Genomic DNA, 111176 nt, shown 5'->3' with positions numbered 1-111176 from the left:
ATGAGAGAGAAATAGGTGAGAGAAGGGTTGAATTGCTTATGTTATTTTGGAGATTTTGTCCGTTGGTGGGGCCCATCTTATGAAATAAAAAGTTGCAGCTGGCTGCGTGAAGGCCAACCTTGCGCCCAGGCTGCACGCGCCAGCTGGGCGCGTTAATTATAGTCTTGGCTATTTTTTTTTATTTTAAATTCAACTTTTGTTATACATAAGATACATTTTTAATATATTAAAAAGACAGTTTTAATACACTAAATGTTCATTTTTTGAAGGTATATTATTTGTGTAGTTCATTATTTAATAATATACTAAATAAATACACATTTAGGGGCGTTTGGTTCAGGTTATATAACATAACCAAGGGAATGTGACATTCCAAAGCTCACATTCCTGTGTTTGGTTCACATTATCTCAGGGAATCTAACATTCCCCAGGAATGTCACATTCCCTCCACATAGGATTTTGAAGGGAATGTGATTCCCTTCAATTTCTAAGGTTATGTAAGATAACATTGGTTATGTTAGTTTATCTCACACACACACACATATAATTATTTTTGTAATTATATATTTTTTTATTTTTATTATGCTAGGTTAGCATATAAAATAATTTTGTTTCTCAAGTTCAATATTTTAGTTAATATTTTAAAATCATGTAATTATATATGATACCGTTATCTTATTTATTTATTTTAATTTTAAAATTTATTAAAATATATGAAAATATGTTAATGATAGAGTAAATACCAGTAGAGGTCCTCTGACTTTGGTGGCACTGCCACTTTTAGTCCTCAACTTTTAAATCAACCGCTCTTAGTCCTCTTACTTTTTATTTCTAGCCATCTATGGTCCTTCCGTTAAACTTGACCATCTAATGTCGTTTCTCAAGGATAATTCAATCATTTCATAATTAATTTATTAATTATTATGTTGGTCGAGTCATACTGAGATATCCCGACGTTGTTTTGGCACAACTTTCGTACCAGCTTGTGTACGCCATTTTGGTTCACGAGCTGGTTTTGTACACGTTCATAGCTGGGAAACCATTGTTTGACTATTCTGCTAGGAAATTAAACATAATAATTAATAAGTTAATTATGAAAGAACTGAATTATCTTTTAGAAAATGGCATTAGATGATCAAGTTTAACGAAAGGACCATAGATGGCTAGAAACAAAAAGTAAGAGGACTAGAAGTGGTTGATTTAAAAGTTGAGGACTAAAAGTGGCAATGCCACCAAAGTCGGAGGACCTCCGCCGGTATTTACTCGTTAATGATATTATAGTGTGTGAATAAAAGATAACCCTAAACCAAACATGAGTATATTACATACCCCAATTTTAACCAAACACAAGAATCTAACATTCCCAGCAATCTAACATTCCTTAAGGTAATCTGACATTCCGTGAACCAAACGATCCCTTAGTCTATTAAAAATTAACGTTTATTCATGATTCACAATATAATTTATATATTATATGCATAATATTAAAAAAGAAAAATCGACAACAGTAATTTGTCAAGTGATCAAAGGAAAAGAAGTACAAAAGTGACCAATTTGTCAACAAAAGCTTACAAGAATAGTCCTTGAAAGAATTGCAATTATTGCAATTCTTTCAATTTTTGTTTGAGAAAAAAAAAATTAAAATGAAGAAGACATGTACTTGCCATGTCGAGTTGAAGGAGGAGAAATCGCAGTGATGAATTGAATCTTAACTGTATATTGCATTTCCTTATATTTATGAAAGAGGGTTTTCACAATTCTGCAAATAAGCTAATCCTGAAACCAAACAGAACCCACTAAACACAATAATAGCAGATTCTAAATGGGGGAAAAGATAGTAGCCAACCCCTGATCCATTTTAATATGAAGCTTATCATAAGCCATTAAGGTTCTCTCTTCACACTTGTATGTTCCTCGACCTCGGGCAACAACCTCGCCATCCACGTCGATGATCCCATCCTTAGATGGATCCTCGGCTCTTGCACCTGGCTCCAGAACAAATTCCTTAACCTGTTGCAGCCCGAAATGGTTTATGTTACGTTTTCAAACATGTTCCACAACAAATTCCTTAACCTACGTTTTCATAGAATGTGTAGGTTCGTGCTCAGAAGCCGGGAGACGGGGCAGAGAAAAGGGCGAATAATACCAGAAATAAAATAACTACTCCATGTATATGGAGGGCATAAGCAAATATTTATACCTTGAAGTAAAAGACATATGGGGACTTGACATGGCCGCCATTGTTTAATCCAGTCATCAACGATAGCAAGGCCAACTTCGGGCAATCCTTTACCACGATCAAGTCCAGATAGCCATCTGAAAACTGCGTAGAAGTTGAAAAGACACACAAATTGGACACTATGGTTGTGACAATAAAGAATTTACCAGAAACCGTTGCGTTTTCAAGGAAATAAGACGAAAACAAATTACCTTGGCATCAGGTGCAGCCATAGTATCTTCACTACCCCAGGGTACATTATGGAGCCAGACTGAAACAAAAGGACCATCAATTTTCCGCCAGTTTGATTTCTGTACATCAACATCCGAAGGACCAGAATAGCCGCTTTCCGGGCCGCCATTTGAATAAACTTCCATAGGTTCAGTGGGCTCTCCATGAACTTCATCACCAGGTGCAGGCACAAACCTTATACACCCATTATACCTTCTAAGACAGAACATCCGTTGAAGAGCCTGGACCAAACGAACATGGTAAAACTTATTCATTGCTTTTAACATTAAACACGGAGAGACATAATAAAGATGAAGTACATACATAAAAATCTATTCGTGCACTCCCCATCCACCTGTACTTCTCAGACTCGATGTCAATGTCAGCTATAAGTCCTGGAAAGTAATCAAGTTTTCAACTTTTCATTAGACATGAATTACTCCGAGTTTTTAATTTTGTATATTTTTGTAGTTCACAATATTAACAGCTCGGGGACAGAACCAAGTAGATAAATGACAAGAATAGATACCCCAAGCAAGCATCAATACACTGAAAAACTTGGTTTGCCCCTGTGAAATGGTAGCTACATCTAGTGCTCGCTTGTGCCCTGCGGTAATCAAGAATACGACAGGAGACCACAAAATAAATAAAAAGTCACCAAAGAGAGCAAATTTGTATGAGAAAGACCGGGCAACATTCTACCTCGAATAATAGCAAGAGTTGCATTAGAAGCGGAACAAGGCTCTCCAACTGAATCTAGAAGAGATTTCACCATGCCATTTCCGGTGCCTGTGTGGAAGGATCATTTCTTCTGTTATAGCTCGTAATAACAGTTCTCCTAAAGATATAACCAGAGAACTCTAATGTCACTATCAAACAACACACTTTTTCTCAACAACCGAGGCCAGAATTCCAAAAATTGAATTTCCAATCATTCACCAATAAGCAGGCCAAATCAAAATCTATACAACTAAAGAAATTACTTAAGAAACTCAGTAATGAGTTTAAGAAGTTAGTGCTTCAAAGCTCCTAGCGGAATTTATGCAAGAAGATCACTAGATCAATATTAACAGTTTATTAGTTGGTAGACAATTTGAGTATGAAGTAATTGTCAACGAACTATTTCTTCTTCCAAACTAGTTCTTCGAAAGGATTTAGCATAAAGAAGAAGATGGAACTAATGAAAAGAAGCAAAAACCTGCAGGTATTACTCCAAGCGATATCTTTATTGCAGTCTTCCAATCCTCCCTTTCGAGCAGCCCATTAACTACCTACTAAAATTGCAACACAAGCATGAATGAACATGAAGATCACCGGTACATTTCTCATATGATATAATACTGGAATGACTAACCAACCTCAACCAAAATCCCATCTCCACTAACGCAAACAACTCCATCGTACTTTGAAAGATCCAAGTTACGAATAATTTCCTTGGCATGAAGCTGATATTTGGTTTCTGAATTTGAAAGATTAAAATAAAAAAGGCATGAATAAAAATTCTAAGATACCCCAGGGGAACATGAAAATTTTGGAGACATACTAAGAAAGTCCAGTGCGGCAAACCTTGCAATGCATATTCAACATTTGCATCCTCAAGCAGTGGTTTTACGTCGTCAAGAAAAATCTTGGAGGCAGATTTCTTTCCTCCATATGGATTCAGAAATATAAAGAGTCTCTTCGGTCGACCTGATTATCCCCCAAATTCAATTATGGCAAAAAAGCAAACACATTAAGATGAGCAGAATAACAATGGCAACAAATCAAATTGTATTTGAATGTGTACATGTTCATGCTACAATAACTAATAGGAACAACAAAATATTTAAACAAAGTAAGCAATTTGTATTTGCATGTAAAGAGACAATGGATCTAATAAACATGAATAAACTAGTTTCCACAAATATTTAAGTAAAGCACATATATTCACTATCTCTCTCTAATAAATCAAGTTCTTTTTGCACTGGCCACCAAAATTGCTGGAAAGAATAGCAATAAACAAATAATTCAGGTGGTTTTTACCCAGAGAATCGATGAATTCTTGGAGCTTTTGAGTCCAGAGCCGGAAAGATTCCTCAGAAAACGGCTCCAAGGTGAAGGTTTTTCTGAGGAGAGCTGTTTTGTTCTCGCAACAGCAGATTCCAGCTTCGCTTTCCACAACAGCCCTGATTTTGATCAGTGAACCTTCGACTGAGAATCCGAGGACCTGCTTCTCTATCCACAGGCACCGGGCCGGCCACCGGAGCTGTCCGCCGGCTGTGAGCGTCACTGGAGTTTCGATGCCATTGATTCTTACCCGGTCCGAGAGAACTGTCTCCCCGGGGTCCATTTGATCCGGAATTAAACCGAACCGGGATAGACGAGCACTTGGATTTGGCTATTCCGGCACCTCAGACAGCGGGTTTGATAAGTATTCCGTACAAGACAACGATTCTTTTTTAAGGTAAATTTATATATATATATAACGGATGTGGACCCCAGATTCAACCTCGTTTGAATCGTTTCCGTCACGTGGACGAGGAAAGATTGGGTTTCGTGCCCGCCATTATTGAACTTGAACCGAATTATAAAATCCAATTCTAGCGAGTTTTTGGGGCACTGCATCATCATTGTTGACTAAAACTGCACTGACACTTCCCGTAGACGTAAGCCGAATTGATCCGGACGGGGTAGGTGGCGGATAACAGATCTCGATCCGTCCCGGACCGGCGGACCTTGTCGGAAATAGCAATGATTAGTAGAACAGCCTTTTCGAAGTGTACAAGGCTGTCACATGAAGAAACGAGCTCTGACGTAGAATTCTAGAAAGCAATCTCTGTTCCGGTTCACTTGGGGCACCATCTTTCACAAAGCTCGTATTGTTGCTTTATTCTTTAGAAAAAAAAAAAAAAGACATTTTAAATATTGCAATTGCTTTCCGAGAGCCATCTGTGTTCCAGCCACAAAGCTCACTTAAATGACTTTAGGGGACATTTGGTTGGAAAAATGAAATTATGGGGAAAAATTTGTAATTTTCGGCATGTTTGGTTGTTGGTGAATCTGTTAAAAGTTTGACGGATACATTGATTTTGATGTTTTGATCATGGTTAAACGTCAAAATAGTTGTTTGGTAAATCAACGATTTGGGACAACAGTGATGGCGTTCACACCAGCAACACAACACAAGGAACCTGAGTAATATCTGTTTGGAGGCTCAAGAATCTTTTCCCTAGATTATATTAAATGCATTTTCATTTTCCATGTGTCTTTTACAATTCCTAGAATTTGAATGTTACGTTGCTTTGTTTTATGCCTATATATTAGGCCATTTTGTAACCAGAAGGGGGACTTGAAAATTATTATGAATGTACTTCCTGTTTTGTTCTAATGAATCATTAGAATTCTTTGTTCAGCTACTGCGTTCTGCATCAGTTGGTATTCAGAGCCATTAAGTTCTTAGGCAACAAACGAGATAGCGGTACATCCCTCTCAAATTGTTACGACCCAAAATGGTTCGAGATGGCAATACCGGCGGTGGTAGCAATCAACCCATTGGCGATGACCGTGGGGTAGAAGCCCTTTGGGCAGCATTTCGAGCACACGAGGATAACTCTAACCGCGAGTTCCAAGAACTTCGTGGTATTCTTGAAGCTATACGTTTGGGAATGAATGGTGGTGGGATAAATCCGGCTGCCAATCCCAGACAAAACCAACCTGTGGAAGGAGCTATTCCGAGGCAAGCACAACACCCACCCCGGCGCTATAACTTTCAGGAGCAAATGGATGACAGTGATGACGAAGATACTACAAGCCACAATTATCCTGCACAACGACGAGAGTACTACAGACCCAAGATTGACCTTCATTGCTTCAATGGCAACTTAGACATTGAATCTTTCTTAGACTGGTGCTATGAAGTTGAAAGCAGTTTTGAGATGCTAGATGTCCCTGAAAACAAGCAGGTTAAGTATGTTGCAAACAAGTTACGCGGTGGGGCATCCGCTTGGTGGGATATGACTCAGAATAATAGGAGGAGGCAAGGAAAAATGCCTGTGACCTCATGGAGAAAAATGAAGAAGCTCATGATGGGGAGATTTTTGCCCCCTGACTATCAGCAACAGCTATTTCAAAAATATCAACGTTGCTCTCAGGGAGGTCGGAGCGTGAATGAATACACAGAAGAATTCTATCGGCTTGGAGCGCGTTGTAATCTGTCTGAGACTCCTGAACAACAAACTGCACGCTACATAAATGGGTTGAGATTTAATATCCGAGAACGAATGGCTTTGGCTCCAATTTGGACGGTTGATGAAGCCTATAATATGGCTTTGCGGGCTGAGGAATTGTTGTCTCAAGCTACTTCTCGTAAACAGTCCATGGCAGCACCGTCTAGAAATACTACAGAGACCAATTCCCAGAGAACTACTCCAAACCAAAATTTTGTTCCTTCACTATCTCATAATTTGCAGGAGGCAGTAGGCAATAATTCTAAATTCCAGCGACAAAAAGGTGGTGAAATATCTTCTAAAAGTATTGCACCAAATCCTTATGCAAGACCAATGACGGGCAAGTGCTTCAAATGTGGTGAACCAGGACACCGCTCAAATGAATGTCGAGCTAGAAAATCTGTCAACCTTGTGGAGGAACAAGATGAGTTTGACGAAGAGGGAGTCACTAATGAAGATGAAGTAGAGGTTGCCGAAGAAGTCGGAGAACACTTAAATTGTGTTGTACAGAGGCTTCTGTGCACTACTGAAAGAAATAATCCTGCCCAAAGAAACAACATCTTTCGAGCTCATTGCAGTGTACTGGGAAAAGTTTGTAAACTTATTATTGACAATGGCAGTTGTGACAACATTGTATCCAAGGCACTTGTGCAACGTTTAGGACTGCCAACTAAGCCTCACCCGAAGCCTTACAAATTGGGTTGGATAAAAGAAGGGCCATCTGTTATGGTGATGGAGGTTTGCCGTGTGCCGGTTTCTATTGGGAAGAGCTACCAAGACACTGTGACTTGCGAAGTCATTGACATGGATGCATGTCATATTCTTTTAGGAAGACCATGGCAGTTTGACGTAGATGCTATTTACCATGGGCGGCAGAACACTTATGAATTTTTGTGGAAAAGTAAAAAGATATTAATCCCTCCTATTTCTTGGAATGTTGCAGACCAAAGAAAAACATGTGCTGTCACTGCAAATTGGAAGGAATTTATTGCAGAAGCTAAAGACTTCAAAACTATCCTGCTAGTGGTGGGTAAGGAAATAGACTCTCAATATTTTGTTCCTGATGAGCTGAGATCTTTGCTAAAGGAATTTTCAGATGTTGCACCAGAAGAACTTCCTGATGGATTGCCACCTTTAAGGAACATTCAACACCAAATAGATTTGATACCCGGAGCAAGTCTACCTAATCTCCCACATTACCGCATGAATCCCGTGGAGAATGAGGCTGTAAATAATATAGTTGTTGAACTCTTACGGAAGGGATTTATTCAAGAAAGTAAGAGTCCATGTGCTGTGCCGGCATTACTCGCTCCAAAAAAGGATGGCAGTTTTAGAATGTGCGTTGATAGCCGGGCTATTAACAAGATCACCGTCAGGTATCGTTTCCCAATTCCGCGATTGGATGACATGCTAGACCAACTCCATGGTGCTACTGTTTTCTCAAAAATTGACCTTAGAAGTGGATATCACCAGGTGCGTATTAAACCTGGAGACGAATGGAAAACCGCTTTCAAAACCCGAGATGGTCTTTATGAATGGTTGGTAATGTCGTTCGGGTTGTCCAATGCTCCTAGTACTTTCATGCGGCTCATGAATGAAGTCTTAAGGCCTTTCAATGGCAAGTTCATTATTGTATATTTTGACGACATTCTGATATATAGTCAGAACCAGGAAGAACACCTAAGGCATCTAAAGTTGATATTGCAGACTCTTCAGAAACACAAGTTGTACATCAACTTAAAAAAATGCTCTTTTATGGTTGAAAAACTTGTCTTTCTTGGCTTTGTGATTAGTGCAGATGGAATACGAGTTGATGAAGAAAAGGTGAGGGCAATACGAGAATGGCCGACTCCAACGACCGTGGGGGAAGTTCGAAGCTTTCACGGTTTAGCCACCTTTTACAGAAGGTTTATTAAAGATTTTAGTAGCATTGCAGCTCCCATCACTAATTGTTTGCGTAAAGGAAATTTCAAATGGGATGAGGTGGCTAATGCTAGCTTCAATGAACTAAAGGAGAAAATCACATCTGCCCCTGTTCTTGCATTGCCAGACTTTAACAAAGTTTTCGAAGTTGAATGTGATGCCAGTGGAGTGGGAATAGGTGCTGTGTTGTCTCAAGAAAAGAAACCAGTGGCATTCTACAGTGAAAAACTAAGCCCAGCTCGTGAAAAATGGTCTACTTATGAACAGGAACTCTATGCATTGGTACGAGCTTTGCAGGTTTGGTCTCATTATTTAATGCCTCGTGATTTTGTGATTTACTCAGACCATGAAGCTTTAAAATACTTTCAAAATCAGAAACACATGAACAAAATGCATGCAAGGTGGTCATCTTTCCTTGAGCAATTCTCCTTCGTGATTAAGCATAAATCTGGAGTATCAAATAAAGTGGCTGATGCCCTTAGTAGACGAAGGAGCCTGTTGATCACATTGCAAGGAGAGCTCATTGGGTTTGAACTACTAAGGGACCTCTATGATTTTGATGAGGATTTCAAAGAAATATGGAAGAAAGCTCAACAACACAACTCAACTCAAGACTTTCATATTTTAGATGGATATCTGTTCAAAGGAAATCGCTTATGCATCCCAAGGACATCTTTACGGGAAAAGCTCATTAGGGACTTGCATGGTGGAGGTTTAGCAGGGCATATGGGCAGAGATAAAACGATTGCTAGCCTAGAAGAGAGGTATTATTGGCCACAATTGAAGAGAGATGTGGCCACCTTTGTTAAGAGATGCTCTATTTGTCAAACCTCTAAAGGGCATGTGCAGAATACTGGTCTTTATACACCTTTGCCAACTCCAGAGAATATTTGGGAAGATTTATCCATGGACTTCGTGCTTGGCCTTCCCAAAACACAGAGGGGAGTAGATTCGGTGTTTGTGGTGGTGGATCGGTTCTCCAAAATGGCTCATTTCATCCCTTGTAAAAAAACTTCTGATGCTGTTCATGTGGCCCGACTATTTTTTCAAGAGATTGTTCGTCTTCACGGTGTCCCTCGATCCATAACATCTGACAGAGATTCAAAATTTCTCTCTCATTTTTGGACGACTCTTTGGAAGCGCTTTGATGCAAGTTTGAATTTCAGTAGTTCTGCGCACCCACAAACGGATGGTCAGACTGAGGTCACAAATCGTACTCTCGGGAATTTGATCCGGTGCATTTGTGGGGAGCATGTTAAGCAGTGGGATTTTGCTTTGTCACAAGCTGAATTTGCATACAATAGCTTTGTTCATATGTCCATTGGGCGTTCTCCATTCTCTGTTGTGTATACAAAAACTCCACGCCATGCTGTAGACCTTCTTCACTTACCGAAGGTTGATGGGATACACAAATCTGCCTCAAACATGGCTGAACAAGTCAAGAATGTCCATGAAGAAGTTAAGGCAAAGTTGAGCGCTTCAAATGCCAAATATAAAGCTGCAGCCGATAAAAAGCGCAGACAACAATTGTTTCAAGTTGGAGAACATGTGTTAATATACTTACGCAAGGAGAGGTATCCTGCAGGCACTTTTCACAAACTCAGTCCAAAGAAATATGGCCCATTTGAGATTCTACGAAAGATCAATGACAATGCCTATGTCGTGAACATACCAGATGACTGGAAGATTTCGAAAACCTTCAATGTTGCAGATATCTTCAAGTTTTATCCTGGCCAAGAGTTGTATCCAGATGAAGCTAACTCGAGGACGAGTTTTTCACAGGTAGGGGAGTATGATGGCGTTCACACCAGCAACACAACACAAGGAACCTGAGTAATATCTGTTTGGAGGCTCAAGAATCTTTTCCCTAGATTATATTAAATGCATTTTCATTTTCCATGTGTCTTTTACAATTCCTAGAATTTGAATGTTACGTTGCTTTGTTTTATGCCTATATATTAGGCCATTTTGTAACCAGAAGGGGGACTTGAAAATTATTATGAATGTACTTCCTGTTTTGTTCTAATGAATCATTAGAATTCTTTGTTCAGCTACTGCGTTCTGCATCAAACAGATTGTTCCAAACTGTTGAATCTCAAACGCTGCTAAGAAAAATTACATTTTTCCCAAAACACTTTTACTTTTAATTAAAAAAAAAAAAAAAAAAAAAACTATTGAGGTACCTTTAAGGTTCAATTTATGAGGAACCTTAAAGGCTCTTTATAGCCGTACCCATCCGAATTCAGATGAGCACAACTAAAATAAATGGAACCTTGAAGCTCGTTTTATTGAGACTCCTTCCCAACCCACATCGAAAATAAAGGGGAGATGCTCCCCTTATTATTAATTTTTTTTTTTCACTTTTGTTAGCATCATCATCATCATCATCATCATTATTATTATTATTATTATTATTATTATTATTATTATTATTATTATTATTATTATTATTATTATTATTATTATTAATTTTTGTGTGTGAAAGGAATAATGGCCAAATAGGCCATCCAATACACAGCAAATTGTATTTGGGTCAACCTTAAATGTTTTGTTGACCTGGTAACGGCGGCTGTGGAAGGTGGACACGGTTTCAAAACTGTTCATAATTATGAATATATAGTTCAAAAATTATGAACATATAGTTTTATAAGTATGAACATAGAGTTGTGAACATAATTATGAATATATAGTTTTGTAATTATAAATATAGAGATAGAGATTTAATAATTGTGAATATGAAGTTCAAAAATTATGAATATATAAATAATTATGAACATATAGTTCAGTAATTATGACCATAGAGTTCTGTAATTGTAAATATAGAGTTCACTAATTATGAATATGAAGTTCAAAATTTATGAATATATAGTTCAGTAATTATGAACATAGAATCGTGTCTATCTTGCAAGGTGGACACGGTTCCACAGCATAACGATTGCCCGGTAACATGCTGACGTGACGGTTATCAAATTTTAAAATATTGTTTTTACTTTTCTTTTAATAAATTTAAATTAAATACCAATTAATTTTATTTTTTTAAATATCGCCTCTTCCGCTGAGAATGCGAGGGGCTGCCTTCTCAGCGAAGAAGGCAACCTGCTGCATGCCTCCTCACCGGAGAAGACGCCAGTGAGAAGGCAACCTAACTAGAGAAGGCAATCCACTGGGTTGCCTTCTCAACAAAGAAGGCAGCCTCTCGCCTTCTCCAGCGATAGTTTTTTTATAAAAATTATTATTTAATTTAAATTTATTAAAATAAAATTTAAAAATATTTTTTAAAATTTGGTAACCGCCACATCAGCATGTTACCAGGTCAACAAGTCATTTTAGGTTGAATTGCATTGTTTGGAGACCTAATTGTAATTTTGTTTTTAGTTCAATGACTCAATTGCAGTTTGCTGTGTAGTTCTATTTGACCCTTATTCCTTTGTGAAATTTATGTATACTGTTTATGTTATTTTACATGTTAATCGCTAAGCTAATTTTATCAAACATTTTTTTACAAACAGTTTATCAAACTTGCTAATACACTCCGCTATTTGCTAATTGCTAACACAATTTGCTAACCGTTGATGATACGACACTGTCAGACGTGTTTAACGGAATCTGGAAGACAAGAAAATGAAATTATATATGGTGAAGTTAACCTTTGAAAGCTCTCATCTCTCTTTTACATTGTGCCATCTTTCATCCATGTCATAAAAAAATAAAAAATAAAAACAAACAAAAAAAAAAAACTCATTAAAATGCATTGATGGTGTTGTCCTTACAGGCGAATTGAAACTAAAGATCAGACATTAAATGGACTAAGCCATTTAGAGAAAATTAAAGATGAAGATTTTGAGTATGAATGTTTGTTGAAGTCTCCTCTGACGGCATGATGCCCACACGTCTCTTATGGATCTCACTACTCGTCTTTAGTATGGTAGCAATGTTGTCAGGGACGCCTATCCATTGCCAAACTGTAATCCATAGAATTTGAATTTTCTTAATTCAGAATTCCGGGTCTACTGTGACAGTTAAGTTAGCCTTGCGTGCGGGATTAGTGTTATGAGTTATGACTTACGTTTTAATCTAATATTCTTTCCAGCCACTTTATCCAAAAGGCAACAAGATTAAAAGATTAATGTTACTTGTACTATGATGAGGTTATAAGACAATTTTATTTTCTTTGGTAATTTGAATATCGTATGCTTGTAGTTGCTTTCTGATATTTATATTTTTTGATAGAGCAAATTACACTTTTGGTCCTATGATTATAGGGGGCATGTTAATTTCGTTCCATGACTTTTAAAAATAACAATTTAGTCCTTTAACTATGATTTTTTAAGCAGATTTGGTCCTTCCAGCCAAATCACCGGCAAAATTTGACCGAAAAAATATAAACTATTTTTAATTATTTAATTATGGGGACAAATTGGTCATTTCAGCTCTTCCTTCTTCTTCCTTCTCCTCTGTTCTTCTTCTTCTTTCTTGCAAAGAGTTGCAACGACGGCCGATTGAATTACACTACCTCTAATCCCACCAATATAAAAATCGCAAGCTTCAAAAGTCGAAACATATTTAGCATTTCATCTTTCATTAAAATCACACGTCTTTTCAGCAAATCTTAGCACATATCGCAGTTGTCCTCTTCCACCTGCCTCGCCGCTGTCGTCGTCATGGACAACATTGAAACGGTGAAGACCTCTGTGAACGTTTTTTATGCTCTGGTTGACCACGAGAGAATTCCAGAACCTCTATGATTTGAAGCATCGTCTTGGTGTTTTTGATGCTCTGGGTGACCATGGGAGAATTCTTCCTCTGTGAATGGCGGCGATGGCAACTTCACGGTGAATTCTTCCTCTGTGAACGAATCCGAAAGAATCAGTGTATAATTTCATTAATCTGTGATGATTTACCATTAACATGGGTTTGGCCGGTGATTCGAAGATATGGGTTGCCGTTTCCTTCGCAAATCAGTCGGCGAGTAGGTTGAATGGAGAAGGAGGTGATTTGAAATGACTAATTTGCCCCTCTGATTAAATAGTTAAAAATGGTTTGGGTTTTTCCGGCAATATTTGGCCGGTGATTTAACCGGCATGACCAAATGTGTTAAAAATTGCATAGTTACGGGACTAAATTGTTAGTTTTTAAAGTTAAGTACTGAAATTAACACGCCTCCTATAGTCACAGACTCACAGAACAAAAAGTGTAATTTACTCTTTTTTGATATTAATAGACTTGTTGGGCGCGGCCTTGATATAAACAAGTATACCGGCTTTAATATTAGTAAACTTCCTTATCTCAAGTCACAATATCATAATACTTTATAATCTTGATTTCAAAAGATTTTTTTTTTAACTCTTATTATTGATGTGAAAATTAGTAAATCATCATTCACTATTTTTTTTTTTCTAAAAGCATTTCTAATATCAAATAAAATACTATTTTAACCAGATATATACTATGAAAGAACAAAACTCTTCTCGTATTTTGGATGCATTAATAACACGATGGCAACATTTGCAGAATTTGTTTTGATGATGGGACAGCAGTTTGGAGCGGAAGCGGAACGTGGCAGTTCTGACTTCTGAACTCTGAAGCGTTAATACAAAAATGTTTTTATTTTATTTTATTTGGAGCTAACGACTCAGGGTTGGGTTGCACGTGGGCGGATCCCATTTCGTAGTTTGACCTGCTTCTCCTAGTATTGACTACTATTTCCCTCGTCCATCCTGGCATCCTCGTCATCACCGAACATAATACAAGCCAGGAAGATGAGTTGTTGGAATAATGTTTGAGGCTGATTGGGATTATCGTGCTTTAATACAAATTTGTTTAATTAATCAACATCCCTTTCATAGAAGCTCCAAATTAGCTCAAACAATGTAGTCAACTGCTGCCCAACCATTCTTTATTTAGTAAAATTGGGAGTTATTGGGTTCATCAACTCCAACTACGTTGATTACGTTGTTGACTTAATTACTATAGTATTACAAATTTGACTATTTCGCTTATTAATTTTCTTAGTTTGAGTCAGTCAGCTATGTCTAACACATTATTGCGGATGTTACACGTTTGACTATTTTGCCTATTGACTATTGATTTTAGCTAGTCATCTATGGCTGATTTACACATCCTCACAGTAACTATAATGTTACAAGTTTGACTGTTTTACCTATTGATTTGAGCCGGTTCCCATGATTGATCGAGTACGCAAACAACTCTAAATTCATCATATCATTTTCATATTTAACCAACTTTTACCTCATCAAACATAGTTCAACTGGTAAGATACACGATCAGTCTTTACCTCATTCTATCCAGCAATGGATAGCTCACAGACCTTGAAGAGACATCTGTGATTTAAACAACTTATCTTATAAACTTGTAGTACAGTCTCAATATGGACAAATCATATGCTCCATGAAAAAAGGTTAATATTGAATAATTTGTTTATTCCTCAATTAGCAATATAACATGTATGTTTCTGCCGACAAAACACTATCTACAGTGTATAGAGGGTGGTGATTAGATCTGGATTCTGGACCACCAGGGTGCAAAGCCGTCGGGCAGCCATCAAAATAGAAACCAATCAGAGAAGGGGAAAAAAAGACCAATTTTCTTCAGTTGATTTCGTGTAGCGGCTTAGTGGAGTCAAGCCAAACCACAGAGGTAAGAAAGTGAGAGGATGCTTCTTTGAAGTTTCCCGGAAAGCTCCAACCCCTTTCCGCGCTGTTTCAATTTGTTTCCCGCTTTCTTTCTCCCTTCCTTTTTCCTTTTCGTTCGCGCAACCTTTTATTCGCCTGGGAATCTCCCCGCCATTAATCTATTTACTTTAACTCCAAGAGAGAAGAAAGCAGTTTCTGTTAAGCTACAGAAAGCCCTAGCTCCAGATCAGATCTCGGGGTTGAAGAAGAGGTCTGAGGGAGTTTTTTGCTGTGAAAATGCAGACTAGGTACATGGAAAGATCGGCTAGTATGGCTCGGGAGAAACGACCTAATCCGGGTAGTAGTAGTGAAGAAGGCCAGCCTGATAGAAAACGCCCTGCTCTTGCCAGGTAATTTACAGATCACCACTCTCTTCTATACATGTCAGTGCATATCTGTAAGGCATAAATAATATTTTTTTAGTTGAGTTTTGAATCTTCTTGAATTGGGTTTGGTTTATTGCTTAGCAACTTCAGGTTCTGACTCCTTGGTGCGCCCTTTATGCTTAAAGGCAAACTAAAGGATATATGCATAGCTTTTTATGTTGCTTTTGTTGAAATAAAAGTGGCAATTTTGTCTTGAATTCTTGAGAAATATTGTCAGTATATCTCTAGAATATGAAGATATACACAGTGGAGACTGGAGAGTGATATAACTTGCTCCTGAATTGGCTTGAAGCTTATTTAGGTAAACTTGAGCTTCAGCTGTTGTGGGTGCTGAACTGCTGACTAAAAATAAACAAGTTCTTTGGGGCAACCCCAACCAAGTTGGTTGGACAGTTGGACTGTTGACTTAGTAATCATAAGGTCACAAGTTTGATTCTCAGCTGGAGCGTTTGCACTGGGGTTTACCCAGTGCACACTCTCGGAGCTGTCTTATGGCTAATCCTAGCCAATTGGTCAGGCTGTTGACTTGATAAACACAAGGTTACAAGTTCGATTCCCAACTGGAGTGGTTGCCATCTAGGATCACAAGATGGGGTTTACTGGTGCACACCCTCGTAGCTGCTGGGTTGTGGTCTCATGTGCATATTATTCTTGTTTTAACTTTTAAGTAAGCTACATTTACAAAAAGGATAATATGAGAAGTGTAGCGAATATCAAATTCATGAGTGCACATGTTTGTAATAAATCTTTTATCACATAAACAAAGATGCCAGTTTAAATTTCATCTATTATTGAAGTTGACCATACATAGCATGGTTTATTGAAGATCATGTGCTTAGTGCAGTGTTATTGTTGAAGCGCTGAAGGTTGACAGTCTGCAAAAGCTTTGCTCATCACTGGAGCCGATTCTTCGCAGAGTTGTAAGATTATCTGGCCTTTATGACATCTCTGTGTTCACTAGACAATTACATGCCAGAATTAGATCAAACAGCCAGCAAAACTGTTCTGTTTGTGCCTATTTTTGTTTGTCCAATAATTTATGAACTATGAAATTCACCGTTTAATTCCAATTAGAAGCTTAATAATTGATCTGTTTGCATGTATAATTCACCCACAGTGCCTCTTGTCATATTCTGTATTTTCTTTGCATTCCTTCACACTATTTTTTGCTGATTAAGTAAGACTGTAAGATTTCAAGTGGCAGTAAAATGCTTGAAAGAAATCAATAGTTGCTGAGATGCATTTGCATTTTATAGCTTTGGTTTGATATTTTGGTGTCTTTTAATCTCACTACATGTTACGTCTATGTACCAGGTTAGTGAAGAAGTGGAGCGTGCTTTGGCAAAGTTGCCCCCCGCCAAACTTAACTCTAGGTATGTTTCATGTTCCAATGCCGAAATTATTTCAGGACATGGCTTTTCTTTCGTATGAAATACATATTACTGATGAACAGGGTTTCTTTCGTATGAAATACATATACTGAAATACTTTCGTATGAAAAACATATTCTCTATCAAGTTGCAGCTTTATGTTACTTTTCTCTCCAATCTGACAGTGAGATTTATACTTACTGATGAACAGGGTTTCTCCGAAAAGAATAGAAGGACCGGATGGTAGAAACTTACAGCTACACTTTAGGTCGAAATTGTCACTACCTCTCTTTACAGGAGGGAAGGTTGAGGGAGAACAAGGTTCTTCCATCCATGTTGTTTTGCTCGATGGAAATACTGGGCGTGTTGTGACAACGGGACCAGAATCGTCGGTCAAACTGGACATTGTTGTACTCGAGGGGGATTTTAACAATGAGGACGAGGAAGGCTGGACTCAAGAAGATTTCGAGTCTCATATAGTGAAAGAGCGTGAAGGGAAGAGGCCACTTCTAACTGGGGACTTGCAAGTGACATTAAAGGAAGGCGTAGGTACCCTTGGTGAGTTGACATTTACCGACAATTCTAGCTGGATTAGAAGCCGAAAGTTTAGACTAGGTTTGAAGGTTGCACCAGGCTATTGTGAGAGCATTCACATCCGGGAAGCAAAAACAGACGCTTTCATTGTCAAGGATCACAGAGGAGAATGTGAGTGGCGTATCATATGACATATTATGGGATTGTATGATACGGTGTAATATTTATAACAATGTTGCCTAACCTGTGGTGTTTCCCTTTGCAGTGTACAAGAAACATTACCCACCTGCATTAAGCGATGAAGTTTGGAGGTTGGAAAAGATAGGAAAGGATGGATCTTTCCACAAGAGGCTAAACAAATCTGGAATATTCACAGTGGAAGACTTCCTACGACTTGTTGTGACAGACTCACAGAGGCTTCGAAATGTAAGTATAACTTATTTTAGTTTTTATGCTATAAATAAATCTTAAATAGAATTGTGACATTAGATGACAACCTTTACTTACCTTCTCTATTCACTCAGGTCCTGGGAAGTGGAATGTCAAATAAGATGTGGGAAGCTCTTGTAGAGCATGCAAAGACGTGTGTTCTAAGCGGGAAACTCTACGTCTACTATCCTGATGATATGAGGAATGTCGGGGTTGTGTTTAACAATATCTATGAACTATGTGGATTGATTGCTAGTGGACAGTATCATTCTATTGATTCTCTTTCAGACAACCAAAAGGTTTGCTACAACCACCCTACTATGCAACCTTAATTCTTCAAAATCTTCGTTGAAAATGTGAGACGAATGGCTGTCTTTTTTGGCAGGTCTATGTGGACACCTTAGTGAAGAAGGCATATGATAATTGGATGCATGTCATTGAATATGATGGCAAATCTCTTCTAAGCCTCAATGACGACAACAATTCAGATACTTCTCAACATAACCCCATAGTTGGCTCACAGAACCATTCAAACTCTTTCGCTAATCAGCTAAATGTTCCAGCTCTCCCGCCCTCAATTCCTTCGGAGCAGCCTGCTATGAATCCAGGACCAAACATTGGAGGTAAAACTATGTTTAGATTGCTTAGATTGCCTGTGCAAATTATCTACTTAACCTTTTCGGTGATCAGTTAAGTTTTGGGTTAGGGTTTTAGGTTGTTACCTTTAGTTCAGCTCTGAAGTTGAACTTTTTCCTTTCACCAGGGTATAATGACAGCATGAGTGGCAGATTTCTGATGCAGTCTCAGAACATGGATCTCAATGTCACGGGACACTTAAATGGTCCTTTCCAGAATCACTTGATAGGCACGTCGCAGCAGACTCAGCCTCCTGGAACTGAGAATATGCTGGCGCTTCGACCTCAACAGTCTTCAATGTCCAACTTTCTTACTCCTGGTACAACAAATCTTACTTCTGATGACTACTTTACTGAGGAAGATATTCGGCTAAGGAGTCATGAGATGCTTGAAAATGAGGACATGCAGCATCTTCTCCGTATTTTCAACATGGGCGGCCATAGTCACACTTCTACTAATGTCATGGAAGAAAATTACCCGTATGCATCAGCATACATGCCCAATATGTCATCGACGTTTGGGTTTGATGATGACCGGTCACGTTCTTCAGGAAAAGCTGTCGTCGGTTGGCTCAAGCTTAAAGCAGCCTTGAGATGGGGCATCTTCATCAGGAAGAAAGCTGCAGAGAGAAGAGCACAAATTGTTGAACTGGACAACTTGTAGATACGCCTTCTCTGTACTTCGCTTTGATGTTTGAGGGCTTCTAAGGTAAAAGCATCAATCCATGAGTTGGGAATTGTTCCTATTTCCCATTTAAGCATATGCATCTGCTGCTAGTATTGGGTTGATGAATGTCAAAGCCTTTCTCACTGTACAGAGAGTGCTCTCAATCAACAAAAGTAATGAGGACATTCTCAGCACAAGTGCAGGCATTTTGAATGACTGCAAGTATTGCTCTCTTAGGGGAGGGGGAATCCCTGGATCCTAGGATTTATGTATGCTTCTTCTGTATTGACTAGCTTAGTGGGATTATAGTATAGTAGTGCATGCTTAGTTTTCTCTTCCACTTTTTTTTTTGGGTAATTTTAAATAAAATTTGCTATGTTTCTAGTCTTCATGTGCCCATTTTGGGATCAAATTCACACTGATCTGTCATTTCTGATGCATTGTAATGATCAAAATATGTAATCCATAAACTGTACTGCTTTCTTCTCTATCAAGTATTGGTCTTTTAATGAACCAATGAAAAAAACAAAAAAGATAAAACATATACTGAACCAGGAGATCAAATAATGCTCAAGATTTCAAATACTCATTAAAATATGCGAATACTAAAGATTCTTGCACTTAACTGGACAAGGATAATACATAACCTCACATCCTGACTAGAATTGCTTGTCCTCAGGTTTTTACATATGCATACAAATAAAAGATGGGAAAGTTTTAGGAAAATTTACATGAAAGCAGACTGGCACCTGGAAAACAGACAGCAGTTGTCTTCACTCTGCATCCGAGATTTCATCCTCATCTTCATCCAGGATGTAAACTAAAGCACGCTTTCTTGCAGCAAAAACACAAGCCACACCTCTTGAAGCTGTCAATGAAAATCATAACAAGATAAATGTTTGCTCAGCTTAACAGATCTCAAGGCTTTATGCAATACAAAGTGATGCTAAAATAGTTGCTGGCTGTCATGGGAAACAAATAGAAGCCGTACAGGACAAAATTGCTTTTTTTTTCTTTTGGTGAAACAGAGACCTCCTAGGTGGCAAATATCCTATAGTGAGAGAGAGAGAGAGAATACTCACATCCCTCTACAATAACTTTGGATGGAAGACAATAATTCATAATTAAGCTGTTTTATTTAAAACAAATGACCAGTGAACAGCATTATAAATTTCCTTGGTTGAAAATGACTTGCAAAATCATTCTCTAAGTACCACCTGAATTTTTCAAAAATAAATTTTCTCAAAAAAAAACAAAAAAGAAGAAGATTTATTATGTTATGAATTCCCAAAAAGGTTGGTCATTCCAAATGCAGTCCACATTGCTATGAGCCTATGACACAAGAGTGGGTACTTTGAACAAACGCTTTATAAGTATAATCCAAACCAAGAAAATACAGAAGTAATAGCACTCACCACTCACTGCCAAGGGTGGTATGACAGAGTGAGGTATTCCTCGAACCTTTTCACTTTCTAGTGTCAATTGCATGAGACAATCCTATATCAAAAGTAAACAGAAGGTCATATGACAAGAACTAGGCAAGAAGTTGAAGAAAGCCTAGTTTGTTCTTTATTGGATCAAATCCACACTAGTTGGAAAATAGCAAGACATACAAAGTGAATTTAAAATATTAAACAAGGTTCTCCACATTCAAGTGAAGTCCTATAAAACGGCTATACACTGCAACCTATCTAATTCTAGGAATGCAACATGTATAACTGGAAAACATGTTTATCCTATTCAGTAAGCTAACTATATGGATTACAAAGTGGTAGTTTTTACCTTAAGTTGAAGAACCTTCCATGAGTTCTGACTGGAAGATCTTGAGATGGATACAAATGGGAGGTCACCAGCTTGGAGAATCATCATATAAGCATTTCCAGAGCCCTCAGAACTAGCAGTAATTTCATCTAGTAGTAAAACAAGTTGTGCATCCTGTTTTAAATGGTGAAATGTTATGTTGTGTTTATATAGGGGAAGATTTACATCTTATCTAATGCTAATAATCTAATATGACGAAAAAAATCTTGTTTACCTTATATAATGATAGATCCACACAATTGTAGCCATCAGGAATGCATAAGAGGGAAGCTTCTAATGAAGTGTATCCTTTCTCTGAATTGCCCATATCATGTATGACCCCCCTTACTATGCCAATGCAGTTTGTGATATTTGAGATGGAATTATCAGGTACTCTGAAGGAAATGTAATCAGTAAGCCTCTGTTGACTAGTTTCACAATCTGAACTTTCATGTAAATCCTCCTGCAATAGAAAGTGACAATAAGAACACATTTTGGTTGTCAGAGCTATATCCAGAAAACAGCCTAAAGCGCCATCAAGGAGGTGCACTTCATAAAGTCTACATAATGTATTAGTCATGCTGTAAATATTCAAGTTTTACATCGCAAGTACCTTGTAGTATGATATAGATGCTGGGATTATGGAGGACTTCACTGTTGAAGCAGCCATAGGAAAAAGAGGGAGCAGATCCTTACATAGTATTCTCTTGGAAATAGTAGCAAAGGGCATCTGAAAAGCCTCCTGTAAACTGCAAATTGTACATCATGAAATCAAGCCACTAAAACCATTGAACCAAGGAGCAGAAAAACACAGAAAGTCAAACAAAGGAAAAGGATCCAGTGAGTTAGATGTATTAACCAACGACAAAAAAAGTGAAGAGTTTATAATACTGCAATAAACTTGTGTGATACTTCAAAGTGCAGATTTACTATAAAATTCTGATAAACATAACACTTGTAACTGAATCTTCGTAACACGTGTGTTCAAGCATGCAAACGCATTTCTTGGTTATAGACATGACATCTAGATGTAAGGTCAAGAAAATCCAATAAAACATTTACACATCTTATGTGTAAGTACATATGTGTTTGCATTACTGTTCCATGTATAAATGTCATCTTTGAAAATGATTAATGTAAGTACATGTTTATTTGCATTACTGTTCCCTGTATAAATGGCATCATTGAAAATGATTAAATAGAAAGCATTCAAGATTTCAAGGAGAGAACAATGCAAGCAATGGCTGGTGATGCTTCAAAAACAATGGTAGGAATCTTTAAAAACAAGAATAGAAAGGGAAGAGTGGCATACCAACTCTCCATTTGTTGAAATTCTTCTGCTAATGTCCTTTTCAAGAATGCAGTATCTAAGAACCCACCAAAATGTGCAAGTTCTTTAATTCTTTGCATTGTTTCCCTGATGAACAAAGAAGACATCAGCATGGAATTGGTGTACACCCTCTGCAGGTCATTGCATATTTACTAACCACTGCACAATGATAAGAACTTTATGAAAGAAATTAAGTGTTAAACTGAGAATATTAAAAAAAAAAAAAAAAAAAAAAACCTTATCTAATGTTCAAGTTTTAAATTGGTTGAAAACACCACTTACAAGTCGACTTCTATGGAATGATCACCTTCAGATAATTCCAGCAACTGTTTTATAGGATCTTGGTCATAGAGAAACTTCAGGAATATAATGACAAGTTCACTGTCAAAACAAAAATGAAAAAGATCTCAAGATGGAAATAAATAGTTTTGGCCAACATTTTTAAACTTCCAGAAAATTGGCAAAGAAGTGAGAAGAAAGTGAATGTGGATTCCAAACCTACTGAAAGGTTGAAGCTGATCACTTTGTTCAGACATCAATATCTTCACGGATTTCAGAAGCCAACTGAAAAAATTTGAAAACTGAAACAAAGACTATTAGAATGGTAACAATATTAAAATGAAGGCAAGAAAAGAGCTAGTAATTTCAAAGTTAAAAATTACTCCGTATACGGCATAAGCGCTCTACTTGCTTGAACAGTGCAAACAGAAAGAAATAAATAAGCATGTGGCTGCAAGATAAGTAGAATGCCCTACACAAACAAAGGCATACCTGCTGAACCACAGTACATAAAACCCTCGTAAATCGTTCAACTTGTATGAGAAACATTCCAGCATTCTCTGTTGCATTACCCATTAATTTCTCATCCAAACCAATACCTTGATAGCGAGCACGCCATTTGGAAAGGGCTTGAAGTTCTCCAATTCTAAATCCAATAATTTCTGCAGCAGGCTGGAAACTAGAGCTTTAGAGTTAATGTTTCCTTAACAAAGCCGTTTTTAGAAATTGAGAATCACTACCAATTACACCATTATAAGACCAGCAAGAGTATTTAAGTATGAGAATAAAATAATATACAGGCTTCATAGCTTATGAACTGTCAAAACTCTAAGGAATTCTGCATGCACTTTCAAATTGTTATCTATTTAAATCATTCAAGAAAAGGCCCTTCAAATAATCATGAAAGCTGCTGCATCTTTAAGATGCATGTTTGTCTTTCTATGAATATAATAACCCAAATAAAACTTTTATCAGTATTATGACACCATATAATACTTTTAAGGTATGAGACAGATCAAAGGCACCTGTAGATGATCAAGTACTACTAGCTGAAGCTCTTTTCCAGCACCACAAACTACCTTTGCCACCCTCTTAAGACCCTGAAAAATATAACCACATGAACTATGATGACTATTAATCACCTATTCTTCAGATTGTTTAGCAAGTGAGGTTACTAGGTTACCGCTTCACCAAGTGAGTTGACTAAAAATTGATGAACTGCTGGGCTTGTCCTGGCCCCACCCAAAAGGCTCAGAAACTCCTCTTGAGGACTGGAGTCAATTCCTGTGAAGTGGCAGAAGAAATGGGACCATTACACGAGCAAAAAGGCCATCAAAGTTGTGTGTCTTGGAGATTGAGACATTACCATGGTCAATAATGAGGGAGGATAAAGCATTGAACTTTTCATTAAAAGTGTGCATGGCATCAGACCACTGCTTAGACATGACTGATAGTGATGCCCGGATAACCTCGCCTAGATCTTCAATGTTGGAAGCCTGTTGAGCCACCTGATAAAGCTCATTTTTCCTAGAATTGGTTTCCAAAGTAAAGCAAACAAACTAAGAACAAATTACAATTGGCAAGCACATCAATGTGTAAAACCACGTGCTATCAGTTATATTAATTATGCACAAGGGCCCCCTCAATGAAATTCAATACTCATGTCATGGAACTAAGACCCTAATAAGAAGAATGGTTCAGTAAAACAAGTTAACATGCAGGACCACAAAGGTCATTGGCTGGGACATACAGAAACAATCACAAACAGATGCATTGTGAATTTTGTGATATTGGATTACCTTTTGGAAAAAATTGAAGTGTCAAGAACTAGGCAATGGAATCCTGTTAACACATGATTAGACATCTGCTTTGCACCTACTTCAAGACTAGCTATGGAGAGGTCCCCACTGCACATGACTACCAAATGGCAAAGATCTTTTGACAAAGAGACCTGGCAATAAGAGAGAAATAAAATAGTATTACTCTGCAAAGACCTGATTATCTTGCAAGAACAGTATTGTATAAATTTTCAATTGCAAAACTAGATCAAAAATCAAGAAAGAAAGAAATAGAAAAAAGAACCAACATTTTTGTAGTCATTCGGTCATTCCAATAAAACAAGAAAATGTAAATTTAAAAAAATAATAATAAAAAAAAACCTCAAAAACCACACATTTTTAAATATATTTTCTTCCATATAAATTACGGATTAGCACACCTCTCAGGGAAGTGAAAAACTGCTTCTACGCATTTAACTATTTAAGCAATATATGATAGGAAATGGAGAATCTAGCAAGAATCTTGACAAATCATCTGCTTGTCTTAACATTGGAATGATTTATTCTTTATAAACATTGCATTTCCTATTTCAAGCCCTGTTATGAGTCTCCTCTTGCTAACTGCTGCTTACTTAGACAGCAACATAAATACATCACAAATCTAGACAACCAAAACCTTCCTGGATTAAGAAGATTATGACATTTTTCTTACAGTTGACAGAACTAAAAGAAACCATAACTGAAATATAGTTGAAGAAATGTGTTGTCCGAAAATAAAACTATCAAAGGGAACTTAATATCTTACATTACAAATGGAAGTATTCAGGAGTTGGTTAGACGAATGGCCTCTTTGAACCAAACTATCAACAATAAGACTGTGCAGATTCTTGTGTATCATGCCATATGATGTCCACAAAGACAAACAATATGTTAGATGGCTTCTCTAAAGAGATGCCCATGAATATGTGTTGGTAAAGAACTTAGGAGAACTTTTTAACACTTACAAATTTTAGTTCCCCATAACATGATGATTAACTTACAATTTTTCCTATTGGGAATATGCCAAAGATACTGAAACATATGTTTCCATCCTTGTCCCCACTGCATAATATGTTATATCGTTGATGTGAAGAATTTGATAGCTCTCTGAATGAATCTTCAGCCTCATCCATGAAACCACTATCCCCAGGTACAAGTCCAGGCATCCTGGGAACTCTTGGGGGAGCCGGAAAGAAACGTGAAGTACGGTCTTCATAACTCGGGATATTACCATTGTCATCCTGAATTCAAAGAAAATCAGATAGGAGTTACCCCATTTTTTGTTAATTTTTAAGATTTGCACATATGTAAAGAGAAAGCAAGGATGCTAACCTTCTCTTCATCCTCCTCCCAATTGAGACATATAACGGCAACTGTGTGGGATTTTATGCTCCGCAGAAGTTTTCCATTCTGCTTACAAGAAGAGACACCCAAAATATACAATGATGGATAAAGATATCATTTTTTCTAGCAAATGTACAGAGTGACAGCACAAAAAAAACAGCATCTTATATTAAGATGAAAGTTTGATACCATAAAATCAATCAATCAGTCTCATGTCAATTCTGCCAACATCTTATATTATACAGAATCTAATGATGATGGATTTGTATTCATTAGAAAATATTAACCTGCAAAATGGCTGGATCGACTGCTCAATTCTTCTTGCTTTAAAAAAAAAAAAAAGTATTTTTCTTATAAAAAGCACAAAGCAGACATAAAAAATTTATGCACAGATTCTGAGTCAATCAACTAATGGTCTAGATAGCAACAGTCTCATCTTTTGTACAAACAAATCATTTTTGTCGATTGTTATAGCACTGAAAAAATGCATCTTCAAAATACCAACTTACTTCCACATCATGCAATGAAATCGTTCCGTCTTCAAGCCCAATTGCTATTGCTTTTCCATCAGGACGCCAGCATAGCGATGTTATCTTCCCTAGACACAAGGCAAAAAAAAATTGTAAGAGATCAAGTTTACAGAATGTAACTATGAATTTATTCTCCTTGCTAGCATGAAAGCTAAAACCTCAATTTATAGAAACAATTTTACAACATTATGAAAATAGTAAAATTTCATCACTAAAATGTTCTGATATTCGATAACCAGAGAGAGGGAAACGGTCACACTCAAAGTGAGACAAAAAAATATCTCTTAACTTTGAATTTTTATTTTACAAAAGATCCATAATGACTACAAATTGTTAAAAGCCCCGAAGTTAAACAAATTCTTTTTAGTATTAACATCAGAATTATAATGTATGCAACAAAAATGAGGCATTTTTAGTGGAGGAGGTACCTGGAGAAATAGTCCAGAGCCTCTGCCAATTGAAACGATGAAGAAGCAGTTTTGATTCCTCTGTAACCATTGCAAGAAGATCCTTCTCTGGGTTCCATTCAGCTATTTTTATCTGCGAACCAATAATTAAATTAATTTTTAAAAAAAAATAATAAAATAAAAAAATAATAATAGAAAACTACTGAGAAGCTTATGCTAGTGTATGTACTATCTGAAGGAGGTAAACCTGGGAAGCAATGGGCTTGTCGAATTGAAGCTGAAATGGAACTACTCTTTCACTTTCATATGTCTCCATGCTCACTCGCTCTGTTTCGAGTGAGACTTCTTTCCAGTATTTTGCGAGCGAGGGCGGGGAATTTGTGCGCTTTTTTGCTTCAAGAGGAGAATTGCTATTTAGGTTTTGTTGGGAACCCCTCATTTTATTATAAATTATATTTGAGTCTCAATTTTAAATAAAATACGTTTATGCCCCTCAATTCTCTTTGTTCTTCTCATTTTGGTCATGTCCTTTAATAATTTACTAATCTCTCACATTTCGCTCTAGGGTATGATTGGGAATTTGGGACTTTGGGCCCGCATGGACTCATCTCAATGGTTCACTGTGCAATATTTGATAGAAGAGACCAATGTTTGAACCTCGACAGCGGCAGTGTGGAGATTATGTCCAAAGTGGGTGACGGTAATAATGTTACCGGAAATATAATATTAGAATAACGTTACGTGAAAGAGAGAGTAACAATAGTTGTATTGCTTTTGTCTCAGTATAGAAAATACAATGTGTCCCCCCTTGCTAGCTGAGGGGAGTTCTATTTATGCTAAGTTCTGACGGTAACAACATGAAGAGTCATAATTGGAGAGCTGAGGCTAACGGCAATAGCATGAAGAATCATGAATGAGGCGCTCAGCTTTAATTCTCTCCCTTCAATGCAATGAATGGTCATAATGTTTCCACCCGTTGGTGTTCTGCCCGTTGGAGTTCTGCCTGTTGGAATTCAACACGATGTCGGGTTAAATATGGTGTCGGGTCAAGTGCTGCTTATGATCTGGGTCGGGTGCCAGCACCATTATCCTGTCACCAGTCCCCCCTACTCCTGAGTCTATGGATGTGTTTGAGTTGACTTAGGAGTAAGGCTGAATTTGCTTGATATCGTGTCCGGTTAATCCCGAGTATGTGATTTTAGTTTCCAAATCACACATGAATTTATTTTTTTTTTATGCTTGCAAGACGGGCTGCGGCTTAGGCTGGCCGAGGTGCGTGCCTCCGGCCGATCACGGCCGAGGCGTGCACCCCAGCCGATCGTTCGTGGCCGAGGCGTGCGCCTCGGTCGACCGTGGCCGAGGCGTCGCCTTGGCCGATCGCGGTTGAGGCGTCGCCTCGACCGACCGTGGCCGAGGCGTGCGCCTCGGCCGATCGTGGCCGAGGCGTGCGCCTTGGCCGATCGTGGTCGAAGCGTCGCCTCGACCGATCGTGGCCGAGGCGAGCTCTGGCAATTTTTTTTTTTTTTTTGGATCGAGGCGCCGCGCCTTGGCTTCTAGCCGAGGCGTCTCCTCAGCCACTTGGCCGAGGCGTCGCCTCGACCAGAAGGCCGAGACGTGCGCCTCGGCTTGTGGCGGAGGCGCTGCCCGGCCTTTTATTATTTTTTTTTTTTTGGATCGAGGCGCCGCGCCTCGGCTTTTGGCCGAGGCGTCGCCTCAGCCACTTGGCCGAGGCCGCTGGCCGAGGCGTGCGCCTCGGCCTTGGCTGAGGCGCGGCCTCAGCTATAAGGCCGAGACGTGCGCCTCGGCATGTGGCTGAGGCGCTGCCCGGCCTTTTTATTATTTATTTATTATTTTTTTTTTTTGGATCGAGGCGTCGCCTCTGCCACTTGGCCGAGGCGCGGCCTCAACCATCTGGCCGAGGCGTCGCCTCGACCAGAAGGCCGAGACGTGCTCCTCGACCAGTGGTTGAGGCGCTGCCCGACCCTTTTTTTTTTTTTTTTTTCTTCGGCTGAGGCGGACTTCGGCTCGCCACCCGAGTTTTGTCTCGGCCAACCCGTGGCCGAGGACTCGGTTCTCTATTTTTTTTTTATTTTATCTTATCTTATTTTTATTATTATTATTATTATTATTTTACAATGCGGCGTCGGCCGGCTTTTGGTTGATCGAAGGTGGTGTTGAGAACCTTTTATTTGAGCAAAGTAACCTGGGCAGACCATGATTACAAAATATTGTTTACATGTCTGGGCGGACCACGACTACAAAGTATTACTAATAATATCTAACTAAATGTTCTGAGCTCCATACCCGATCGATCATCCTTGCAGTTGGTGTGGACTTGTAGATCCTTTCTGCCAATCTTTTTGCATGCTTTTACGTAACAACTGCGGGCTGCTCGCTGGTCTCCTTTGACGACTCCTACCCCATTCGGAGTATGGAACTTCATACACAAGTGTTCCACCGACACTATGGCCTTGAGGTCCTCCAGTGCCGGCCTCCCCAATATGATGTTGTGCGCACAAGCGAGTCTTACCACGATAAATTCTACGTCAAGTTTGCGAATGTTAGGGCTCGTGCCTATCTCCACTGGTAAGACCACTGACCCCTTTGTCTCCACTGAATCACCCGTAAATCCAGAGAGTGTGGTACGTACTTCTTTGAGTTGGTTCCTAGGTATCCCTAACTTGGTGAAGGCATCGTAATACATCACGTTGACTGAGCTTCCTGTGTCGATTAAGATGCGGTGGACCATGACATCGTTGACGTCCATCTTAATCACCAGGGCGTCACGATGGGGTAACGGGCCCTCTGGGAGGTCATCATCAGAGAAGGTGATGGCCTCCTGTCTCTGTTTTTTTTCTCTAGGAAGACTCACCACTTCTCCCACGTATAGCTGCCGGCTCCACTTCTTTCTTTCCGCGGGCGTGTCGCCCCCTGCGGGTCCACTATAGATAAAGTGTATGGTGTGCTTCTTTTGTCGTCTGGGCGCCACCTCGGTTTCTTTCTCGCTATCATTCTGCTCATATATTTGGTCGTGTTCTCTTTTTTTGGCGTTCGAGGTGGACGGCTCTGTGCCATCCTCATTCCTCCAGACATTTTTTGGTGGATTGTGTTGCGGCTGTTGCTGCTGCTTGGATCACTTGACGAAATGTCGGAAGTAGCCCTGCTGGATGAGTTCTTCTATTTGTCTCTTCAAAACGTGACACTCATCCGTATCGTGGCCGGTTTGCCTATGAAACCTGCAGTACTTTGTTTGGTCCGCCTTCGGGGAGACCTTCATGCACTCCTCGGGGAATTCTACCATTCCCATCTCCTCAGCTTGCTCTAGAATGACACTGACGGGATGGGTAAGAGGAGTTAGATTACGCAATGGAACCAGGCGAGGTCGTTCGTGGTCTCGGCCTTTCCCTGCGGTCGGGTGGTTCGAGAGTGGTGCCTGGCTGGGCGGGCCCGCTTTCCCAGGCTTCCCACCTTTCCTTCCATCCTCTTCGTCCTTCTTCTTCCTGTCGACGTCCTCTGCTTCGGCATAGCGGCTAGCCATCCTTATCAGATCTTCGTAAGAGCGGGGGTGGTGGGCGTTCAACTGCTTGTGGAAATACCATGATTTTAAGCCATAGATAAATATCGGGATCGCCGCCTTGGAGTCGAAATCGTAGACATTATTGACTTCCTTTTTCCATTTTATCAGGAAGTCTTTGAGGCTCTCGCCTCTATCTTGCTTCACTACACAGAGGTGAGAGAAGGGTTTCTTACGCTGTATGCTACCAGAGAAGTACGTCATGAAGCTCTTGGACAACTCCCCAAAGTTTTGGATCGACCCATCAGGGATGGTGTTGAACCAGTCTTGGGCCGCTCCATCCAGGGTGGACAAGAACGCTCGGCACATGATGGCGTCCCCTGCCTCGATCATTACCATAGCAGCCTTGTACCTCGTCATGTGGACGCGTGGGTCAGTGACCCCCGTGTACTCCTTGATGGCGGGCAACCTAAAGTCCCTCGGCAAAGGTATGTCCACGATGCTTGGGGAGAATGGTGCTGCCATCCGTACCTCGGGTTCTGGCGACTGCTCCCGTGCCTCCACCCTTCTTGCTAACTCCTCGATTATTCTCTACAGCCTCTCGGCCAGGGCCGACTCATCAGGGTGCTGGCGCGGGGCCGGCTGCCGCTCCTCCAAGTGTCGGTGTGGAACCCGCTCATCAACGCGTCGCTTCCCCGCCGAGTGCCGTCGCGGAGCCGGCTCTTCGACGCGTCGCTCCTCCAAGTGTCGACGTAAGGCCGACTCATCAACGTGTTGGCGTGGGGTCGGCTCCCGAGACTCGCCCACCTCCTCTGTGGGTGATCTCTCGGCTTCTCTGTTTTCGTGTTGGCGAGGACCTCTGGTAGAGGATCCCTCGGCCCATGATCCTAATCTTTGCCGCACGTGCGCCCTTTGTCCCAATCGTTCTGGTGCATATTGGGAAGGGTCTAGTTGTCGTCTGGCGGGTCCACTTCTTTGGGTCTCCACCCTTATTTCCTGGGGCCGCGGCGGGGGCACTTGGCCTTGTAGTCCCACCGCCACTTGGTTTAGTGCCGCCGCCACGCTTGCTGGATGGTCGCCTGGAGGTTCACGACTTGGTTCGTCCCTCCATTGTGGAGCTGGTCTCGGAGGTCCCCTCCATTGTTGAGTTGGTCTCGAAGGTTTCCTCCATTGTTGAGTTGGTCTCGAAGGTCCCCGGGCCTCCCGTTGTTGAGCTGTTCTCGGAGGTCCCCTCCGCGATTGTTGGTGAGTTGGTCCTAGAGGTCACCTGAGGCATTGCCATTGTTCACGTTGCGGGAACCGTGGGAGCTGCGGGACACCATTCTTTCAAGCTTGCTGTTGAAAGAGGAATGAGTTGTGTGTGTCATAGCCTGCTTAAGTATTGGACTCAGGCTCTCAATGAAAGCACCAATGACGGTAATAATGTTACCGAAAATATAATATTAGAATAACGTTACGTGAAAGAGAGAGTAACAATAGTTGTATTGCTTTTGTCTCAGTATAGAAAATACAGTGTGTCCCCCCCTTGCTAGCTGAGGGGAATTCTATTTATGCTAAGTCCTAACGGTAACAACATGAAGAGTCATAATTGGGGAGCTGAGGCTAACGGCAATAGCATGAAGAATCATGAATGAGGCGCTCAGCTTTAATTCTCTCCCTTCAATGCAATGAATGGCCATAATGTTTCCACCCGTTGGTGTTCTGCCCGTTGGAGTTCTGCCTGTTGGAATTCCACACGATGTCGGGTTAAATATGGTGTCGGGTCAAGTGCTGCTTATGATCCGGGTCGGGTGCCAGCACCATTATCCTGTCAGTGGGCAAATCCCTTGTGCGCATCCGTATTTCATTCTGTCTGCTGAACCATGTAGTCACCGTGATTTACATCATTCTGAATGTTCTGTCGTACCGGGGTATGGAGGACCCCTTGGAGTTGGGGATTCAACTTTTTGGGATAATGATTTGGACTTTGCGAATAAGAGGGGAGTGATGGGCCTGACTCCTAAGACTATCCACATCCTTGCAATATCTTCTCACTTTTAAAATATCATATAATATCATTCATTCATGCAATTTTTTATCATCTTTCAAAAGTAGTTCCATTTTTTTGAAAGCCAACGAAGTAATTTTATTAACTCTGCAAATGGTTTAAAAATAACGTGGGGTAATTCTCGAGACAGAACGATAGACAAAAGCACTTTTTGCCTTTGTTAAAGGATGGGCATTCCTATTAATAAAAATAACTAAACAACTCGGAATATAGCTAACTAAATGAATACAATATTGGATAACATGACCAACATAAGAACGAACTAAAACATTATGACGTAGATGTAAGCAAAGAGTTTGATCGTTTGAACAAACAATGGCAGCTGAATAGTCATACTCCTTTAACTAAGAAAGCGCTCCCCGAACCGCCATAACTTCAACCAGAATGAGTCCCAAAAAAAGAAGAAGTCATTTTTTAAAAAGTTGACTTGATTTTTCTTTAACCAAAATAATTTTCTATTGATTTTAATATTTTTTCAATTTCCAAACACAAAAAATCTTTAAAATAATTTTAAGAAATCATTTTCTCTTTCCAAACATACCCTAACTTTTTATTTGCCGCTTATTGAAAGATGAAAGAAAAGAAATGCCATCGTTCATTCTTTTGGCGCTAACATTCCAATAAACTGTGGAGGCAACCGTAGGCAGACTGAAGGGTTTCTAAAGGGCAACCATGTCGGAAGAAATAGAAGTAGAAGCAGCAGAGCAGCATCAACTCAACACCAAAACGGAATCAGGTGAAGTTAGTGATAACCAATCGGATGAAGCCTCATATTCTTGGCCTGTAATCAACTACGACCTTTCACCGTATCGTACTTACCACTTCTTCAACCAATTCCGCACCACATCAAACCCTAACAATTTTTTCAAGGGCGTCAAATGGTATATTCGCATATCTACACTTGCAGATAGAGATACATTTGATTGATTAACAATCATTTAATTTGCTTAGTTCTGCTTTGGTGTAGGTCCCCTGATGGCTCTTGCTTCCTCACTTGCTCTGACGATAACACTCTTCGCATATTCACATTGTGAGCTTTTGGATTGCAGTTTTCAAGTTAAAAGATCGAAACTTTTTTAAATAATTTTTGCTCATTTTACCAAAACGGAAGTGAAAAAAAAAAAAGGAGAACTATGTAGTAATATTGGCGGTGCGAGAATAACAATTCTTAATCTTGTTACATTTTCCTACGACATGTTAACAGAGGGGTGGGGTATAGAAAGCACAGTAAGAATAGGCACTCTTTTTGACATTTCACTTTGTCTTTCTTTAGACCCTATGATGAAGGTGGACACCTTGTGGATAATAGCTCAGCAGCTGAAGAAACTGGTAAGTTTTTTCTGTTATGCAGTCTTTTTGGACTTGTAAAATTGTGTTTTGAGTATTGTATTAATGGTTTGATCATTAAATGTATGTTGCATTAATATTAAACTTCACTAGCTATGGCTCTACATTGTATATTGATACTACAACTAACAATATGCAGATTCCTATTCACCAAGTGTAGTAATTAGCGAGGGAGAGTCTGTGTATGACTACTGCTGGTATCCTTACATGTCTTCTTCAAGTATGTTAGTTACTTGGATTTATCTGGTGACACAAATTGCGGGTTATAGAGAAGTAATTTGAATTTGGTTGATGATTCAGGTCCAGATACCTGTGTCTTTGCAAGTTCTACTCGTGACCATCCTATTCATCTCTGGGATACTTACTCTGGACAGGTATGCGATGTCGTCAATTCATTATCAAGATGTTTATTTGACATAAGTTATTTAATCCACTCTTACAATGGCTTACATCATTTTATAATCGAATTGTATTTTGGTTATTAAGGTACTTAATGATGCACTAAGTTTGGAGGGTTTCATCTACAATTGACCTTTTGTTGTGAACTTATTGATCTCAGTGTCTGCTGATAACACTATATTTACTTGGAAATTGCAGCTACGTTGCACATATCGTGCTTATGATGCAATGGATGAAATCACAGCTGCCTTTTCAATTGCTTTCAACCCTTCAGGGACTAAGTAAGCTTCAGCTATTTAAGATTTGATTTCTTCAACAGTTAAAATCCTGTCTTGCAGTCTTTTAATGGAGTCTTATCTTATCCAATTAGAAGATTTCATGGCAAAAAATTGATTGTTAGTAACAATACTAGAGGCTTAATTTGTTTTCTTTCTTTAATTTTTTTTTTTTATTTTTTCTAATGTACACACTGCTGCTGGTTTGTAAATAAGTAAAGTTTATACATGTGGGCATATATGCTTGTCAATACTGATAGGAGTGTTTTGGATTGCTGATTGCCTAAAGTACAATACAATGCCGTAATAGTTAGTGGTTAGTGACACTTAATATTGGTGGTATAATAGGTTACATGTTGAATGATCAGTTCTTCTTTTCATGAAACTGAATTGAAATTGCTATAAAACATGTTACTAGCTGTGGGTGTAGCTAATGAAAATTCAATCAACACTCATAAGTTTGATGACAAAAGTGTTTTAACACCTATTCAGAATGCAAATTTCCATAATTAGCCACATAAGCATATTTGGTCACTGTAGTTTTATAAAGTGAAACTGTTATTTTTTGCTAGGATCTTTGCAGGATACAACAAATCTCTTAGAGTATTTGATATTCATCGACCTGGAAGAGATTTTGGACACCATTCCACTCTTCAGGGAAACAAAGAAGGGCAATCAGGTATTGTTGGGTCATGAAAAAATTATAAAGCCTTTGAAGACAAAAATAAACTTTAGGTTGATGACATAAATATATTGTCTTGTGTTTGAGTTTCAAGAAGCTTGCACTAACTCTTTATCCACTTTGGCACAACATTTAGTGCACACACATATTGAGGGAGTTTTAGGCACTTGGTCAGACTGCTTTCTTTTCTTTTCTATTTTTTCATCATTAACCTACCACCCTGATCTGGCAGCTTTTGAAAGCAATGAAGGAGAGTTGTTTTTAAGTTTTATTTAAGTTTGCATATCTTTGCACCTATTTACATCACACAGAATCTATCACGCTGGTTGGAAGACTTTCTGAATGTAATTAAGGGAAATCCTTCTGATGGTAATTAACATTAGGGTTGAAATCTTTTTGCACCTATTTACATCATTGTCTCTTGGTTTTGTACTTTCAAAATCTTTTCTTTTCCTGCACTTTTACCTATTGTGTTCTTTGAAGTGATGGAAATTTCAATATTTCTGTCAGGCATTGTATCCTCAATTGCTTTCTCTCCAAGCAATAATGGATTGCTGGCTACAGGTTCATATAGCCAAACCAGTGCTTTGTATAGAGAAGATAACATGGAATTGCTTTATGTATTGCATGGCCAAGAAGGTGGTGTTACTCAAGTAAGTTGGGACTTAGCCATCCTTTTTAGTTATGCACATAATTTCAAAAGTACCATTGAAGGGATCAAGCAAGACACACTTTTCAGGTGCAATTTTCAAAAGATGGAAACTTCTTGTATACTGGAGGCCGTAAGGTAAAAGGATTTGGACAACTATATGCAACTCTGATGTGTGCATCATGTAATTATCTAAATATGTTGACACAGTTAATCTCTGTCTCTTTGTAGGATCCTTATATTCTTTGCTGGGACATTCGCAATACTGTTGACATTGTTTACAAGTAAGTTTTTATTGGATACTCATAGTATCCCTATGTAATAACTTGTGGTTTATTGTATCATTTAAATTGTTGAATGCTTAGTTGCTGAAAGTGTGTAGAGTTCATGCTTTTCATCGCTCGTTTAACAAAATAAAATATTTCATTTCATCAAAGAAGTAATATGTTCCTCTTGATATAATTACAGTTGGTAACAGTGTTTTAGTTGATATTTCTATCTTGTTCCCCTCTATTCTGTTTTACCACAGTGGAGGGTTATCAAAATCAATGACAAAGTATCACCTAAAACTATTGAAATCCTTATTTATGTTTGCGCACACCAAACTAATCATTGATACCAAAAACAATGATATGCCAATACATATAACTTTATCAAATACCTTTCTCAAAGTATAATTAGAACATGAGAGAAATAATATTGATGCGCTTGTTCCTGAAAGTATTTTATTGTCTAGATGTTGTCAAGAATTTAGAATTCTAATTTGTGTCTACTCAAAGAAGGCTACATCTTTCCAGGATGTTTTATTGTTCTCGGATGATAGCTATGCTTGGTTTCAGCCGTATCTGAAACTCATGTTGAATGTTAATCCTGATTTTTTTTTTTTTGAAAATTCAAAAGAATTAATGATAGATTGTTTTTATTTTGTTTTAATATTTTATAATTGTTCATGACTTCATGCTGAAAATTCCATTTGCATGCGTGAGCACATCTCTCTCCTTGACTCATTGAGCTCATCTTTCTTTGACTGGTAGTTATAGTGATTGAAGTCTGTTATTACTAAATTACTTAAAAGAGCTCTAAGTCCTCAGTTTTTGCTTCCCTGCAACATGCAAATAGGCTGTACAGATCATCTGAAAGTACAAATCAGCGGATACATTTTGATGTGGAGCCTCATGGTCACCACCTTGGAACTGGTGGGCAGGTATTATTGTATCTCCACTATAGTTCTGCATCATAGAAATGAACCGGGTTACAATGATATTCAATGCCATAATTCTATGTCTGCACTTCCAGGATGGTTCAGTCCATATTTATAATCTTCAAACAGGACAATGGGTATCAAGCTTTCAAGCTGCATCAGGTATTGCACTTTAGTTTGTTTGTTCAAAATACCTTTGGGTAGTGCAGCCTCTGCCAATATTTCTTCTATTGGTAATAAGATGATTTACATCCTTTACAGACACTGTCAATGGTTTCTCCTACCATCCTTTTCTTCCAATGGCTGCCACTTCGTCGGGGCACCGAAGATTTGTAGGTCTTGATGACTCGTATGAGGATATGGTCCTGAGCGGTATCCCCATTAACCCATAATTGTTGAAGTGATTGCATTCTTCAAATTATAATTTTTCAGCATTGGGTGTGATTATTATGACATGGTTTTTCACTATATCTTGACGAGTTCCATTCACTATTTTCCCATTGGTTAGATTTAGTTACAATAGAAAGCTTATTGTTAGAGATAATACTCATGACGAATAATACAATGTTTTCCTTGTGTAGGCAACGAAAACTGTCTCTCCGTGTGGAGCTTCTATTCATCCACTGCAAGCACTGATTCTGCAGATCAAGACATCCAACCCGAGGATTCTAAAGTTACAAATGGCCAACCGGAGCTAGAGAACCTCCATGATCAACCGTGACTTACAAACCGGCCTCATCTGTACTCTAAATTTGTTTTGCATAACAGGTAATTCTCTTTGGATTTACATGCAGATTCTGCATAATTTTGTAGGTTGTTTAAGTCTTTCTTTGGCTCTTCTTGTTCTCTTCTATGAACCTTTGACTCACTGTAGATCAAAAAATCACCAAAAATTTATCTGTTGATTTATGTCATTTTCTGTCCTTTTTCATTCTCAAAATATGCTTACCAGGTAATTAACGGGAGCATTATAGCGTGTAATTCAAATGTGTTTTATTTGTATTTTCCCACTTCACCAAGTCAATAATCAACTAGATTTATGCAATTTCAATTAGTCAAAACCACATATTTTCAAGGTTTAGTTCAACTAAAACATAAATAAGACTTTTAATAGTTTAAACATTCATATATTTCTCATAAAATTGAATGTCCACTAATATGAATACGATCTGCTATATTGAATTATACGAACTGGTATACTATGAGCGTCAACTATGTAATTATATATTTTATTCTAAAATAGTTAAATATTTGATGCGAATATATTCGAATCGTGATAGATTGATTGAATTTGATTTTTTTTTTTGTTTTGTTTAATAAATGCAAAAATTATACTGTAATATTAACATAATTATGTTAAATGAAAAAAATACTTTAAAAAATAAAAGATTAACATGCACGATTGCACGTCGAGCAGACCACCTTTTGACGTCAAAAAACGACCGCGTAATAAAAGCTATCCGTATGGACAGCCGCCACTCTACTGTTCTTAGCTAGGCCGCCTGTTTACGTATCCTACTCAGCTACTCCGTATACGTCCAAACGGACGTTGTACCGTCACCTCCCTATCTCCTAGCCGTCTGTTTTTCACGCCGAACACGTGGCAGAATAAGAACCCTTTGTTGATTTTTTTATTCACACGGCGTGGCGATTTTAGCCAAAATCATTCAAATGACGTGTGAGATCACGAAACGTGGTAGCTAAGCTACCGACAAGCCGTCTTGGACCGACCAACTGCCACCAATTACCGTCCTCCACTCATATCACTCCACGTGTCCAATTCAAATGGGGCACACTATACGCTGTACCAAGTCCATATTGCAATTTAGACCACATACATAAATATTAAAGTGTAGAAACATTACAATTTTTTATTTTTTATTTTTGAAAACAGATACATAACAAATTTATATATAGAGCTAGCTAACATTTTGATCCCTCAATTGTTAATATAGTTCTTAATTTTCTAATTTTTAATTTCAACTAAGTTGATTATCAAATTGCTTAAAATTTATTAATTAAACTATTTCAATAACTCAAATAGTAATTTTTACATTTTTAAAATTTTATTAATTTAGTCCCTAAAAGTGTTTAATTGATAAAATTTTAAATAATCGATGATCAAATTAATTGAAATTGAAAATTAAGGACTACATTAACAAGTGTGAAGCAATTGAGAAACCAAAATGTTGATGATGAGCCCTCACTAGTTAAAGAAAGGCTCCTCACCAAATGTTGAGCTACAATAGTAGTAGCTTTTTTTGGTAACTATAGTAGTACCAAAGTGTTGAGCTACTATAGTAGTTCTAAAATGTTGAGCTACTATAGTAGTACCAAAATGGTCCCTATTAGTAATAGCTTTTTTGGTAACTCCTCAAAATGTTGCATGTACATAAAAACAGTGCAAATATTAATGAATTATGTACTATAGTAGTAGCTTTTTTTTTTTTTTAGTAATTATATTGGCCCTGCTTGGTAAATGGCTGTTAGCTAATTGTGTTAATTAGAGGGTATAAATAGTTGATAACATTATCTAATTGTAGAAAAGTGTTTGGTAAATTAATTGTTAGCTGATAACTGTTTGGTATAATTTCTTTTATCAAAAAGCTAATTGAAAAAGTTGTTTGAAGTAACTTTTTAAATTTTAACCTTTTAGAATTGCAAACAGCTAATTAACCAAATATTTATGTTAAATTTTAAACTAAATCAAACAATTAATAGTGGTTAATATTTTTTATTGTAATTGAATTTGTGTATCTAAAATAATGATTTTATGTAGTACATTTATTTTAAAAAATAAAAAATATGTTAATATGGGTGTTAGTTAAAAGATCTCAGTTAAAACTTTTTAATGATATATTTTTTATGTATTAATTTTATTTATAAAAAATGAAACAGATGAACAAAAAATTAAGGAGGTGAAGTCATAGGAACCTACTTTATAGTTTATACATAACTAACGGCTAGTTTTGTTCTTTCCGCTTATTTTTAACATGCGAGCCAAAAGGTAAAGTCGTAGGAAAATTCGAGTCCTTTCGAGCAATTTGTGGAAATTAACGTCCGCTTATTTTTAACCTACGAACCAAAAGGTAAAGTCACAGGAAGATTCGAGTCCTTTCGATCAATTTCTGGAAATTAACGTAAAAAATATATACTTACTGGAGTCTGGATAGATATAATTCAAAAAATTCCAAATAATAAATTTAAAAAGTTTTGATTCTGTAATGCTTATCCATAAAAAAGTTAAAATAATTCCAACTCTTTTATTATATTATATATATTTTAAATAATAAAAATAAAATTTGATCTCAGGGTATATAGTTTAAAAGTGACTTTAGTTGACGGTGAACTCTTTATTTTTATTCCACAATATAATATATATACTCCGTAATAAAATTCAAAAAGAAAGTTGATTTTTTCCGAATTCCAAGGCCCCTCTATATAATGAAAATTCAGTCTTTTCCAAAGGCAGAGAGTTGGAATTTGGAGGGCGGTTCATAGTGGCATACAGAGCACAGGTGCACAAAGTTTCTTATAATCTTATAGTTTCCTTCTATACAGCACAGCTACATAAATTTCCTTGCTGGAGTTTCCGTGTATTGAGCTATCTCAGTTTACTGCTATCCATAAATTTAGGGTTTAGTTATAGTTTCAGAGGCACAGTTTCTTGAAAGATAGAGAGGGGTTTTGTTTGGATTTTGGTTTCTGGTAGTTGGGTGGTCTAAAAATCAGATCTTGAAGAGGAAAAATGGCGCTTTGGAGCAAGTGTGAAGGTGGGTTGGGGTTAGGGCTGGTGAGGAGCCATTCGTTTGGGAGGAAAAGGGTGGTCTTGTCAGCTATGGAGTCGGATGATTTTCTTTCCACCACACCTCCAAAGAAGCATTGCCCTGAGGTTTCTTTTCCCATTTGTCAGAAGTCTGTTCTTGAAGCTTTGCCTCAGGATGTTCTGGTAAGCTCAGATCTCAATTCACTTTCTGTTCATATATTGATGTGGATATGTTTGTTTTGCTCTGAAATTAATTGAGCAATTTAGTACCAAATCTGTATTCTTTTGCTGATTTGATGAATTGGGTATGGTGAATGTTATTTGCATTTTGATTTGCTATAGAGATTATTAAAGCCACTTGAATATGAATGTAACTTGTTCTTATACACTAGGATTGTATCTGCTTGATTCTCTGCAATCTTGAACAATATACTGTGAAATATGTATCCTTTTATACAAACTTTACAGAGATTTGATTTTTTTTTTTTTTTTTTCAATCTAAAATGCAGATTAGGATAGTTTGTGGTGTGGACCATGATGATTTGAAGAGGCTGTTTCATGTATCAAAGGCTATTCGAGAAGCGGTATGCCTAAGTTTGTGAATTACTGCTATCTTTGGATTAATTCTCCAAGTGTGTTGGTATTTACATTTTTTTTTGTCCTTGCTGATGAACAGACCTTGATTGCCAAGAATTGGCATTTCGAATATAGCACACCGAGGAAGACTATTGGTTTCAAGAGCCCAATTGATTTCGAGGATTTGGGTGAGTTCAATGAGGTTGAAGCACCGAATGCACCAAGGCAGTCAAGGGTTCCAAGATCTCGGTTAAGCAGAAAAAAGCTGGCTGGTTTATCTATTGCCCTCTTCGCATCAGACGACGAAGAGGACTGGAGGAGTAGGCAGTCATATCTGCAACTGGAAGCAGAGTTATAGTTCCACGAGTTAATGAAGTGAGTCTTGTACATGCATTGTTGTACAAATAGTTGTGTTTTTTTTTTGGACTAGAGGGGGTGGGATCTGGTAATGTTGTTTATCAGATCTGCACTATTTATACATGTCACAAGAACCGAACCCTCACAGGCCATTTTATTCTTCAATCCATTCATTGAAGATGAGGTGGCTTGACTATATATGTTTGTACAAGTTAGGGAGGGAGAAGGAGAATGATTTATTACACTTTTTCAATAAGTTCTTTTGGAGGATTGTGCTGCCACTTCTGTTTCCACAAGAGGCTAAGATGTACATATCAGTCTCCACTGTAGAGTAAAACATTTGAAATTAATGAAATTTTAAAAAATGGTTTTCTGGCTTAGCTTTTTGGTTCTTTGCAGTAACTTTCTGGCTTCATACTACTATAATGGCTTGAGAAATAAGTGTGTTGGCCACTGTCCAGTATCTGATGTTGGATTGTGCTGATTGATGCTGTATTGAAATGTTTAACTTTTAGGGAAGAATTTTGTTCAGATTAGCTAAAAATTAGCTACAAGACATACAGGTAAGAAACTTAGGAAAGGAATTGTAATTCGGTGGGAATAAAGTAGGAATTGTAGTCCGAGAGCTTATAGTTTTAGCAAGAATATGCACTATAGATCAGGCATGATCAGAGGACTGATAGACACATGAGTTTAGTTCAATGGTTCAATAAGTATAATCTCAATGGTTCAGCAAGTAGTATTTGGGAGAAGAAGAAGATGACTGATAGTTACTATCTTAACAACTTAACTAACTTAACATAATCTTTAATGACAAGGTCAGTACAGGAAAAATTAAGTCGATTCTGATTTATGCTTTAACAGGCATTCAAACAATCTATTTCACCGATGACTTCTTGATGGATCGGAGTTGTTGGACCTTCAATCAAGATACTGCCTCCATACCTACCAATCAGCCAATTGTTATAATATGTTAATTGCACAATTATGTGTTTTTATTAAATGCAGACACATTACCTACAAACACATTTGGCCTTGTTTGGTAAATGGCCGTAAGCTGATAGGATTAGTTAGAGGGTATAAGTGTATAATTAATTGATATTAGTTGTTAGCTAATAGCTGTTTAGTATAATTTTTTTTCTCAAAAAGTTAATTAAAAAAGTTATTTTAGACCATTGCAAGGTGATCCTGATCCACGGTATAATTTGTTTGCTTTAGTAATTCCAAGATCAAACATACAAAGAAGGAAACCCAATCATTATAGTATGAAATGCGGTTAAGTGGACTATTGACATGGATATTTGTTTTTAGTAAATTGAATGTTCATTTTTTATATATTACTTAAAATGTACATTAAGTATATTATAAATGAACATTTATTAGTAATTTATTTTTAATGCAAACTATGATTTAACGTAAAATTTGTCAAGGAAATTGTTTTTGGCCATAACAAAACTTCCTTGGTCATCTGAAATCGCTAGTCCATATTGATATTCAATAGGCTAACAATGATGTTATGTTCTTTTCTAAATGTAATTAATTCACACTAAATAGTAAAATACCTTTTAATTTGATAACATCACTGTTGGTTGATACTATAAATAGGTTAGAGTTAAGTTATGTAAGAATTTGCTTCTACACATCAATGCCCTCAAAGACTCAATGTATCATTGATGTGTTATCTAGTGGGTTTCTGTCAATAGAGAAAAAAAAAAAAAAAAAAAAAAAAAAGCAAAGGGTAATCATTGCAGTCCTTGTTCTTCATGCGTGCAGGTAATCCACTCCATTCACAATAGCAAAATGACAAAGAGATAATATTCATTAATCAATGTTTGATTTACTTTTCAATTTTTTTTACACAAACACATTTGGAAAATGCATAAAATAAGTTTAGTAAGTATAGGTATACACCAAACACATTTTTCATTTGTGTTAGCAAAAAATAAATAAGAATTGTTAAACACATTTGAAATGTGTTTGGAGTATTTAAAAAAAAAAAATTAATACAAAAGAAAAAAAACTTTTGAAAAATGTATTTCTAATCCGTCAACACAAAAACTATATATTATAAAATGTTTTTTATATTGAGTTGTCTAAAAATTAAATGTTTCTAGCTTATTTTTGTCAAGAATTTTTATTTTCTTCCTATTCAATCATTTTCCATATATACTTTTATATAGTGATTGTAATTTTTCATAAAAGCCCTATTTGTCAACATAGTTAGTTTATCAGTCAATTTTAGTTTATTTGATCATCATTAGCTGTTTGACTTGGTTAAACAACCAATATAAGTGTTTGATTAATTAGTTTTTTTGTAACAGTTTATTGCTCTAAAATGTTAAAATTTAAAAATTTGCTCAAAATAACTTTTTTGATAAGCTTTTTGATAAATGACATGTTTGGTAAATGACTCTTAGCTGATTGAGTTAGTGAGTTTTACTAATTGTTAACATTAGCTAATTGTATAAAAGTGTTTGGTAAATTAGTTGTTAGCTGTTAGTTGATTACATACAAAATGACTTTTTTAAAAAGCTGATTGAAAAAATTACTTTGAGCAGTTTTTTGAATTTTAGTATTTTAGAGCAATACGTTGTTACAAAAATCTAACTAATCAAACACATATATTAATTGTTTAATCAAGTCAAACAATAATAGTGGTAAAAAAAAGTCAAAATTGACGAATAAACTAACTATTTTACCAAACAAAGACAATGTCATCCGTTAACAGTTAAGTTATCAAACATGTTTCTACAATCAACTAACTCAATAAGGTTAAAGTTATTTACCAAACGCCTTCAAAGTTTGGGGGACGTTTTTAATATTCGTATCAAAGTTTAAGGGTGTATCTACAATTTACTCTATGAGTCGGTGTCCCCGAGTAAGTACGAAGCAACTCCATCGTCGGTGTTTCGCTTGCTTAAGTTGTAACTTGTAAGGATATTACTGATTCAGATGAGTGTAAAAAACCTAGAATGCTGTCTGAGAAAAGCGATTTTCCGATTACCGGTCAAACTCCGGAAGGCAAGAAAGCCAAGCTCGATGTCGGCGCCGTCCACGGCGAGCCGTCTCAGCCTTCCCTCTCCATTCCGCGATTCGTGGCCCTTAATCCCGCCGACTGCGACTTAGGCAAGTATTAATCATTCCGTCGTTAATCCGGTTATGCATTCATGATCGAGTTTGTACTTTCTAACGCAGTATGTAATGATTCTCTGAGAAGTCTAAAGATTTGACACTTATGTTAGTGCATGACTTAACTTTTAGACTAGAGCTCGTGGCATGGCGAAGTTTTCGATCATAATTTAAGCACAAGACAGAGACTTTAGCTTGTCTGAGCGTCATGCATGCATCGTGTTGCTTCGATCTTGATGAATTAACAATTTCCAAGTTAAATTTTCCAGATTTTGAGATTGGATTCAATGGACTGCTTGGCTCATCACTTTATGAGAAGGGGTTCGCTTATTGCTGGTCAGGTGCTCGAGCAAATGCGGGAATAAAAAGAGGAAAGTATTGCTTTGGTTGCAAAATCATATCAAAACAACCCGTAATCATGGAAGACACCCCACCGGCCGAACGGCATGAATGTCGAGTTGGTGTCTCAAGGGGAGATAATGCTGTTGGAAGCCTCGGGCAAAGCTTGCACAGTTTTGGGTTTGGGGGCACAGGATGGTTTTCCAGTGCAGGAACGTTTCATAACTATGGTGAACCTTTTGGAGTTGGTGACACAATAGTTTGCTGCATTGACCTCGAAACCAAACCTGCATCAATTGGCTTCTTCAAGAATGGGAAATGGATGGGAATGTCAATGCAATTTGAAGTGGTGGATTCTCCAATAATCAAACATCTAGTTTGGGAGTCGGCCTTTTTCCCTCATATTTTACTAAAAAATGTTGTAGTCACTTTACAGTTCAGTTTGGAGGATGGGTTGGAAGGTGTTGAAGGGTATAAGCCATGGTTTTCTGCTATAGAGGATGGAAAAGCATTGCCGGGTCCAACATTTTCAGAGGTTCATGATTGTGAAGTTATAATGATGGTGGGCTTACCTTCTTCAGGCAAGAGTACTTGGGCAGAGAAGTGGGCAAAGGAGCACCCTGAGAAGCGATACATTGTGCTCGGAACAAAATTAATATTGGATAAAATGAAGGTATTTTTATATTCAGTGTTGACATTAAGATCAAATTTTCAAATAAAACTTTGACAGAAGTTTGACATCCTCAATTTATAGGGGCCTGGTCGGTTGTATAGTTATGGTGGGAGATTTGAGCGTTTGATGGAGTCTGCTACTGAGGTGTTCAACACTCTTTTACCTATGGCTTCAAAGCTGCCTCGTAATTTAATACTTGACCAAACAAATGTTTATAAAAATGCTCGTAAGCGCAAACTGAAGTCATTTCTGGACTACAAAAAGGTGCCTTAATTACTCTCTATTTCCTTTTGTTGTTGTTGTTGTTCTTTTTTTTTTTTTTGGGTGTGACTAGAGAAACCCGCAATCATTATCCGGGGGTGTGCAGTAAGTAAATCTCGCATTGTGATCCTAGTCGGTAAAGGACCACAAGGATATAAACCAGGCTAATTAAGTTGTCAATACTTGACCACCTCAAACCAAGATGGTCAATAAACTCGGCTCCATCTGGGAGTCAAACTTGTAACTTTGTGGTTACTAAGTCAATAGCTTGATGGACCAATTAACTTTTGTTGTTTTCATTTGATGAAGATTTGGAAAAGTTATGTATGAATTATTGTTGACTTTGTTGGGGCAATTTACCTTTTGAATCAGATTGCTGTGGTGATATGATGTTTCCTGCACTGGAAGAGTTAAAATCCCGTGCTGAGAAGAGATTGAAAGAAATGGGAAGGGAAGAAGTTACTGCTGAAGAAGTAAAGAAGATGATAGGTAGTAGTTACTACATGGCCGGATTAGAATAGATTGTATGGAAAGGAGTTATCTAGTTCCTAGCTATATATCATTTTGATCTGATTTGTATGTACATGCATCTTACTTGCAGTGAATTTTGTTTTACCTATGAGCAAAGACATGCATCAGGCAGATGAGTACTTTGATGAGGTAAATGATGCAATTGAAGGAGCATCTATCATAATCAATTTTGTGGTTTGTTTCTTTTAATTTCCTCTCTTTTAATCGTATATTGTTGCGATTTTGTGATGGAAGGTTATGTTTCCAGAGCGTAGAAGAGCAGAGTCTGAGAGGTACTTGGATGAGATGAAAGCAAATCTATCTTCAAATTAAAAATGGAGTTATCAATTCAATGTGAAGGGGCTTTAATTTGATGGAAGCCAACCAACACTCAGTCACCTATCCACTACTGTAGTCCAGTTTTTTTTTTTTTTTTTTTTTTTTTTTTTTTTTTTTTTCAATTCACCACAAAATGCCGAATCATAGAATGAGTTTGTGTGACTGGTAAATGATGGAAGTGTAGCAATGTCATTATTATTATTATTATTTTTAATCAATGTCGAGGGTAATTTTGTACCAAACAATATAATACAATTCCTAAATCTATTCTTTCCACGAACCAAACAATATAATTGAATTGTTATTCTATTCTTTGTCTATTTTATTCCCGTTGGAATAAGATTCTTATTCTCTTAAAATTTATTTTGATATGTTAACCAAACATACTATTAAGGTTTTATATATGGTTGCACTATATATATGAGAGTTTGCTTCATTCTACCTCTTTGATATGCTGATGATTCTGGAAAACTAGGGGTATATAATAGGTTTAAGAAATGAGTTTGATCACCATAACATTAACATCATATATATCAGATCAGCAAATAAAAAATCTTCAAGTATTGGACAAGCTAAGTAAGCAAGCCAGCAATAATACTTGCTGCTTTTTTCATCACGTGTCAGATGAAGATTGGCACAAGGAATGAAATGTCGGAGGCTGATGCTGGATAGATCAGCATGAATAAATTATAAGTCGACAAATGTATGATGAGGTTCATGCAATATGAATTGCATGTTTCATATATATAGAGCTGATTTGGGGAGACTTACAAATGTAGGGTTGGTATTCACTATATATATTTCTTTATGGCAAGCATATATGTATAGAGGACATATAGGACGTGAAGATATTAGACATAACTGCATTATTTTTAGGAAAATCAAGCCAAGGTTATAGTGGTAGACCCCAATTGCTATGATATAATACTGTCTCAACCTAGCCTCCACTGAGACTCAAACTCACAACCTTCCAAATGGAAGTCCAACCCAAGTACCATTGGACCACATAGTCTTGGTTTGCTAAAATTAATTTAGTTATCTTATTTCCTAGTTTATTAGTAGTTGCATTTTTACTTTTAAGTAACCATATTTTAAAATATTGTTTCCTTATGTCTTAAGTTTTAACTCCTGTATATAGAGAGAATATTAGATTGTCTTAGTAAGTTGGAAATTGAATAAAATCAAAAGGAAGTTTCTTCCTCCAACTCTCTTTTCTCTCATTCTGTTTTCCCCTTCTTCACGATTGGGAAGAACAGAACCGATCGTTCAAACTCTGTCTCTCATAGGCCCATAACGAGGAATATTAATTATTTTGTGTTTAATTTTATAGTATATATGGCATTCAAATTGGTAGCCATTGGTTTGGTTTTGAGTTTTCAATAATAAATGCGTTGTCTAGCATGGGGACACCGTGCTTGTTTTTGCAGAGCCTCACACACACATATATACATTATGCATGGCAAGTTGGCAACTCAGTACGAGTATACTTCAATTATTGAAAGCATATAATAATTAAATAAATACGAATTGAAGAGGAATCTTACGTCGTTGTCCAATAATACTTGAGAGTTAGTACGTAGATGATTAATTATTGAGGGTGATGGGTGAAACTTAAAGTCAAACAGGATAAGTTGCATTGCTTGTACCTACGTGTTAATTCAAGTCTCGTCTCCGGCCACGCTGTGCTTCCTTGAAGCTGCTGGGAACAAGACAAGATAACATTATATATATGTTTAGGTAAATGGACAAAAACCTTTGATCCGATGAAGTGAGAGAGAGAGAAAGTACTGACGGGTAACTCGGGATTTAACTTCTTCGATAGCTCTTGGGTCGGGTTTTCTACTAACTAACATGTAATTTTTTCCTAGACTCTTTATGTTTCTTGTATCACTATATATTCTGATTATCTGAATGAAGTTTTATCATTCCAGTCATACTTTTATATTGAGAACTTAAGATTAATCTAGCATAAGCTAAAATATCTAATGTATACCAACAACAAAAAAAACCAAGACGGACTGGCAAGAAGCCAAAAATTTACGAACGTGAACTTCACAGTAAACCATGCAGAACATTATTGTTAATATTGTTTGTACCAAGTTCCTGCAGATGATAACGAAGTGCTTTTAGTCAAGGGGTTTGGATTTAGGATGTGGTCAATAATTTATTCCCTTTGTTTTGTTGCACCAATTAGGTCATTTCTGTGACTAGACTGATCAAATTATATGATGTGTTTAGTGGCTAACAACTTGTGATTTGAGCGATTTTGTGACTTTAGCTCGTAAAGAATTGTCTAAGAGTCGAACTTGTAACCTTTTTAGTTACTAAATCAATAATGTACAAGCTAATTAACTTGGTTGGGTTACCCAACAAAATATATAGTTGACAATCAAATAATGTAGGCTATCTGCAATTGTGCTGCAGGCATATGTAATTAAACATTGGAACTGGGGTATGAGGACTCTTGAAATTGAGAATTCAACCTTTCCGAAAAAGAAGATATCAACAAATCCATATATATATCTTGATATTCGCATACTAACTACCTTCCCAACCATCATTTCTTTAATTGTCATTTAACACTTCTGCCCACAATTACCTTAATCCACTCTTGTACTAATAAAGTCTACCATTATTCTTCCAACGCAATTATGAGCTTCATACCTCATCTCATAAAATCGTCATTCAATTCCCACTTAGGCAAGTTTTAACCTATATCAGATTTAATACAATGACAGAGAGTCAGAGATACCAATCAATTTGCATGAAAAAGAAATCCACCCAACTCCCTTATTCCATACCCCTTTTCCCCATTCCAAAAAAGTTCCCCCCCCCCCCCCCCCCCCCCTTTACCTTTACCACTTACATACATATACATACATTAATACATATATATACATACATGCACGCACTCAATTAGTATACCAAACACCTCACTCAAGTCAGTTAGATACTTAACTTTATAACTACAAAGTTCTAAATTTGATTTTCCATGCTGATAATAAAATATATATAATTCTTGAAAGAAAAAAAAAAAAAAGTTTAATCGAGTGTCGGGACCGAAAGGACACGAAAACTGTAGCCCAGACAGTATACATAGGAATGCATGGCATGCGTAGAAATGTTGTTTGTAATCATCGGATGGAAGCCTCTGTTCTCTGCTTCTCTCCATTTTTCTTTCTTTCTTAGCTTTCATGGTATGGGTTCGCTATGCCAAACAATTTCCTCTTTTTCTTCTAACCCTTTAGTCTCCGCCATTGTTGCACTCTACACTCTCATCTTTCTCTACTTCCCGTCTCCTTTCCGCCGCCTCCTCTTCTCTCCGCTCCTCGTTTCCACTTCGGTTCTCTTCTTCTCCGTCCTTCGCCTCCGGTCGTCTCTGAGAACCGCCCGGTTCGGCCCCAACAAAAGCTTCGCCTCGGGTCCGGTCGAGGCCGAGCCTGCGGTTCAGCCGTCATCATTACAAGCTCCGCGTGATTCTCGCAATGATGGTGCGGGACCCGGCCCGAACCCGTTTTACGAGGATTTGTTTGTCGAGTGGAACGTGAGAGCGCCGCTGGAGGTGATACAGGAGGAGTACGAAGAGGTGGACGGGGAAGACGACGACGTCTTGATGAGGAAGAGAGCTGCGGCGGATATGGGGGCCATCGAGAGGTACGCTTCTCTGTCGTTATGCTACCCGGAAACGGATTCCGATAGCTGCTCGTCGGACGGAGAGTGGGGCTCGCCGGGAAACGACGGTTTCCGGTGGGAGGGGATGGACAGAGAAGAGCTGATAGAGATTAAACTGGACGGAAAGCGGAGCGCTAACGAGGTTTTAGAAGAGGATAATTTGATCGAGATCGACCTTTCTCCGGCGGCTACAAACGGCGGGTTATGTGATGATGAGGTTTAGATTAGGTACCATTATCTTTAATCAATCAAGTTAACAAAACAGATTAATTTTGCTGCACAAAAACAGGTGTACGTTCTTGAATTGTATCTTCTTCCCAAAGATTTAGTTTGCTGCGCTCTTGTATGTACTTATTAATCATCGCTAATATACCTCAAATCTTTAATAAAAATTCTCTCTTTTTTGGGCTACCATTTCTTTTTCTTTTGATTTAGTTTGGTTCCTAACCTTTACCCTTTGGGTGGGATTGCAACTTTGTGGTTGAAAGAGGCATGCATGTGGGAATATACTGGTGGCTATGTAAAATATCGTATAACTTTTATATTCCATAATTGTCGTTGAATTGATAGCTTGTCAAATCATGTCATGTGATATAAAATTTGTTACAAATATTTTTAAAAAGTGTAGTATTACTCAGTGGATGTGATTCGTTTAGTATAAGAAGCATTTAACAAAGAATTTTTAAACACCCAGATCCTCAAATGAAGAAACATTATGACAATTGTTTTCTCATGGGACTGTGAGTTATGAATAACTTAGGTTGAATTACCTCGTTACCTTTATCAGCTAGGATCACATGACGGATTTCACTCAGAATGCACATTTGAAAAGGGTGCTTGGCTTTCCAATAAATCAAAAGTTTGGTGGGGTTGGAGAGTTGTGACTTGTGAAAGGAAAGGGAAGCAAATGTGAATGTTAGGAAGGCAAAGCTAAAAGTGGTTGAACTTCACAAAAAGTGGTGTTTGAAGTTTATGAAAAAGTTCACTTTTTTAAGTGAAATAATTAATGATATGAGTCCTATTCACGCCTTGATCATTAAACAAAACATCCTTAACAGTTGGATTATTAACATTTTGGTTATATAAACATAGAGTAGCTCCTACTCAGCCATGGCTAATCATTGGTTAGACATGTATTGCAGAAATGTGCCAGTGTAGATTCTGCAAATATTAAAATGCATTATAGTCTTGGAACAGGACGTACAAGAACATATGTATATCGATCAATATAATGATGTTTTCATGGCCTGGTTTTAAGATCAGCTCCTTTCTCCTCAAGTTTCTTCACATAATCCTCCCAATCAGCTGGCCCTTCAAGCAAATTCTCTACTCCGATCATAATGTCTTCCCCTTCCTCCACCAACTTCTCCATTCTTGTATGGCTTTCACTTCTGGAATTTGTATCACTCCGGGCTAAAACATCGTTGCTTTCCTTGTTCTCTTGAATGGAATTTGGTGATTCTTCTTCTACTGGGGTTTTGCCCTTTGTACTTTCAAGAAAATCTTGTGCCATGAGCAGAAACAGCTTTCTTCCCTTCACATCTGGGGTCTCTGCTTGTCTAATGGAGGCTAACTTCTTTGCCAGAATTACTTGGTTTTCTTGGAGCTGTTTGATTTCCATTTTCATACCGTTTTGCTCATCCAACATTTCTTTGATTTCCTTTTCTGCTTTCACTCCACTCGTCTCTTCGTCGTGTGGGGGTTGATGCTTCTGCTTCTGCTCCTGTGGCACCCGTCGTGAACTTCTGGTAGTTCTTCTCTTGATTTTATTGAGCCAAGTCTTCTTCCCTCTCCGAAACCATTGGTGCTGGAACTCCCATCTATCCCAATCCGCTTTCCTGAAACCCTGCAGATGAATTCCCAGACAGAATTTGAGTCCAGAACCAAGAAAACAGAATGTGCTGATGATGATAATGAGGCTTACATATGCGTTGAGTTGGCAGAAAAAGGTTGAGGAATTGCTGTGGCGAAAGTAGGTGGGCAGGATTTCTGCAGCAAACTTATGAGCATCCCAAACGACAAGGCGGGATCCATCCGAGTTCCAGGAAACAATGGAGTCTGTGTTGGGGTTATTCACCATGTCATAAATCTTCCTCACAAATGGCGCCTCCACTTTCTCCTTCTTGAAGCAAGAAGATGAAGAAGCAGAAAGAGGAGGAGAAGATGGCGACGAGTCGCCAACACTAAGCTCAGAGTAACTGTGAATAGTAGCTCCTGGAGCCACCTTTGCAGTCTCACTGGGATTGTTATCAAGATCAAGTATTATAACCCCACCCTTCTGTTCTGCTTCCATGGCAGCAAAACAGTAAGTACTTAGTTGTTTCCAAGAAATGTCATATGGACTTTTTAGTTAAAGATAAAGATGGGGTTTTTAGTTTTTACTCTTCTTTGATATATCACCCTTCTCCAACATGTTTTGTGTGTGCCTCAGACATTTAAGTACAGAGAGAATCAAGGTACATTGTACAAAGCTGTAAAGAGGAAGAAATAGGACACCATGGATTAATCTGCATTTCAAGAACCCAAAATTGAAAGGTCCTGATTTGATTATATAATGATCAATCCAGTTTTTAGAACATTTCACTCCCATTCCATTGCTGAGCCACTTGGTTCATAGCCTCTACAAATTTAAGAGCCTTCCCAAGCTTCAAGCTAAGACAACATTCCAAACACTAATCTGTAAAAAGCCATGGCCGACACGGGTGGTGGTTCTGCTCTCTGGGAAGGAGGAATTGGCGGTGGTGGTGGTGGTGAAGGTGATGGTGTTTGGCCGTCTTCAAAGACTAAGATTAGAGGACTGCATGGCTCAAGCCCGCCGCCTTTCTTGATCAAGACATATGAAATGGTGGATGATCCTCTCACAAACCACATAATTTCTTGGAGCCATTCTGGGAACAGCTTCATTGTTTGGAATCATCTCATTCTTGCTTCAGATATTCTCCCAAGATTCTTCAGGCACAGCAATTTCTCCAGCTTCATTTACCAGCTCAACAACTATGTATGTTCATGTTCTTCTTATATCATATTTGATTTTACTTACTGAAAAAGTAGCTGAAAGTTGAAAACTGAAGAGTTGTTAAGCTAGCTGATTATACTTAAAAATGTTTGGTAAAATTAGTTTTTTGATAAATGTTTTTGGAACATTATCAAACAGAGTGTATAGCTTATTAATCGCTTAAAATAAGCTATAAGTTCCTAAATAAGTTCTGTCAAACATAGCCAAACACTGTATGTTAATTAATGTTATAATTTTCACAGGGATTTAGGAAGATTGGGTTGCAGAGATGGGAGTACGAGAATGCCTGGTTTCAAGCTGGGAAGAAGCATCTGCTGATGAACATCAAGAGCCGGCATCATAAATTAAGAAAGATGTCTCAAAGAGGCTCCCAAGAATGCGTATATGAGATGAAGGAAGAACTGGACAGCTTGAGAGATGACCAAAATATGATCACTGCTGAAATGCACAAGCTTAAACAGATGCAAGAGGACATGCAGAGCCAAATGTGTGCCTTCAAGAAGCATGTGAGAATGGTGGAGACTAAGTCCAGAGAAGAGCTTACAGTGCTGGCAAAAGCCATGAACAAAGTGATGATGAAGGAGGTGCTTAAGTATGTGAGAGAGGGAAAGGAGCAAAAACTGGGTTTGCAGGGAACTGGTGAAATGTCGAAAAGTGGGGAGGGAAAAGACGAGAGCATCGAAGTGGATACGTCTGAAAGTTCAAAGAGCTTTGGTGCAGAAACCGGGAAGAACAAAGCGGAGGAGGAACAGCAGAAGAAAGAAGTGAAATTGGATGATCTAATGATCTCCAAGATGATAATGGATGAAGCAGAAGATGTGATTGCCAAGACTACAAGTTTGGAGGAAGAGGAAGTGGTGGTAGTAGTTAATCTTGAACTCTAGCCTGTGCTATATATCATTTCTGCTTTTAATTCTTTCACCCCCCAAAAAAAAAAAAAAAAAAAAAAAAATCTTTGGTGTTCTAACTAGGACTAATGCTGCATTTTCTTCGGTAAACTTATTATTACAGTATTTTCAAGATTTCTTTTTGATACTGGCTGCAGGTTTCCCTAGTCGCTCAAAAAAGAAAAGATTTCTTTTTTGGTTATTTGTATGCATACATATCTTATATGTACCCAAAAAATATACATTCATATATTATGGTTAGACCTAAAGTATGTAACAAACTAACATATAGTTCAATTATGGATCTTTTAATTAAGCTAATATGGGCCAAGAAGTTTGAACTATGATTCTTCATGAAACAAAGTTGTCTCTGGGCTATAGCTATGGGCATGGGCTTAGCTTATATATAGTTTCTCTCCATTGTTGGGGGGTTGTCTTGGAAGAAAATGCACACAAGAGGCCCAGAAACTGACACAGTATCCAATATAGTCGGCACCAATGAGTAGGATCGAAGAGTTCTATTACATTTACTTTTAAATCTTATTCTTTGATGTGGCGAGCTTTGATAGACTATTTTCTTCATGTGAGTCCTTGTAAAAGTGTCTATATCAATATTTTAAGTGTGAAAATAAAAATTGGGAATAGAAAATGAGAGTACATGTAGTATTTTTCAGGATAGAAATAGAAGGTTTGGAGGAGTAAAAGAGTGAAAGGGTGAGTGGTGTTGGTTGAAGGGAGATGGGAGATGGGATGTGATTTGATTGGGTACAGATACTATGGATATAGCAGGTTAAGGTTGCAAAGTGACAGATCACTCACTCTCCAGAATTGTCATTCTTGGAGAGAGATTAGTTAAGGATGGGGACACAGAGAAATTTTAAAAGAAAAAAAAAAAAAGGAAAGTTAGGTGGTGAGTAGTAACATGGGATTCTTGAAGTTGGGGAGACAATAGCTTTTAAGTGTCCATTCTGTGAGTGAAGGGTACACCAGAAAATCATAAACACCATGTTTGAGTGAGAGAGAGAGAGAGAGAGAGAGAGAGAGAGAGAGATCTATCAGATCAGAGGACAACGCTATCCTTTCTTGGTGATGTCAATTCCCGTTTTTCTGGTATACTGTTTTGTCCCCAACCAGACTTTGATCTTATCACAATGGAATTTGGGATTTGGCAATCCCCCCACAATTCCCCTTTGCTTTTCACCCTTAATTTCATCTCCTCAATTAACAACCCCCATCCATCCTTTCAATCATATGAACATTTTTCTTTAATTTCTTGAATTCAACCTTACTTGATAAGGTTTGGTTTTAAAACACGGCACGAATTCTTGGACAAGACATTTAGTTTATCTTCAAACAATTTTCTTTGTTGAATTCAATGTTATTCGATAAGAATAATACTACATACTCATCTTAAATTTATTCTCTTCTTTAGTACTTGATTATAATTAAGTGAGATCAGACCATTCATAAACACCATTAATAAATAACATCATAAAACAAAATTATGAGAAGAAAAAATATTTTCCGATCCTCATAATAACATAGAGCTATTACCGAACTCTATTCTTTTTTTTTTTTTGAAAATACCGAACTCTATTCAAAAATAAGTAAATATATAGATTGTATGAATGCATATATATGAGAGATTTGGTACGTTTGCCGAAATAGGATTAAATTAGGCATTCAAAGACATTGTGATGACCCATGGAATAATAAAAGTAAAGAAAATAAACGAAGCCGAATCTGGAGTGGTATCTTGAATGAAAGCTAAGGTGGTAGAGAAATTGAAATTGACCCCTCACTCCTCAGCTCCTGCCTGTACTGTACTCCTCTCATAATTTTGCTTGCATGCATCTATTTCTATCAATAGTCAATGTTAGGTATCTTTCAACACTTGCATCTATCGTTTTGATTTATTAATAGGGACCATCCTAGTTTCTTCACAATTACCATCATCTAACATTTGACCTCTACAACTTCAATTTCATTCAAATACGCATGCATGCATTTATATCTCTTTTTGTTGTTCTTCGTCACAGATTAACGAGTTAACTAACCAAAAATAAGTTTATAAGTAGTTGCAGGTGTAAAATTCAAACATGTAAGCTAATTGAAACACATCACGCGATTTACTTTTTTTTTCAGTAATTTATAGGGCAAACTAAAAGCAGTCTCTTATGAGAAGTGTAATATTTTTTTTTAATTAAAATACATTTTTTTTCTATAAACTCATTAGTGTTTTGTAGCAATATAATTCATTTGTTTCATATGAAAACTATAATTGGATTGGACCAAATGATATTAGAATAAAGAATAGTAATTTGGTGATGAGTAACTTTTTAGATTGAGGAAGTTTGAGTTCAAGAAAAGGTGAGATACGTCTAGGAATGGCAATGGGGTTGTGGCATATTTATCGCCATCTTCGTTTTCTTCCCTATTTTTGTTTTTGCCCATAGTTGATCGAAAAAGTCAAATGATAGTTTCAATTGAAATTCAAAATTTTAACTTTGGAGTTATTAAAGTTAATTGTCAAATCTGCAACTCAATTATGATTGTCTTCAAACTTGAGTATATCATATACAACAAAAATCAGTCAAATTTTAAAATTTTAACTGTGAAAAAAGTATTCAGTACTACAGATGAGACGATTAAAAGAGGGTTCGTCTCTCTATCCCTGTCATCGTCTCTATTCCTTGAATTTTATCTCTCTCTCGATTTATTAGGATGAGAAATCAAATTTCCAGTCTGATTTGAGTGAAATTGTGATGGTTACATGCATCATGTTAGCTCCACGAGGACCCATAAGCAAAAACCCTTTTGGATCAAAGGAATAGTTTAAGTTGAGGATAATACACACATTTAAAGCTGGCCCCACTTGTGGTGCCCAAGGCCATTGACCTCACATGAATGCACAGTCACCTTACCACCATTGCATTCATTAGAAAAGACTGGCCCCTAAATATTTTATATGTATCATCTACTATATACTATTCAATTTAATATTAATATTAATAGAGTTAATTAAGGCCATTATAAAGCCTCAAACTACAACCCTCACATGCATGTTTTGTAATGCCCATCCCCACATAATTGTGCAGTTAAAGAAAACATCATATGCTGTAATGAGTTTTTTGTTTTGTTTATTCCACAATTCCTCGGATTTGATTGGTTAAGGAATTTGCACAGCCTTCCACCCTAGGGCCTAGGGACTACCAAAACAGGGATAAGGTTAGAGATTGATTCTCGCTTAAAGCGGTTTAGTATCAATAATTCAACTAGTTATATCATCTAATTAAACAAATCAGTTAACATGTAACAACTATCAGCTAACAACCATCTACCAAACAGGACCAATATTATAGTAAAGGTGTTTATTAGTATTTATAGAATAATAAAGTGATGGTATCCTAATGCACAACTCAATTGATTCATAAGTTTTTACTTACTAACAATTACAAACTAATGGTCGGGTTGAATCGATACTAGTGTATAAGCATTTTGGATTTAGCATGCTTTGTGAACACTAGTGTATAAACATTTTAAGGTCTCAGTCAGCATATCTCCACAATTTACCTCATTCACTAATTTTCGGGACAGAGACCTTTATGGTTGGGTTAAAAAATAAAAAATAAAACAAGAATAAAGTGAGAAGCTTTAGAGTGGATGAAAAACTTGCTTCTATGACATGGTATGAGTTCGATTCCTACCACGAACATTGGGGGGTTTGAATTTGAATTGGTGTTGAATCTAGAAATATATTGACTCGATTTACATATTTATAAGCTTGACGGCATGATAATGAAGTTTTATCATGGCCGGATTTTAGGCTGTGCAAGTTGGGCTACCGCATAGGGCCCCCAATTTTAGAGGGCCTCCCAATTTTGGAGGCCCAATATTTAATTTTTACCTAGCTTGTTTAGAAATAAAAATTAAAAGTTTTCAATTAATTTTAATAGGTTCCATAAAGAGATGGTAGAAATGTGTATTTATTGTATTTCAATTTAGAAGTCAAACATTTGAAACTTGCATATGTATTATGATTTTGGAGGGCCTCATTATTTACCAGATCAGGACCATAAAAACCTAAAATCCGACCTGAGTTTTATTTTATCTAAAAAGCTAGTATTTTTGTACAGATTTTAATATTTTTAGTCATTTAGATTTATTTTTTATTTTTTATTATTTAAAAATAACATAATTATTTATTGTATATATATAGTCAACTTGTAATCACTGATCGAGAAAAAGGGCAAAAAGGAATGCGGTAAGTAATTCAAATGTATTCTTTCTTTTAAGTATATAAAAACATTAATTGTAATAATTGTGTGTGTTTTTTATTATTAAATTTCCTGGGAATATGTTGCGTGCTGATGTATAATCTATACAACCTTCCAACCAAAAGGCCAAGAATAACGGACGAAAGAAAGTATGCTAATCAAAATTTGAACTCATTATTAGGAAATAAGAATTAAAAAATATATATTAATTTTACAGGCCATTAATCTCAAACTTTAAATGTACCAGATCTGTCCACACGTACACATGAAAAGAGTGGACTCATTTTGAGACCGATTAACCACACTCATGACCCTCCCAGACACGCTCAAGCCCTTAAAACTTCAATTAGTTATACTTATACTCGCTTTATTTCATTGAGGATTATTTATTAAAAAATATTATAACACATGTTGTTGTTTTTTTCTTTTTAAAATGTTCATATTTCATTTTATCTAACTTTTTATTTAATTTTACAATGTCTTGAGCACCAAAATTTTCAGAGGTGTCATCTTTTCCTCCCATAATGTAATTAATTCATAAAATGTTTTTCCACTAAAAAAAATTGGGAAGAACGTGATGGTTTAAGAACCAGCTGTCTGCTAATTAATCTTGATTAATTATAATTAATTAATACTAATTATTTTAAGCAAGCAATTAGCTGTGCGATGGTGGATTATGTGGTTCAGTATTAAATTAGTAGTAATCCGTAGAGGATTAAGAGTACTTTATTAGCACCATTGTACTATTATTATTTTGGTCTGCTTGCGACTTTGAACCATCAACTCGTGCGGTCCGATGTAGGAATCACGTGATTTCATTATTTATTTTTGTTAATTACTTAATACTTCATTGGTGACAAAAATTACTTCACATAATTTAAGTTTATAAAATTTCATAATTTTAGGCTCAAAGATCGGACATTGAACTTATTAACTAGAGATTATTTAGACTGATTTATCTTTTTGGAATCTGTTGTCAGCTAAGACGTGCGGCTTTCAAGACAAACTTTACTCAGTGCGCATCTTTAAATAGGTGTTGTAGACTAGTTCTTTGTGAATGTGTGTCGAATAAAACAAAAATAGTTATGGTCAATGAGTCTTTTAATAGTTAAAAGAAGAGGACGGTGATGATATTGTTAACCTAAATGAATTTTTACTAAAATCTGATTTTTTTTTTAATTTAAAAAAAAAAAGTGAAAGTTTTACCGTTTAGCCATTACTCCCTTTGTATGAAAGGTGGTAAATTGATGGAGGGGAATAGAAAAGCAGTTGTTTTATTCTCACGTAAAAAGACTTGATGAAGGAGGAATACACAAGCTGGACCGGACCACCTATCACGTGATTGCTTTATTGATGCAGCGTTTTTTCAGCATGAAAAAAGTGACGCAAGCATATGTGATTTTCACGTAACTTTCTCCTTTAAAAAAAAAAAAAATTCCCATTTTTTGTTTTGATAATTTCAAAACATATCGCCCGGCAGTTTTAAGAATTGTGTATTTATATGACAATTTTAGCCAAATTGCTCACAAAGTTTATTGAGTAATTCTAAGTTTCAAGTTTGATATTTTTATAAGAAATATATATTTATTGGTCTTATTAGTTTGAATAGATTAGCTAGAACAACTTAGCTATAAACTGGGAGTGCACCTATGAGTACCAATTGCAAGTTTTCTTGTAAATCAAAAGGATTGTGTCTTTATATTTTTGTGATTCAGATGGCTATCAAGAAACACTAAAAAAGACACAATTTAAATATGAGTTACATTTGTGTGATGCCACCGTGAGGCAGATCGGGTCATTAATACTTTTAATCAAAATGTAAAAGTATTATAATTTTTTTCAAAAGTATTATACTTTCTCATACAATTAATAAAATTTTAATCATTATTAAAATTACATTTCTAGTATAACGATTATATATAGTTGATCTTGATCCAACCTATATCTCAGACAAGAATCTGCGAGACGGTCTCACACAAAATTTTGCCTTTAAATATTGACCCTATAAGACGAAATCGAAATGCCAACAACATTCAGAATGAGAAGATTCCTCAAGTCAAGTCATCTAAGATGATTTCAAATAGTTATCCTTCAACCACCCACTACAAGAAAACAACTAATTGCCTACAAATTCAATAACACATTAAATAACTACACCTTAAATAATTCATAGGTAAATATGATATTTCTTACCTATATATTTTCCCTTGTTTCAAAACGGACAGTATTGTTTGTATATATAAAATGAGTAAAGTATCTATGGAGCGGGTAAGTGTTGCTTCCCCAAGTCGAAAAAAACAAAGGCATTTTTCAAGAAAGACTTGTAATTATTTGGGACGAAATTCATTGCTATTTGAAAAAGTTGATAGCATTGGTGTTTGTCAAAACAGGAAATGAACAAAAATACTAAAATTCTTCTTCTTCTTCTTCTTCTTCTTCTTCAAAAAAAAAAAAAAAAAAAAAAAAAAAAAAAAAAAAAAACTAAAATGGAGAAAACAGGAATGAGAGTCTGAGGAGAAGAGGCAATGATTCGTAGGATGTGTGTCAGTGTGTAGTGGATAGAATTGTTCAGAGGTAAAATCAAGTAGGCAGTATACCTTATTGGGTAAAAGGTAAAAACAGAAAGGTGGAATCTTTAGTAGTGGATTTTGGCTGTTCTTATTATGGGGAATATGAATTTTACCTGAAAAACACTAGTCACTAGTCATTATATTTAATTACCCTTTAAACTTGTGATTAATCATTAGTCATTAAACAATTGATTCCTCTTTTTTTTTTTTTTTTTTTTTTTCTTTTTTTCCCCTTCTGGGTTTATATTTAATTGTCAAATCAGTTAGAAACACGAGGATTGCATTGCGTTCCTCGGCATTTTTCGAAAAAAATTAAAGTGCATTTGGTCGGGATGGTTTAGTTATGAGAATTGGAATTGTTTTTTTTTTCTTTTAATTTGTTTGATATAAACTCATAAAAAGAAAATTGAGTTATTGATGAGTTTTTTTATTTGTGCCAGATTGTCAGTTTGTCACACAAATCAATGGTACTATAAATCTAGCCTAAATGATGTTCAACTATTGTGATTCCGCTTACAAAATATTGAAATAAAAAAAAAAATTGAATTTAACTTTTTTAAGACAAAAATCAAACAAGCCATTGTTGGGTTTTACTACATTCTTACTGATGCTATGTATTCCTTAGAAATTGAAAAAAAAAAACTTAAAAGTCTGTAATATTCATATTTTGAATGAAAATACTTTGAAATAATTTATTTATTTATTTGAGAAGTAAACAGTATTACGTTAAAATTGTCCCTGTAATAATGGAGGCTAGCTACACGGCTTGAGGTGACTGTTTCTACTTGGATCAATTATTAAACAAACCTGTTCTGCTTTTCTTAAAAACTGTACTACAATAATTTGGAATACTGTTGCACTTATTATCATAGTAAGATATTTATTTTTCTGAAAAAAAAAACTCATTTCATAAAATATTTGATTGTTACTTATGATATAAATTATAATAATTATTACATAGAATTTAATACTAATTTGAAATAAATAAATTATTACTTATAATAATTATTATAATATTTATATTTAAAATTATAATACTAGTTAGGAGAAAATGATTGTTACTAATGATAAATATTATAATACTTATAATTGAAATTGTGATACTTACAAAGTATGAAAGAAATTGTAATATTTATTGTAAAAGATTTAATATCAAATTGAATTAAAATAAATCATTACTTATGATAAATACTATAATAGTTATATGTGAAATTGTAATATTATTATGATAAAGTCGATTATTACTATTACTAATGATAAACATGGTACGGAGTAATATTTAAAACTGAAATTATAATACTTACACACCTAGTTGTATACAACCTGATGACTCATTTTACGGACAATGATCCGTGAGACAATCTCACATAGTCTTTTACCTTCATTTATGCCTTCATTTATTCAGACTTTATATATACAATTTAATTAATATTTATAGGTATCTATACTATATATAATGTTGTTCATGAGAATCGAAACTGATTTTTTTTTAAAGTGGGACGTGCGTTTTTAATAAAATGACGTCGTTTTGGCATCCGTATGCACCATACATGGTGCATACGGATGCACAACATACTTTGCCGACAAAGCTTTCATGGGCCCCGAGGTTGGTTCAACAATATATAGCATTGTTTATAATTTCATCTTTAATTTTATTATCTAAATATATATTAAAAAATTATCCGTACACCGCACGCGCATTGTACGGGTAATTGGGTAATATTCGTTGTTATAATTTATATTTGTATACCGATTCAAATATTCTTAAAGTATTATAACAAAACCATTCCGTACAAGGTAGGTGTTAAAATACTAATTTAACTTAAAGGCAAAATGTATTCTATTTAGCTTCATAAAAGTAAGTTGACCCAGACTTTATATACAATTTAATTAATATTTATAGGTTTCCCGAGTTGGACTTCCATTTGGAAGATTATGAGTTCAAGCCTCAGTGAAGGCGTTATTGGTTCTTTGTGTTTCAATAGGTTGAGAAAGTATATGAACAGATACTACAATGTAATAGAGCCAGTAACTTTCAAAAAAAAAAAAAAAACTTAAAAGCGAAATGTATTCTATATTAGGGAGTTATTTTTTTTTTTTGTGAAATACTTTCAAGAAGGGAAATATACCTAATTACCTATCCACCTTTAAGTTTTCACTTTTCATATTTTCAACGGCCATCTCCATTATCGGATGGGTCGGCTAACGTGAGCCGTGGAGGAAGTGTACGACGTGGTGCGGACACGTGGCGGCACATGAGATGGAGTGTACAAATCACCCCACTGCCCCACCACTGGAGGGTTAGGTGCCTTCGCCTACTGCCTTGTCTGTCGTCTTCATCCAAGGTGGGCTGGGGATGGATGGGGAGGTGAGGTGAACACTCCCTCCCTCTCTCCCTTCATTATTATTATAAGCTTTTTGCTTTGCTGCTTACATATATATCATTATTATACTTACATATATCATCATTATTATTGTGCATCAATTTTTATTTATTTATTTTTTTTTAAAAATTTTTTTCTTTTCAATCAAAGATAATGACCCAGCCTTTTGCTATAACACGCTAGTGCCTGCTTGGACTTCTATTTGGCTCTTCTCCATCTTCTTCTTCTGCTTGCTTCTTCCAAGCTTTTCTTCAGCAGAGGTAGGAGAATGAATAACTCACTCTTCTCTTGTTTTGTCCTTTCATGTGGGTGTATATATAATATATGCACTCTGTGTTTATATGTATCTGTGTGATTTCAGTTCATTTATGTTAAAGTTCTTTGCTTTGATGTTGTCTCTCTCCGTTTTTTGCTATGAAGATTTATATTTACCCATGGAAGGTATAATGAATTGTGATGTTTGGTTCAGTGCAAGTTGAAATCTTGCTGGGTTATGTTTCTTTTTATCAGGATTATTGTAACTCGGGAGTTCTCCTTTTTTTTTTTTTTTTTTTTTTTTTTTTTTTTTGTGTTTGTTGAGTTAACATGGGTTTGAAGAATAAAGTTGAGAACTTTACTATGTTGGGTACAAGTGGGTGTACTAGACTACCAGGCTTCAGTTTCATTAGAACAACATTTCTAGTTAATTTGCTTGAATTTAGTTAGTAAATCTCCAGTGAAGGCTTGTTGATCTGTGAACTGGGAATAAAGAATTGGCATTGAAGATTTGAAGTGTATATATAATTGATGTAATGTTTGTATTTCATGATTAGGTACACAGTTTTTGCTGCGAGATTTAAGGTGTGAATCTTAATAAGGTATGGAAATGGATCCATGCCCAAAACGCCTCAAGAACTCCACAGATGCAGATAACTCGCTGCCCGAGTCAACTCAGTTGCCTCCTCCTTCTGCGTTTCCAGATGAGGTACTGGAAAAGGTCCTTTCTTTCCTGGAGTCCCACAAAGACAGGAACTCAGCTTCGCTTGTGTGCAAGGACTGGTACCATGCCGAGAGGTGGAGTCGAACTAAGGTCTTCATTGGCAACTGCTACTCAGTGTCTCCTGAGATTGTTGCCAGGAGGTTTCCCAAGATTAAGAGCCTTACTCTTAAGGGAAAGCCCAGATTTTCAGACTTCAATTTGGTACCTCAGAACTGGGGTGCTGATATTCATGATTGGCTAGTTGTTTTTGCCAGAGCTTACCCTTTACTTGAGGAGTTGAGGCTGAAGAGAATGACCGTGAGCGATGAGAGTTTGGAGTTCTTAGCTACGTCGTTTCATAGCTTTAAGGCGCTCTCGTTGTTGAGTTGTGATGGTTTTAGCACTGACGGGATCGAAGCCATTGCTACTCACTGCAAGTAAGAGTTTTTATGGCATTGTTAAATCAAGGCCTTAGCTTTTGTTCTTGGTTTACCTTTGTTTTGAATATGATTAGTTCGGTGTTGGATTTGGCTGGGGATTGAGCAGATCATTAGATGTTAATGGTTGAATCATATATTTGGTTGGGAGAGAGAGAGAGATAAGGTTTACCAGTGGCAGATGATAGATGCAGATTTTCTTGTTTTCCTGTGGAAAACAGGATAAGTGGAAATGAACAAGTGCTTCTACTTTATTATTTCTTTTCCCTTAAATTTTTGCTGTTGCTTTCTTGATGTGACATTTGAGCTGTTATTAGGCATTAGTGGATAGCCTGTCCTTCGGTCATACTTTAGCCACATATAACCAATTTCATTGGTCATGAATCATCACATTTGCCCTTCAGATTCATTTGGTCTCTTCTTTGTTGATTGCCACTGTTATCTGTTCATTGAATACAAGCTCATCTAGTCTGTCTCCTCTGCTCTAAATCTTGAATTGGTAGGACCCTTCCTTATTGCATTTCTGCAACAAATCTACTTAGATTGGGATGCTTTTTCTATCTTCAATTCCAAAATCAAATTCTAGATTCCTTATGGGAAGTGCCTACTGTATAGCTTCTTCACCTTGGTTGTAAAGCATACGCGATATCACATCTTCAAATGGCCGAGGAATAGCATAAATGTGTTTCTTGCATAACCTTTCTGCTTTTGATTGTGGCCCGAAAGAGCTTTTTACTGTATTTTTGGGTGGGGGAATGGGATTATTGAAGAATATACAGAAATGGGATAACTGGCAAGTGTTCTTAAACAGCCTAAAACTTTAGCAGATAACTGGAAAGTTTTCATAAACACCAAATTCAGATTTTAGCATATAAATATGAAAAGAAAAGGATAAGTGTTACTTGTTTGATATTAATATCTTTAGTAAGTTCGGTTCTATTTGTTTCAATCCAATCTGCTAAAACGTGTTCTGAAATAATTGTAGGAACTTGACTGAGCTTGACATACAGGAGAATGGTATGGACGATTATAGTGGCAGTTGGCTCAGTTGCTTTCCAGAAGACTTTACGTCACTGGAAATTCTCAACTTTGCCAGCCTGAATAGCGAAGTAAGTTTTGACGCCCTTGAGAAACTTGTGGGTAGGTGCAAATCGTTGAGGGTTTTGAAGGTTAATAAGAACATCAACCCACTGCAATTGCAATGCCTTCTTATGCGGGCGCCTCAGTTGGTGGAGCTTGGTAGTGGCTCGTTCCTGCAAGATCTCACCCCTCGGGATTTATCCGAGCTAGCAGATGTGTTTGGCAAGTGTAAAAATCTGAACACCCTTTCGGGTTTATGGGAAGTCACCTCTATTTTTCTTCCGGTTCTGTATCCAGCTTGTGCCAATCTGACGTTCTTGAATTTGAGCTATGCAACCATTCGGAGTAGTGAATTTGCCAAGCTTCTTGAGCATTGCCCAAGCTTACGTCGCCTCTGGGTAAGAACAATAACTTGAAACTTCTTATGATCTATGCGATCCATTTTCTTATGGCTTTAAGATATTCACATATTAGTCTGTTCTTTAGGTTCTTGATACAGTTGAAGATAAGGGACTAGAGGCTGTCGGGCACAGCTGTCCATTGCTCGAAGAACTACGAGTCTTCCCCGCAGATCCTTTTGATCTGGATATTGCTTACGGGGTGACTGAGAAGGGGTTTATTGCAGTGTCTCTTGGTTGCAGAAAACTCCATTATGTTCTCTACTTCTGCAGGCAAATGACAAATGCTGCTGTTGCTACCGTTGTGCAGAACTGTCCCGATTTCACCCATTTTCGTCTCTGCATAATGAATCCAGGCCAACCCGATTACCTCACAAACGAGCCTATGGACGAGGCCTTCGGTGCTGTGGTAAAGACGTGCAAAAAACTGCAGAGGCTTGCAGTTTCTGGGCTTTTGACAGACCTTACATTCGAATATATTGGCCAGTATGCCAAGAAACTCGAAACTCTCTCAGTGGCATTTGCTGGCCGCACTGATTGGGGGATGACTTGTGTGCTCGAAGGCTGTCCGAAGCTGAGAAAGCTCGAAATAAGGGACTGCCCATTTGGAAATGCAGCACTGCTATCTGGGTTGGAGAAGTATGAATCTATGAGGTCTCTTTGGATGTCGGCCTGCAATGTCACCATGAATGGCTGTCGTTATCTCGCCAAACAGAGGCCAATGTTGAACGTGGAGGTTATTAAAGAGGAGGGGAGTGATGACTGCGCTGCTGATAAAGTATATGTCTATCGAAGTGTAGCAGGACGAAGGAGAGACGCCCCGTCTTTTGTTCTCACCTTTTAATGTCAATACCAACAGGAATTTCCCGGTAAGCTCACTCACTCTCTCTATTCTCGATCCTCCATTCACAGTGCAATACAAATTTGACAGAGCTTCTTTAGGAGCTTATAATCAGTTAGCTTAACAGCACTTCAGTTTTCAGCTTTCAGATACATTTTTCTTCTAGTTTGTCAAACATAGCCATAGCTCGGTTGTATACTTCTTATGAAAAACATGATGTTTCTTTATAGGTATTTGGTCGCTGCTCTCCTGCTCTATCTTGCTAATTTGCAGACGAGTGTAGAAATGGTGGTGGGAAACGAAGATTCTCGAGGGGTTGAGGTTTCTTTTCCAGCTGCAATTTGATGTGATGAATGAAACATCAAAGCTCCTGGAAAAGTTTAGGCTCAACTGCAGAATACCCATCCAGTCCCAGACATCTTGGAATCATATCCCCAGAAGAAAATACTCACAGGAGATATAAGCTGCAGTGTGCAGAGAAGAGGAATTTGATGGGTGAGTTTGGCATTTCCCAGGTGAGATAATGGACTGCAACCACTGTTGAAGACATAAAAAGATTTGAAGAGCTTAGATTACTCTTCATCAGAGGTTGTTTTGGACATCATTTGTAGAAGAAGTGTTGGAGGTTGTAGAGTTGAGGATTTCAGCGGAGGAACCAAAACAATAATGAATTATCGAAGCTTGTTGTCTTTAATCTGTTTCTTATTCAAGAGTTATAGGATGTTCTTTAGTTTCCAATAACCAGTGGAACTCATGTAACCTGTTTATTTCAATTTGATTTCTGCTATTTTATAAATTTGGCCTTTCAATAGTTTCAACTACTACTCAACAATATGAACTCTCAATATAACTATAATCTTGTCTATTAGCTTTCTTGATTTTATTCAATTAGTTATAGACAACTTAGACTGATTTATTTGCATATACTCTTTTGTCGACTACTGTTACAAGGCAGATTCACTTTGAGCGCATATTCAGGTAATGGTTGTAGGCCGTGCCTTTCTTGTAAATCAAAATGGGTAGTCTAAACCATCAATTGGTAAATAAGCTGAAAATTCAACTACAAAGTTGGAGAATGATTTTAGCTCGAGTAAGAGTTGATATTGTGAGTTGGATCCAAACTGAATTCAGTGTGATATGCAAAAGAAAATAATAATTAATAAATAAATAAAAATTGCTAGCCTAATGCCCTAATGGAAGCTCTAATTTTTGCAGCCCAATTAAAATGAGCTTAATGACGCACTGCATTTATGAGAAAGCCCAATCAGAGGCCCCTACGGCCCAAAAGAACTTGATCTTATACAACCTTCTTAACATGGAGGTTTTTTTTTTTTTTTTTTTTTTTTTTTTTTTGCGTGATGAGATTCAAATTCAAAACATTGTTTTTATTCAATCGTTATGATGTGCATCCGTATGCACCATGCATGGTGCATACGGATGCCAAAACGACGTCGTTTTATTAAAAAACACGCGTCTCCCCTTTAAAAAAAATTCAGGTTCGATTCCCAGGTGCATACGGATGCACAGCATAATTTGTCGTTTTTATTGAAAAGGTGTATATTTTATTACTAAAATATATCATGACATGTAAATTAATAATTTTTTTATATACTTTTACCTTTTTTTTTTTTTTTGTTTTTTTGTAACGGTAAGTCAACGTCTATAGCTCCGACACAAAGTTGTGCCCTAAACGTAAATGTTTGCACAAGAAACATACTGGATCGCCGTTGAACAAACATGATGGTCGGTTACTAATTGAATGCGTGCACAAGATATAATGTCGCAGTATCTGTGAATGAGATAACGTGAGTCTCTTTCAACTTAAACAGAGGTTTCAGGTTCAAGTCTTGAAAATACAGTTGTGTGTGTTATCAGAATAAAATTAGTCGATTAGCTGAGAAAACCTATAGTTAAACCAAAAGATGTAATGTTGTGTCTTTTACAATATCAATGTGCGTTCTGAGTGAAGTTCAACAAAGAACTACAAGAAGGTAAACCAACTTAAATTGTTCATAATTGACCTGCTTAAATTAAAAAGACTAATAAATAACTCTTACGAGAAATCAAATTTAAAACTTTATAATTATTAAACCAATGTTCAATTAACTTGACTGGAGTTGTCTTCAACCACCTTCCCATTCAATTCGCGTGGTTGGTGGCGGAGATATGAACAACATTTAATTGATATTTTCCCTTGATACATCGTACCTTTTGGATCATCTCTAATGAAGCTGACGTTGGTTTTAGTGGAACTATACTTATCCAAAAACGTGACAACTTTCCATGTTTTCATCGACGTTATCCGCAGATTATCCGGAATGGATGAATAATGTGAAAGCCTTTACTGATATATATGAATTATTACTCCAACCGTCTTTGCAGTTGGAAATTCTGATTTTTATGATTTGATATCCATACAGTTTGAATACAAATGTAGCTGACGCCATATCAGTGTTATCACAAATTTGATTCTTATCAGCACTTTCTTAGTCAAATCTGTCATACCGAACCTTCCTAATAAGGTTTAATATCTCTCATATATAATTTGTAGAGAACACAGAAACAGAACTATTGATACTAAAAACAAACTATCTCATAATTCGAAGTCAAGCCGGGGTTCGGCATTATTGATGTGAATTCTCCATAAGAATCCTTAAATTCTACCATTTGTAGGTAGTTATTAGCTGTTATCATTATAAGTTTGTGGTTGTCATTGTTTCAACCAAAAAAGAAAAGAAAAACTATAGGGTTTTGATAAGGATTTTTGTTGAACAACCTAATCTGGCTCCGAAGGCAAATTGCTTTCATGTTGTGTGTAAAAGCCAAGCAGTGGAAACAAAAATTGTAGACTGATAACGTGGATGGGTAATCCAAATCTTGAACCCAAATATACCCTGGGCCTAAACGCGTAAACGTTAATGGCTTTTCTATCTTTGTATAATTGTACTGATAGCAACTCTTGGATTCTTGTGACTAACTGGGTTGAAGAGTTGATTTAATAATTATAAAGTTTATAGACCTATTTCACTTAATAATTATAAGGTTTGACTCAACTTAAGAACAATGTATTTACCTGAAATATTATACTAGTAGGTTTGCTGTATAACCCATCATACCTTAAAAAGAGAAATAAAGGATCAAAGTCATAAAAATGTTAGTTTAATTCTCTGGTGACTCTCGTTATCACATCAGTTTCACTTTCTGCTTCAATAGACCCACCATTTTTTATTTATTTTTGCTGACAAATCTGGCCTATTCTTTAATTTCTTCACAGTCTTCATATATGCCAATAAGTCTTCAATATCACATTCGGAGTTGAACATTCAAATGTTCACACGCCAAATTACCAAGTTATTGATCAGTTTTTCATCGGTGTAAAATTTGCACACAATAAATACAACCTCAATTCAATTATCACCTGAGTTTGGTCTAAACTTAAATTCATAACGTAATATTTTAACTTAAAATATGAAGTGAGAAACACTAAAGTATTGGATTAATTACCAAGTCTAAAAGTCCTCTTCACATAATTATTTTATTAAATTTTTTTTTTCTCAAACTAGCCTATATACGGAGTATTAATTTATAAATTGTTATTTTAGGAAAAAATGTTGGCCGTTGTGGTTATAAATGAATTTATAGTAAATTGGCGTAGACGTTGGGAAATAGCGTGTGGGAGCATTAAAGTTCATATGTAAACTTCAGCTTGCGCTTTCATATGTAAACTTCCCATTAGGTTCTTCCAATATGTATGGGTGCATTACAAACAAAAGGAGCCATCAAAACTGCAAGTGGTACCATTAATTGTGTTACATTTAAAATAAAAATAAAAATATCCCAATATTAACCGATTAATCCTAAGTTCATAGAATCCACCCTAGAGCCACTAAAAAGGTAAATCACGAGTCGTACAATCAGCCCACCGATCAGAACATAGACTATATGTACGCACAAATTAAATGATCCAATCCGCACATTCCATCATCATGACCCTTCTTCACATTCATGTTTTCAGGTGGATTTGAATTGAACTCCTTCACTGCCACCTTCAGTCGTGACTCGTGACATCAAGTTAGACAAACGCTAAGCTTCGGGGCTACCTCTATTGCTTTGTTAGGATGATTTGTACATGAATATATTAAAGTCTTGGTGGAAATAATAATAATTTTAAAAATCAATATGATAATATAATTAATCCACGCAGTCACTCTTAAGAAACATGCATGCTCTGCCAATTGACTGCCAACACATACTGTACAGCTCTTAATTCATCAATAATTAAGCCCTATTTCCAACGGTAGATGAAAATTTAAAATTAGCCATTTTTAATATATACATATAGTAGCTGGAAAAAGATAAGGAAACATAATATTTGTCGCAAAAAAATCATCTACACCTGTACAAAATAAGGTCAATTTTTAAGGTAGGGTCTACCAAGCCCGTTATGCAAGTAATGTGACTTCAATTTTTTAATTACTAATATAGAAGGAGAGTCTGCAACCACTACATAAAAATGTACTTTGGATGAATCTTGCCTTGTAATCTCAACTGACAAGGAACTACAAGGGGGTAAACCAACCTAAGTTGCTTAGATCAAGTCGAGAAGGTTTTTATAGACAACTATTATAGGGAGTGAAATTCGGAACTTTGTCGTTACCAAATCAATTGTCGGAGTAAGTCCGCTGGAGTTGCTCTGTTTGTTACTTTAACTTGTGCATGGGGTCATGAGTGGGTGCATTATTTTCTAATGGCATGTATTGAATATTATGGATTGGTTTACATCAGTCCATAATTTCAGCAGCTACTTGGAAATTCAATATATATCTGATCTAATGTCGAAGTCAAGTTACGCAACTGGGTAGTGGCATCATGCATTCTATTTAGAATCGTTGACTAGACTTGATTGTGGATGATAGGGTTGACTTCACAACATGTGAGTATTATTCCAACTTGCTTTATCTTATTATGTATGGACAGCAGGAAAATAATACAGCTCACAATAATATTGCAAACACAAAATAATTGAATGTGGATAGATGCGTGCATGGAAATTAAAGTAATTCAAAGTATGCATACGCCAATATGGATCGGAAGACCATAATATAATGGATAGAGATCGAGTTTTCTAGACAGGAACGATGAAAAGCGATTTGGCCTGGGGTTCAAACTCGTAATGAATAAAGAGTTTGCATATTATCAGTTTATGAATGTCATTACTAGCTACTTTCTCATGCATAACCTTTAATTTAGTTGTTCGCTCATTAATCTTAAGTAAATGTAAATCAATTTGTAAGTGTGTGGCTACTTTTGTTTAACTAAGATATCATTGGGAGGTAACTATCATGTGCTTGAATTAGTATTTGAAATTTCTTATATTTATTAATGTCTTTTTTTTTTTTTGAACATTATAAATAAGTCTTATTTACCTCCCGCTGTTCCACCTAAAAGAGGGTGTCTACAACTCAGCGGAGGGATTAGTCAGTGTGTTTGACGGTGAAAACTCGGGTACACTAAAAAAAAAAAGTATTATTTCTATACATTAAGATTAAATCTTAACGCATACATTTTATAAGTGAAAATATTATTATAGTGAAATAATGTTTCATGGGAATAATTTCACTTAAACGTGTATATTAAATTAATTCGGTAGAACAATATAATTAAAATGAAAAATATGTAATCATTGTGAAAATGAATTCCAACGACTATGTCAAGGCCATGATGTGGGCCAGTTGAACATTGAGCATAAATTCACAAGATATCTTACATTAACAAAATTTTAGGTTAAAGTGTTAAACTAATGATGAGATCAACTAACCGTTATATTGTAGGTTTTTAAATTAAATAAATCACTAAATATGAATTTTAAACATTGTCTTATTGTTTATTTGTTTGTGCTGTTTGACACTGACAACATTTGTCATTTTCCTAGGTTCAAAATTCTTAGCTACTCAGGTATCAGTGCATGTATAGATTTATATTCAAGGTATATATAGTCTTAGTATGGATTATCTTATAATATGTGAATTATTATATATGAGTGATATTTAATTTATTTCATATTACTTTTGACCCTTTTTATATTAAAATACTAAAAATCTTCCGAAAAAAAAATGGTAAATAAAAAATAAAATTACTGATAAATAAAACTTGACTGAGAGAAATAAAAAATAAAAAAAGGGAAAATGGCACTTTTTACACCTAAATTATATACTTATAGCACTTTTTCTCCTCAATTATTTAGGTAAGCACATTAGCCACCTCAATTATTCTAAAAGTGGTGCTTTTTCCCCCTGATATATTAAATTGACATTTATACCTTAAAGTAAACATTTTATTTATTTTACTACTCCAACAAATTATTACGTATACGTAGGGATGACCACGTACGGTTCGGTTTGAATTGAACCGGATACTAAAGCAAGCGAATTAATAGTTTCCGGTTATAATTCAGATCTAGAACCCAATATTTAAATGTCAATTTATTAAAATTATGTATCAAAAAAATTGAATCTTGAACCGTGAACCGGCGGTTCCGGATCCGATTCGCGATTTTAAATCGTCTTTATTTTAAAATTTTATTTTTTATTTTTTATTTTTTATTTTTTATTTTAAGATAGTATAAATTCAACAATAAATGTATTTTATTTTTTCAGTTCGGAACATGAACCGTCCGTTCCGGTTCACGGTTTTAATAAACTCTAAATATCAAATTTCGATTCTAAATTGTAATTGGAATATTTCGGTTTGGTTGCTATAGTGTTTGTTTGGTTTGAACCAAATTATGGTCATAATTTCTTGGAGAAAAAAAATAAATTATATATTTAGTTTAAGGGTAAATATGTCCATTTAACATTTCAGGGGAAAAAACAGCCACTTCAATAGGGGAAAAAAATGCTATAGGTATATAACTCAGGGGGGAAAAGTGTCATTTTCCCATAAAAAAATTACTGTACTTGATGGAGTAAAAAAGTTGTAGACGAGAGAGCAAAGCAAAGGGAGGTCTGGTTCATACGAAGTTGGAGCATTACTGATTCACTGAATTCTGATCACTCGAATCTTGTCGGGCCCTACTGGACCCCACCATGCTACTTTCCGACTTTACCCACCCCAACTCCCCAACGTTTAGGTGTCTTTGGAAGTTGCAATATTGTTTATACTTCCTTTTCTGGCTAATACTTTTCTTTTTTAGTTTTTTATTTTCTTACCTTTAATATCTACATCCAAAGTACTTAAGTACTCCTATTGTCCAACATTTAAAAAAAATACATTCATTTTTAAACGATTGAATTTACTTTTAAAAATCTAAAAAATATTCAAAATAAAACACTTTAATTTAAACCTGTTTACTTTTTTTTTAAAACGTTATTTTATAATTTTTAAATTGAACTTTTTGTACTTAATACAAATTTTATGTAACTTTTTCTAATATATAAAAATTTCTCATTAATAATAAACTAAATATGTATTGTTAATAATTTACGTTAAATATTCTGTGATCCAAACACCTCTTATTATCACATGATCCTAATTAGTTTAAATTTGAAAGCTGATAATAGTAGGGGAGGATTTGATAGGTATTTCAAATTCTCACTCATTAATGGTTTTTGAAACTTTTTGATGGCGATAAGGATGACGCCCCACAATATTAAAAGTGCCACGGGAGAATTTTCCAAATTGGAATTATTGAATAATTGACCGTTGACATGCTTTTAGAAGCCCTTTTATTAGTCTTTTCTTTTATACAGTGGAAAATAAGATGGAGTTTGATTTACATACTATAATTAATTCAACATTGTAATTAAATGTTTAATAATTAAAATAAATTTTATTAAAAGTGGCGTGTTTGGTTCATAAGTTTACACACTAGAAATGTAAATCAAAGTTGTAGTTAGTGTTTAGTTGACAACTTTTTAAAATACAACTATAAGATTTGATTACTCATCCAATTAAAAACTCAATATTCCTAATTAAAAAGCTATCATTCCATTTTATTGGTAATATGATTTTTAAGTTTGAATTAGCACTTTAGATTTTTGTTTTGATTTTTTTGTTCATATTGGTGCTTTAAAAATTTGGATGTCTTATATTATGATCAATTGCCTTATTTTTTATTTTATTTTTTATTTTTAAAACCTTTATTCCCATTATAGGTTCATAAATAACTAAACATTTGGTAATAATTCTAATTTCAGCCTACTACCAAACATGCAAAATACTATCATCAAAACACATACTATTACCAAGTATTTGATCCACATTCTGATTTCGTTTCCATGTGCAAACCAAATACACCTTAAAATTAAGTTGATTTAAATTTTATATTCAATACATTAAAAAAAAAATTATTCATCAGAATAAAGTCCAATAATTTGGTACAAAAATGTCCCATAATATAATATATTTTAAAAATCTATATTTTTGGTGGATGTTGTGGTCATCTTGACGAAGAGCAACAAATAAAATAAAGTCGCAGGCCGGGAACGTACCTATTTAACTATATGGGTTATTCCTATCCAAACTTGGATAACTAAAAATTTTAAGTAAATTAAAAATAAAATAAAAAAGTTGCTGATTCAACTATTGATAAGAATCCCAATAAAATGTTTTTTTTTTTTAATTGCACATAAAAATAAATTGATTGCTTCATCGATTTTTGACAACCTAACCAAACCTACCAAATTGCAAGAAACATGGAGGCATCAGTTTCAAACTGGTGAAGTACTAATCGTCGCATTTATTTTATATTATATAAACATAGTTTACTATAAGGTAAACGTTAATACGTATTTAGTATGTTAGGTTTAATAATGTTTAGATCCCAACTGCTACTAGTAAACAAGGCATTTTCAGTTTCCTGGACAACAGCCCAACTTCCTCCTCACAACTTGTGATAAGAAAGAAATGGTTAATGGCTGACGTGTGTGTTTCGTAGATGAGTGGCGTCCTAATTTGACCGGTCGATGTATAAATTCTTACCATGAATATCTATTTCAATTTGAAGTTATCTTGAGCCGGATAATTTAAATAGTTGACTAATCTATGATTAATTTTGTTCTGGATAAAATAGAATTTAGACCTCAATAGAAACGTGTAAAGTTATTAAAGGAACTGAAACTTTGATCAACCAGTAATGATAGTAAAATATATATTTGGAAATTCTACTATTGTAATTTTATTACAATAAAATAAGATGTGATACATTGGCCAGCCTAATAAATTTGCAAAATTAGAAAGGAATGCCTAAAAGTCAAACTGCCGCAAGTAATTATTCATGACGAGTTATACTGTAGTCCTATAACCATTGTATTAAGCATTTTGACAGCTACAAGAAATATATCTATAAAAATATGAAAAATAAATCATTTTGACAGCTAACAAGAAATATATATATCTATAAAAGTAGGAAATAAATAAATAAATAAATGGACAGCTATGTTTAGGTAGGATACGTACTCTTGCACCCGTTGCAAAGATGGTTATTATAACATTATTACTCTAACTTTTCCATATCAATTAAAATAATTAATTACTTTTATATTATTTACAAGAATAAAAAAAAAGTCGCAGTCCGGGGGCAATGTGAAACCTATGGTTTCCGGGGAAAATAATCCGACATTGGGGTTATAAAACTACCCATTCCTCAACCAATACCATCTCTCTATTCTTTACTTCTTCTCTGCACTTTGCAGTCTCTTCCATTTTCTCTCTCTCTCTTTGTTCTTTCTCAAGTTTCAGAAACCCCAACACTTTCTGGGAAAACTCTGCTGCTTATTAGAAAAAGAAAAAGATGGCTGGAGGAGGAATCGGCCCCGGTCCCGGTAATGGCAAGGAATACCCCGGCAACCTCACTCTATATGTGACTGTAACTTGTATTGTGGCAGCCATGGGAGGGCTGATTTTCGGTTATGATATTGGTATTTCGGGTACGTTTTAGTTTGCTCCAATAAAGCTGTAATCTTTGGTTGTGTATGTTTATGGGGTTGAATGTTTTGTTAATGTTGTTTGTTTGTTGTTGATGAAATAGGGGGTGTGACATCCATGGACTCATTCTTGGAAAGGTTCTTTCCGAAGGTTTTTAGAAAGAAGAACGCAGATAAAGATGTGAATCAGTACTGCAAGTTTGACAGTCAAACTTTGACTATGTTCACCTCCTCCCTCTACTTGGCGGCTCTGGTTTCTTCCCTGGTTGCGTCTTGGGTCACCAGAAAACTAGGTCGGAGACTTTCCATGTTGTTCGGAGGTGTTCTCTTCTGCGCCGGAGCTCTCATCAACGGCTTTGCTCAGAATGTCGGGATGTTGATCATCGGCCGTATTTTGCTGGGTTTGGGTATCGGATTTGCCAATCAGGTAAAATCATCACTCACCTAAAACCAAAACATCATTGGATTAAATCCTTAATTTTTTTTCTTCTTAATGATGTCTGTTCTTCTGACTTTTGCGCTGGATTAAGAGATTCGCATGTTTTGTTTATGCCTTGTTGCCCCATTTTTTTTGTTTTTTAATGTGCTGCAAGTCCGCAACTTGTTTATACACGACAAAAATGGTTCTTTCCGAGGAGCAAGACGGTGTTTCTTTTTTCTTAAATTATAAAATGTTTTCAATCTCTGCTATGTTTCTTGCTAGCTTGTCTCTTTCTCTGTGTCATGTAATTCTTCTTCCCCATTTTTTAGAATTTGTCACGCAAATGTCTCTTACCAAACATTTTTTAAAAAAAATTATAAAAAAAAGAAGAAATAATAATAATTTGGGTTTATTTTTATATATTTCTTGCCCTATTAATTGTCAACACCTTTGATGTAGCTCAGATCTGAACATGGCCTTTACTTTAATGAACACTGAACAGCTCAGAGATGTATTCCCAAAAGATGACAAATGACATTTTTAGAATTCTAATAATTTCTGAACCGGTCCTACCACTTTGTCAATTTGCACACTTACCCCTACATGAAATTAACACTCCACCTTCAGATCTTCTGAATCCAATAATATCCATTTGTTTTGTTTGGTGGGATATTCCTCACAAGATTTTTTTTAAAGAATAATAAAATAAATTAATCTTGAGGCCAACGGGCATAACTGTTGCTCTCCCAAATAGAGGAGGTCACGTGTTTGAATCCGGATAGCGTTTTTGACTCGTGCTTCAGTAAGTTTAAAGAATAGTACTAAAAAAAATTAATCTTTATTATGTTTTTTGAGTGACGCTATAAGACCCCAATAAGCTCAATCAAAAAATATTGATGAGTTGATGTGATAGGATCATGCTTCTTAATTATTTCATTGTAAATGACTTGGATGATTGTGAATTTATTATTTAAAATTGACTTTAAGTATGACTAAATTGCAATATAGTGTCTCATTTTCCTGTCTAGTTTTGGAAAAGGCCAAATGTGACAAAATGTCAAAAACATCCTCTCACGGTGCAAATTTTCAATTAACACTTCTTTGTATAAATCTTTAGCTTGTTTTGCTTTGACAAAATTTCAGATTTGAGTGATCTTTTGTGTATAATAACAAAATTAAATTTGTTCGTAAAAATTTATTTGAAAAGTTTAGCTCAAGAACTCTCTTTAACGTGTCATTTGTTTGTGCAGTCTGTGCCGTTATATCTCTCGGAAATGGCTCCATACAAGTACAGAGGAGCACTCAACATTGGATTTCAGCTTTCCATTACAATTGGTATTTTGGTAGCCAATGTGTTGAACTACTTCTTCTCCAAAATCCATTGGGGATGGCGTTTGAGCTTGGGAGGTGCCATGGTTCCCGCCCTGATCATCACAGTCGGTTCGCTTCTCCTTCCCGAGACGCCAAACTCCATGATTGAGCAAGGCAAGCACGACGATGCCAAGACGAAGCTGAAGAGAATCAGGGGAATTGAGAACGTCGATGAAGAGTTCAATGACTTGGTGGCTGCCAGTGAGGCCTCCAGGAAGGTTGAACACCCCTGGAGAAACCTGTTGCAGAAGAAGTATAGGCCGCACCTAACAATGGCTGTCATGATCCCATTTTTCCAGCAACTTACTGGGATTAATGTCATCATGTTCTACGCCCCTGTCTTGTTCACCACCATTGGGTTTAAGGATGATGCTGCTCTCATGTCTGCTGTCATTACTGGCGGCGTTAATGTTCTTGCCACCTTGGTTTCCATCTACTATGTTGATAAATTGGGAAGAAGGTTCTTGTTCCTTGAGGGTGGTATCCAAATGCTTATCTGCCAGGTACATTTTGTTATTCCATGCTGATTTCGTTTTCTGGTGCTTATCTCAATTAAAAGTCTAAGCTGATAATTGGACTGGTAAAACATGCAGATTGCTGTTGCCATTTGCATAGCATTGAAGTTTGGAATCAATGGAACTCCAGGGGATCTACCCAAATGGTATGCGGTGGTGGTGGTGATATTTATCTGCACATACGTTGCCGGATTTGCTTGGTCGTGGGGGCCTCTGGGGTGGCTGGTGCCCAGTGAGATTTTCCCACTGGAAATCCGATCGGCTGCCCAGAGTATCAATGTGTCAGTGAACATGATCTTCACATTCCTTATTGCTCAAGTGTTCTTGACAATGCTGTGCCATCTCAAGTTTGGGTTGTTCATCTTTTTCGCCTTCTGGGTGGTGGTGATGACCATCTTCATCTACTTCTTCTTGCCGGAGACAAAGAACATTCCGATCGAGGAGATGGTGATTGTGTGGAAGGAGCATTGGTTCTGGTCTAGGTTTATGACTGAAGTTGATTACCCAGGTGAGGGTAAGGGGAGTTTTAATGGCGGTGTTGAGATGGGAAAGGGTGGTGATGGCTACAAGAGAGTATGATATATAAGAAATTATATATGTATGTGGGTGTGATTAAGTGGAGCTTAATTATGTGTTTATGGGTTTACAAACCTGGTTCAATTAGTCTATATCCATTTATTAGATGGCTGAAATTATGTTAATGTTTAGATCAAATTTCAAATATTTTGTCTATCTTAGTTTCACCGGCCTTTTGCAAAGCAAATTGACATTCATATATGTATCTAAAACAATGTATTTTAATGCTTTATAATTAAACCAATATTAGTTGATTCAGACATGAATGTAGGTTTTAATAAGACTAAGAAACATTCATAATATTCTCCTCAAACACAAGGAGGTCTAGACAATCTTCGGGGCATAATTTAATGGTCAAAATATTAAGGATGTGTGTAATGATTCAACAATTACTTAGTTCAAATTCTCAACAAAGAGGGATCTCAATCTTGAATTAAAAAAAAAAAAAAAAAACAACAACAACAACAACCAGATTCTACCTTATTTTACTGGTTTTCGAATTTAAATCTAAGGATCAATACCTTGGGAGCAAATGATAACCTTTTCATATAATAGACAAGTCAGAACAGAGAACTTTGGTACTTCACATGTGGGAGTGTTTTGTTCTGTTAGGTTTTCGATTTTGGAGAATCCCAAAGAGAAACAATTCATACACGAAAAAGAAAACTTTTTTATTTTCTTTCTTTTCGGTTAATGTCTCCTACTTTGTTTTCAAACTCTTGCATATATCCAAACAAGAAGGAATAGAATCAAGCTTTTGTGCACTCCAAAGTTAGCAATACCTGGCCTACTCCTTACCTTTTTGGGAGAATATATTAAAATTAATTAATTACTAAATTACTAAATATATAAAAGTTCAATTTTGAATCAACTCTACTAAGTCTGGTATATAAAATAAAATAGAGGTTGTTTAAAATAAAATAGGGAATATATATCGGGTATATTATCTTACGTATTTTGTACACACGTTCGATAGGTCATAGTTGGGTGGCTCATGGAAAATATGTTATTCCTGAAAAGTCTAAGGTCTCCCTATATAAGGGGACCTAACCCTCTAGTTAAGGGGTCTCTCCTTCACTTCTACTCGACTACACTTAAGGGGCTTCTTGGACTTCTCTTACATTCTCTCTACCCTCTACTATACACTCTCGAACCATTCAATAACAAAAGTGAGTAAAACAGGCTTCTTCCAGCCAATTCCTGGGTGCTTCTTCATATATTCATACATACTCTATACAAGTATTCGATCAAAATACATATTTGTAGTAGAAGCAAGTATTTACTACATCAGTAATAAAATTGAGTCTAAGGTACATAAAAGTACGTAAGTTCCATTTTTATAAAGAAACATTTTATCTATCATTTTAAAGGTTTTTTTTTTTTTTTTTTTTTTTTGAACTAGGTACTTTTTTGTGATAACACGAGCACAATTCGAGTGCTAGGACTAAGCACTAGCTAATTAAAATGAATGATAATTTTGCCTACCGTCATTATCCAAATGTGCACTTTAGGTGAAATTCGTCTTATAACTCTAATTGACAAAGGACCACAACGAGATAAATTAGCATATGTTGTTCATATTTGACCGGCTCAAGCTAAGAAAGTCAATAAAAAACTCTCATGTAGAGTCTAACTTAGAACATTGTGGTTATCAAACTAGCTGTCCGACTAACTTGGCTAAAGTTGACCCAAACAAAGGCTCTTTCAATCATATTAATGGCAAAGGCCAAGTGAGCGAGCAACTTTACTATATCAATAATAGATTGTTTGTGCTTTGGGAATTAAGGCCCTCTATGACCAATCAAACTACAATGTTTGTCCGGATGCAAAATATACAATATAACTTGACACATTTTCTACTTTTTATATTGACACATCGAGTATCCATGTGAGATTTACTTGAAACATGTTTAATATTTTGAATATAATTATTTTATCATATTTCTAATTAATTATTCTAATATATGATAAATTTGGACTTCAATTGGGTTAGATCATTGTACCCTTACCCAATAGCTTCATAAAGTTATTAATGAGAAGCTTCTGGTGTGACATCTTTATTCCAAAGTGGAGAATCGAATTCACATGCTCTAAATTTGAGTAGTGGACCTTTTGGGTAACAAAAGTGCAATTAATCTCAAAATGTACCTTTTATCCCAAAAAAAAGTAAAACATCTTCTTGGTAATAAATTCGATAAAGACTTCAAAACCTTGTTATTGAAGCTATTATAGTTTCTAAATCCTAATTTAAATTTCCAACTAAAGTTTTGATTACCCTAAAATGTGAATCAGATAATATGAGTCTATTGTAATCAATGTTGCAAAAAACGTTAGGCGCCTAGTGCCTAGGGTGCCTAGGCGTCGATTTTTTATTTTATTTTTATTTTATTTTTTTTAATTAAAAAAAAATTAAAATTAAAAATTTAGTACTAAAACATAAGGTTTCCATAGTTATTTTTTAGAAAATATTTACAAAAGTGATAGTAAAATTGTTCAAAAGATTGTTTAAACCATCTAAATACATAAAAAACTAAAATTAAGAGCTAAAGAGCATTTTTTTTGAGAAATTAGTGGACCAACCGAGTCAAAAGTTATGCCTTTCGAAACTTTTCTGACATTTTCAAAAAAAAAAAAATATCGCCGAACCGGCCGATTAGGCGGTCTAGGCGGCCGCCAAGCCGGCCGGCCGCAGAGGAGGCCGCCGAGGCCATTCCTCGCGGCGGTCTCCTAGCGCCTAATCGGCGCCTAGGCGCGATTTTTGCAACACTGATTGTAATTTAATTAAAAGTTTCAAACTCGAGTTTTCTTTAATTATGATGTCATAATACATCTTGACTGGACAAAATCTATGGTGTAACAAATAAAACTTATATGTTTTGATTTTTTTTTTTTTTGGTTATTTAATTATTCATCACTGATATGTGGATAAGTGAGACCCCAAATGTTGAAGAGAACAATTGGATAAGTTTAAGGTTGGAAATGGGAAGAGGTATTTGGTTGATTCACGGATTTAAGTTGCATAAAACATGGAGACATGAGATGAATCACATGATTCCTTTGTTCATATATCCATTTTGGTGTAGCACTTTGGAATTTGGACAAGAATGCATGGTCGGAAATGGTTTTATGTTTTACTCCGAAGTATCGACTCCTTTTCTCACAAATAATTCTTTTTGAGGCACGTAGAAAATCTGCTGTCACTATTCGAATATATATATATATATATATATATATATATATATATATATATATATATATATGTGATAAATTTCACCTTATAAAGCTAGATTGTTCATATTTGAAGGCTATATTATTAATAGTTGATCAGTTCAAACGAAAAAGGCTAATAGACAACTATTACTAAGAGTTGAACATGTAATCTTTTGATTACCAAATTAATAACTTGACTAATTTTGTTGGAGTTGTCCCAAATAATTTTGATAACATTTTGAGTGCAAGCAAACGGTTAATTCAATAGCAAGATCAAAAAAATTTGGTGTGACTCGATGTAAATTTGAATTAGTTTTACAATGAGGGAATACCATACCTTGTATGCAAAAATCTTATATTAAATTTTACAAGACTTGTAGTATCTGATTATTTTCTATAAAGTTGGTGCCTCAATTTTACAAATATTTCAAGTAATTTTCTAACTAGAACAAAAATAAGTATATTTGTTTTCACAAATAGAAATGGAAAAAGGGCTGGATCAATGCTTAACAGTGATTTGGGTTTGAAATGGGCCTGAATAGACTGCATAAAACATGAGTTGGGCCCAAAATTCTCGAATTTAAATGGGCCGCTAGTTCAGAGCCCACCAGTTGATAAGCATGACTTTTCGAAGAGACTCATCATGCTCATCAACCTCTTTTCTCTTCCCATCGTCTCCCCGCCCATGATCACCATTTACGCAAAATCTACCACCTTCTTGCTCGCCTGAAAAACTAGGAGCCACCGGCGGCGTTCTCACGCCGGAGAAGTACCTGGAGAAATGATCGATCGTGTTCTCGACAACGACGACGCTAGTCGCCATGCACACTCTGCTAATGTAACTCATTTTTCACTGCAAAACAATCTTGTTTAACTTGCTTTGAGGTTTAAATATGGAAAGAAATATATCAACGCGGTTAGTGAGTAGGTGTTCTGTCTTAGTGGATGCATATATATAGTTGAGAGTGGAGGGAGGGGAATTACAAATTTTCAGGTGGCGGAATACGGCGATTTAGTTTGGAGGAGTGAAGAAACTGACGGCGGCGGAGACGTGGTTTGGTGAGTTTTCTGGTGGCGAAATACAATGCATATATGTCTTGTGTTATAGCCACCGAAGATGTAAAGCCTCCAAAATAGCAGACGTTACAATCAATACAAAATGCAAACCACAGTATTGTGATAAGGTCATCCATCATATCATTAGCCGGCCGCTTTGGGAATTTAATTTTTATAAAATTTTCTGTGCCTCCACTATATTATACCAAATATGGATATGGATTATATAATTGTAAAATGTAAATTTTCTGTCCCTCTATTACATCGTATCGGTTCAAACATACTTTCTCAAAGAGTCAACAACACTGAAGCTCGATCTAATGACCAGGGCCAGTCCTATCATTTTATAGATCCGGGGCAAGACAAAAAAAATGGGCCCCGGTTAATATATATTTAATGCCTAAAATTTAAATTAAATAAGAAAAATTATTAATATCAATAACTTTAAATAAGATTAACAAGTTTTTAACAATTTTACATACACAATAACAATCATTGAAAAAAATTCTAGATGCTTTCCTTAATGCAAAACAATAAATAATTGCCTTCATAGATAAATAATTATTATATTTTATAAAAATAATAAATAATTTAAAATCAAGTAAACTTATAAACAATAACATTGTTATCATAATAAATAATAAATTAATTAATTATTAAAAATTTATAAAACAATAATTACAAACATATGTGAAGCTAAAAAACTTTTTTGACTAGGAGCAAGAAATTAAAATATTTTAAAACGCAAAAAAAAAAAAAAATTGTAAAAAGATATGAAACATAATTATCTAGATAAAATAGTTTGAACATAAAGCATATTATAAATCACACATCTTCTATATTATTTACATGATTTTTATAAATACTTTTTCTTTTAAATACATAAATTTTAATCAGGACTATGTGGTCTAATGGTATCCGGGTTGGACTTCCATTTGGAAGATTATGAGTTTGAGCCTCAGTGGAAGCGTTGCGTTATTGGTTCTTTGTGTTTCAGTAGGTTGAGAAAGTATATGAACAGATACTACAATGTAGTAGGTTGAGAAAGTATATGAACAGATACTACAATGTAATAGAGCCAGTAACATGATAGAAGCGGTAAATTATCCTTTTTTTTTATTTTTATAATTCAATCTCAAAATATCTCATATAACCCCCTCCGTCTTGTTTTTACGTGTCTTGTTTGGTTAACATGAGTTGATTGAACTTTTTTTAATTCAATGTTTTATAATATGTTTAGTATAAGTATATAAAAATTTATAAATTTAGAAGCTACATTAAAAATTTATATATTTAATATAAAAAAATTTCATAATATGTTTAGTATAAATATATGAAAATTTATATATTTAAAAATTACATTAAAAATATTACTCCGTATTAAACACAAAAAATTAATAAAATAATTTTTTAAAAGATACATTAGAATATAAGCAAAGAAATTCTAAAATGTGAAGGGAAGGATTGGATCACAGGCCTTTGATTAAATGAGGTTAAAATTCAAATATCTTACCAACCAAACAAATTCACCTTACTATAAAGTATATGTATATAAATTACTTATTCTCAATACATATATATATATATATATATATATATATATATATATATATATATATATATATATATATATATATATATATAAGAGATAGAATGGAACCCTTCCCCAAGCGTGGGCCCTGGGCAAGGGCCCAGCCTGCCCTTACCCCAGGGCCGGCCCTGCTAATGATCCTCATATGGAAGAGGTCACTAAATGTCATATGAGCACAAGGTACTTGACCAGTTTCCAGATTTAGAAATACCAATTCTCAATCTCTATTCTTCTCTTTTCTCCTTCCCTCCACTCCATATTCTCTCTCTTTACTTCTTTAATTTGCTGACCAAACTCTCCTAGGAAACCCTTTTGATTAGAAAATAAGAAGATGGCTGGTGGTGGAATTGGCCCCAGTCCCGACAAGCTTACTCTATATGTCAATCTTACTTGTATTGTTGCAGCCATAAGAGGTCTCATTTTCGGTTATGATTTCGGGATTTTAGGTATGTAGTGTTACTCGAACCAAGCCACAATCTTGGATGTTTTGTTACAACTTTTTTAGTTATTAAGTTACAATAAAAATTCGCAATCACTGTATATCAGTGGTTGTGCACAACCACCTTACACAATTTTATTATTTTTTTTTAATATGAGATTTTGATGATTTGTGTTTGTTGTTAATGAATCAGGGGGTGTGACATCCATGGATACATTCTTGAAAAGGTTCTTTCCATCTGGTTTATAAGAGTATATAAATATACTTATATACATAAGAACACCAATAAACGTTGTATTGAGTTTGGAAATGTTTGAAATTCATAAAAAATAATTCTAATCAGAGTAGAGCAGCCACTTATACCGAGTCTACCCCTTCACTTTGCTGCAGACCTAGGTATCTGTCTCTTCTTTCCTTCTGCAAATTGAAGCAGAAACAACCATGAACTCAATATACCAATGAAAAATTTTGTAAGTAAATTACTGAAAATGGTAGCTATTTAATTTAGCAACGAATAACAATGAAATATGTAGATATTTAAGCTATATCTATTTAAGTCGTTGCTAAATCTGTTAGTAATTTACTATTTTCTTGTAGTGTGACCGGCCTGTAATAAATCAAAAATGAAAAATGTTTGAAGTTTGGGTAGTAGCTAAACTCACCCATTCATCTACCACAAGCCCTTCACCAATAAGACTATGGCCTACTTCTGTAGGCTTCTTGCATGCCTCAACAGCAGCATCAGCCTCATCCAACTGCCTTTTCAGTTTTTCCAGAGCCTTAGCAAGAAAATGGAATACAACATTTAGCCCTTGCATCCACAAATGAATATATATCACAAAAATCTTGCAAGCAAAATTCCCGGCCTCTCCCCGGGCTCCACACTTTGGCCTGACTGGATAACGGAGGAATAAATCGCAATGACTCAATATCCAATTGAGTAGAAGGACCAGTGTCTGGTGCCTACAATGGTCACCCGCTAGGGCTCACCAAAATCAACATATCTTGCATGAAGTAACAACATAAGCAAATAACATGTACTCACAGGACATGGACGTTCAGAGTCGAGAAAAATAACCCTTAGTATCTGCTCCTTGGCTACTTGGTCCTTCTGCTCATTGAACTGTGTAAAAAGAAGAATAGTTTAAGAGGTCATTTTCCTTAGTTTTGCCTTCCTGAACATTCAAGATAAAGACATGCATGATCCACATTAGATACATTATTAATTGTGAACAATTGATCATGTATTTACTAATTAAAAATGTTTAGGAAATTAGATAGATAATAATTAAGTAATAAATATGTTTAGGAAAGTAGATATATTTTGTTAACTAAAAATAAAAGAGTTTCCTAATAAAGATTTTGGAAAAATAAAAGAGTTTCCTAATCTAACTTTTCCATATTAATTAATATTTCCAAAAAAAAAAAAAACGGAGAAGAACACTGGGGTTATAAAACTACCCATTCCTCAACCAATACCATCTCCCTATTGTTTACTTCTTCTCTGCACTTTGCAATCTCTTCCATTCTCTCTCTCTGTCTGTTCTTTCTCAAGTTTCAGAAACCCCAGAAAACTCTGCTGCTAAATATAAAAGGAAAAAGATGGCTGGAGGAAGAATCGGCCCAGGTCCCGGTAATGGCAAGGAATACCCCGGCAACCTCACTCTATATGTGACTGTAACTTGTATTGTGGCAGCCATGGGAGGGCTTATTTTCGGTTATGACATTGGTATTTCGGGTACGTTTTGCTCCAATAAAGCTGTAATCTTTCGTTATGTTTATGGTGTTGAATGTTTTTTTTTTAATGTTGTTTCTTTGAAATAGGGGGTGTGACATCCATGGACACATTCTTGGAAAGGTTCTTTCCGAAGGTTTTTAGAAAGAAGAACGCAGATAAAGGTGTGAATCAGTACTGCAAGTTTGACAGTCAAACTTTGACTATGTTCACCTCGTCCCTCTACTTGGCGGCTCTGGTTTCTTCATTGGTTGCGTCTTGGGTGACCAGAAAACTAGGTCGGAGATTGTCCATGTTGTTCGGAGGTGTTCTCTTCTGCCCCGGAGCTCTCATCAACGGCTTTTCTCAGAATGTCGGGATGTTGATCATCGGCCGTATTTTGCTGGGTTTGGGTATCGGATTTGCCAATCAGGAAAAATCATCTCTCACCTAACTACTGTTTTAGTCCAATCATAAACCCAAACACTAAAACATCATTGGATTAAATCCTTAATGATGTCTGTTCTTCTGACTTCTGCACTGGATTAAGAGATTCGCATGTTTTGTTTATACACGACAAAAATGGTTCTTTCCGAGCAGCAAGACGGTCTTTTTTTAACATGTCATTTGTTTGTGCAGTCTGTGCCGTTATATCTCTCTGAAATGGCTCCATACAAGTACAGAGGAGCACTCAACATTGGATTTCAGCTTTCCATTACAATTGGTATTTTGGTAGCCAATGTGTTGAACTACTTCTTCTCCAAAATCCACTGGGGATGGCGTTTGAGCTTGGGAGGTGCCATGGTTCCCGCCCTGATCATCACAGTCGGTTCGCTTCTCCTTCCCGAGACGCCAAACTCCATGATTGAGCGTGGCAACCATGACGATGCCAAGACTAAGCTGAAGAGAATCAGGGGAATCCAGAACGTCGATGAAGAGTTCAATGACTTGGTGGCTGCCAGTGAGGCCTCCAGGAAGGTTGAACACCCCTGGGGAAACCTGTTGCAGAAGAAGTATAGGCCGCACCTAACAATGGCTGTCATGATCCCATTTTTCCAGCAACTTACTGGGATTAATGTCATCATGTTCTACGCCCCTGTCTTGTTCACCACCATTGGGTTTAAGGATGATGCTGCTCTCATGTCTGCTGTCATTACTGGCGGCGTTAATGTTCTTGCCACCTTGGTTTCCATCTACTATGTTGATAAATTGGGAAGAAGGTTCTTGTTCCTTGAGGGTGGTATCCAAATGCTTATCTGTCAGGTACATTTTGTTATTCCATGCTGATTTTATTCTCTGATGTTTCATCTCAATTAAAAGTTAAAAGTCTAAGCTGATAATTGGACTGGTAAAACATGCAGATTGCCGTTGCCATTTGCATAGCATTGAAGTTTGGAATCAATGGAACTCCAGGGGATCTACCCAAATGGTATGCGGTGGTGGTGGTGATATTCATCTGCACATACGTGGCCGGATTTGCCTGGTCGTGGGGGCCTTTGGGGTGGCTGGTGCCCAGTGAGATCTTCCCACTGGAAATCCGATCTGCTGCCCAGAGTATCAATGTGTCAGTGAACATGATCTTCACATTCCTTATTGCTCAAGTGTTCTTGACAATGCTGTGCCATCTCAAGTTTGGGCTGTTCATCTTCTTCGCCTTCTGGGTGGTGGTGATGACCATCTTCATCTACTTCTTCTTGCCGGAGACGAAGAACATTCCGATCGAGGAGATGGTGATTGTGTGGAAGGAGCATTGGTTCTGGTCTAGGTTTATGAGTGAAGTTGATTATCCAGGTGAGGGTAAGGGGAGTTTTAATGGCGATGTTGAGATGGGAAAGGGTTACTAGAGAGTATGGGTTTAATTATGTGTTTAGAAACCTTGTTCAATTAGTCTATATCCGTTTATTAGATGGCTGATATTATGTTAATGTTTAGATCAAATTTCAAATATTTTTTGTATGTTAGTTTCACCGGCCTTTTGCAAAGCAAATTTACATCCATATATGTATCTAAAACTATGTATTTTAATACTCCGTATTTTATAATTAAACCAATACTAGTTGATTCAGACATGAATGTGAGGTTTTAATAAGACTATGAAACATTCAAGATAAACACATGCATGGTCTGAAGTATGGAGCATAGGTGTTTATAAAAATTATCAGAGAAGAAGAAGATGGTACTCACCAGCTCTGGTACATAGTCCACATTTCCTTTAACTTTGAGGCTCATGATTTTGAATTTCAGATTGCTTTTCTGTTCTGTTGGCTTTTCATTGTTCTCTGGATGCTCTACAAATTTGAACACTAGAGTAATGATCCAAAATCAGAGCATGATATGATACTGAATAGGCAAAACAAAACAAAAATTATCTGCCAACATTCACAGATTTGTGCAACAAATAACTGAAAACAAAAATTATCTGGCAACATTCAAAGATTTGTGCAACATTCTGAACTATATATAATGAATTAATATTGTGACAGGGGAATTGAAGGAACTAAGAAATATATAAAAGGTACATACCAGTGGCTATAATGCTGTTGCCTGGAGCAAGAATGGCAGCAGGAGGACGCATGAAACAGGTTTTTGGTGAAGTTGTTTGGAACTAACAACAAACGCAAACAGCACCAATCAGATGAAATAATTAAACTGCAAATTAATTAAATACTCCGTAATAGATTGAAGGAAGAAAACAAAGTGTGAGAAATTTAGCTAGGTACCTTGAAAGCTACATGAGATTTGCTTGTATTTTTAATCTTAATAGCACTTCGAACCTGCTTGCCAGGCTCATCTACAACCCAGAAAACAAACCATTCATTCATTACAGAGCTATTTAAAAGGCGAATTGAAGATCAGAGTGTGCATGAATAAAGACGAGAGTGCGTACAAGGAAAATACAGCGTATTTGCCGGATCGAGCTTCAAACGACGGCGTGCGGGGAGAAAAGATCGAGCTACGGCGGAGACTTTGGGGGCGCTTAATCCATCAGACCGCGGACAAGTGTTGTTGTGCCAATTAGCAGCGGAAACAGAGGAGGAAGAAGAGGTTCTTCGAAACGGCATCAGCTTAAACAGACTCCAGACTTTGCCATCCTTGTCGTCGGCGATGGCCATGAGTGATTCCGATCGTGAAGCTAAACGGCGTAGGTTTTGTTTGGTAGCGGGTGACACAGAGAGAGAGTGAGCGGCGGTTGTTGAAGTTTGAAAAGAGTGAGGGGTTGGAATTTCGGGGCAAATGGAACGCCTGACTAGTGCTACTGAAGGGTGGGGGTGGGAAGGAAGAAAAAGAGGGGTACAACTGTTTAGTCCATGATTAGTGCCTTGAATTGGCGGGAGGAGATGGATGAGCTTTTGACAACTGAAAGATGAACCGGGATCAGAATCAGAGAGTTCATAACATTTTAAACATTTTATTTACAAGAAAACCCGCAACAATTAAGAGAATGTGTTTTTTTTGGTGAAATATAACTTGTAACTCTAATCAACAAATGATCATAAAAAGGTAAATTAGTTTAGATTGTTCATAACAAATGTAAAAATTCAAAATCTCATAAAGTATCAATAATATGAGATATAATTAGTGAGAGTAGTTTAACTCTCGAAATTTGGTTTGCATACTTGATCACAAGAGATAGAATATTCATATGCAACGTTCCAAAATATGATAGTACAAAACTTTTTTCATTTCAAAACTTAAATATATTAAATAATTTTAATACTTGTCTCAGCTCTCCAAAATACTTCGTTTAGTTATTCAAAAAGCAATGAAATCATTATACTCAAAGCAAAAGAGTTTTGGGATTTTATTGTAGGGTTATTGGTTAGAGTGGGGTCACAACCTTACTATAGAGTTGTGGGCTATTGATTATGGATTCAATTAAGTTATATTAGGACAGAAAATGGCCCTAAAGGAGTCACAATTTCATCTTATTGAAGCTATACAAGTCTTTGTCCGAAGCCAATGAGTATATTGAGTCAAACATATTTATAAGAAAACTAACACATATGCAACTTTTATTTGGGCCTAAACAATTAATCCACGGGCTACATCAATATTAGGGGATAAATTAACATTTTGGGAGACAACTAGCATACACAAGGATCGTTATGCTGTGCATCCGTATACACCATGTATAATGCATATGGATGCAAAAACGACGTCGTTTTATTAAAAACGTGCATCCCACTTAAAAAAAAAAATTCAGTTTCGATTCCCCTCAACAGCATTATGTTGTTTATAGATTCTGGAATTTTAGTTCATAGATTCTGAAATTTTAGACGTGAATTGAAACTGATTTTTTTCATTCATGCTGGATATTTAGTTCATTCATTATAGATATTTATTTCGTTCATTATGGATTTTTAGTTCATTCACTCTGGAATTTTAGTTCATTCACTCTGAAATTTTAGTTCATAGATTCTGGAATTTTAGTTCATCGATTCTGGAATTTTAGTTCAAATTATGCACAATATAATGTTGTTGCTAAGAATCGAAACAGATTTTTTTTTAAGTGAGACACGCGTTTTTAATAAAATAACGTCGTTTTTGCATCCGCCATACAGATGCACGGCATAATTTGCCCATACCCAATTTGATACGTAGCACTTTTAGATGAATGTGCGACCCAATTACAAAAGCATGTAAATTCGATCTGCAGACATGTAAATTTTACAGGTACTATGATCCATGTAACAGCGTGAACCATGAAGTGAGTATTATTCTAATTACACTTTAATTTCTGGATTTTAGTTTCATTTTTCACGCATACTAGTTTCCTTATAAAAATACTAAAATATCATTTTAATTATACTACAATTTTATTTCACAATATACTTTATTAAATTATCTATGTTTTTTAATTTTTAGTTTCCTTTTCCACACACATTAGTTTCATTATAGCAATACTAAAATATTATTTTAATTCTTTTTATTTTTTTTGAAGACAAAAGCAAGATATCATTAATTAAGATCCAAGCTCAAAACATGAGCAATGGAAGGAAAGGGGACTAGAGAACAGTCCATACAGTCAGGCATCAACAAGGCGTCCCTAGCTAAACAATGGGCAACCCTGTTCGCAGACCGTTTAGCAAAAATAAAACTTAAGTTAACAAAACTAGAAGCTTATTTTAATTCTAATTTCACCATTGTCTACACTCTACACAGTGTTGTGTGGATCACAGTCCTCTGTATAACAATTGCATTAGACATTTATACGTGTCATTATATTGTTTTTCAGATAAACTATTTCCACCTATTATTATTGTTCGTTATATTCCTCTCTGCCTCAACAATGTTGTTACAGTCAATATCTGTACTGTCTGCTACAGCTGTTGGACAATGCTAAAAAGTACCAATCTGCGCCACTCAGATACTAGGCTTGTGACAAAATCTTTCCAGTTGTATCATTAATCTCTCCTCCCACATTTCTTTATGTTTTCATGCCTTCAAACATGTGGTTCTGTTTCTTGATCAACTCAAATCCAGCCATCTCTAATGTGGCATCCTACCATTGGTCCCAACATATATAAATTAAATTTTAATTTTAAACTATATATTATATTTTGTTTGATTAAATTAGGTACCATTCCAGAGACTTCAGCTTTCCAGCCACTCATCTTCGTCCAACATACTAACTTGTTCCAATAGCGTGCATCAGATGGCTTAAATTTGGAAGGATCTGGACCTTCGACTGTGCCAGGTGTCCTTATAAAATCCATCAAAATCGATGCAATATATATAATTATCTTTATAAAATTTTAAAGTAAACGCGAAGGGATTGAGTCTCCGCCATTGCACACTCAACATGCATTGCATGGCCATCATAAACAATAGTATATTTAATTTGCATGGTTCTATTTAAACTAAGGATATTAATATCAATTCTAAAATATTTTATACTCCTTAAAATAGACTATTTATCTAATTATTATAAAGAGAGAGTTGTAATTTTAGTCCTTTAAATTGTTGTATGTTGAATTGTAAATGTTATCATTTGTTTCTCATTTTGCTTTTAAATACAATCATCGGATTGTCTAAAAGTTGTAAATTTGATTACCCATCTATTATTACCAAGGTTAGAGGTTAGGGTTTCTAAAGGAAATTTGTGACATTTAACATTTTCAATCTTCTTCTATTTCGTGCAACACCTTAGAAAATTTACACCCTTCAAAAACTCTAGATTCTAACCATGGTAACATGGTAGCAGGGACCAAATTTACAACTTTTTGGACAATCGAGAGACTATATTTTAGAAACGGAAAAGATAAATACAACTTAACATTTACAATTCGACAATAACGGAGAGACCAAGATTGGTATTCTCACATTATAAATTAATCAGATGAAATTATTTTAATATATAATTCAAATTTATCTTTGTTTATCCTTAATTAAAATAATGCTGTCATCATATCCTTTTATGTACATGCATTAAAAATTAATGCATGGGATTACTTAAAATAGTACGTAACACCCCTTACCATCCACAGATCGTTACTAACTCATTTCTAAATATAGGATTATAGGTCCAGGTTAATTGCATTGTCTACACCATACGAGTTTCGTCAACGGTGCCATGACCAATCAAAAGAGGACAAATTAAATCAATAGTATTTCAAAGGTTGTTAGATTAATTGGACAGAAAAAATAACAATAGAATTTGTATAGCTAATTAACATTATAATCCACCAAATAACGCTGTGCATACGTTTGACGGTCAGTTTCACAACATATATATTTTTGGTAACTGTGCGCAAGCAAGCCCTACATTTGGGACAACTAATCATCTCTGCTACAGAGATTGAATTCTTTAAATATTCCAAGTAAAAAACCTTATCCCTAATCCGGTCATAAGATATACACAAAGAGTCCAACCCAAACCTTCAATTTTGAATCTCATGAACTTGTCACAAGCTACACACTTCCGTGTACAAGGAAGCCAATCAAACTCTCAATCCTAGACCCCATGAACCTGTCAGAGGATGTATACTTTTATGTACAATGAGCTCATCTCAAACCCTCAATATTCATGACAACCCCAATCATACCGCTCTAATCAAATCTTAACTGAGACTTCCCATTCACTATATCAATGTCTTAGGATCGAATGCCTCATGTTTAGATGTTTATTGGAAAATCAACAGCCTAGTTATGGAAACGGCCTCAAAATCCCACAAATAGTATATGTGCTTAATTGAGAAAGTGTTAACAAGAATCAATTAAACTCGTAACCTTTTAATATGAAAATTATACTCCACTCTGACAATCCCTTTTAGGGCATAAATTCCTAATTATTTCTTGTCTTTATGCCAGATTGGGTTAGAAGGAGATACAAGAAAAGATGAACAAACAATTTCCACCTCATTTGGGTTGGGGGAGGGGGGGGGGGGGGGTTAAATATCATGACCAAAAAAAAGAAAAAAGAAAAATAAAAGAAGAACAGCTTGCATGGGAAAGGAACAAACAAATTATTAGTTGATCAATAAAATAATGTTTGACCAAAATCATAATTTATGAGAGTGTAGATGGTGAGTCATCCATTTATAAAGGTAGATTGAGGGTGGCAACCGGTACTTTTGCACATGATTCTATTATTAGCCTCTTTAAGTAATACTTCACATGATTTTACCTTTACACGCATATATATGCCTCAGCTCCAAACGCGTCGGAACTCAAGACCATTATATTTCTATTTTATAGTCTCCATTATTAAAATAATGCGTACGTCCCAATAACCGATAGCCACATCATCTCCGGGCTCCGGCGGTCAGTTGCCGGATTATTATCAGTAATGTATTCAAGTGTAGTGATATTTCAGTACAATTTTATTGTATTATAATTATCGTGCCAAAAAAAAAAATGAACAACGTAAAAAGCACTCTATCATGTTAGAAATTAAAATATTATTAAAATTATTAAAATATTATAATGTTAAAACAACAATTATATTAGTGAGGTATAAGCTAGCTAGACATCAAAGAAACAGTATGACATAAATCTCTTTCAATTTAATTAGAGGTCTTAAGTTTGAACTTTTGGTGCTAGATAGAGTACTTTAACCGAAATGAGTACGATTTGCAGGATTTTCAACTCCTACTCACACAAACCTATACAGTATTTGAAATTCTTAGCAAACTCATCATGGTGCTTTAATTTGCTACTAAAATCGTTTTAAATTTTGGATTAGGTATGCGAAGCCCAATATAATTAAATGCCATATACCTAATTATAGAGCCATAATATTTGAATATAATGATTCTTTCATGAAAAGTTGCAAATAATGACAAAAAACGTAAAGGAAAATATTGTAATGCATTGTGTGTCAAACTTTCGAGGGGAAAAAAATTGTAATAGCCACTTAAAGACATTTTTACTTTCAAACATGAAACAATAGTCTAAGGAGTTGATATAGAATATAAAATAAAATAATAATACAGCATTAATGTCGTACAACGATTTAACTGTGGAACTGATTGTTTGTTTCATATATGGGATCTAGCTAAGACCATATAATATATATATATATATATATATATATATATATATATATATATATATATATATATATATATATATATATATATATATATATATATATATATATACACACACACACACACACAGCGATAGTTAATTATTGAAATTCCATTTGATCGAACTCATCGTGCGACGACCTTTGGATACTTAAGTCCCATTGGAGTGTATAAAGTCAACAACCTTGAATTCCAATACCACATTTGCTCCATTTCAAAATTATGATTTAATTATCAATTTTGACATTTGCATACATAAATTCGTCCAAAATAATTAATCAACTTACAATTAATTACCTGATAGGATCGTAGTGTTTGGATTAGCACTAACAGATCCAATAATAATCTAATCCCTGCTTTGCCATGGGGGAATAAAATTATGGGATTGCATGTAGTCTAAGTTATTGTTGTCAACTCTTATGTTTGGTATAAATATTAGGTTATTGAAATTAGGGTATGATTATGAAGAAATTTACTCTTTTTAATAATCTTTTTGTACGGAGTATATATATAATATAGTTGAATTTGTAAACTCTCCGATCCCCTTGATATGGTGTTTAATTTAATGAATTGTATACTAGCTAGCAACCACTAATAATTGATGTTAGGGGTAATTTCCGGTTTATTAATCTGTCTTCCATTTAGTTTTTAGTCTGTGTGATCGTGTGGAAAACGGGCTTCAATCAAAGAAATTAATATAAAGGCAGTGTTATTTGGGATAAGATGACTATGACATAATTAAAATTAAGTTCCAATGACTTTTTTAAAATTATGTTCCAATGACTAAATAGATTGTATTGCTTAATGTCAACTTTTTATTAAATTTTTAAGTGATACTCAAACTAGACCAGGTTCTTACATGAGCTCGGCTGCTGCTACGTCCTAATTTTTGAAAATGAGAAGATGAGTTTAGATGTCTTATCATATACAAGTAAGAAGGTGTCTTTTTTGTTTTCTTATTCATGCAAAACGAATAAAACCTCGTGCTTTTTTGCTGTTATTCTTTGTTGCGTTGTTTTTCTAGGTTTTGACTAAGATTTTGTCTGTTTGTTTTTTGTGAAAATTGATCACGCATGAGGTAATATTTGTGGTCAAAGACGAGGGCGGGGCAAGCAAAATGCATGGTTGGACAGAGCCGCGGCTAGCTAGCTTGCATGAATGAGATTTAAGCCATGCACGAGAAGGCCGGAATCGCCGTGTAGAAGCTGTAACGTAACTAAAGACAAGACGGAAAGGAAAAGGGGGAGAGAGAGAGAGAGAGAGAGAGATTGATATAATATAGGCATACGTGGGCTTTATAAGATTGTTGCCAGCTCATACGAATCCAGAAATAAAGCGAGCGAGGCGAGAGAAGACACCCCGCCGGAAAGTGACGTATCTGATGTGATATGATATTTGACAATAATTCGACTCTAAACTTAATCAAAACCCCCATGTAATTATTAATTAAGTGTAGGGTTTGGGGTGGTGGGGTAGTGTGGGACAAGGGGATATGGTTGAATTCACATTTTCTCCAGAGAAAGGGGACACGTTGCAGTAGAGATATACAGCGGACGGCACCGAATCCGTTTGACTTCCATTTCTTCACTCCCTTCTCTTCTTCCTCTATATATACCACTCCTGCAAGTCCTTTCCATTCCGGACCTACTTGGATCTTCTCTCTCTCTCCCTCTTTCTGGGTTAAGTTAAAAAGAAACCATAAACAAATAACCATTATATTCATCCTAGATATAAGCATGGGGAGAGCACCCTGTTGTGATAAAGATGGACTGAAGAAAGGGCCATGGACGCCGGAAGAAGACCAAAAGCTCGTTGATTATATTCAGAAACATGGATGTGGAAACTGGAGAACACTCCCCAAGAATGCCGGTATATATATATGTTTCTTGTTTAATTTTTTCTTTTTAAGGTTTTCTAGTTGTTCATGCATGGTGAGTTGACGGGAAATTTTTAACAGGGCTGCAGAGGTGTGGAAAGAGCTGCCGTCTCCGGTGGACGAATTATCTGAGGCCGGATATTAAAAGAGGAAGGTTTTCTTTTGAGGAAGAAGAGACAATCATTCAGCTGCATAGTATATTAGGAAACAAGTGAGTTAATAATGTTTTTTGGATTTTTTGCAATAATTTAGTAATATAATGTTTCTATTTCTAGTTTTCTACTTATTCCGTACCATATGGTTTTGTCTTTTCTCCTGTTTCTTAATTAGTAGTTGTCACTTATCACTGTTTCCATTGTTGACTTATAGGTGGTCTGCAATTGCTGCTCGCTTGCCGGGAAGAACTGACAACGAAATCAAGAACTACTGGAATACTCACATTAGGAAAAGGCTGCTAAGAATGGGGATAGACCCTGTCACCCATAGCCCCAGACTTGATCTTCTTGACCTTTCCTCAATCCTTAATACGCCATCACCACTGTATAACTATCCCTGTCAGCAAATCAACCTTTCAAGATTGTTGGGCCTACAACAGCCCTTGCTAAACCCTCATGTTCTAAGGTTGGCCAGTTCTTTGTTTTCGCCGCCGGTGCAGCAGCAGCGCCACGGCCTGAACCCAGAATTTGGCTTGCAGAATAATAATGCCGGCGTTGTTCAAGAAAACCAAATGTGCAATTTGGAAAACCCGGGATTTCTGGCCGCCCAAGATGTTCCGTTTTCTTGCCCACAATCTGTCACTCAAGAACAAACTGAATTACCCGTTCAGACAGATGTTACCTTTTCTCAAATGACGCAACAGCCTGATAATGTGGACCAATTCCCACCCCACTTTGCCAGCTTCCCAATAGGAAATTGCCAAGAAAACGAATGGCAAAGTAATGGGATCCCTTCAAGTTTGACGGAGGACTATTTGCCATTAGAAAACTACGGCTACTACCAACCAGCCGCCGCCGATCCTCAATCCGTCATGGATCCTCCGCCGTCCGACGCTTCCACGTTCTGCCGGAGCTTCCAATCCGTTTTGTCAACGCCGTCGTCAAGCCCCGCTCCACTGAACTCCAACTCCACGTACATCAACAGTTGCAGTACTACGACGATGGACGACGAGATAGACATTAGCTACTCCAGCAACTTAATCGACTTTGATTACTCAAGTATTTTGGAAGTTAATGAATTCATGTAATTGTTCCAAAATGGTTGATTCCAAGGAATAGATCAGATATGATGTTTAATTATATTATTAATCCACTCGAAGTTTCTTGAAATGACTTACTTAACTTAATCAATCAAGGCTTAATTATTTAGCTAAAGATGGAATAATTGTTTAATCCATATATATCAACCAAGAAATGGATAGGCAATCCGTTCAAACCAAGATAAAAATAAAATAAGATTTTGCCCGACGTGTAGGCATCAATGCTGCTAGCTTGTCTCCATTAATGTATCAAAGACTTTAATTTCTCGATCTATTCACCATCAATAATATATAATATATGTACACACACACAATTTTCTTTAGAATAATAATAAAAAATTCAATGCTTCTTCTGCACACAGCAGCACCAAGAGTCTACCATGAAATAGTAGATTATGATATTTTAAAAAATTATATTGCCTGAAAGACAGCTCATGAAAGCACAAGTCATCTTTATAAGACTACCCAAAATTATATGTTTCAACTGTCTCCCAGTTTTACCTTTTCTAGAAACTTAGCTACCTTGGGAGTGTTTCTTTGCATATAGCATTTGAGGTTAACTTAAGTAACCACACAGTTAAAAGTTTACTCCTTGTAAAAAGGGTCTATCAATTTGAGTTAAAAGTTCACTTCTAGTAGTAGTAACCACAAGTTAGGCTGGTTTTTTTGCATTGTGGTTATTTGCTAACCAGTGTTACAAAGTGGATTTAATCCATCCACAGACTCAAGTAATTAATAACAGTAAATTTTTCTGGTCATCTAAATATTTGACTAAGACTGTGCTAGTAAAGTTTGACTTTTGATCGGTAAAAGTTGATCTAAAACATATATTCAAACAAGAGTTAATATTTTAACTTATATAGTTACATTAGCAATCCGTTTAGCTAGTGATATAACATATATGTTGGGTTAGATTTAAAAGGACAGACGAACAAACAGCGGTGGACACTGGTTTCCTAGAACCTAATATTAATTTTTTTGTCAAATCATGAAGTGTTCTGAGCATGTCCGGTCCTAACTATAGGAGGCACCTTTAAACCCGTACTATATTCAGACTAATCACTGTTCATATCTGACCGGCCCAATTAAGGGGCAAAGTGTTGACCAGATTGATTTTTTCATACGAGAGGGTTCTAACTCCCGACTTCTCTTAAAGGACAAGAGTGCACGGCCACTCACATCAACCAAGTTGGTTTCCCAGAACCCAATAGTGAGACAGCGGCGGTAGAACGACGGCGAAGCGACGCGTGTTCCCGCCACTTTTTGGTACTCTCACGTACTAAAAAAAGAAAAGTTATCATCATTCATCATCAGCACTGTGTAATTATTGCATGGGTTGGGGCAATCGAAATTTGGAGAGGCTAAAGTTAGGAGGTTTGACTAAGAGGGTATGCACGTGTCAAAGTGCCATACTGCCAGCAGGTGGTACTTAGCGGGGACCACTTTTCGGGGTGGAAAAGGGCTGCTCATAATTGATAGCTTAATAACTTTATTGAAAATTTTCACGAACTGGATGGGTGTCGTGCTATATTTCCGGCCGTGTTAAGTATGGCCATGCAATCAACGAAAACAAATCGGGTCGACGTAAGCGCCCGGGACACGTGTACTCAAAATACAATTAAAATGGTCCCACCAAGGGGATACGTGGCCGTTTCGTTGACCCGGCCATAAATACGAAACATCTTATCCACTTGTCCGACGCTCCTATGCAAAAAATCGGCGATCGTTACTCCTAGTGGTACATATAATTATATAAAGGAAAAATGGTATTTTTTCTCCTTAAATTATATACTTATAGCATTTTTCTCTGAATTATTTATGTAAGCATATTAGCCTCTCAATTATTTTAAAAGTGGTGATTTTTCCCTCAAATATATTAAATTGATATTTCTACCCTTAATGCAAACATTTTATTATTTTACTTCTCCAACAAATTATTGCGTATATGTAGCGATTACCACGGTTTGGTTCGAACTGAACTAGACACTATAGCAATCGAATTAAAAGTTTTCAGTTATGATTCAGATCTAGAACCCAATATTTGGATTTCAATTTATTAAATTTAAGAATAAAAGAAAACTGGATCATGAACCGTGAACCGACGGTTCCGGATCCAGTTCTCAATTTTGAACCGTCTTTATTTTAAAATTTTATTTTTTTATTTTAAAATAGTCTAAATTCAACAATAAATGTATTTTATTTTTTCAGTTTGAAACATGAACCGGCCATTCCGGTTCACGATTTTAATAAACTCTAAATATCGCGTTTTGATTATAAATTGTAATTGAAATATTTTGGTTTGGTTGCTATAGTATTTGTTTGGTTTGAACCAAATTATAGTAATAATTTGTTGGAGAATAAAAATAAATGAAATATTTATTTTAAATATTTATTTTAAGGGTAAATATGTCCATTTAACAGTTCAGGGGGAAAAAGAGTCACTTAAATAATTCAGGGGGGAAAAGTGCTATAAGTATATAACTTAAGGGGAAAAAAATGTCATTTTCCCTTATATAAATATAATATAATATATAATATATAATATATAATATATATGTATTTTGAGGGTTCGGGGTCAAGGTTGGGTATGGTTACAACCCTGACGGTCCTAGCGGGGATGGAGAAACGCTCCCAATTCCTGTTCCCGTTTCTGGAAAAAATTCCGTCCCTAAATGAATCGGGTTGAATTTCCATCTCTAGTTGCTCCCTTTTATATATTAATTTATGTGAAATCTAATAATAGTTGCCATCTTCAACAGAAGTTCATGATTAATCATTGTGTTAATCATCAAACGGGACTGTTAGTTTAAGCCACATGTTATATATCCCCGCCACGACAATATCTAGAGGTAACATGTTTTCACATTACAATCGCAATCACAACATCTTACTTGAAACCTAGCTAGCTATACTAGTTGATTGTGAAATTGGCTTATATTGCGGCCAAATAGCTTACATTTAGTAGTAGTATAGATCGACAAAGTTTTTTTTTTTTTTTTTTTTTTTTTTTTTCTAACACGACTCTAGGAAAACATTAAAATTAGGGTCTTATATTGTGTGTGGGGAAAAGTGTGTTTTTGGTGTTTTCTGCCGCTGTTCATGGCGCAAGTTGAATGCAAATTTGAGCAGTATAGATCGACAAAGCATAGTCCGAAACTGATAATAACTGAAGCCACGAACATGCGCGTGTACAATGTAGTATGTAATTGCTTCAAGGCAAAGTCGCAATCATTTTAGGAGTAAAACAGAAAACTCGGAGTTTTTAATTCTGTGCTAGTAAACCTGTTTTATATTTTCTGTTCTTCAATTTTTAAATTTTTCAAAAATCTGGAAAAAATTATGAATTAATACCCAAAATCGTCATCGACTATAGTGGTTTTTCTCAATTTCGTCCTAAACGACTTTGGTGACCTAATATCGTCCCAGACTTTTGTGTTTTTGCTCAATTTAGTCCCTCATTTGTTATTCTGTCCATTTGGTGTTAAATAAATAGACAATTCAGTAATTTTAATATTGACATCTCTTTACTCATAGACATGTGAACTGCGAAATCCCTTTTTTTTTACGAATTACTTCCAGAATTACTCCTAAAACTGTGAATATAAAATTTGATTTGCAGGTCCGGGAGTAATTCTGGGTGTAATTTCGTACAAGAAAGAGGAATTTCGCACTTCACAAGTTGAAAGTAAAGAGAGATCAATATTGACATTACTGAATTGTCCATTTATTTAACACTAATTTGACAGAATAACAAATTGAGGACTAAATTGAGCGAAACACAAAAGTCTAGGACGATATTAGGTCACCAAAATCGTTTAGGACGAAATTGAGAAAAACCACTATAGTCGAGGACGATTTTGGGTATTAACTCAAAAAATTATTTTGTAGTTAGTAAACGGACCCTTAATGTTCCTATTGGGTTTGAATTCATAACTTCTCAATTGGAAGAGTTACAAAGGTACCATTGAGCTACAAGGGCAAAATCACAATTATAAACTTTTGTGAGCTGGGTTTCATACAACTCAACCATTTAATGTTTCACTACGTGTATTTATGACACATTAAAAATGGTCTATAACCTAAATGATTGGAGTATGTGAACTCAATTATTGCTTTAATTATGAATAGCCACTCTAGGTGACACCTTTCGTTTCCATAGAATCCTAAAATTATACACACCAAATTATTTCGAAATGTATGGCTGATATATTATACAAATTATCTTCATTATTAATTAAATTTTAATAAGTTACGTAATTAAAAACAACCTTTTATGTTTTTTGGACAATTACAATTGAGTTGGTCGAACAATTAACTTTACAACCACAAAGTTTTAAGTTCAAATCTTCATGATCTTATTGATTTGAACCCGTCAACTATGAGTAATCTATGCTAATATATCTCTTGGTAACCCTTTGTCAACTAAAATTACAAAAAGGGGTTCACTCATATAATTCGAATAATAATCGTCAAAATTTTTTTTTAGAACAAAAGCATTTTTATAAAATGAATAGCTAATATACTTGTCCATTTTTAATATATTGCATACTCGTTTTTTAATATTCATTTTGAATCTCCTACCCCACAGTATAATTTGCCAGCAACTTGTATCAATTTTTTTTTTTTTAAATGTGCACAATAATCATAGTCAACTTTATACGAAAGAGATTTGAAAACACACACAAATATAACACGGCAATTAATCGCCAACGTAGTACCTCTTCCTTGGTTTCTCTCCGGCGTCGTAAAGTCAAACCTGATCCCTTGTCGGGTAAGAGCCCACCGTGCATGTAAGCCAAACGTCACTTATACATCAACAGCACTCATACCAACCCGCCTAGGGTCCGATCGCTCATATTAGAAGTCAATAATCTAAATAACTTGATTAAAATTGTCTTCTTCTTCTTCTTCTTCTTTTTTTTTTTTTTTTTTTTTTTTTTTCAGTTTTTGTTTAAATATATATGGAGAGGTGGTAGTAATCAAAATGTCGCGTTATACAATCATATCAATACAAATTTTGATTCTTTATATCGGTGAGCAATTTTATTTTTTCTTTAGAAATATTCTAATAGCTTCAACAATACATGACTCCTTGAATCTTTATTGTTTTTTTTTTTTTTTTCATTCTACATGTATAATCATTAGAAATCAAGTTACCATAAAATTTCATAATACAGTTAAATTAAAATCTGCATATCTTATGATAAAAGCTGGAATCACCTATCATAAGCGTCGGATGAATACATGCTAGACTTTTATTCACTGTATACAAAGAGTCGCCCTCATTTGAGAGGTTACTCCACACTGTCGTTTGTAAAATTTGATTTTTGGACTCTTGTAAATTGTGATAAATTATATGCATGTGAGCAGTTAAGGTACTGATGCAAACAAAAGAAATCTTTATATCAACATATAAGAAGTGTTTCATAAAATTTTCCAAAATTCATCCGTGACACTTATTGCAAGTCCAAACCGAATATTAAGGTATGTAAGAAGAAATTAGCTATTTTTGCTTTTTAAGCAAACAAAAAAAATGTAATCACAAATAATAATCCCAAATGTTTTTCTTTATTGGAAGGGCAGTCATAATCACACTCATAAATGCACATCCAACATTTTTTATATTTTGTTTTTATTAATTTGGTAGTTTTTTTTTTTTTTTGTTTGGTGAATTAAGACAGGTTAAGCCCCAAAGCAATCTAATTCTACGGATGGTCGCACCCTCGTATCGCTCGGGAAAAACTGGAAATTAAAGGTCATTCAGAGACTCATCTACTACATATTAAGTATAAAATCAACCAACTCTTTTTTTTTTTTTTTTTTTTGTTTGTTTGTGATAAGAGAAATTTGTTAGATATACAATAGTCTAACTATATGAACCATAATATACGAGAAACCTAACCTCGTACGATAGCGGAAGCGTAGCCGTGTTGATCTCCAGCCATAGTTGATGTTCCTGTTGTGTTGCCTCTTAACGGTAGACCGTTAGCCATGTTTTGCCTCAGACCTGACTCAGAACCCTAGATGGTGTATTGGTATCTACTGAGCGGTGTGAGTACCGTAACTGAATGTACTATCTAATCCATAATCCTGTATTCCATCAATCCAGGTTATATTAGGCACAGAGTTTGGTTGACTAACAACTACTAGTTATTAAGTCCAACCACACCACTTAATAAGCCTAGTCAACTTGCACCACTTAATTAAGGCCCTAATATATAATACCAATATATATTATAAGGGAAAATCTTACATTCTCCCACTTGGTGCAAGTACTAGCACAACCTTCATCAAAGAACAAAACACACGAATCATAATGATATGTCCTCTATTTAATCAGAGTAGTATCCATTATGGTCACATGCATTTTAATTCTCCAACTTAGGTCCTTAATGAACAAACCCTATGTTTATTCTCGGTACCTTAAGGGATGTTTCTCAAAATACATTATGTGCACAACTGAAGGAGAAAACGCATCCAAATTGTACAAAAGAGTACACTGTATGATCTCTAAAACTTTATAAGCATGCCTTAAGTAGAGATCTCTTAATGTTAGCATAATGCTAACTATATTCCATGACTTCTTTATAAGTTAACTTTAAGTACTATCTCTAACAGCTAAGAGCTTGAAGTTGACACGTCTGTTACTCCCACTCATAAAAAATAGCCAAAAGATAGTCAAGTCACAGAAGCATTCCAATAACTTAGACAATAAACCAAACGTCTAAGTCCATAAATTTGGAATCTTAATCATACACCATAACTTCCCAAATAACTTCAATTTTCACTTTAAATGAATTAAACATAATGAGTCTTACTTATATGTCTCACAAAATTGTTTTGAGCCTTACAAACCAAAAGGACCCAGGATCAATTTTGAAGATACTAAAGACTCTATTAATCACGGAAGAATTTATTAAATTACAGTGCACCACAAGTTAAATGCTTTTGTTCTAATAAATTTCATAATATTGTTGCAACATTTTCATAAATATGTTGCACAACCGAATGTTCAATAATTTGAACTTATGAATTTATATGAACAAATACAAGATTAATACTTGTGGAATATTTTAGACTTATTGTTTAACATACAATCCAATTTGGAATGCATGAATACAACAATTAAATCCAAAAACTTTAGCGGAGTATCTTAATGATCTTTTCTTCTAAATGATCACTCCCACTGATTAAAACATTCTTCAGCGAAATTAATAAAATGAACTTAATAATATACATATTCATAATTGATTTATTGACCAACTAACAAATGAAGACATAATTCCCCACCATTAGTTGGACATACTAAATAATCAATTTTTAGTTCCAATTAAAGTCCAACTAAATAATGAAGATATATTTCCCCACCATAGTTGGACATACTAAAAGAAACAAAATACATCTTTCAAAACCAAGATAGAATTTGGCTCAAAAGATACATTTTATCATTATCGGAATCCAAAAGGTATGTCAAATCACGTAACTTACTACAGTTAGTCCGAAAAATCGAGCAAGATTCGTGGATTAATTAATAAAAGTTGCTAAATTTTGGGAAGTGACTGAATACATGTTTTGCCAATGCAAACCATGAAACTTAGAATTATAATTGAACTGAATTTATAACTCTAAGAAATTGTGATAAAATTATCATCTAATGGGTGGTGGGATTTATTGACATAAAACTTGCCTTTGGGCTAAAGTTTTAATTCTATTAAATCCAATTAAGAAACCCTTATGATAATATTTTTCACAATTACTAAAGAGCCAGAAGAATCTAGTGACATAAAACTTGCCTGTGGGCTAAAGTTTTACTCAATTAGATCCAACTGAAAAATTTATTTATGATGAAACCATTATCAAATGAGTTGAAGAATCAAATGACATAAAACTTGCCTGTAGGCTAAAGTTTTAGTCAATAAGATTCATTACTATCATTATGATAAAAAACTTAAGAGATCATGTTCCTTTTCTTAATCCCTGTGGGCAAATTAAGAAATATGATCTAAAGTTTACATCATAAAATTTAAACTTCATGATATAATTGAAAATTATTTACAAATAACCATATAGTAAATAAATAAATTATTTCTATCATCACTGATAAAACTACTAAACTACATTCCGATACATAATTGCCTGTGGGCTAAATTATGACCGTAGTCCAGTATTTGGCAAATTATGCCCTGGACCCGTGTCCACATTGAATTGTGGACACGGGCCCAAAACGACGTCGTTTTTAAAAAAAAACGCGTCATTTAGTTATAAAAAAATAATAATAATAATCGCGCGCGTTTTGCCGTTAACGGCGTTAATTTTTTTTTTTTGGATTATGAATGTACAGTTATTCCGTTATGAATATACAGTTATGCAATTATGAAATTATGAACACAGAGCTCTAACGTTATGAACTTACAATTATGAACATATATAGTGATAAAATTATGACCATGGAGCTTTAAAATTGTGAATATAGAGCTTCGAAGATTATGAATGTACAGTTATGGAGTTATGAATGTACAGTTATAGAGTTATGAATCTACAGTTATGGAGTTATGAATCTACAGTTATGAGATTATGAATCTACAGTATGGAATTATGAATGTACATTTATTGATCAAATTATGAACAAAGAGCTCTAACATTATGAACTTACAATTATGAACATATAGTGATAAAATTATGAACATAGAGCTCTAAAATTGTGAACATAGAGCTTCGAAAATTATGAATGTACAATTATGGAGTTATGAATGTACAGTTATGGAGTTATGAATTTACAGTTATGGAGTTATGAATGTACAGTTATAGAGTTATGAACGTACAGTTATGGAGTTATGAATGTATAGTTATTAACATATAGTAATAAAATTATGAACATATACTCTTACAATGAAGCGGTCTGAAATTTAAAAAAAAAAAAAAAAAGGAGATAACAGTGCCTAACGGCACTGTTACCTGTGTCCAGCAAGCATGCTGGACACGGGTCCAACGCATAACGATTGCCAGTATTTCATCTTGATTAATCATACAAATATAACGAAATTGCCTGTGGGCTAAATTTCATCGTATTACATACAATTAATCACAAATGATATGTCCAAAACTTTATGTGATCAAAATAAACCGCTTAATATTATGCTTAGGACAAATATGCATAAGATTAAACATTAAACTCATATATTCCAAAGAAATTGCATAACTTAAAGCAATTTACAATATGAGATTTTAAAGTATAAATTTAATATTCAAACACCAATGAGTCCAAACCAAAAGAGACCCAACATTTTGAATAATAATGTACTGAATATATACTTAAAAAAATTTTTAAACTGTAAGCCCATGGGAAAATATTTTAATGCATAAAAATCAACTTTATGAGAAATAACTGAATTTACAAATTCAAACAATATCAAACCAAAAGGATATGCTAGCATTTGTAAATCAAAATCTCACAAACCCTAATTGCATAATTAAACTTAATATTATGCACTTAATATGATCGAATGCATAAAACAATCTAAAGAGTATGAACCAACTAAAGAATATGAATTTATACCAAATACTCATACTTAATCAAACATGGGCAATCAGAACTAAAATCATAATTCCAAGAACTAAATGAATTATGGAATTAATGGCAATAGTCAATTGCCTAGAAAATATGTTTTTCCAAGATTACTAAATTGATTCAAAATCACTCTCCATAACTCAGTTAATAATAATAATATTATTATTAATGGCAAAATTGCAAACAATCAAAATAGCAATAAATAGCCATAATATTATTATCACATGCATTAAGTAGGAGACTAAATATGGAAAAACAATGGTTAAAACCGCTAACATTTATAAACGTTTTCGGATAAAATTTTAAAAACTTAATAAAATTTGAAGTCCGAAAAATATTAATGTCCAGAAAATTATTTTCTGAACTGGAGTATTGTCACATAAATTTATTTGAAAACAGTTCAAGGTACATATCTGAATACCATAACAAGATAAATGTCATAATTAATTAATTAATTAATTATTAATAGTAATAAGTAACATTATAATCACTATTAACATTAATAATAACGACAAATCAAAGTATGGTGATGCACCTTTTAAATGTTTCCATTTTCTAAAGATAAAATATGTGACTAGTCCAAATTAGCGGTTAACTGTAACTGTAACTGTAGCACTAATTATCAATAATAACCATAAAAGATAATTAATGACTAACCTTAATGATGCAAACCGCATCTGCCCATTGCACTAACAATGATGGCGATCCACAAGAGAAGAAAAAACTCCAGAATTCTCCCAATCTTCACTATCGGTGTCAATAAACTCGATGCAGCGTCGAATGGTACTTAAAAAAATTTATTGGTAGGACTTAATTACCAACATTAATAGTCATGTAAAATGAAGTGACATGGGTTATCTTACCAATGTACTAAATATAGCAGATTACCATGAAATAATAATTATTATGAAAAGTAATAAAATGAGATTAGCCCCTAAACTTAATAACAGTAATTACTAATGCCAATTAATAATAATAATAATTACAATAAAGGCAAAACTGTAATTAAGGGATGCCAAATACTAATCTCAATTTACCACGTAATAATTAACCACGTAATATACAATAGTCTAACTATATGAACCATAATATACGAGAAACCTAACCTCGTACGATAGCGGAAGCGTAGCCGTGTTGATCTCCAACCATAGTTGATGTTCTTGTTGTGTTGCCTCTTAACGGTAGACCGTTAGCCATGTTTTGCCTCAGACCTGACTCAGAACCCTAGATGGTGTATTGGTATCTACTGAGCGGTGTGAGTACCGTAACTGAATGTGCTATCTAATCCATAATCCTGTATCCCATCAATCCAGGTTATATTAGGCACAGAGTTTGGTTGACTAACAACTACTAGTTATTAAGTCCAACCACACCACTTAATAAGCCTAGTCAACTTGCACCACTTAATTAATGCCCTAATATATAATATCAATATATATTATAAGGAAAAATCTTACAAAATTCACATGGAATAAATCATAGTATCACACTAGAAATTAAGACCCTCTCCGACAAGCTCAACTGAGAGAATTTTGGCAAAAATTGAACTCATGAATAAATTCAAAATTTAGCATACATATATAAAATAATGATAGTTGAACATATTGCCTCTTGCTAAATTACAAGATCTTTATCTAGTATTATTATTTTCTTTGATACGAATTGTAACATGTAAATATAAGTCGCAACATTTTGATTTTTTTTTTTTTTTTAAAGTTGAAACAGATTAAAAGAAGCTTTCACGTACGG

At 35.6% G+C, this 111176-nt stretch overlaps 12 protein-coding genes across 15 annotated transcripts; 8 read left to right on the top strand and 4 right to left on the bottom strand.

The window, feature by feature from the left end:
- Positions 1–1690: 1690 nt before the first annotated feature.
- On the bottom strand, positions 1691–5044 carry LOC109158937 (sphingosine kinase 1). 2 transcript variants are annotated; one of them, XM_019306866.1, is made up of 10 exons: positions 4472–5035; positions 4016–4138; positions 3808–3908; positions 3648–3720; positions 3152–3238; positions 2979–3056; positions 2774–2844; positions 2431–2691; positions 2201–2323; positions 1691–2010 (listed from the first exon to the last, which is right to left on the bottom strand). In XM_019306866.1, the coding sequence occupies exons 1-10, from the start codon at positions 4776–4778 to the stop codon at positions 1819–1821; spliced, it is 1416 nt and encodes a 471-aa protein (XP_019162411.1). In that variant the 5' UTR covers positions 4779–5035; the 3' UTR covers positions 1691–1818. The 2 variants fall into 2 exon arrangements, with proteins under 2 accessions (XP_019162411.1, XP_019162412.1); XM_019306867.1 differs by having other exon boundaries at positions 1991–2073; positions 4472–5044.
- A 10180-nt stretch (positions 5045–15224) lies between these two features.
- On the top strand, positions 15225–19784 carry LOC109159079 (calmodulin-binding protein 60 D-like). The gene is made up of 8 exons (XM_019307086.1): positions 15225–15619; positions 16500–16575; positions 16970–17028; positions 17237–17730; positions 17825–17985; positions 18084–18287; positions 18374–18611; positions 18752–19784. The coding sequence occupies exons 1-8, from the start codon at positions 15507–15509 to the stop codon at positions 19285–19287; spliced, it is 1881 nt and encodes a 626-aa protein (XP_019162631.1). The 5' UTR covers positions 15225–15506; the 3' UTR covers positions 19288–19784.
- On the bottom strand, positions 19632–27201 carry LOC109159078 (anaphase-promoting complex subunit 4). The gene is made up of 19 exons (XM_019307085.1): positions 27045–27201; positions 26819–26930; positions 26370–26458; positions 25849–25926; positions 25518–25757; positions 25283–25363; positions 24499–24650; positions 24066–24226; positions 23883–23983; positions 23725–23799; positions 23192–23371; positions 22919–23001; positions 22703–22801; positions 22403–22507; positions 21704–21839; positions 21326–21553; positions 21073–21225; positions 20706–20787; positions 19632–20158 (listed from the first exon to the last, which is right to left on the bottom strand). The coding sequence occupies exons 1-19, from the start codon at positions 27111–27113 to the stop codon at positions 20064–20066; spliced, it is 2319 nt and encodes a 772-aa protein (XP_019162630.1). The 5' UTR covers positions 27114–27201; the 3' UTR covers positions 19632–20063.
- A 5730-nt stretch (positions 27202–32931) lies between these two features.
- Positions 32932–37851, top strand: LOC109158662 (telomerase Cajal body protein 1). Its single transcript, XM_019306555.1, has 14 exons — positions 32932–33239; positions 33326–33388; positions 33632–33687; positions 33845–33925; positions 34006–34079; positions 34303–34385; positions 34952–35058; positions 35572–35714; positions 35801–35848; positions 35942–35994; positions 36830–36914; positions 37007–37073; positions 37173–37283; positions 37493–37851. Exons 1-14 carry the CDS (start codon positions 33031–33033, stop codon positions 37630–37632), a joined length of 1320 nt encoding a protein of 439 aa, XP_019162100.1. The 5' UTR covers positions 32932–33030; the 3' UTR covers positions 37633–37851.
- Positions 37852–40336: 2485 nt separating this feature from the next.
- LOC109159234 (F-box protein At1g61340-like) lies at positions 40337–41990 on the top strand. The gene is made up of 4 exons (XM_019307324.1): positions 40337–40429; positions 40548–40860; positions 41187–41261; positions 41354–41990. Exons 2-4 carry the CDS (start codon positions 40660–40662, stop codon positions 41609–41611), a joined length of 534 nt encoding a protein of 177 aa, XP_019162869.1. The 5' UTR covers positions 40337–40429; positions 40548–40659; the 3' UTR covers positions 41612–41990.
- Positions 41991–44529: 2539 nt separating this feature from the next.
- On the top strand, positions 44530–46933 carry LOC109159232 (heterogeneous nuclear ribonucleoprotein U-like protein 1). Of its 3 annotated transcripts, none has more exons than XR_002050526.1 (5): positions 44530–44736; positions 45009–45751; positions 45833–46015; positions 46385–46672; positions 46778–46932. XR_002050526.1 is itself a non-coding variant. In XM_019307323.1 (4 exons), the coding sequence occupies exons 1-4, from the start codon at positions 44583–44585 to the stop codon at positions 46400–46402; spliced, it is 1098 nt and encodes a 365-aa protein (XP_019162868.1). In that variant the 5' UTR covers positions 44530–44582; the 3' UTR covers positions 46403–46688. The 3 variants fall into 3 exon arrangements, 1 of the variants encoding a protein (XP_019162868.1); XR_002050527.1 differs by having other exon boundaries at positions 44663–44736; positions 44877–45751; positions 46778–46933; XM_019307323.1 differs by lacking the exon at positions 46778–46932 and having other exon boundaries at positions 46385–46688.
- A 4581-nt stretch (positions 46934–51514) lies between these two features.
- Positions 51515–52845, bottom strand: LOC109158680 (heat stress transcription factor A-7a-like). The gene is made up of 2 exons (XM_019306576.1): positions 52458–52845; positions 51515–52379 (listed from the first exon to the last, which is right to left on the bottom strand). Exons 1-2 carry the CDS (start codon positions 52824–52826, stop codon positions 51774–51776), a joined length of 975 nt encoding a protein of 324 aa, XP_019162121.1. The 5' UTR covers positions 52827–52845; the 3' UTR covers positions 51515–51773.
- Positions 52764–54499, top strand: LOC109158681 (heat stress transcription factor A-7a-like). The gene is made up of 3 exons (XM_019306577.1): positions 52764–52838; positions 53169–53531; positions 53792–54499. The coding sequence occupies exons 2-3, from the start codon at positions 53223–53225 to the stop codon at positions 54431–54433; spliced, it is 951 nt and encodes a 316-aa protein (XP_019162122.1). The 5' UTR covers positions 52764–52838; positions 53169–53222; the 3' UTR covers positions 54434–54499.
- A 9161-nt stretch (positions 54500–63660) lies between these two features.
- On the top strand, positions 63661–68199 carry LOC109158956 (protein TRANSPORT INHIBITOR RESPONSE 1-like). The gene is made up of 5 exons (XM_019306898.1): positions 63661–63927; positions 64480–65062; positions 66048–66540; positions 66629–67409; positions 67612–68199. Exons 2-4 carry the CDS (start codon positions 64527–64529, stop codon positions 67382–67384), a joined length of 1785 nt encoding a protein of 594 aa, XP_019162443.1. The 5' UTR covers positions 63661–63927; positions 64480–64526; the 3' UTR covers positions 67385–67409; positions 67612–68199.
- Positions 68200–77028: 8829 nt separating this feature from the next.
- LOC109158958 (sugar carrier protein C-like) lies at positions 77029–80369 on the top strand. The gene is made up of 4 exons (XM_019306899.1): positions 77029–77307; positions 77409–77731; positions 78976–79599; positions 79690–80369. Exons 1-4 carry the CDS (start codon positions 77172–77174, stop codon positions 80188–80190), a joined length of 1584 nt encoding a protein of 527 aa, XP_019162444.1. The 5' UTR covers positions 77029–77171; the 3' UTR covers positions 80191–80369.
- Positions 80370–84449: 4080 nt separating this feature from the next.
- On the bottom strand, positions 84450–91455 carry LOC109158960 (vesicle-associated protein 4-2-like). Its single transcript, XM_019306901.1, has 8 exons — positions 91085–91455; positions 90918–90988; positions 90721–90802; positions 90382–90500; positions 87529–87606; positions 87146–87262; positions 86847–86900; positions 84450–84523 (listed from the first exon to the last, which is right to left on the bottom strand). Exons 1-8 carry the CDS (start codon positions 91308–91310, stop codon positions 84500–84502), a joined length of 771 nt encoding a protein of 256 aa, XP_019162446.1. The 5' UTR covers positions 91311–91455; the 3' UTR covers positions 84450–84499.
- A 6926-nt stretch (positions 91456–98381) lies between these two features.
- LOC109158959 (protein ODORANT1-like) lies at positions 98382–99900 on the top strand. The gene is made up of 3 exons (XM_019306900.1): positions 98382–98597; positions 98686–98815; positions 98974–99900. The coding sequence occupies exons 1-3, from the start codon at positions 98465–98467 to the stop codon at positions 99845–99847; spliced, it is 1137 nt and encodes a 378-aa protein (XP_019162445.1). The 5' UTR covers positions 98382–98464; the 3' UTR covers positions 99848–99900.
- The last annotated feature ends 11276 nt before the right edge of the window (positions 99901–111176 follow it).

This window comes from Ipomoea nil, unplaced genomic scaffold (assembly GCF_001879475.1).
Source record: "Ipomoea nil cultivar Tokyo-kokei standard unplaced genomic scaffold, Asagao_1.1 scaffold2826, whole genome shotgun sequence".
Lineage (NCBI taxonomy): Eukaryota > Viridiplantae > Streptophyta > Magnoliopsida > Solanales > Convolvulaceae > Ipomoea > Ipomoea nil.
The sequence above is the reverse complement of the archived record's forward strand: the minus strand, read 5'-3'. Positions and strand labels throughout refer to the sequence as shown.

Coding starts and splice junctions, on each gene's coding strand:
- LOC109158937 (XM_019306866.1), bottom strand. CDS start 4,778: ATGGACCCCGGGGAGACAGTTCTCTCGGACCGGGTAAGAATCAATGGC. Junction 3,909..4,015: donor TGTTGAATATGCATTGCAAG/GTTTGCCGCACT, acceptor TTTCAAATTCAG/AAACCAAATATCAGCTTCAT. Junction 3,239..3,647: donor GCTTGGAGTAATACCTGCAG/GTTTTTGCTTCT, acceptor CCTTCCACACAG/GCACCGGAAATGGCATGGTG.
- LOC109159079 (XM_019307086.1), top strand. CDS start 15,507: ATGCAGACTAGGTACATGGAAAGATCGGCTAGTATGGCTCGGGAGAAA. Junction 17,029..17,236: donor CCCGCCAAACTTAACTCTAG/GTATGTTTCATG, acceptor ACTGATGAACAG/GGTTTCTCCGAAAAGAATAG. Junction 17,986..18,083: donor ACTCACAGAGGCTTCGAAAT/GTAAGTATAACT, acceptor CTATTCACTCAG/GTCCTGGGAAGTGGAATGTC.
- LOC109159078 (XM_019307085.1), bottom strand. CDS start 27,113: ATGGAGACATATGAAAGTGAAAGAGTAGTTCCATTTCAGCTTCAATTC. Junction 23,984..24,065: donor CTCCCTCATTATTGACCATG/GTAATGTCTCAA, acceptor GCCACTTCACAG/GAATTGACTCCAGTCCTCAA. Junction 23,800..23,882: donor TCAACTCACTTGGTGAAGCG/GTAACCTAGTAA, acceptor TATATTTTTCAG/GGTCTTAAGAGGGTGGCAAA.
- LOC109158662 (XM_019306555.1), top strand. CDS start 33,031: ATGTCGGAAGAAATAGAAGTAGAAGCAGCAGAGCAGCATCAACTCAAC. Junction 33,240..33,325: donor TTTTTCAAGGGCGTCAAATG/GTATATTCGCAT, acceptor GCTTTGGTGTAG/GTCCCCTGATGGCTCTTGCT. Junction 33,926..34,005: donor TCCTTACATGTCTTCTTCAA/GTATGTTAGTTA, acceptor TTGATGATTCAG/GTCCAGATACCTGTGTCTTT.
- LOC109159234 (XM_019307324.1), top strand. CDS start 40,660: ATGGCGCTTTGGAGCAAGTGTGAAGGTGGGTTGGGGTTAGGGCTGGTG. Junction 40,861..41,186: donor CTTTGCCTCAGGATGTTCTG/GTAAGCTCAGAT, acceptor TCTAAAATGCAG/ATTAGGATAGTTTGTGGTGT. Junction 41,262..41,353: donor CAAAGGCTATTCGAGAAGCG/GTATGCCTAAGT, acceptor GCTGATGAACAG/ACCTTGATTGCCAAGAATTG.
- LOC109159232 (XM_019307323.1), top strand. CDS start 44,583: ATGCTGTCTGAGAAAAGCGATTTTCCGATTACCGGTCAAACTCCGGAA. Junction 44,737..45,008: donor TCCCGCCGACTGCGACTTAG/GCAAGTATTAAT, acceptor TAAATTTTCCAG/ATTTTGAGATTGGATTCAAT. Junction 45,752..45,832: donor TAATATTGGATAAAATGAAG/GTATTTTTATAT, acceptor CTCAATTTATAG/GGGCCTGGTCGGTTGTATAG.
- LOC109158680 (XM_019306576.1), bottom strand. CDS start 52,826: ATGGAAGCAGAACAGAAGGGTGGGGTTATAATACTTGATCTTGATAAC. Junction 52,380..52,457: donor TCTGCCAACTCAACGCATAT/GTAAGCCTCATT, acceptor ATTCATCTGCAG/GGTTTCAGGAAAGCGGATTG.
- LOC109158681 (XM_019306577.1), top strand. CDS start 53,223: ATGGCCGACACGGGTGGTGGTTCTGCTCTCTGGGAAGGAGGAATTGGC. Junction 53,532..53,791: donor TTTACCAGCTCAACAACTAT/GTATGTTCATGT, acceptor TAATTTTCACAG/GGATTTAGGAAGATTGGGTT.
- LOC109158956 (XM_019306898.1), top strand. CDS start 64,527: ATGGAAATGGATCCATGCCCAAAACGCCTCAAGAACTCCACAGATGCA. Junction 65,063..66,047: donor GCCATTGCTACTCACTGCAA/GTAAGAGTTTTT, acceptor AAATAATTGTAG/GAACTTGACTGAGCTTGACA. Junction 66,541..66,628: donor CAAGCTTACGTCGCCTCTGG/GTAAGAACAATA, acceptor TCTGTTCTTTAG/GTTCTTGATACAGTTGAAGA.
- LOC109158958 (XM_019306899.1), top strand. CDS start 77,172: ATGGCTGGAGGAGGAATCGGCCCCGGTCCCGGTAATGGCAAGGAATAC. Junction 77,732..78,975: donor GTATCGGATTTGCCAATCAG/GTAAAATCATCA, acceptor TTGTTTGTGCAG/TCTGTGCCGTTATATCTCTC. Junction 79,600..79,689: donor TCCAAATGCTTATCTGCCAG/GTACATTTTGTT, acceptor TAAAACATGCAG/ATTGCTGTTGCCATTTGCAT.
- LOC109158960 (XM_019306901.1), bottom strand. CDS start 91,310: ATGGCCATCGCCGACGACAAGGATGGCAAAGTCTGGAGTCTGTTTAAG. Junction 90,803..90,917: donor AATCTCATGTAGCTTTCAAG/GTACCTAGCTAA, acceptor GTTTGTTGTTAG/TTCCAAACAACTTCACCAAA. Junction 84,524..86,846: donor AAAGTGAAGGGGTAGACTCG/GTATAAGTGGCT, acceptor GCTATTTTGGAG/GCTTTACATCTTCGGTGGCT.
- LOC109158959 (XM_019306900.1), top strand. CDS start 98,465: ATGGGGAGAGCACCCTGTTGTGATAAAGATGGACTGAAGAAAGGGCCA. Junction 98,598..98,685: donor AACACTCCCCAAGAATGCCG/GTATATATATAT, acceptor AATTTTTAACAG/GGCTGCAGAGGTGTGGAAAG. Junction 98,816..98,973: donor CATAGTATATTAGGAAACAA/GTGAGTTAATAA, acceptor GTTGACTTATAG/GTGGTCTGCAATTGCTGCTC.